General features: G+C 39.6%; 1 protein-coding gene across 1 annotated transcript; it reads right to left on the bottom strand.

The window, feature by feature from the left end:
* Window positions 1-39421: 39421 nt before the first annotated feature.
* Window positions 39422-119554, bottom strand: klf7b (Kruppel like factor 7b). The gene is made up of 4 exons (XM_084724045.1): window positions 119085-119554; window positions 65045-65696; window positions 52556-52679; window positions 39422-41894 (listed from the first exon to the last, which is right to left on the bottom strand). The coding sequence occupies exons 1-4, from the start codon at window positions 119184-119186 to the stop codon at window positions 41843-41845; spliced, it is 930 nt and encodes a 309-aa protein (XP_084580171.1). The 5' UTR covers window positions 119187-119554; the 3' UTR covers window positions 39422-41842.
* Between the last annotated feature and the right edge of the window lie 24625 nt (window positions 119555-144179).

The following is a 144179-nucleotide window of genomic DNA, read 5'->3' as shown; positions in this document are numbered from 1 at the left end:
CTTTAAAGCTGTTGATATGTCCAGCTTGTCCTCACCAGAAAAATGTGCATCTATGTCATCTGTGCTCACAGGTTATTACAACACATATTTACATTTGTTGTTAGGCAGCGGCCTCCAGTAGTACCTATAGTAATTATGACAGGTACTGTGAAAAGAGGGAGAAAACTTTGACCCTATACGCTTTACACTTATTTAAAGTTTTCAGTTACTTAAATTTCATTAGGTACATGACTTCAATGTGACTAAAGTAATATTGCTATGTGTGTATTAATAAGAATTAAAGTAGACATTTAAAAACAATGCAAAGTTACTTTTCCAAGTAACTAGTTACATTTATAATGCAGTAATTGGTAAAGCAGTTCATTTATTTTTTAAGGGAAGTATCTAGTAACTGTAACTAATTACTAAATAACAGTAACTTGCCCAGCACTGAATGACTCAGAAATGGGAAGTCATTTATACTACAAAAAAATAAAGAAACCCTTTTCCTGAATGGCTGACCTTTTTTCATCCCAACAGGCCACATGTGTTGATTTTATTGTTGCTGAAAAAAATGGGACAAATTGGTGTGTGTGTGTGTGTGTGTGTGTGTGTGTGTGTGTGTGTGTGTGTGTGTGTGTGAATGTATTTTTACTGGAAGCTGTAGTCAGGGGAAGAATGACTCATATGGATGGTCTACTGAGACAATGAGGGCCGCTGGAGGGTATCGCTCTGCAAGTGTGTGTGTGTGTGTGTGTGTGTGTGTGTGTGTGCTATACAGTGCTGATTGAGGGAATGTCACAGAGCAATGAGAAGGAACCAGGCCAACTGCCACCAGAGCGCTGGCGGTCAATTTGGACGGACTGTCACAGCGGCTCGCCTCGTGTCCACGTCGCCTCCTTCCCCCTGTTGCTCTCCAAGTGCTAACAGCACACTGTGTGGGTGATCAGTGTGTACATGTGTGTTTGAGTGTGTGTGTGTTCACTGGCCTATATTTGACATCGGTATAGCCTTATAGCCAGATGGTAATGATGCCCCACTGGCCCCCGTGTGGAAGAGAAACACTGACACGTTGTGAGCTCTGTGGATGTGAAGCAGCGATGAGCAGTGACAGGACCAAAGCTTCTGCTGTCACCGCTGGACACAGCAAGGACAGGCTGACAGGACACACATGTGCACCAACATCACACATACCAACTTAAGAATTCAGTTCAGTTTTCATTCTTGATGCTAAAGCTCCATTAAGTGATTTTTTCTGACACAACCACTGAATGACTCGCTGCCGTGTGATGGGGATGCTGCTGAGTTGTGTTTAAGTGGTTAAAGCCACCTTCAAGTCAAGTCTCAAGTCTTCAGAAGTCGACTGTCAAGATGCTTGATGATGCATGTCTCTAAATCCTGACCTTTAAAATGACACTATTTAAACATTTTCTCTTCAAAGCTGTGTAATATGTAGCTATGTGAGGCCTCCCTGCCACTGGATTCTTTCTGTTTCTGATTCTTTGTTCTGTGGTTTTACCAACTGGTTCTCACTCCAAATCAGCTGACGTAGTATAAAGGGCGAGAAGATCCATGTATGGAGGAGGTCGGGGTGGATGGATGGGTCAAACGAATACACCCCTCCACCCACTCCTCCGTCCCTACTTACACAAAGTTGTTGCAGGAGCGTAGATTCAACATAACTTTTGTGACATGTGACACTGTAGCAACCTACCAACTGATACTGTCCCCAGCAAGTTATTTTAGATGTCGCCTGTATATTGTCCCAGCATTTTCACCACTTTCTGGAGATGTTTTAGCAACGCTGCAGCAACACCATCATATAAAGTACAGGAAATGTCAGGCAGAGGATGTTAAACAGATGATTAGACAGATGAACAGAACAGTATACCTTTTATGTTGTAACGTTTCAACAACGTAGCAGCAAAGTAACTAATGGTAACATTGTAACTGTAATGTTGCCATAATGTCATTAAAAATGTCACAAATGATGCGTCACAATTGTAATGTTGCAGGGACATACTGTGTGTGTAGGCTTGTGTAAGGGGTAAGGTTATGTACATGAACTTCAACACAACTAACATACTTTTGGTGTGTTTGAGTTGAACACAGAAGTTGGAATCTCTGAGTTTCCAGTTTGAAATTTCAGCTGGAACACCTGAAGCTTGATTTCCAACAAGGAAAGTAAAAGGAACCTCATCATCAAAATACAAGATGGCTGCTCCTTGCATCAACCTTTGAGTCTCAAGGAAATCAAGTCTCAAGTCAAGCTCAAGACGAGTCTTCATGTTACTAAAGTCCAAAGCTCTTGTTTGTTGTACATAAAACCCACTGAGAATCAGATCAAACTCTGCCGTTCCTGAGCACATGAGACAAATGTCTTGCTTTGTCTTGCTTTGTCTTGTCATACAGCATTGTAATAAAAACTCTTGAAAGCTCTCGAAACGGGCCTTAAAGCAATAGTTCACCCAAAAATGAAATTTCACTCAATATCTACTCACCCCTGTGTTGATGTGAGGATGGGTGAAGATCTCCAGTTCACAAAACACTCCCGGAGCTTCAGCCATTTACACCATGTTTTTAGCCTAAATGTCAACTGTAGCCTCTCAGACCAGTTCTGCGTGCACACACCTGAAGCGGGTGCACAGGCTGTCGCCCAAGCGGCACGACAGCAACAAAGAAATGATGTTCTTCTTCTATGTCAAAGTCCTTGGACATTTTCTTCTTTGTTGAAAGTTTGCGAAGTCAGCTCTGAGCCTAACAAGTCACTATTTCTGAGCAGATCTCTCTCTGTTGTCTGAGTCGCTTCCAGGTAGCATGTAACACAGGTGTGACGGTATCACAAGATCTTGTATATCTCGTGTCGCACCGCTTGGGTGAGAGCCTGTGTACCCGCTTCAGGAGTGTGCATGTGGATCCAGTCTGAGAGGCTACAGTTGATTTTAAGGCTAAAAACATGGAGTAAATGGTGTCTTTTGGGGTCAAATTTTAATGTTGTGCTTGTGGAAACTTGGATTACACCACATGAGCAGTATGGAGACATTTTGTGTTTTTATGAAGCTCAGCGTAAGTTCAATCAGGAAGACTTTCTTTTACGCTGCCTTCATTCACATCTTTCTTTACTCTGTCTCACTTCTCCTATTCCCTCTAATCAGCTGTTTGTGGGCATTCACCTTCCTCTTTCCTATCCAATCAGATTTTGCCACAGTCTCGGTAGCCAGTCACTTTGCTGCTGCCTCTGTCTTTACTCCATCAGTTGTCATTCAGTCAGTCGTGCGACCCTCGTCCACCCCTCTCTCCTCAGGTCCAGGCAGCAGGAATCCAGAGCCACTTCACCTCACCAGTCACTGCTTTGCTCCTCATCACCACCACCACCAGCGTCTAGACCCCAGGGGGTTCTCTTCACCACAGCTTCATCACCCTCATTTATATATGTGCATATTGACCATTTTCACCATGATGGGGTCTAACCGCCAAAGACTTTTCATGTTTCATATCTCATGCATGTGTCAATAAATACTTAAATAAATATTTTCTTTTACTCTCATCTCCCCTGATTGAATTGTGTTCTTTTTTTTTACATTTTAAAACTGGTCACCATTCACTTAAATTTTACTGGATTTGGATGCAACGCTGTTTTCCGCAGAAGCTCCGGGAGTGTTTTGTGAACTGGAGCTCTTCACCCATCCTCACATCAGCACAGGCACTGAAGAGATAAAGTAATGTGTTTTGGTATGTCATGTTTACTTTTTGTGGGTCAATAGTATAAAACAGGCCTTTGCTGTATTGTTTCGGAATATTTTTGTCCCCTTATGGCCAAATTCTGTTGACTGCTGCTTTAAATAGACCCTCTTACTGAATACCAAAGGTTGTCCTGAGTTCAGAAATATAACATTTGGGTTTGTTGTGGTGAAGTGACGCAGAGTGTTAAAGACAAGGTGTGATGACACTGAGCTCATTGGAGTTCAAGCAGTTAAACATTAAAAAACATAAAAAAATGTTTCACAATTCCTGTTTTTACTTAACATCTGAGTACATTTTGCACCTAAGATATGTTCACATTTTCACACGAAGCATTCTGATTACATGGAGATGAATCACATTTCCTCTGTTTATGAATACACACTGTGGGAAGATGAAGTCATCACACACACTGTAGCAGTGTGTTGTGTTGGTGAGTCTTCTGTTGTTGTTGTTGTTGTTGTTGTTGTTGTTGTGCTCTTTGTTCCAGTTCTATCACAGCAGATCCTCCAACGATGACCTGAGACCTTGACTCAGAAGAAACCGATTGTGTTCATGTGTGAGTAGGCTGTGTGTGTGTGTATGTGTGTGTATGTGTGTGTGTGTGTGTGTGTGTGTGTGTATGTGTGTGTGTGTGTGTGTGTGTGTGTGTGTGCGTGCGTGTTAGTTCAGGCTTCCTCTTCCTTTTCCTCTTCCACTGTGGGCTGCTGCAGGATGCACCAGGTGCAGAAAACACACACACACACACACTCACACAAAGAGAACTGAAGGATATACACAAGAGGAGACTGACTGAAAGAATTACCAATCATACTGTCTTAACTGCTCCTACACCTGTGTCACTCCTCTTCTCTTCACTTGCTCTTGATTTGTTCAGAGATTACTTAAAGGTAGAATCAATATGATTTGTCTGGACACCAAATACTGATGTTTTGGGTGGGTCCAGAATGTCCCAAGCGCTGAAAAACAATGAGAAAAAATGAGGAAATACAGGCAGAGGGCAGTGTGTAGATACAGCCACCACCACACACTTCTAATGGGTCATAAGTGATGATTGACAGGGATTATATTATAAGGGATAATTTTTTATATGAATCTATACATAATTTTAGGGGAATTCTGAATATTATGACACATATCCATATTTTATTTTCAACTTTTTGTTTTAACATTGCTGTGTATTGACTAGTTTAAATTTTGTGTAACTGCACACACAGGAGGTGTTACAATATAATAGAGCACAATTTTAGATGACATGAAACAGAGGGTATGCACTGATGTCACTTCCCCACTGGAAGACATCCCATTCAGTCGAACTGAGTGGCAGAACATCCTGCAACACGGCTGAGAGTAAAACAAACAATTATCTGTGTAAATTTAAGGCAGTTGGACTCAACAGTAATCCTTATAACTTACCAAACAAACAGTGTTGTATGGACATTGACATGTGGCCAGGAATTGGGTTTCTTGACATTTATTATCCCTGGGATCATATGATCGCTTCCATGTGTGCATGTGTGGATGATCAATGGACCTGCTGCTTGTCAGCTATTCTTGAGTACTAGTGGACCAATCAGCCTATTTTTTGTGTACATTCATGACTGTATGCTGAAGGACCTCTGAGATTCAAAATTCTTGAAAAACCTTGAAAAAACTTTTTGCATGGCTCCACACTGGCTGGTGGCTGGAGGGATTGTGTTTTCATGTCATTCTATGCTTGTGAACACAATATTCCAAGAATGTCTTGAGGGAATTTCTTCAAACTTGGTGCAAATGAGCACTTGGACTCAAGGATAAACTAATTAGATTTTGGTGGTCAAAGGTTGAGTTCGATGTGACCTTGTGTCTGTCCAGTTCTCATGAAAGTGATACGACCAGTGACAGCTGACTTCTCATCTTCTTCAGGGCCGCAAGTGATCAACAACTGTCAGAGTGAAAACTTGCTTCAGTTCAGAACAATGTATGTGGACATCATGTTAATGTTGGTGGAACTTTGCAAATCACTGCGGGCTGCATCTGGCAGCTGTGGCTGCATTGCAGTAGGTGCTTCTCTGTCTGTTGTCTGGTGGGGATCTGCACTCTTTTGGTTTGTACCTCATTTTGACGCTGGGGAAATACAAAGAAAGCTCACAAAATCCTTGGCACTTGGTTGGACTTCAAAGCAGGATTTGTTCATAAAATTAAACTGACAAAGACACCAATGGATATTGTGGTTGCATGTGGACAGGTCTGCACAGATATTTTTAATTTTATTACATTATTAGAGACATGCTTGCATGCAGCAGCACTCGTGTTTGCAGTTGTATCTGGAGTGAGGATACATGATGTGATGCACACTTGTGGAACAAAACACCTAAATATTTAATTCATAAGTAACATCAATCAATAACATATACAACTTAAGGTATGATTTTGGCAACCACAAATACATGCTTTAGTGCCTCGATTCCAGTTGTTTCTGGGAATTGGAGCAATCTTTTCTTTAGCTTTTGGCGGTCTGTAAAAAGATTGCAAAATTGATTTCTTGTTGAATCTATTTGAATTTTTTTTCCATTTTAGATGTGTTTTTGGTGTTTTTGCAGAATTCAAACTCCTGCTGTTTCTCAGTCCTCCTGTGACGTTCTGCGTATATCCTCTATACTGAGCTGCAAATTACTCTTAATACTAACTAAATCCTATAAATGCCTCCAATGATTAATTGTTTATTCTGTATATAAAATGCTGAAGGGTGCAATTATTAACATGCAGTGGTGGACAGTAACGAAGTACATTTACTTGAGTACTGTACTTAAGTACATTTTTTGAGTATCTGTACTTTACTTGAGTATTTATTTCTTTGGAAACTTATGACTTTCACTCCACTACATTTCAAAGACAAATATTGTACTTTTGACTCCACTACATTTCTAGGAAGGTTGTCGTTACTCGTTACTTTTAGACTCAGCATAGCTTTGAAGTCAGCTGTTTGTGTTCTTCTTTTTAAAGTGCAATTGGCCGCACGCTGTGTCCCTCACAGAAGGGAACCAATCACAGTAACCGGTCACAACTGGGATGGATTTAGAAGCCGGAACACGTCATCCTGTAACAAGCACAAGCAAGCTCTCCCGCTTTCGTTTAAACAAAACTCGGTAATGGACATGGCAGGAGAAACAGAAGCTGACAAACCAGAGCACCCATGGCCATATCTCAGCACAATGTTTGAGATTTCAGAAATGAAAAATGATTCATATCATTTCAAATGTCTTCTGTGTTCACCGCGAACAAACTACATCTCTGCATTCAAGAACTCGCCGTCCAACCTGAGAAAGCACATTGAGGTACGTAAAAAAACAACATTTGTTTCACTCCAGATAAACATTTTAAATTAAGTTATCTGAGGTTTTAGTGGTTGCGGTTTATTTTGCTAATGTAATAGTCTGCAGAGCGACAGACTCTGCTCTGCACCACGCTCTCATCCAGCGGCACTAACACTCACTCAGCCTGCAGAGTCAGACTCTACACTGTTTTCACACGCTGAATAAAGGATTTATTTTGACCAAACCTGAACTGGTGATTGTTGGGAGAGTGGACAGACTAACAAATACGGTTAGGGTTAGATGTACATGTTTCTCCGTCGAGTTTGAAATGAGTGTTTTCTGAGGAGTTTAATGTGCTAATTAGTTCGGTAAAATGGAGAAACATGAATTCAGAAGGTATACGGTTGTGTTTCTCAATTTAAAATTGAAAATAAGTGTGACAACATGTAATTTCTAGACACTTTGTGAGTTTATTTTGTCTGTTGGACATCGTGAACGTATGCAGAATGCGTAACATCGTGAATTCGCCGCTTGTGCAGCAAGAGATGGGGGAGCGAATATATCGTCAGTCGCCGATGAATGGGCTTGAATGAATTTGTCCGGTTTGCTATACTGTTTTTCCAAAGATGACCGAAGAAGAAGAGCCTTTTTTTTTTTTTTTTTTTAACTCGATGTCCATAATCCACTTGACAACAAGGCAATGGCGCTGACAGCCAGGACTTTGGGCCCGTGAGCCGTGCCCGAGCGCACCTTTAGTCAAGCGAGTGCTTGCGGCGAGCAGCCGATCGGCAGGTGCTGTAGAAAGCCTAGTGACACGAGGTTACTGCCTTTTAATCACTATCCAAGCGCCTCTTGAAGCAATCACAGATTATTACAACATGGCTGCCCAAACCAGCACTCCTATTTTAACAGTATACTCTTCCCATTGTTAAGCCTTTCTTTTACATTTCTTTGGACACCAAAGAAATAATATGATGTTAATTTTATAACCCTACTAATGTTGAGAACAATGGAGTGGAATGCAAATTCCTGAAAGAAATGTGTACATTTAGAAATAAACCTCTTAAAATGTGTTAATGCAAGAAATAATCATAAATTACATTGGAATTGTTTCTTCAGTTGCCTACCACAATTAATGTGTTTATCCTTTTGTTGCCAATCTGAGTTAACTATTTTTAACTGAAGTTCTACTTTGTCTTTTAAAGAGGAAGCATAAAAGTCAGCTGAAGAAATACAGTGAACTGACTACAGCAGCCTGCAAGAGAAAGTCTGAGGCTGGGACATCTTCCACGAAACTCAAACAGATGAAGCTTGAAGAAACAAAGCATGTCTCTCAGAAGAGTGTTGACAATGCAGTACTCAACTTTATAGTCCATGGTCTCCAGCCCTTCTCTCTTGTTGAGCAGCCAGCATTTCAGAGCCTTGTTCAAGATCTACAGCCAAACTGCACCGTCATGTCTCGAACCACTGTGCGACGCAAGCTTGATAAAGCAACATTGGCAATGAAGGAGCAGGTGAAGGAAGCAATGAGGAAGATTCCATACATAGCCACAACAACTGATTGCTGGACTGCAAGGAGGAGGAGTTTTATTGGCGTTACAGCACATTGGCTGGATCCAAGCAGCTTTGAGAGGCATTCTGTTGGTCTTGCATGCAGGCAGTTGAAGGGCACTCACACATTCGACGTCTTGGCAAGTGCGATGAATGACATACACTCAGAATATGAAATCCGTGAGAAGATAGTCAGAACCACGACTGATAATGGTTCAAACTTCATTAAAGCATTTCGTGTGTTTGGAGAAGAAAACAACAATGTTACTGCTGAGGAGGTAACTGATGAAGATCCAACACAAGATGATGAGGATCAGGATGAGGAGGTGGAATTCATTGATGTTGGCGCCATTATGACTGAAGATGATGGTCTCCAGTACCAACTTCCGAAGCATCATCGGTGTGGTTGTCATTTGTTGAATCTGGTTTCTACGGTGGATGCAAATAATGCAAACAAGGTAGAGGCCTACAAGAAATTGTCGAGGTCTGCCTTCTCCAAATGCCAGGCTCTCTGGAATAAGACTGCAAGGTCCACTACTGCTGCAGAGGTGGTTGAAGAACACTGCAAACTTCAGCTGGTCCAACCTAATGCAACAAGATGGAACTCCTTTTACTTGGCTGTGGAGCGGATCCTGAGAATCCTCAAAGAACAAGGAGAGGGGGCTGTGAGAGCTGTGTGTGCTGCACTCGGTGTTCCAATGTAAGTAGTGTATGTTTGTATGTTTTATTACCTACACTAATACTTAATACAATTACCCTATGCTGAACCTATAGAAAGAATTCCAAGTCAGTCTTGTAATTTGTCAGAAGCCTTGTAGAAAAGAAAAGTAATGGTTAGATTTATTAAATGGTAAATGGTCTTCTATAGCACCTTTGTCCTTTACAATGTGTGTTACATTCACCCAAACATTTTTTGTTTTTGTGTGTTAGGTACAGTCCAGCTGACATCGCCTTTTTGGGTGAATATGCCAACACCATGGGTCCAGTTGCAAAGGCAATAAACATACTACAGGGAGAATCCAACATTCAGATGGGATGGCTGCTCCCTACAATCACCACCCTCATCTCCAAGCTTGAGAAAACCAGAGTGTCGTTGAGATTCTGCAAGCCACTGATTGATGCCCTGCAAGATGGGTTGAAGAAACGGTTTGGGGAAATGATGTCTGACCCAGAGCTGGTTGCTGCAGCCATTCTTCATCCAAAATTCAAAAAATCCTGGACCACTGATGAAGATGTCCTCAAACTAGGTAAGAAAACATCTATCATTAAATGTTGCTTGGTCATGTTCTCATTCCCATTTTTTTAAACACTAAAGTTAAATTGATCAAGCAAAACTTTATTTATACCCAGAAGACCTGAGGGATCTAGCTGGTTTATTCCTTAATGAATACACAAATTTGACAAATAACTGAGTGCAAGGCCATTAAGAGTTTAATACACAAATAGGCAGCCAATGCAATGATTTTTGAAAATTGGTATATATGTATAGCCTGACGATGAAAACTGTTTGTTTGATTTAGGTCTCAGTTACATCAAGGAACATCTTCCTGACCATGATGAGCCTCTTCTGCGGCACACTGACTCGTCAAGCACTTCTGATGAAGAGGATTTCTTCTCAAACATGAAGCATGTACACACCCAGGAAACAACGACCAAACAAATGGATGCATACCTGGCATGTACAGCTGGAGGTATGGATGTTTTAATATCTTACCCAGCTGTATCCAGCCTGTCACTCAAGTTAAACACTGCGCTACCAGCCTCTGCTGCCTGTGAAAGGCTTTTCAGTGCAGCTGGATTGATCTTCAGCCCAAGAAGGGGAAGAATTGATTCACACAACTTCGAAAACCAGCTTCTACTAAAGTTGAATAAGGACTTCTTCAAGTTTGAGTAGTTTGACCAGGCTGATAACTGAAGAAATGCACTACATTCACCTTTTAAAAACTGAGTGGACGTGACTGCAGTGGAAAAAAAATTTCTGTAGTTCCTTGTTCAAAGCCTTTGCTTGGATTATTTATTTCAGATTTATTTTTTTATTTTATTGAGTTTGTCTTGAGTTGACTCTTGTTGAGTCAGGTATTAAGATAAGATTAATCCATGCAGAGCATTCGTTGTGTTGTAAACTCCTATGTTGAAGTATGGCAGTACATTCAATTATCAGTTACTGTTTCCTCTCCTGTGTTAAGTTTTGGCTGTCAGCACATATACACACATGCGTGCTTGCACACACACACAGCTGTTTATGAATACTGAAGCTGAGGAAAGAGACTAAATATGCATCATTCCATCACTTTACACAGACATGGAAAAATGTAGGGCAAATATTGTGTGTGATTTACTGATTTTATTAAGGCATGTGTTATGTTCCCATGTAGCCAAGTGGTTCAACAGAATGATGGGTTCTGGAAAGCAGAGTTGTCATTTGTTCGTGGTAACAGACTATACAGGAAACCTTGCAACTCCCCTGTAGTGAATGTGTGGAGAGGAAGAAAAAAAGGCCCTGCTGTTTTTTGGGGTGGGGATGTTTAAATAAAAAATTAGAATGACAATAGCTGTCCTTATTGTTTTTGATTGTATTTCTATACTGATGTTTTCATAGGTGTTTCTATAGGCTTTGTGTAGCAGAGTGGTTTTACAAGCAAGTCAGTTCATTATTAGGTGGTTTCAGAGAGTTACAAGGTTCTTTAAAAGCACTGAGGAAACAATACAGTATTGTTATTAATGTATTGATGTTAGAAAATGTACTTTGTACTTTTGAATACTTAAGTATTTTTAAATGCATGTACTTTTGAATACTTAAGTATTTTTAAAAGCAAGTACTCTAGTACTTTAACTTAAGTAAAATTTTGACTGAGCAACTTTTACTTGTAGTTGAGTAACATTTGACCAGGAGTATCTATACTTTGACTCAAGTACTGGAGTTGAGTACTTTGTCCACCACTGGTTTTTCCAAAGATGACCGAAGAAGAAGAGCCTTTTTTTTTTTTTTTTTTTTAACTCGATGTCCATAATCCACTTGACAACAAGGCAATGGCGCTGACAGCCAGGACTTTGGGCCCGTGAGCCGTGCCCGAGCGCACCTTTAGTCAAGCGAGTGCTTGCGGCGAGCAGCCGATCGGCAGGTGCTGTAGAAAGCCTAGTGACACGAGGTTACTGCCTTTTAATCACTATCCAAGCGCCTCTTGAAGCAATCACAGATTATTACAACATGGCTGCCCAAACCAGCACTCCTATTTTAACAGTATACTCTTCCCATTGTTAAGCCTTTCTTTTACATTTCTTTGGACACCAAAGAAATAATATGATGTTAATTTTATAACCCTACTAATGTTGAGAACAATGGAGTGGAATGCAAATTCCTGAAAGAAATGTGTACATTTAGAAATAAACCTCTTAAAATGTGTTAATGCAAGAAATAATCATAAATTACATTGGAATTGTTTCTTCAGTTGCCTACCACAATTAATGTGTTTATCCTTTTGTTGCCAATCTGAGTTAACTATTTTTAACTGAAGTTCTACTTTGTCTTTTAAAGAGGAAGCATAAAAGTCAGCTGAAGAAATACAGTGAACTGACTACAGCAGCCTGCAAGAGAAAGTCTGAGGCTGGGACATCTTCCACGAAACTCAAACAGATGAAGCTTGAAGAAACAAAGCATGTCTCTCAGAAGAGTGTTGACAATGCAGTACTCAACTTTATAGTCCATGGTCTCCAGCCCTTCTCTCTTGTTGAGCAGCCAGCATTTCAGAGCCTTGTTCAAGATCTACAGCCAAACTGCACCGTCATGTCTCGAACCACTGTGCGACGCAAGCTTGATAAAGCAACATTGGCAATGAAGGAGCAGGTGAAGGAAGCAATGAGGAAGATTCCATACATAGCCACAACAACTGATTGCTGGACTGCAAGGAGGAGGAGTTTTATTGGCGTTACAGCACATTGGCTGGATCCAAGCAGCTTTGAGAGGCATTCTGTTGGTCTTGCATGCAGGCAGTTGAAGGGCACTCACACATTCGACGTCTTGGCAAGTGCGATGAATGACATACACTCAGAATATGAAATCCGTGAGAAGATAGTCAGAACCACGACTGATAATGGTTCAAACTTCATTAAAGCATTTCGTGTGTTTGGAGAAGAAAACAACAATGTTACTGCTGAGGAGGTAACTGATGAAGATCCAACACAAGATGATGAGGATCAGGATGAGGAGGTGGAATTCATTGATGTTGGCGCCATTATGACTGAAGATGATGGTCTCCAGTACCAACTTCCGAAGCATCATCGGTGTGGTTGTCATTTGTTGAATCTGGTTTCTACGGTGGATGCAAATAATGCAAACAAGGTAGAGGCCTACAAGAAATTGTCGAGGTCTGCCTTCTCCAAATGCCAGGCTCTCTGGAATAAGACTGCAAGGTCCACTACTGCTGCAGAGGTGGTTGAAGAACACTGCAAACTTCAGCTGGTCCAACCTAATGCAACAAGATGGAACTCCTTTTACTTGGCTGTGGAGCGGATCCTGAGAATCCTCAAAGAACAAGGAGAGGGGGCTGTGAGAGCTGTGTGTGCTGCACTCGGTGTTCCAATGTAAGTAGTGTATGTTTGTATGTTTTATTACCTACACTAATACTTAATACAATTACCCTATGCTGAACCTATAGAAAGAATTCCAAGTCAGTCTTGTAATTTGTCAGAAGCCTTGTAGAAAAGAAAAGTAATGGTTAGATTTATTAAATGGTAAATGGTCTTCTATAGCACCTTTGTCCTTTACAATGTGTGTTACATTCACCCAAACATTTTTTGTTTTTGTGTGTTAGGTACAGTCCAGCTGACATCGCCTTTTTGGGTGAATATGCCAACACCATGGGTCCAGTTGCAAAGGCAATAAACATACTACAGGGAGAATCCAACATTCAGATGGGATGGCTGCTCCCTACAATCACCACCCTCATCTCCAAGCTTGAGAAAACCAGAGTGTCGTTGAGATTCTGCAAGCCACTGATTGATGCCCTGCAAGATGGGTTGAAGAAACGGTTTGGGGAAATGATGTCTGACCCAGAGCTGGTTGCTGCAGCCATTCTTCATCCAAAATTCAAAAAATCCTGGACCACTGATGAAGATGTCCTCAAACTAGGTAAGAAAACATCTATCATTAAATGTTGCTTGGTCATGTTCTCATTCCCATTTTTTTAAACACTAAAGTTAAATTGATCAAGCAAAACTTTATTTATACCCAGAAGACCTGAGGGATCTAGCTGGTTTATTCCTTAATGAATACACAAATTTGACAAATAACTGAGTGCAAGGCCATTAAGAGTTTAATACACAAATAGGCAGCCAATGCAATGATTTTTGAAAATTGGTATATATGTATAGCCTGACGATGAAAACTGTTTGTTTGATTTAGGTCTCAGTTACATCAAGGAACATCTTCCTGACCATGATGAGCCTCTTCTGCGGCACACTGACTCGTCAAGCACTTCTGATGAAGAGGATTTCTTCTCAAACATGAAGCATGTACACACCCAGGAAACAACGACCAAACAAATGGATGCATACCTGGCATGTACAGCTGGAGGTATGGATGTTTTAATATCTTACCCAGCTGTATCCAGCCTGTCACTCAAGTTAAACACTGCGCTACCAGCCTCTGCTGCCTGTGAAAGGCTTTTCAGTGCAGCTGGATTGATCTTCAGCCCAAGAAGGGGAAGAATTGATTCACACAACTTCGAAAACCAGCTTCTACTAAAGTTGAATAAGGACTTCTTCAAGTTTGAGTAGTTTGACCAGGCTGATAACTGAAGAAATGCACTACATTCACCTTTTAAAAACTGAGTGGACGTGACTGCAGTGGAAAAAAAATTTCTGTAGTTCCTTGTTCAAAGCCTTTGCTTGGATTATTTATTTCAGATTTATTTTTTTATTTTATTGAGTTTGTCTTGAGTTGACTCTTGTTGAGTCAGGTATTAAGATAAGATTAATCCATGCAGAGCATTCGTTGTGTTGTAAACTCCTATGTTGAAGTATGGCAGTACATTCAATTATCAGTTACTGTTTCCTCTCCTGTGTTAAGTTTTGGCTGTCAGCACATATACACACATGCGTGCTTGCACACACACACAGCTGTTTATGAATACTGAAGCTGAGGAAAGAGACTAAATATGCATCATTCCATCACTTTACACAGACATGGAAAAATGTAGGGCAAATATTGTGTGTGATTTACTGATTTTATTAAGGCATGTGTTATGTTCCCATGTAGCCAAGTGGTTCAACAGAATGATGGGTTCTGGAAAGCAGAGTTGTCATTTGTTCGTGGTAACAGACTATACAGGAAACCTTGCAACTCCCCTGTAGTGAATGTGTGGAGAGGAAGAAAAAAAGGCCCTGCTGTTTTTTGGGGTGGGGATGTTTAAATAAAAAATTAGAATGACAATAGCTGTCCTTATTGTTTTTGATTGTATTTCTATACTGATGTTTTCATAGGTGTTTCTATAGGCTTTGTGTAGCAGAGTGGTTTTACAAGCAAGTCAGTTCATTATTAGGTGGTTTCAGAGAGTTACAAGGTTCTTTAAAAGCACTGAGGAAACAATACAGTATTGTTATTAATGTATTGATGTTAGAAAATGTACTTTGTACTTTTGAATACTTAAGTATTTTTAAATGCATGTACTTTTGAATACTTAAGTATTTTTAAAAGCAAGTACTCTAGTACTTTAACTTAAGTAAAATTTTGACTGAGCAACTTTTACTTGTAGTTGAGTAACATTTGACCAGGAGTATCTATACTTTGACTCAAGTACTGGAGTTGAGTACTTTGTCCACCACTGTTAACATGGCATGTAAATAACACTGACAGGTTAAATACTTAAAATTTATTTTGTCCACAGCCAGAAATATAGGATCAGTTTCTCTGAACATATTTAAACTGGTTGTTGTGGATATCTATAGATCTAGATGAGGACAGGGTGTTATTGTTCTCTGAATACTCACTCACTGCTTCTGTTCAACCATCTTCCTGTGAGGAGAAACGGGCCCTTCAGCAGCTCTGTCATTCAGTCTTTTTATACTGTTTCATGTTTGATGATTACAGACTGACAGAAGGGACACAAAGAGCTCGAGGCTTTTAGCTGCATGGACAGGAGGAATCCATGATGCTCTTTCAGGTCTCTTATCAAAGGCAAGAGTACCAGTACAAACTTACATCTGAGGAGAGTTGATAGCTTTTTGATTAAAGGAAAATGGATGGTTGTTTTAACCTGGGTCTGATTTTGTTGGTTTGGCCATTATTCCTTTGGGTTATGACAACATTTTTCTCACTTACTTCTGCAGATGTAGCAATACTACTAGAGCAAAGTCCATTAGGACGACAAACACAAGTTGTGAGTCAGACCCGTCTTAAAGAAACCCTGACCTCAGGCCTCTTTTCAGGCATCGGCAAACGTAGGCATTGTTACTTAAGAGCTCCAGAAGCTGGAATGTACACATCAAAGATGAGGGAGAAAAATAGATTGTATTCATTTATCTGACATTTCCTGTATACCATTTGGTACAAATGAAAATATGAATATACTTATAAGAAAATATCATAATAAACCCAAGCAAATATCCACTCATGCATACCTACTCACAATGTCATGTCGAGGTCTTGTTCACAAGTGAGGGTAAAATTGAGCGTGAGTACAACAGGTGAACTAATGCAGCTTTAGCAGTAATGCAAGCATTCTACCGAACCACTGTGGTAAAGAGAGAGCTGAGCCAAAGGGCAAAGCTTTTGATTTACCTGTCTATCTACATTTCACTGGCGCCATGCAATTGAACCAGTGACCCATTAAAACCTGAATGGTTTGAAAAATGTCCCACTGGACCAAAAGCCCATTTGTCCAACAGCCTGTTATCTCAAAAACAAACGCCCATTGCTCCAAAAAATACAGTCTCCCTGCAGTTGTTAGTTCAGTGACTGGTGGCTCTGTGCATGGTGGTGGAGGTTTTCCCTTGATAAGCTATCTTTTTGGCTTCACACCAAATTACATTTCATGCAGTTTTACTGTATAAAGGGTGTTTACAAGTACACTGGGACATTTTTTGGACTATTTTGATTGTGGAATAATGGAACAAAAGGCAACCTTGTCCTATGGTCATGAACTTTTGGTAGTGACCAAATGAACGAGATTGCAGGTACAAGAGTTTCCTCTGTGTGTCTTGAATCACCCTTAGAGATAGAGTGAGGACCTCAGACATCTAGAGGAAACTCCGAATAAAGAGTCAATGGGTTGAAAGGAGCCAGTTCGTTCAGGTAACAGGATGTCCCCTGGGTGCTTTCCTTTGCAAGTCTTCTGGCCATGCCCAACTGACAGACCTAAAGGTAGACCCAGAGCACACTGAAGAGATTATATCTCATCTGGCTTGGAATGCCTCGGGATCCCCCAGGGGGAGCTGGAAAACATTGCTGGACAGAGGGATGTCGGGACTACCTTGCTAAATTTTGAACATTTATGATATTATGCATGTCAAAAATGTGTAATGAGTAGTCGACTAAGGGCTTTAACTGACTACTGCTGGTTGACTAGGAATTTTTTTGTTGGGGCACCCCTAGGAGACAACAGAAGACACATTATAGGACACTACACAACAATGCTTTGGAAAACAGACGCTATGTAAAAGAATAAAACATGTCACTACACAACTTTTAATGTTTTTGAATGGTTTCCTGGAATGGAAATGAGACCACACACAGTATTTTCAAGCAAGACAAAGTGGTGGTATTTCTGTGATGGCAGTGTACAGTTTGGAGACATGAAATCTGTGATTGTTGTGAGCTAAAAATAATTTGGTATAGCAGACGTTGAAAAGGATAATAAGTAGCCAGCTACAGGACACCACATTTTAAGTGACTTAGGCAGGGGTGTGTACCCGAGTACTTTGTTCTATCAGTGCTACAACATTGCTATTATGAATGCTTCACTGTATGTGTATCAGGAGGATCACTGTTCAGGAGCTGCTAATCTACAGCTACTGAGTAAACTTAACACTTCTGTCCAGTAATGGAACTTCAGAGCAAATAAGGGAAAGCGAGAGGATTCACAGGAAAGCAAAGAGGGGGAAGGAGGACGGGGTTTATTCTGGTAAACACTGTCTGAACTGATGTGCAGTGAGACGGAAGAGGGGAGAAATAGAGGCTGCTGTCAAAGATAATGTCCCCCCCCCCCTTACCCTCTCTCTGTCTCTCGATCTGTGCATGCACTGAATAATTTAAGGCTTTACAGTACAGCCGGTGATAAAGTCAACCAAACGGCAGAAGCTCTGACTGAGACAGAGGGAGACGAAGGTAGAAACATAACTGCTCGACATTTGACTCTCTGTGATAAGCAGAACATGCAGCGCTCATCGTCTACACAAAGGGGACGACTTCCTAGATTATTGCTCCAGACTGAGCTGTAATGTTACCTGATTACATCTCTGTTCTACCTCGTCATTCGGAGAGGCTGACGCCTTAAATTATTTGAGCTGTGTTTTCTTAACACTGCAAGGAAACAGCCTTTTGTATCTTAGCGTATGTGATGTTGATATAGTGTGTCAGCTGGGACATAAGGCAGGGCCTGCGTAGTATGAGACAAGAGCACGCCTCTGCAGTGGAATGGTGGTAGAGGAAAGTTTGACTGAAATAGTAAACCTGTGTTTACATGCAGTTGGTCAGTAATCAGATTCCTCCTGTGCCTCCTACTCACGATGAGTATAAAGATTTTTAGAGGGATTTTGAAGTTAAAGCTGTATATTATGTTCACAAATCTGCAGAGTGTCAGTGTTGCACTACCTTAAATATACTACAAGGAGTTCTTAACTGGCTATGAAACCATTTCAATTTAATACCACCAGTGCCTCTATATCACCTACATAATCAAAGATCAGTAAGAAGACTATTTAATATAGTTATTCTTAATGTCTGCCACCAGATCAAGATGCAGACCATATGTTGACAGTGTGACAGTGGCAGTGAAGTGTTTTTAGACTTTCACAGTAATTACTGTCAGCACATGTGCACTTCAGTTACAGTGATTATGCTTCACTCATATCATCATCCTTTAATGTTACCTGACAGCATTATTGTCAGTGTTTGCTAGTACGTACTTAGGTAGTGTTCAAAGTGGATGACAGAGAGAACACAAAAAGAGGATGAAAATGTTGTTAAACTTGAAGAATGTGGAAAAAAGAAATATATTTAACCCAGTTGTATATTTACCCCAAATAAATTTAACCTAGCTATAACACATACGCACAAAGAGAAGATGAAAAAAGTAACTCACAAAATCGTTGTGAGTAAAACTTACTGTGAAACTGTAGAGCTGTAGAAGGAATCTGAAAATATTACAGAGCAAAAACTGTTGGGTTTAAATGAAATGAGATAGCTAACATTAATATGTGTGAGGCAGAGTTACTGTATGTTTAAACTTTGGCTAAAAATGACCAGTGCTAACGTCAAATCTATACTTAATTATAAGTTCTGCATTGTTCAGTAGTGTCCAGGGGGTTTGGTGTCTCCTCCTTCTCTTCAAATAAAATACATTCAAATAATTTCACACACAAATTAAATATTCTTTTTTTTGAGAGAAATCGGCTTGCTGCACTTTCCATAGTCATTGTGACATTGCCTCCACTCTTAACAATTTGACTGGGAGAAGGGGGATTTGATTTTCCCTAACCAATCAGTAGAGTCTCCCAAATAGGTCTCCAAGCTGAGGAGCTTGAAACCGTGGGTAGAGAAACAAATGTCATCAGCTGATTGATTGCATTTTACTTTGGTCAAGGACCGACATGAGGTTAACTCGTAGCAGCTAATTGGCATTAACTGGTTCTCCTGATGCATGCTTAAGGAAATTCTTGGTGTTTTTATGCAATTCTTAACTTTCCCAGGCATCCTTGGATGGAAATTTAAGGGCAAGTAATGGTGGCAACCTAAGTGGTTTTATGCAACCAGGCACAGGTAATCCTTAAAATACTAATACTACAAGACAATATCTTGTAAGATTCAATTTTTTTGGAACATCATGACCTTTTCTGGAAATTGCAACTTGTTCTTGACAAAATTACTCCATCGTTAATTTTTAACCAAGGGTGGTTCATCATAAATGTATTAGTGATATTAGACCAAGACTTTTTTAGTGGGAACATTGGGACTGATGCTGCTGTGAGAGGACAGGCTCTGAAGTGAAAGAGCCCACAGGCTGTATGTACTTTGTGAATGTGTCTGACTTTTACACAGTTTTATATTTAGCTGCAGAAACCTTTTTAAACCTTTAGTTTCAGTTTAAATCAGTCTTCATTTTGGATATGAGTAATGATCTTTCCAATGTTATCCTAAATTGGCACCACAGAGTTACTTTCACTTGAAATCTCTGTCATGCATATGTGCACATGAAAAATTCCCATTGAGACCTGGTTATGTGTCTGCTTGGCCAAGAAATCAGGCAGAAATGTCTGCATTAACAGAACATGACTGAAGTTTTCTTGTTTATGACATTCAAGAAATCAGTTTACTGCAGAAAGCTGGCTATAACCTGTTTACTTTGGTATGCAGAGCGTATGTGTGTGAGAGATAGAGTTGGTGAAGCGGAGTGAGGAGAAGGCAGAGACTGACAGGGAGACAGAGATTAGCCGTGATAGCAGGCTAATGTGTGTTTGACCTCCTGAGTGGCTGTAAGCAGCAGATAAGCTAAAGACTTGATTGTCTGTGGACCTCGGCAGACACTCGCTGTAATTAGTTCATCTATCTGAACATGTAAAGACAGAATTTACACAGACCACTTCTCTCTGCTCCGGTGACCCCCTGGAGTCCAGACTCCTGACCTTTGAACTCTGCAGATTAAGCTGCTGGGATCTCAGAGAAGTTCTTGTGCCTTTTTTTCCCCCTTCAGTTAACATGACTAAATATGCAAGCTGTCATACATGTAGACTGGAAAAAATGTAATCTAAATAAGATATTTTGAGCTGTTTCATCACGGCTGGAACAAAAGTTGGCTCAGGAGACAAGCAGGCAAAGGCTATCAACACCGACTCCATCATGAAGCTGCTTTTTGAAACTCAGGAAGACAGAGTCACAACTAATCAGGGTTCCCACCTCAAGAAGCTGGCGGGAGCTGTATTGAGTTTGGCAGCCTGAAACGACCCAGAACACCAGGAAACCAACAGCAGAGAAACACACCTGTCCAAGAGCAACACAGCGGGAGCTCAGGGCTCCTTTATTCACCACAAACACATCACAAGTGCACCAAAACAATCAAGACGGAATATTTATAAAAGGATTAACAAGCTTCTGGCTGCAGAGCATCTGGTCCAAAAACATTTAATAATCTTTTATGTTGGTAAGTCACTATGAACTATGTCACTTTCAGAACTACAGATGGATTAATGCCTCTCTGTAAAATAACTGTAAAGTTTTTGCATCTATGAGGGCCCAAAATGTTTTTTTTTTTAATTAATTCATTAATTTTAATTGTTTTTAGTGACAACTTAGAGCCCATAGAAAGTAAAATCTTATTAAAAAGTCGAATTATTTCTGGCGCTCTTACAGGCAAATAAACAAGACTTGCAGATAAATGTTTATCTAGTCCAGATGGTCTTGTTTTACTAAATAGTGTGTGATAGAGGGATCAATATTCATTGTGTGTGTATCTCTGTGTGTGTTTGCTTCCCCCGGCTGGGTTTTAAATTTAAATGAGCTAAAATTTATGTCAATAATTAGGGTATATATAAGCAACTAATTGTGGAAACTTTCCCACAGCAACTTCTCTGACTATATCAATTTTCTGCTGTCATTTATGCATTTTCAAATACTGATACATGCAGCCAGTTTGCATTCCAACATGGTCAAATACCAACACTTTGTCATTCCTTTCTGCGTCTCGTACAGATGCACCAAGTACCTGGGATGAGAACAAGTTGATACATGACATGAGTACACCGAGACTTAAAGGAAAATGCCAAACTTCTTACTGTACTGTTGATGAGAAGATGGATGTCAGTCTCATCTCTGTGTGTTAAGTACCAGGACGTCCAGGAAGTGTTTAGTCTGTTCGAGACCCAGCACAAAGAAATCATACAAGCTAAGCTCAGTCAAAAGAAAAAAGATAACAACTCCAGGGTTAGGGTTAGGTCTGATATGTTTTTTTTCTACTTCATTTGATACCCTTCAAGTAAATGGAAGCATTCCTGAAATAATAATATGCCTGTTTCTCTTTATTTTTTTTCAGAGGCCACAGATGTGTACTTGCCATAGGTTGTGGTGGCATTTCAGCATGTTGAACTGCCAAATCTGTCAGATATACCACACTTGACTTCATGACACCACAGACTATATGGGTTGTAGCTGCAGTACGACACGTTCAAATAGAGTGAAATGTCAGTACCACTTGGCACTTGGTACTTTCTCTTAAACTCTGGGTTAGATGGCAAAACATTTACAGCATGTGTCCTTCATATTTTGTGCTAAAGTAAAAAAAAAAAAAAAAATCAAATCATTTCCATCAGTTTCCTGAATCAACAAAGCTGGTTTCTGTATGAACAAATGAACAATATCCACTTACACTCCAACTCTGGTAAATTTTACCAGGCTGATTCTTTCTTATTGTGACTCTAATTTTAAAACCAAGACATTGTTAAGCTTCACTGCTCACATAATATTGAGGAAGACAAGCAGGGTAGTAGATTGTCTGTGTGCATGTGACAGAGAGAGAGAGGAAGAGAGACAGATTGTGTATGTAGATATATATTTTTAGATCAGTGTGTTTGGAGGCAGGCTGTGGCGTGCTCACACAGCTCAGACTGATGAAACAAAGTCTAACCCTAACCCTAACCCAAGAAACAAACAGAAGAAAAATTACTTAACAGCGTCTACAGTTTATAATGAACTGAATTTGCAAGCATAATATTCCTAACATCACTGAAATTCAATGCAAACCTCATTTATCTTGTACGTGATTATTTCAGGGGACAATTGTAGACAGCACCTAGCTAGCTCATTTAACATGACACTTTTTCCTCTTTTGCTCATATACATATTCAGTGGAGCGCTTTCAGTGGTGTAAGAGGTGATACATTTTGAGGCCATCCAAGAGGAACCAGACTCATCCTTCAAATCTGATTTCTGAATTACAGAATTACACCTGCTCATGTTAGAAGTGGGACCGTCATACATCAGGGTAAAAATTTGTTTCACTATCGTCCTATAACTGTCCCGAAAAACTACTTTAACTATCCCAAAGTGAATGTAAAACCTCCCCAAATTAAAATGTTTATTTACTTGATTATTATCAGTATCTGTTAGTTAGTAGTAAAATGGAATTAAAATGTTGAGGAAGTTATTACATTTATCTAGAGTTAACTACTATTTCTAATTGTTTTTATATTCAGTTTATGTAGGCTAAAGCACGTTAAAATCAACAGCTACACATACCTTTGTTATCACATTAAGCTAGTAGGTCAACCTGAAATACTGTGCATTAGTGCAGAACTGGAGTAAATGCATCTTGTTGCGTTCATCTCTGATAGAAGTCTGGTAAACACATCACACTGATGTGAAAAGTCTGAAACTTCACACTCAAAGTAACATTACTTTTAGCTCCAAACTGTGTTTAGCTGAAGTACTTCAGTGCATTTATTTATTACAGTCTCATTGTGTTGTCACATTAAACTGAAGTTCACTGTTTAACACTTCATGTTCCACTGAACAGAAACTCCCACAATTACTCCATTAGCTGTTTGCTCTGTTAATGAAACAAACCCCAGGACTCCACTGTCCACTGGCTGCTAACAGCTAACAGCTAACTATGTCTCCCCCTATTGATTTCAACCCTTATTTTGTTGCTCATAATGTAGCATTATCAGAGAAAAGATATGGTGCATCCCCCACCGAGAGTGAGTTTATTACTTCCTTTCAGATTTTAATATCCCACGAAAAGCATCACAGAATTAACCAATTATGTAGCCTTTGTTTCAGCTCACTCTGTGCCTGGCTAAAGTTGGCTAGGTAGTGACAAGCATCTGGTTAGACTGTTTCAGTTAATGATTAATTTAAAAATGCCTCGATTTAAATTTGGCAATAGATGGATCACCACCGCGGGAAGACTTCCAATTCTTCATATTGTTGGTTGTTCTCACACTGAGTTGCCAACCAGTGGTAGTAACTATAGTAACAGCATAAGAAAACATCCTCCGTTGTAGTCAACGCTTGGTTCAGTTTGTCATTTACTAAGTGATATACAAATACAAAATGCAAATATCCCTTTCACTGTAGAGGTGTCCTGGGGTTTATTCATCCCAAACACTTTAACTTGTTTGTTAGTTTGTCTTGAGTCCTAAGCAGAGTCTTGGAATCTGATAAGAAACTCATGGTCTTTGTCTTCATTGCTCACACATTGCAAGCTATAGTTGCACCCAAACTGTTTTTGGCTGTTTGGTAGCTAATTACTTGGAAGGATAGCCGCAACATGAGTTTCACTTACTTCTTAATGGTTAACCAAACAATGATATACACCTCTATAGCACTGCAGAAAGGCTATGGTATGACCAGCCCAGTATTCCTTGGAGTGGGAGGATTTTGTGCCTCATGATTTATGTCCAGTGCCAAGGGAGGAAGTGGTATGCCCTTTATGAAGTGAAGTGGAAAGTAAGGGTGTTTAGGTTGGTGTGATGGATGGTGCAACACGTATGACTTTCATGTAGGAGGCCGTCACAGACCAGGAATTAACATTCATGTTTGTTTTCCATCATCTTTCCTTTTGTCTTCTTTCATGTACAATGTAGTGTAAATGATGAAATCAGATGAAACAGCGTGTTCAAACAGCTGCTTAATGTTGGCAAGTGAGACACATTTTAGGCACAGAGTAGTTACCAGCACCAGATGCCACAACAAACTGACAAATGTTTTTTTTTACAAGGTAAGAAACAACTTAATGTATTTCATTTAATGTTGAATTTTCAATAAAGTACAAGTGATTAAGAAATTGTCATCGCCATTTATTTTATTTTTATAATGTTGAGTAGGCTGTCTGTCAGTGTGGCCCAGGACATACTGAAGGACAGACCGCTGAAAGACTGTGGTCACATTGAGCCCAGACCTCTTCTGAATGTGGTCTGAATGATTGGATCTCAAAGTGTCCTCAAATCATCTTGGGTGCTCTAACACCTGTACTCTGAGCTGTTCACTTGAGATAAGATCACCAGTTAATTTTAGGTGTAAACGGGCTGATATGGGAGCATTTAGCAATTAAAGAGCCAGATATTTTAATCAGGAGTCGGTAGAGACCAGAATTAAAAGAGAGTTCTATTTTAATATTCTTGAAATTCAGATTTATTACCTAGTATTTCTTGTACTTTCATTTCTGACATTTAACCTTTTCCTCATGGTCACGCTCAGTGATGATATTGCTCTTTCGAGACTGATTTTCCAAATAGTCCATCCATTTCTCAATCCCATCACGGGTGCCAGGACTTTCTTCACTTGTTTCTGTTCTTTTCCATTGTCACATAGCACTGCCAGTCCAGACTCTCCAATTTTCCATGAGCAAACTCTAAACTAGTCTTGAGTTCCTGCATCTTTTTAAGTTAACTGTCCGCTCTCTTAGTTACACCATCTGAGATCATTTCAACACAAGATTTAAAGGTTTTCTCTGCCAAAGTCCTTTTGTTTCCACATCATGAATTGAAGAGTAGACATTGTCATCAGCTCTTCCTCTCGATATTTCTGTACTTTGGGTGGCATCTTGTCAAAAACATCAGATGCATCACAGTCAGTGGCGTGAGTTTCCAACACAGAGGAGTGGGCCTCAACTACAAAAGAATCTGTTCAAAATCTCTCTTTGTTAACTGCATCCACAACTCTTTACTCCATTTGGGACTGTATTTAGCTTATGTAAAATGATTTGATTAAGAAGATGGTCCAAAGTATCTTAAAAGACGTACAAGAATACAAGCGAAAGAGATCTGCCCACTGACACAGGAACCAGGAAGTCAAATCTGGTGACTGAGCTTTTGCATAATTGCCAACATTGTCCCTCTCATGTGATAGAAGTGGTAGTCCTTTGATGTAGGGCTATTTATCAATGTACAACATATATCTTAATATACACATTTCCTCTAAATACCATATATATTGTCAGTAGTGCAAACGTGGTGCTGTTATTGTAGATTAGATTACCCAACAGTGTATAAAGTAGCCAAAATGAGCACAACCTAAAACATTTACACCAGTAAAATGCAGCATACACATGAATGCAGCAGTAATATTCGATCTCACAAAGGCTTCATGGCAACATAAAGGCATTTTTTCAGCAGCTGTGTTAGTCTCTGAAGTTTGTTTAGAGGTCTAATGGCTTTCACTAAATACCTGCTGCAGTTGTGAATGTTACCGCTGATTGTGTTTGGTACATGTCTTTAACCTTCAGGAAAGCATTCATCAGTCTTCTTTATTGTACAGTTACTTTTTTCCAGGTTGACTATGGCTGATTAGCAGCAGCTCTTGAACTGTGCTGTGGGAGAAAGGCATAGGAACTGTCTTGTCACAAGTGCATCCCAGTGCTAAAAACACCGTTCCCTGACGGAGGACCAAACACGGGCTGCAGCAGTGAGGGAGCTGCATCCTATCAGGGACCAACTGGCTGCCTGCTGGAGGTCAGTACCTGCTATAGGTGTGAATGTAGCTGCTTCCTCTGAGGGTGATTGAGACGGGGTTTGGAAGGAAAAAGGGAATTTTTTGGAGTTACTAGTAAGTAATCTGTCCTCCAACTGTATAGAAACAAGGCTTGTATATGTGGGCAGATCCCGTTAGGAAGTGGTGTTACTTGTTATCAACTGCTGAGTTGAGTTTGGTTGTAAAAGGGTACTAGAATTATTCTGTGGGCTTCTGAGGGCAAAACTTTCAACAAAAAATCTGCAAATGCTTTTATTTTATGGTATTTTAATGGTATAAGCAGTTTGAAGTCCCTTTGTGGAGACAGCTACCCTCCACTTTATACTGGGCAGTTCTTTTTCTCCCCATCATCCCTCCATACCGCTTACCACACACCTTCTTGTTGATTATCCTTTATGTAAGTACACATTTTTGGTATGTAGCGCATAGTATGTGTTTTCTGATGTAGTGCTAGTACACATGTTTTTGATGGTGGGGGGAAACTGGAGGACCCACAGGAAACAATCTTCTTGCTGTGAGGTGAAAGTGCCAACTACTGCGCCACAGTGCTTCCCATCTATTTAGTCTCATATCATGACATCGATGTATTATTGATTTATTGCCCAGCTCTCCTTTGAACCGATGCTGGAAACAAAGCTGTTGCAGTTACAGTATTGCATTAAATTCCAGCTTCATTTTCAGTCATCATGAATAATTTTAGAGCTGCTTTTGTTCTTCACACAGCTGTCGTGATATTTTTTCCTCTTTTAGCACAAAGCAGCATTATATGGACAGTTGGTGGTGGACAGTGCGGTCTGAGAGTCACCCAAATGAGCTGACATGGTCCTTCTGGGAGATAAGTATAGAATATGCCATGGGGCAATTCACCACATTTCTGTTTATTTGTGCTGTTAAGGAAAGCTGATGGCTGCTGTTTCTGTAAACACTTACCAACACTACACAGACTAATGCTGCTGAATAAGATTATAAACAGCTCACTCGCCTTCCTTCTCTACCTCTGACAAGCACTGAATAAGCTTGCAGAACTTCAAAATGCCCACACTAATCATCATTGTGAATTCCCATTTTCTCGCCAACACAGCCCACTGCTGAGAAATGATAATAATCCTCTGCATTGGCTTTGCTGAAATGTCTTCATCCAGCTTCTTAAGCACTCTGTAAGCAAAGAAAATGTAAGCATGTGTGGAAATGCAAAGCCCGTATTTACAGAAAAGCCAAGTGACCAGTTAAGATGATTTAAATCTGAGGAGTGAATATCAATTCTGTCCTTCCAGAGAAATACAATCACAATTTAGTCCCTTTTAATTAGTTAATTAGCAATTTCTATGTAAGAGGACAAACCCACAGAGCTGATAGGCTGTATATGAGATCCTTTACTTCTGCTTAATTGATCCCCAATTAGCCATTAATTATTTGATTACCTCATTTAGTCTGCATGTCATTGGTGTATATGTCAGCTCAGTCAGTGACAAGTTAGCTCTAATTAAAGACTGGGACACTATAAGCAGCCTAGGAGAAGCCATTTACAGGCAGGGGAGAGCGATAGATATTCATGAGATTGTTTTAATCTGTAATAAAGACCTAAATTACCAGCAGTGTTGAGAATATGAGCTTTTCTGTTGCTGTAATGTGACGCTGCTTCTCCGCACGTCTGTGCTCTTGCCAGCGGCTGGACAGGTTGTGTCCATCTGCCTTAAATGGCCATTAAGAAAGAATAATGTGCTACCATGCTACTCATAATTTAAGTCATCTGGGTGTCCATACAGGGGTGATTTCAGTCATTTCCTGGAAGGTTATATTCTAAAAGAGAGTTTAGTCCACCTTGTCTTAAGTGACGGCATGTAAACTCAAGTGGAATGAAAGAGGTGACAGTTCTGAAATTAAAGCCATGTTTTATTATGCAAATGAAGATTTCTGTTTCACTTGAGATGAAAATTTTTAGAGAAATTTGGTGTGCTGCTTTGTGTCTCATGCAGAAGGTGTCCAAGGTGTCCTTTAGCGACTGTATGAGACCCTGCCTCATTTCACATGTGGTTAACATTGTGATTGTCATAGTTTGGGTAAGTTAAGGCACAAAAGTACCTAATTAGGTTTAGGAAAGGACATTACAATAACAACAACTTGTAGCTGAGTAATATTTGACCAGGAGTATTTATACTTTGACTCATGTACTGGGGTTGAGTACTTTGTCCACCACTGTATATATATATATATATATATATATATATATATATATATATATATATGCTGCATTTGTCTTCATTGTGTTTTTAAAGAATTTCATGTTGAAATATTTACACACTTTGAATTAAAGAATGTTGTTGAGCACAGTATTGAAATAAAATAGATTTCTAAAAATGAAGGAATTAATGAAAACTTTTTACAGTCAGTTTTGAACCTAGATAACAGCAATACATATACAAGTAAGTATCACCAATCAGAGTGTCTTCAGTTGTTGTCACCTGCATTTTGTCCTGTCAGGTTACAGCTGATAAATATATTTAAAAATCATATTTAACATATGGTCAGATTCCAGCACATTGAAGAAATTCATTTTGGGTGAATGATGAATGAGTGAACTACACTGAATAAAATAGACTGCTTTATAAAATATAAATAAAATGACTCATTTCTCTGCTTCAGTTATTTTAAGATAAATGTCATGGTCAGCACTGACACAGATTCATGTTTATATCAGAGCTCCAGTGATGATGGTTTTCATGCACATGTGTAACAGAGTTAAAGCACTCAGAGTGGATTGAACTAATTCTGATTAGCTGTTCTGGATCTGAAAACTGAAAATCTCAGGCTCTGTCAATGCAGAGTTCAGAATTAGGTGCAGTTTATCCTGATCTCTGAAAGAGGACCTACAGAAGCCTCTGTATTCTGATGCTGCACTTGAGCTTTTCAGCACTTCTCTCAGCCAGGTGCTCCTCATTGAGGAATCAGAGACGGACAGAGCTGAGAGGACAAACGGCACAGGGGACACATGCAGCTGTAACCACTTTACAGAAGTTTAATCACCTCATCATGTTTAAAACCAAACCGGAGTTGTCACCTGAAAAGTGTGAAGAAAATTATGGCCAAACATAAGGGGAAAAAATGAGAGGAGGACGATTCTTTTGAATTTGAGATTAAAGTACAAATGACAAAAATATAGTCAAACTTTCGGTAAAAGTGTCAGGCATGAGAAGAAATAAATTTGAGGAGGATGATTTCTTTTGTATTTTGAGTTGACAATAAAGTGAAAAGAATAAAACACCACTGATTTGTTTTTTAACATACTTGTCACTAATACTGAAAATTTGACTTTATTATCAACATTTAAACTTTTTTGTGGCATGCAAACTAAATTGAAAAAATCTTCCTCCAGGGCGCCCCTATAGCTCAGTTGGTAGGGTGTGTGCGTCATGTACTGAGGCTGTCAGTCCTCTGCAGTGGCCACTGGTTCTATTCCCATTTGCTGCATGTCATCCCCCCTCTCTCTTTGCCCCGTTTCCTGTCATGTCTTCAACTGTCCTATGATTAAAGGCAGAAAGCCCAAAAAATAATCTAAAAAAAAAAAAAGACAACTTCCTCCTTTCACCCCCCCCGTTTTTCCTGGCTGAACCTTCCATACCAGAGACATCCTGTCCCAGAAGAAAATTTTCAATTTTCAATTTCAACATATAAATAACGAATAAAGATGCAGTCTGGTATTAAATAGATGTAAAGGATCCATGTTTTTAATTACAGCTGCCGTGGTGCCTCACAACCCATCCATCCTGTTGATGTCACGTGTTCAGTTAACCTGCAGGATGGTCAAGTGCATCAGTTTCAGAGATGAAATGTTAAATGAACTGACAAAATTATTCAGCAACCTTTTTCAAAGTACTTAACTGTTCATAGCAAAAATGCCAAACATTTCCTCGTTCAAGCTTGTCAGTGTTAAGTTTTGCTGCTTTTCTGTTTAAATATGATAATAGATTGAATATCTTTGGGTTTTAGATTTTAGACATCACTTCAGATTTTTGGAATACTGTGAAGATCATTTCCATCGTATTTTCTCACATTTTATTGACCAAATCAGCAATTAATTAATTACGAATGTAAGCTGCCGATTAACCAGTAATGGGATTAATCATTAATTCCATGCCTAATCATTTATTTTGTCTTTTGGCACTTATCAGGATTTCATGTGCCTGCTGTTGCTGCTTAGCCATGTACCTTTTTCTAGTCACAGTTTCCTCCTCCTCCACATCTCTCCTTCATTCTGCTGCACTGGAAAATGACTAATGTGAATCCTTTTTTGAGCAACGCACCGACTGCAAACTGGCATCATTATGTGACACCTGTAACATGTTCCAGATGTGCCATACAGAAGAAATTGTCAAGGTACAGTAGATGGGATGTGCTAGTCCAGGGAGCGAATGTGATAGAAAGCTCATATGAGGCTTTAGTCTGAGGTAGCCAATTTGAGTGGGTATCATCTTCTGGCAGTCTTCTGTAGGTTTATTGCTGGTATTTTGTCCATGCATACAATTAACAGGATGTATCCTTCTGGAAAAACACAAAGACCTTATCCCAACCATTTGGAATATACCCACTCAATTTGGCTAAGTCAGACAGAAGGCTCATATTTGTTCTGGCTGAACTTAAGAATGCATGTGTGCATGGAACGAAGACTGTGAATTTAGTCAAAGATGCTTCGTGCCCAGTGTGGACAGGAGGAATGATTTCAATAACCATTAACTCTCCTAATGTGTGTCATTTGGGTATGACAGATTTGAATAAATCAGAATCTGTCCTTTAACATATATGTGTTTTGCAGCAGCTTTACAAATTACCTGCAAAGCAAACACTGCATCAAAATGAGCAAATTAACTAAGTTAGCTCACTTCACTGTTAGTTAGAACAAGTTAAATGTGCAGCTTAGATAAGAGCACCATTTCAAGGTATTTATACAAATGTGCATCATGTAGCTTACAGATGTGTCTGAAGTTGCACTACACAAAGGTAAACGTGTTATTTTTTGAGGAGAGGAGCAGGCAATTGGACTTTACTTGAAACTTCTTGAAGATGTTTCATGTCTCATCCAAGAGCCTTCTTCAGTTCTAACTGACTATTTATCAGTTTACTCTCCGTGAGTCAGTTAGACCTGAAGATACGTCTTGGCTGAGAGGTGAAACATCTTCAAGAACTTCAAGCAAAGTCCAATTGCCTTTGAGAGCTCCAAGCTAATACCATGACCTGAATCTTCACAGACTTTTCATTCAATATTTTAAATTTCACTAAAAGGCAACCAGTTTGCTGTTTGTAGTATGTAAAGGTGAAAATGTTCAATGAAGTTATTCTAAATAACCTTTGATGGAACAAAATACCAGAGAGCCACAACCAGATTCTACCATTTATTACACATATTACATTCTTAAATAAAAATGCTCCACTTAACAGTTCTTGCATAGATATCTTACAATACCAATTTAGAAAAGAATTATGAAACAGACCAGTAACAAAAATAAATTTTCTTCTTCCTTAATAAAGAACATTACCATACTAACATCATATAATACAAATAATATTTTAAACACTTTGTACAGCAAAAAATTGTAAGTAAAACAAAAGAACTCAAGATAAAAAAAAAAAAAAAAAAACCCAACAGAAGTGACGTGACAGAGGAGAGGAAGGCGGGTGTGGAGTGAAGGTTTATGGATCGATATGAAAGGTATCAGAGTAACAGAGCCCCTGTAGGACAGGTGAGAGGTAAAAACACATCTGCCGTCTTCTCTTTTCTTTATATGTCAACTCATCCCAGGAAATATATAGCTGTGATCCCATAACAGTAATGGTTTAAGTTCACTGTGTACGAATGATATAAAGGTGCTAAAATACAGCTTTCCCTAAATGACGACACCTTTCCCAATATGTGGCATAAGGATTGGCACCAAAATTGTGTCTGTGTCTCCACCAGGGTTAGTTTTTAAATGCCATTTTCTCTTTAATGTAGGTCTTATTTTGGCCATTATTCATGTTGACTTTGATATTATTACTCACCAGATGCATTGCAGATGCAACCACTTGTGGAAGCAAGATGAGCATAATGCACATTTCTAAAACTTCAAATTTAACCAAAGTTACTTAAAACTTTTGTTTGGCACTGAAAGAAACATTTAAAGTTGTCTTGTGTCTTCTTCATCTTGCCGTAGATCTCTCGAAAGCAGCTGGTGAGCAGCAACCTGTTGCCATATCCAATAAGAACAAGGGGTGAAAGTATAAAAAATAAGGCCACCCAGGAAAGAATAACAGACTTTTTTACTTTTAGGTGATCAACAATATGAGGGATTCTTTGGTTTCTAACTTTGTTGTAATTGTTTCCTGTTGGAAAGTAATCATTTATCTGTAAGTAAGTCTCGCTAAAATATAAATCAGTCCTCCTACATCTTTATAAAAGATGCAGGTGTGTAGATGGACATGAAGTTGTGGCTTTCAATAAATAAATTGTTTATGGTGTGCAGGAGATTTTTTTTTTTCGTTTCACCTCTGAAGAAAAATGTAACTTGAAACTGGTCGGGCAGATGGTTAGTCAGCCACACATCTCTGAATATTTTCCAAACTTGTTGAAGACTGTAAAATTTGAAATAACACATTTTTCAAGGCAGACGATCTGTGATCCTGTGAGAGTTTAATCATAGCTTGTTTTGTTTGCACAGGAATTAAAGCAAGTTAATCAGCAGTAAAGCTTCCTTAGATACGGTACTATACTACAGACAAACAGAACATTTTGGATACCAATCCTGTTTGCACATACTGAGAGGGGAACAACTGGCCAAACTCCAAAAAGTAGCTCTTAAACTCTATGTACCCTACAAGAACGTAGTAGGCATTAGGGTCTAACTAAGCGGAGATAAACTGAGAGATGGAAAAGCACCTACAAGGATGGGTTGACTGAACTAAAACAAACTGTTCCGACTGAGGACATTTAGCTGGCAAGGTGGAAAAGTTATTGCAGTCTCATCAAAGAACTGCTTGGAGCTCCCAAGCTGCATAGCTCGTGAGAATACTTCCCAGTACAGCTGGATATCTGAAGACTGTGAGCATGTTCTGCCGCAGAGGGCTCTGACGGTTGTGGTATTGGTGGAGAGGGTTTGGTGTGGGTGAGGTGAAATATACAGACACAAGGAGAGGGGTAAAGATCTGTGAATCTCTTATATACTGACACATCAAGCATGGACAAACACAGTTACAGACAGACAGAGTTACTCCGGGATGCCACTGATACCAAGAAAGTCTAACCAAGTCACAGCATGACTGAAGTACAACATATTCCCCCAGAATAACGGTGATGAAAAAGGCATTTGACTGGAAGTTTAAGTTGATATCTCACTCTGATCTATCGTGAGTGAACCTCTTGTAAATGGTTCTTGGTGACAAAGTGCATCCTGGACGTGTAACAAATGTTAAGTGGATATTTGACAGAGTGCTCCAACAGACTATGCTAGCAGTGCGTGCACATGGAGAGTGCAATAGCTAAGTATGATCATGTAGTGCAATGTTTGCGAGAACTAAAGCAGATCTATAAAAATGCTGAAATGTCCGAGACGGTGCTGTCGCCACGTACAGTCAGTTTCACACAGAGCGGTCTGTATGTAAGATCTCACGCTATTTACAAAAGCTGCCTAAAGTGACAATCCTTCTTCAGGGTGATATGGTGGAAAACTATGGAAACTGGAGCCTAAGCCCTCAAAGGACAGTGTTCAAACAACTGCCTGTGGTAAACGACGATGTCTAAAAGAACATTCTCACACTGGGTATGTTGGTTTGAGTCCAAGCCTGAGTCTGTTTGTCTTCCTTCATGTAATCCTGCTGGTCTACTTTCACGCTTGCAGATACATTTACATGCATAGGACTCAAGTATGGTGATAGTTTTGACAAGTAAAACACGTCAAATTTAATTCTGGAGGAAATAATCTCACTTTGCAAACTGCAGCTTCAGTACTGCAAATTTGGTGCAACAGGCCCATGATCTGTGGTGCGTTTGTGTAACTTGTTCCTCACGGAAGTGCAACTGTTTCTGCCTGTTGCCAAGAAGCGTTGTTGATGCTCGTTTTGACATACACAAGGAAAAGACAGAACAGTATACAGTCAACTAGGTGCTCAATTGTGAACAAATTGACTGTTGTTCTCTGCTCATACATCTGATTTTTTGCCACCAGTGCAAGAATGCCAGTAAGTTACCTTTTCACATAACAAGTACCCACACCCTTTAGTCCCAGGAACTTTTTTTCAAGAATCTAAAGGATTCCTTCAGTCCATTATTATCTATGTTTCCACTGCTGTCTAAAGACCTCCGAAGATACAAATTGGTCAGCTGATGTATGAAAAAAACTATTTCCATCATTTTTGCACATGACTACACAACAATAGTGCAATATAAAATGATGGACATTATCATTATTTGTGGGGCATGATGACACAAGTAAACACGGAGGAGATTCAAGTTGTACTGCTGTCGATTATGATTAACAGCATTGCTAATAGGGTCAGTGAGTCCACATTAACCCTAACCCTAAACACAGTGAACAAAGAACAAACTGGTTTGCAGCTGCAGGTAAATGCAATTTAAATATGGTGGCTGAAATAAAATGCTGCAAGTACTCGACCAATCGGAAATGCTCAGTGCTGCAAGCACCACCTTTAAAGTTTCTGTACTTATGGACAGTTCAACCCCAAAGCAAAGACTTTCAGGGGGGTAATAGTCCACAGAACTTAATTTAGACCCTTGTCCCTGTGGTGTTCCTCCAAAGGTTCCTAGTCCTTGGGGAAAGTTCCTGCGATGGGAACACAGATATAATGAACCATACTAAAGTTCGCTTGGCACCGATTTCAGACGACCATAATTGGGGTGGATGTGGGTGCAGTTTCGGTTTCTGCTCCTGAGTTTTGATAAAACCTCATATTACCAAGTAGTTTAGGCAAACTATTCCCAGATTTGGACAAATATGCCAATGTGAAAATGCCTTCAGTAAACCACAAAGGGTAGAACTACTCCTCTGAATTTCCTCTGAACTCTAACCATTTGATGTTAGAGAGCTGCCGTACTAGATGTTGTTGATATGACGGTTGGTTGGTTTCCACAGTCAACTGTTTAACATTTCCAAAGACTCCAGCCCACCTATGACTCTGAAGTATGAGACTTAATGATGCTATGTTCAGTGTGCTAAGAAGCTAACTGAAACTAAAGCTTCTTCACTCCTGCTTAAGCTGCTAGCGCCACTATACTGGGCACCCTATAAGACCATGAGAACATTATTTTCATTATGAACAATGAGTGCAGCTCCAGCTGATAGTAGACAAGAGACTGAGAATGTTATGAAGCATGAAGAGTCGGAGCATACTGGTAATTAAGATTTAATGGGATGATCATGTAAGAAAAACAGTTCCTCTCCTTCCTCCTTCCATCCAGTACTCCTTTACTGCGTCTCTGCCTCTCCGCTCTTTCCTCTACATCTACTACATTCACAGCAGTTAACTTGCAAATATGCAAATCTTTGGGCAAAATGTGTAAAATGTGCATTCAGCATTCCTGCAGCTGATAGTGCATGGACAACTGCTGTGGACAGAGAGGGAGAGATGGGGTAAGGATGGTGGGATGGAGAGAGCAAAGAATGGCACTTAAACTGTGAAGAAAAAGGGAGGGTTGGGGGGGGACACACAGTGGATTAAACATCTGTAGGGACTCTGCAGATAAATGGTAATTTATTTTATCTGTAATCCATGAGATAAATTGCATGGGCTGATTTAATGATTTTGATATTAATGTGGGTAAATTATTTTTTAAATCCTTTCTTCATCACAGTTTAGTCTCTTTGACAAATATCTTGCTGTCTCCTGGCATTTCTCTATGCTAACAGGATCTTTTGTTTGTTCTTCATCAAATCTGTCCACGGGGTATGGAGCGCTGGAATTGGTCCGACTCAAGGTCCCTGTTGTTTTTTTTTCCAGACCACTCAGTTTCCCTGTGACTCAGAGCTATCTCATTAGCTGAACTGCAATGAGAGAAGAGGACCCGTTGGTGCTAATGCTAATCAGAGCTGTGGGACGGCAGCTAGCTGGCCTGGAGGAGCCTGAGAAATGACAGGAGACCCAGAGCAGCACTGTGACAGAAAACCTACTTCAACAGGCCGAGAGACATGGAAGGGCAAAATGTGAAACTGTATCTGAAGTGACTTTAAGATCTGTTGGACGTCAAGAGGGATTTTAATTAATGAGGAAAAGAATGACTTCTATCTGTTGCATGCTGGCCAGCACTTTACAGTTCAGAATTTTCATTATTTGATTTTCACCTAAAAACACCATGATTTTTTTTAAAAGAAGCAGATCAATTTACATGCAAAAGTTTGCATCATCCTGCAAGAAGACACTGATCCTGTCAGTTTTCCATAAACTGACGCTTCATAAGTCCCGCCCCTTCTCATTCTGTGCTCCAGTAACAGCACTTGAACAAATGTGGCAGCCAACAGGGCCTGTGTCAAAGTTCTTTGCCATACTCATTTTGTCTTTTCTGTACATAGATATGCTATGTTCTAGACTTGTCTATGTTGAAAAGAAAACAAACTGTAAAGATGTTTAAAAGGGGAACCTAGATAGTTAGCTAGTATTTTGCTAACATTGGCTAACTTAAAATGTGATTATATCTGTCATTTTTACAGATCCTCCAGCAACATCTTTCAACCATCTCCAAAATTGTATTTCTTTTTCAACACAGACAAGCCTAGAACACAACAGGAAGCATTTTTTTGTTTGCCTCAAGGAGCACAAAGTCATGACCTGCCCTACTCTGACTCTGATTGGCTAGTCCTTGTTGCCATCATTGGTTGGGCCATTTGGGTTGGGTAGGTTTAGGCATGAGCAGTGAGATTGGGTGGAGTTATTGTAACACTAACAGGGTAAGGCAATCGGTGCAGAGTAGGGAGGGTCATGTCTTCATCATCCTGGGGGAAAAATATCCAATAGGTTACAGGAAACAGGAAAGGTGAAGGCTGACCGAGGTTCCTTTTGGGTACCAAGCTTTAGTAATTGTTACTGGTGCACATAGTAAAAGGGGACTTAGAAAGGTCAATTAGGTCCTCTTGTGGTGTTAGTAGAAATTGAGGTAACAAAACCTGACAAGACCAATGTGGACAGAAGCAAAATGATCTGCTGATTATGTAAATTTAAAATGGTTATGCTTCAAATGGTATTTTAGAGATCTGATTTCCAGATCCAGATATTTTTAACATTTTTTTTCACATGTTTTTTAATAATCAGAACAAATACTGAAAAATTCTGACATTATTGAGAAGAGGGAGAGAAGGAAACAGAAAATAATTGGCCCTGAATGTCCTTCAGAAAACTATCACTTAAACTACTCTGGCAGAGAAGGAGGCTGATTTTAGTGTGGTTTAATATGAAGTGCAAGATCTGTATCCCTTTGACTCGAGTTATCAAGCTCCATGACCTGTGTGAATGAATGAATGCATGAAAGAATGAAGGGTCTAAACAAAAACCTAATAAAAACATTGTCAGCCATTGATTAGATTCAAAGCATTTTCCAACAGCAAATGTATCAACCAACATTTGTTCCACATGTTTGCACGCATGTTCAGCAGTTAAAAAATCTGTTATCAACCATTTTGCTGAATCACTGCTTCCCTCACAGTATGCCTAATGGACACACACACACACACACACACACACACACACACACACACACACACACACACACACACACACACACATACACACACACACATGCACGCACACACGCACACAGTCACACATATACACATTCATGCCATCAAAAGCCTCACAAAAGTGCTACAATCCCCATCCCTCTATGATTGTACGTCCTGTATAGGAGGGCTCTTTCTACATCCCATTGCATGTCTCAACATTTTGGCATGACTTTGCATCATCCAAGCTGAAGAAAACAACCATCAATACAGCTTTTGTAACAGAAACCTAACAATGAAACGAAATCAGAAGTGAAACACTGGATTCATCCCAAACGTGGGTTGCTTTACGTCGCGTTTAGCAGAAAGAAAGAGTTAGTAGAGAAAGCTGCCGCTGGATACAGAGGCCTCATATGGAGGCGGTCTCCCGCTGATCTCTCCTGACCGAGGAGACTCTGCCCGTGGCTAAAGGGCAGTTCCATGCTGGAGGTTTTTGGTATCGATTGTTCGAAGCTGCACCATAAACCCCCCTTGAAGGGGAATGTTTTCACTGTTTCACCTAATGAAGGCTGGCAAGGCCAACTGGCACGATGACTGGGCATGCTGGGATGTGAAATCCCTTGCCAGCTTCAGGAACCCTGCACCCTCACCCAGCCGCACCAGTCTGCAGCAGTGAGTATTAGACTGTTTGCATGTGCTACGGGGCATATAGGTGGTGGTGGGCGGATGGAGCAGCGGTGTCAGTGTTGGTGTTGATGTATCAGTAATGCCCTGATTGCAAGGCGAGTTTCTTTTTCCTGCAACCATTGAACAAAGGAAGCAGGCGCTGTGGATATGTGCTCAGCCCAGTTTTCACCTCTCATCTAGCATTTTTTACGTTAAAGATTTTATCGTTAATGGTCACAGATAAAAGTCACTGTTTTCATCAAACATTAAACATATCTTTAAAAAGTCAGCAGGTGAATCTTACTAGGTTTCTGAAAGTTGCTCATAAACCTTTATGTCCTCAGTCACAACAAGGCAAAATGACATTCCTTCATTCTTTATTACAGTTGCACGCCTTTCCTCAAGCTACCTAGTTTGCTAGCTTCAATACTAGCTACCAAGTTAGCAAACAACTGTTAGCAAACCGTCCTGCAGGCCTAAAGCATTAAAATTATTTACTTTTTGTTTTTCTATTTGTTGGTCAAAGTTAAATTTGGCAAAATGTTCAGCAGAGATTTACTTTGCTAGCACAAAAGAATTTTCTTACTGTGATGATTGCCAACCTTTTTGCAAGTCTCTGGTCTTTGAATAGTTTTTAAAAGCTGGTTTTATTACTTTTAATTACTCAATTTCTCAGCTGAAGCTAATTTTAAAGGTACCCTGTGGAGTTGCAAACAAAATGTTTACTTTCAGTGTTTCTAACCAAAGTGCATTGTGTGAACGCTGATTTACCAGGTTTCTAAGCAACCTAATGGGAAAATGAAAGCAACCTAACGGGAACATTTTGATTGAGATCTTAGTTTGGGTCAAGAAGAGATGGGGATTCTTCTTGAAGATTCATATTCACTGTACACGAGAGGCAGGATAGAAGAGTCTTTGCAGATTATTGACATGTTCCTGACGATGTTGTGAGTTTTGATAAAAGACCTGCTGCCATTGTTTAACTTCTATTTACTTTTGATGAAAACAGTGGCGTATACCATCAGTGGTAACCAACGATGAAAGCCGAGTCTCTGAAATAAAAAAACGCTGATTAAATGAGAGGCACAAACTGTAGCGAGGGATATGTGGGTGATTGTTGGAACTGAGAACAAGCTGATTTCTCACTTCAAAGGATTTGGAATCGTTTGTTACCTCCAGCCGAGAGCTAAGATACTCTTCTACTAAACAACAGTTGCTAAATTCCTACTGTGAAAAAAGATCTGGGAGCAGAACATATAATTCCAGGAAGAGTGTGCGTGTGTGTGTTCATGAGCTGGTGTGTGTGTGTGTGTGTATGTGTGTGTGTTTGCAATAAAGCCTGCCATGCAGTGTTTTGTTTTCCAACTCTGTTCATTAGTTTAATAATTATTTTCCTAAATCTTATTAGTCTTATCTCAAGAGGAGCCGTGAGCAAAGAAACTGCAGTGTAAGTCTGTGTGTGTGTGTGTGTGTGTGTGTGTGTGTGTGTGTGTGTGTGTGCGTGTGTGTGTTGACTGAGCATGTGTGCTTGTTCTGTATACAATGTGTAGAGCGAGACAGAATTGTTTTTGTGTTGTATTTTTTCAAGTCTTTTTATGATTTTTTTTCATTGTGTTCTTTTTTTCGCTGTAGAAAAAAAAGCACAGATAACATTGGAAAAAAAGTCAGTGCAGTCAATGGATACGAAACAGGCAAATTTGACCAGGTCGGCGTGACCGTGTCTGTTCGGCACCACCACGCAAAGGTTGGTTGGCGTCATAAGTCCCACGTGAATAACGAAAAAGCAGCTCTGCAGCCTCCGTTCTTGCCCTGCAGTGCTGCCAGGGAGATGGGATCTAAGAGTCTGTGAAAACGCTCCAGGATGACTTTCAGAATCAACAAAAAAGCAAATAAAAAAGAAGAAAAAACAGGTTTCCAGTTCTTAGCGAGTCCTCCGCCTGACTCTGTGAGACCACGGAGGGTCATGCAAGGGTTTTGTTTTTCAGCTGGAGTGAATCGCAGTGCAGAAAGAGCGGCACTGAAATCTGAAGACCTCTCTGCTCTCTGCTTTTTATTATAGTCCAAAAAAATACAAATCCCTTTTCTGAGAGTTGGTGTGATTCTGTTTTTTTTTCTTCATCCACTGCTTGCTTACAGACTGCAGAAGCGCAGCCGGCGCACATGGGGATTTAAAAGACCAACAACGCTCTCCTTCTCATCCCACACATTCTGTTGAAGTCATCTTAGATTTTCAGTTTTTTTTACTCAAACACAATTCAGTGAGTTTTAAGACATTTTCTCCAAGAGAGAAAAGAACAAAGTGTCATTCTTTGTAATAACAACAATAAGAAGAATTATTGTCCTCTAAGTAGAAAAAAAGGGAAGAAAGTGTCGCTGCGCATTTCTGTCAGATGGCCTGCGGAGGCAGCAGGCGTCTCAGTGAAGGTGAGAGATGCAAGCATCCACTGGAGGAGAGCCTGAGAGCTGCAGCAGCACCTCGCTGACCGAGGTCCCATGGGTGCACCGAAACACCCAGTGTCCAAGCCCTGGGTTCGATTGTCAGCTTTGTCAGAAGTCAATCCGTCCAGTCTCTCTCCGGCAGATTTGGCATTGTTGTTTTCTTCACATAGATTACTGAAGCTGACTGCGGCAGATGATGGTTTCTTATGTTCCGTATATGAGAAACATTCAAAAACAAAGAAAAAAGTTGAGTATTGATTTCAAAAGCCGGTAAAGCACTAACAACTGACTATATGGATATTTAAAGTTTCCCCACTGAACTATCTCCTCACCCCAAGTGACTTTATGGTTTAAACACACTGAGTACAGAGAAAGAAAGAAGGCAGCATAATGTTTCATCAAGCGAGTTAAGTATATGTTGGTTTGGCAGTGTCCAAGACCCCAGAGCCACATGAGAGCAGCCGGGGTTCACCGGGATGATGCATTCAAAGACGGGTGTGTGGAGTGTTCACTATTGCAACTGTGTGAGTGTGTAATTATTAAGAAAAACAACAATCTAGCTACTCCTCGTTTTCCTCCAATCCCCATCTCCAGTCAGAGGGCTGTCAGTCTGCTCGATCTTTATGGCCCTCTCAGATGGATGCACTGCCCTGCAGGTGTCATGGCCGCCGACTGGGTTATAGACGGGGTGAACGAGGCGGGCGGTTGGTAGCTCGACTGCCCATCCCTCTCTCCTCCTATCTCTCCTCCTCCTCTATTCTCCTCTTGCTTCTTCCCCTCTCCCGCTCCTTTTCTTTCTGCCCTCAGATGTGCCTCTTCATGTGCAGGGCCAGGTGGTCTGACCGAGAGAAACACCTGCAGGGAGACACAGAGAAACCATGTCAGAATCATCACAAATATCAGTCCAAGTACACATTAACTGTGCACAAAAAATACAAGAAATGAAAGACAGGAAATGCTGAGAGGAAACTTTTTTATGCTTGGAAACTGTGCCAGTGAAGCAGCAAAGAACTAGAATTATTGCCTCGCAGTTGTATGCCTCCACCAACCAGTCAAGTTGTAGTTCACATCCATGTCTTTCCAGGCTCATATAATCTAAATAGATAAGACTTTGAAGGAATTTAATAAAAAGGTATTATGCATTTTATTTTTTTTTTACAAAATAGAAGTTATCATTATATTCACATGTATTCCAGCCCTCTTTTAGATACTATTTTACAGAGGAGTCTAGTGGACCGATAGAGAGCTGAACATTATGATGTCACAGTGAAGCTGACCTTTGACCTTTTGAATATAAAATGTCATCACTGCAGAATTTTATCCTCTTAGACATTTTGTGTGAAATTTGGCAATAATCAACTTATGAATTCCTGAGTATTGACCAAAAGCATCTTTAGTGAGGTCATAGTGACCTTGACCTTTGACCTCAAAATTATCTCAGGTCCTACTGGATGTTTGTGATGACTTTGAAGAAATTCTGTCAGAGATTTCCAGAGATATTGTGTTTGCAGGAATTGGATGGATATAAGGTCACACTTACCTGGACCTTTGACCCCCAAAACCTAATCAGTTCATCCTTGAGTCAAAATGAACATTTGTGCCAAATTTGAAGAAATTCTGTTCAGACATATGGCAGAAATGGGGTGGATGGACAGACAACCCAAAAACAAACACCTCCCATTAACACCTGTGTTCGCCCTATTTCATATCAGCGTGACTGTTGTGAAAAATGGCAGCGTGTAAACATGTATGCAAAACCGCAATTAATCCTATTTATCGGATGTTTGCACATAATAACCTTAATTACATAAAACAGAATATATCAAGAAACTCTTGCTGATCAGTGCCACTGGCTCCGCATATTAGTTGTGAATGGGCCTCATTCCCAGGCCCCCTGAAATACCCACTGGCTCTGTATATTACAAGTAGTTGTGAATTGGCCAAATTTCCCAGGCCCCCTGAAATGCCCACTGGCTCTGTGTATTTCTTGGGAAGTCTCCATAATCTCAGGCCCCTTGAACTTCCCACCGGCAATGTGTATTTGCTGGAAATGCTCCACACTTCCAGCCCCTCTACACTACACATTGGCTCTGTGTATTTTACTAAGAATTATTGACAGTACCAAACCCACTGAACTATCCTGCTACTACTGGGAGCCATCTCAAGATGTCAGTCACATTCTTCAATGACCAAATCACATCAAAAATGCCGCTGAAATGTGTGGCACTTTGTGAATCATGAACATTGCAGTTATCTTACAAAACATGGCAACAACTCACTAAATGCATTAACTTTTCAGGTTGAGCAGGATCACAGTGTCTGTGAGTGTACGGCATTATTTACTCCAAGCTGACAGTAACTACCACACAGTGTGGCTAATGTTAGCAGTGCATTAGCATGTTAACACCAGCAGCCTGCTGTCCTTGCAGGTTAATGTTCACATGCCTGTGCTACATGTGGTTACACGTTCAAATTAAAATGATTATTTGCCAGTTAATTCTGATGCAACCTACATGCAACCTTATTTTCATTTTCTAGAACAAAATACTGCCTGATCTAGCCACTTTCCTGATTACAACATCTGGGCCACTAGGCATTAGTGCGAGGAGAAGGGAGCTGCTGTCTGCTGGTGCTGCAGCCCCTACTAGTGGTGGGCAGCTGTTTAACATCTTAGAGGCAACACTTACTAGGTGTTGTATGTTAATAAAATTATTAATTAGATTCACCCACTAGAATTTCAGGAGTTGATTAGTGAGGGTGGAGACGTTTGACTAAACACGCACATCCCTACTTTTTGCTGTGTCTTACTAGCCTTTTGGATTAAACAGCAATGAAACATGGTATATTAGCCATTGCTAACTTTAGCTTCTAATGCACACCCTTCCAGTGTGACTCCACCTCACTTGAATCAGTTTGTGCTGGGGGTGATGTGATATCTGTTATTTAACAAATGATAACATGTCAAGTTTCAATAGATAATTTCTTAGTTATTTCTATGGCTGCTATATGTTTCTGCAGCCATATTTAACTGGATGAGTAAAGCCTACTGGAAGAGCTTAAGGTAAGAATTTTATTATTTAATTTTTATTTAAGACAGAACTGGCAGCTTCAGTAACACACATATTTAGTAATGCAGAGAACTACAGAGATTTTAAACCACTTCATTTTAAATGTGAATTTCAGTAGTCTTACTTCAGTATGTCACACCATAAAAACCCAGACTAGAGGACTTTGAATTCAAGCTCAGTGACTTCCTAAATACGACTTAAACACGACCATAAATCACAGCCAGACCTCCACGGCTCTGCAGTCAGTCCTCCAGCTCTGAGTAGAAATACTATTGTAGAAACTAATTAGATATGCATTGTGAACATGGACACTAATGCACACAGGCTGGCAGTACTTTCTGACGCTGGGTCATTTAACTCAGCACTGACTGCACCTGGTGGGAGAGGGACATAAACCCAAGTGCTGGTGATGTGTAATATACGAATGACAATGTCATGAGTATTTTAATTTTATTACACCATTGTGAGGACATTAAAGCTGAACATCCACAATAAAATGACTCACAAATGATATGACTAAAGGAGAGGCAAAACAAAATGTGGGTGAGAATAAAATGAGAAATTAAAAATTCAATTTGCCAGAGGCTTTATATATTATTAATTAGCCAAGACTATTATGTGTGTGTGTGTGTGTGTGTGTGTGTGTGTGTGTGTGTGTGTGTGTTTAGTCAGGCTGTTGTTCTATTCAGATACAAGTAGACAGAGCTGAACACTATAAAGTACAATAGAAAGTTTGTCTTGCTGCAGCTAGTCTCGCACAGCCTCCACAATTTTGGTGCTATTGAGTGCAGAAGAAAGGTCTGAAACAGGTGAAAAACGCACTGGTTTGTTTATATTTCTTTAAACCAATCAAAGTCTTGGGCAGTTCCAAGGCCAAGATGCAGCAACGGTGCTAGGCTTTGAAATTTGACATAGTGGCCAAAACATGTAATGACTATGCTAAGTGATGCACAGCAGCCCAAAAAGATGTTTTCCCATATGCTTACATTGTGAAACAAGCAGCTGTAAAATTAATTTTTTTAAGCATCACAACCCCTGCAAAATGACTAATTTCACAATCAGAGTTGGATCCATTTGGTCCAATAACATTTGGAAAATCTAGACACTGCATGTTTATGTCATTTTACAGTAAAAGAAGTTGCTGGTGGAAGCCTCTGGTGTGCATGCTCTATGGGCCACACAAAGCTGAAAATCTGGGTAATTATATACTGTGAAGATGACTTAATGCACCACTGAGCAGGTCTCATAGGAATGAGTGGAGGCCCATCACCAACGCTCTATCCAGTTCTACTTTTACATCCATAGTGAGGAGGCGAGCCCCAGCATGAAATTGGCTTAAAGCCCACAAAAGAGTAATAACTGCTAGCTTGTTTAATGTTTCTACCACCAGTTTAGGGTAACTTCAGTGCATAGGTTGCTAACTCTGAGGTTGTCATTTCCCATAGTGACAGGTTCACTGTTGGCCAATGGCTGTCTTATTCCAGCAGTGTACTTCCTGTGTGTCAGACTATGCTGCAGCAAAATCTACTGTCTCCCGGCTGCTTCTACTGTGATTCTCTCTCTTATAATGTCAGTCTTCAGATCCTGCAGGAAGTCTCATTCACAGCACAGTAATTAGGGTGCAGCTTCACATTGAGCCAGGCAAACTGCAAAGGAACCAGTTGCAAATCTTCAAGTTGAGCAAAACATTGTCCACAGAAATTCAACTGAAAGCCAATCAGCTGAAAGCAGAAATCTGGGCTTTAGCTTGCAAATATATAAAATTAAAATAAATTTAGTATTGGGTGCCGATACCTATGTAATTCAGTCATCGGAATATTGGGCTCACATCACTGATCAATACATAGATACAGATTCAATAGTAGTTTTTATGAATTATAAAAATGTAATAATGCATTTTAAAGCCAACAACCAAATTAAATAATTCCTCAGGAATCAAATAGTTCCACAAAGATATCCAGTAGTCCCCATATTTATTTGTCACCTATAATTCTGTGACTATTTGTAATTCTGTGTTAGACGTACAGGTGGAGCTTCCACTGGACCATGAATCCTGCCGCAATGTGACATGAGACAGTGTGCAAGTGAGTGAACTCGTAACAGGTGGTCAATTCAATGTGTCCTTAGTTTGGATATATTTAAGCCTTGGAACAAACAAAACAAAACAAGACAGCAATACGGTAATGTGTGTAAAGCCAACATTTTGAGGGTTTTAAGTTGCTGTCAGTTATGAGCAGATATCCAAATTCAGGTATCAAAATTGGACTGCAACTGAAAAAAGTGGGTCGGTGTGTCTTTATTCTGTATGTGATGATGTTCTGTTGTACAAATCTCCACTGTTACAGACCGTGACACCAGGTGTTTCAGCTTTTAGAACATTAGTTGAAAACAAATTATGGACAAAATCCCCTTTGATATGTTAATTCACACAAGTTTTCAGATTTCAAAGCATTACTGAGAAAATGACGGTAATGTACAGTTGAACTTTGCTCTCATCTCTGTTGTCTGGCCATGTGGTACCTACTGTACACCTTCATCGATCTGTATGTGTGTGTGTATGTGTGCGTGTGTGTGTGTGTGTGTGGCTGGACAGATGGCCATGCCAGTTACTGTGTCACTGTTGGGGGTGTGGAGCAGCCAGACCAGCTGGTAACACCCCGACTCCCCCCCACGCCCCTCCTTCCATCCTCCTCTTCTCCTCCTCTAAACTCTCCCTGCTCCTCCTCACTTCTTTTTGTCCTCCTCCTCATCACTCCTCCTCCTTCCAGCTCCCTGGAAACATCAGGGGGTCCCCGCTTGATTAGGCAGGATTAATGACAGACTGCCGTGTGTGTGTGTGTGCGCGCGCATGTGTGTTTCCCCAGGAGAAGATGTGTCAGATTGAACATTCTATCTAATGTTAACCTCTCCATGGCTGCCACTTTTTGCCATTCTCATGGTAATATTTGTCGGGCTCCACCCACCACAGATGTGTGTATGTGTGTGTGTGTGTGTGTGTGTGTGTGTGTGTACTACTGTAAAGGCTGAGCATGCATCCTGGCTATGTTAAGCATGTTTCCATCCATCTTGTAATCTGAGCATCAAAAAAGCCTAAAGGGAAGTACTGGAAATGTGAAAACAAGATTAAAGGTGCTTTCAGACAGTGAGTGGTTGCCGCGGCAACACTGGCGTTCTGTACTTTGACTCAGCGGCAGCAGGGCACAACGCCAGCGTCGTCTACCTCCATCTACTGTCTGTACACCACAGGCTGTTGCTATCCACCAACTGTAAAGTCATTATGCAGCTATATGGAGCAGACTGTAGCTTAAAATAGAGAAACTATTTGATATAAGATATAAGTTTTCCTAAATAGCAACTATAAACATTGTTTACTGTCCCTGACAGGATAAAGTTTGTCTTGCTTACATTGAAAATAATGTTTGACATCACCTTAGGAGTCTACAGTCACACTAGTGCTCTGTGAGGCTAGACTTCCTTTTGTAAAGAAAAACACACTATTAGATATATAAACCATAGTAGAGTCCCTAAAAGTTTTGATACAGTTACCACAACAAACAACAAGGGTTGTGCGCTGTGCAAGGAAAAGTAGGCATAAAATACTTATTTGCTGGTGGATTATGTAACTTGGTAATATTCCAAACAACATACATATGCTTCTCTGGAATGGACAGTCAATATTAATATTTGTGGGAATATTTGTCAGTGGCATTGCTAGTTAAATTAACCTCTTACTAACATGTGCCTGTGTTTTTATTGTGCACAAGTGTGGCACACATTAGAGAAAGGTACATGTGAGAGAAAGCTTTATTTGTGTCTATCTCGGCTGAAAACTTTCTCACTTTATTGGGCCAGGGCTAGGCTGGAGCTTTTGGCGTGTGGAGGGCTCTAGTAGGAATGTCTGCACCAAATTTCACAGCAGTCCATCCAATACTTGTTGAGATATTTCAGTCTGGATTCAAGTGGTGGACCAACTGGCCAGTCAACACTGCAATCTCTACAGCCACTTGGCTCTCCATGTTAACATCATCCACGTTCTCCTCTCTGCCTCCACACTCGTCCCCCCAGTTGAGGAGATGACTGAAAAGCGGGGAAATCAGGGTTTTCCACCATACCCAGCAGACTTTGTTGTGGTGTTGGAAAGACAGATGTCGGCTTTTGAGGCCACCGACACTTGCAAGTGGCACTCTGGGATCTTCAGTACCACAGTGCAGCACTGCTTACAACACTCATTATTTACGAGTGATGTCTGAGCATACACCCATACAGGTGATGCAGAGAGGATGGGGCTCCCGCCTTGAGATGGTTGACCCACATGCAGCTGGGCAAGGGTAAGACTCAACCAACTTAACCTTGCCACCAGCGTTCTCTTTAGAGGATGAAGTGGTGGCCACAGCTAAAAACATCAATGGCTAGTAGCAGTTATCACAGGCACACAGCTCATCACGGTGCTACCTTGTCACTACAATGTGACAACACCCACCTGAACCAACAATAGCCTTATCCTGGATGGAAAGAAAGACAAAAAAACTTGACACCAGATCCACAATTTGTGACAATCTTGACGGCTGCACGAGAGTGCACAGCTGAGGAGCTCAAATGACTGTTGTGGGGAAGACAGCAATAATGCCGTATAAGGCACGTTTGTCTCCTGGCAGACAGATGTTTTGGAGATTCCATGACTGGTCGCGCCAGAAGGCGTTTACTCGAGTGAGATACCAAATGAGGTTTGAAAGAGAACTCAAAACCTTAAGGTCAAAAACAGCTTTTTCCTTGTGGATGGAAAACGCAGCATATTGATAAAAGGGTGACATTAGAGCTGCAATACTGTATAATTCATCCTACAGTTTAATCAAGTAAAGTACATTGTACTCTAAATACTATCAGCTGCAGTGAACGTTGCTATGCGAAGATTCAAGCTTCAAAACAGTGTTAATAGTAAACATAACAGAATTTGCACTCTATGAGTGAATGTTTCCTCTTGAAATGCCCCTTAGGAGCTGAAGTTTACTTCTTTCTGTACATTTTCATGTCACAGATGTTCATCCTTTGCAGAGATGATTCAGTCAGTTTCATGCCTTGAAGAGCTGCAACTGTCAGTCACAGAGATTGGCAATGCAGACAGTGAACAAGATCTTCACCTTAGGAGCACTGGACACCGAAAATAACTTCTGCCACTTAAATGTTCTTCATGTGGGCTCTGAAGTGGGCAGAGCCTCCAGTGTGACACAGATTATGTCTGCGTCATTGTGTATCCAAGCGCGTCGTCTGGACTTTTAAATGTTTGTGTTTGCCGATATGACTTAGCATTTAAATGTCTTTGTGGTCTTTTTGCATATGTGTGTGTTGTGTCTCTGTGTGTTGTGTTTGTTTGTGTGTGTGTGAGAGAGAGAGAGCCAAAAAGGAGCTAATACAGTCCCAGCTCTCAGCCAGGATTAGAAGCTTCCAGCAGGTTTCTGGAGGGTTTTATGTCTAAAACCCAAACTAGAGGGAACCCACAACAGCCAATTACACTGTCTCTAGGGCAAAAGTGTGTGTGCGTGTGTGCCTGTGTGTGTGTGTGTTGTCAGGAAGGTAGTACAGAAACACACACATACAGAGAGAGTGTATGTTAAAGTGGAGCTGGCATCTGGTGCCACTCAATTAGCTGCGACCGGTCTGCCAATAGCCAGAATCCATTTAACTGCCAGCACAGGGGCATGAGTAAGGACACACACAAACACACACAAACACGACCACACACTCTACCTTGAGGACCAAACACCCCACAGAGATGCTGTAAATGGCTAAAATGGTACACAGCTGCATTTATATATCGCATTTTTCCAAAGAATTTGCAGTTTTGTCTGTGATTCCCACTCACACACACACACACACACACACACACACACACACACACACACACACACACACACACACACACACATAGCGGTAAGTTGTTAGTCTGGCAGTACAGTGCAGGTTATGGCGTTTCAGTTAATAAATGCCACAGCTTCTCAAACCCAAGAAAAGTCTCATCTGTTGTTCCCAACTGCTGGAAAAGTGATGTGGTTAACCCTGAAGTAAGATAAAGGCTAATGTTAAACTAACGCTTGCATTGTATCTGTACAACATCATGTCCCCTTCAGAAGCTTTGTACTGTAATTCTGCCTTGAGCTGCAGCGTCTTTTTTTGGAGGTGGTAAAACAAATCCATACATCCAACACTCAAAATCTTCTGTGATTATTTATCCATTCTTCTGTGTTGAACACAAATGTTGTTGTTAGCATATGGTAAGTCGTTCACTGGCAACCCCATGATGCCTTAAGCTGCATTTCTGACTTGTCAGCCAATCAGAGTCTGCGTTCCTGACTTGTTAATCAATTAGTGGTTGTGTTCCTGACTTATCCTGTGTAGCTCTCATCTCAATTGCTTTGCAAAATAGAATAATATGAGATTGACCCTTCAAAATAAATTTGTGGTGATGACAGTAATGAGCTCAACCATGTGGTAGTCATCAAATGACCACAGTACTGTGATAATGTGGTAAAGCTGTTATCATCACAGCCATAGCTGCTCTACTTCCCGAGCAAGTTGTAAGTTCAGACATGAAGTCAGTCTGAAAAAATTAATTGACGTAGGATAAATAACTAAAATCTTCCACCACTGGCCAGATAACATGACTTGAAAGCCAATAGTCTATTTTTGAGCAGCAACAAAATTACATTCGTCTTACATGCATTCCTGTGGCTGCCACATAATGTAAATCCATTAGGAACTCACTTAATTTCAGATAATAACATTCCTTATCATTAAATTGACTACCCTATAAGGTACAGTCTTGAACCTTTATCATCCAGGAGTCCAGATAAGAGCTCACCTGAGCTCCTCCTGTACACAGCTGCTGAAGGAGAAAAATATCTTTAAGAAAATTATCACGTTGCTTCTAAACCTCAAACTGATTGCAGTACTTTGCCTCTAAAGTGTTTATTTGAGGAATTTGATTTCCTGAAATTTGGTGTAGATAAATACACGGCCTGTGAATGCTACATGAGATGCATTTAGAGTGAGTCTGAATGTTTTCTTCTTGTTTATCATCATATAACATCAGAGTCTTTACCTGAATATGATTTGGATGTATGACCAAGCGGTGTACAGAAAGATAGCTGAAATAAGCTACATGCCTATTTGCTGTCTTACCTGATATCTGTTCGATCATTTTCTTGAGTTAAATGTAGAGGTAGCTCAGTGATGAATTTAATCTAGCCTAGCTCTCAAAAATGCCTAAGTAATCTTATTCTTGTTGTATTTCACATACCAAAAAAAAGGAATGAGACACTGTGGTTTACCCCAGCAATTAGCTACAGTTAAGACCAGACTGAATCCTGTAGTTACCCTTTTATAACACTGAACTAAGTATTCGTTTTTTCATATCTTCAACACTCAAAACTTGAGTAAAACTGCTCAGTCCAACCCTACTCCACTGTACAGTGTTTCCTCAGCATAGGTTGAGCTGGTCCTCATACACAAACATACCAACACAACACATTGGGAGGGTGTGTTGGTCTGAGAAGCTGCAACTTTTACTCACTGATGAACTCAAACCTAAACTTTACATTAAGAGAGTTGTCACCGTACATTTACTGCCAGACCAACAACTCCACTGCTCATCTCGTCCTCTGTTCAGCGCACTGTCACTCTTTAACACCGTATACAGTAATTAGCCTGCAGCTCACGCTCATTAAAGCTACACACTCACTACTCTATGCTCCTCTAACCATTCAGAGGTCTGCAGAGCTTGCTGTCTTACCTTTATCATCACAATATTATAAGGGCAGAGGCATATTTATTTTCTAATGGTTAGTCCTGTATGTTTGTCCCTTCGATGCCACATTTCTCAGCTCGCCTGCACTTCCTTGTCCACCAACAGAGAGACAGACCTGTGGTGACACTTGCTGCACACATAACATGTCTCAGTAGAGCATCTCCATATCAGTTTAATAGAAAGAGGAGGAACAGTAGTGAAAATCATGCCATCTTGAATTCTTAATACTTTGGTATATCATAATATCTAATGTACTATTCTATACTCCCTGAACAGGCCCACAATGATAAGGACAAGGACATGTCAATAAGGCAATTTTGGGTGATATGGAAACATATTTTCCTCTTTTCACAGAGACTAGTAGTTTTGCCCCCTCCTTCAAGTCTTTGGGCTAAGCTCGGCTAAACACGTCTTGGCTCTATTTCTGTGCTGGGTACATACACAACCATTCCAGGACATTTCAGTGTCCTGCATTTATAACTGAGCATGAACCAGGCTTTTTGGTTTTTGTAGTTCTGTGCTTGTTAGGTAATGCAAGTTAAATACAGGTCAATGACAAATAAGGGCATCAATGTCCTGCAAAAGCGAAGTATACAATATGTTTGTCATTGTTTATGTGTACAGCTGATGCTGATGTGTATGTTTACCTGTCACAGTGGTTGCACTTGAATGGCTTCGCTCCGGTGTGTTTGCGGTAGTGTCGTGTCAACTCGTCACTGCGGGCAAAACGCCATTCGCAGCCCTCCCATGAGCACTTGTAGGGCTTCTCACCTGAGAGAGAGAGGGACAGAGAGAGGGTGTCACATTTTATTATGATTTCTACATCTAATTTCACACATCTAAGGTACAGCTGTTCACTAATATACAGGTTACCACCCCTGGCTTTTTCCAAACCCAGACACACACACGTGCACACACACACATACACACACACACACACACACACACACACACACACACACACACACACACACACAGCCGAAGGGCAAGGCAGGCAGACCAGTTTTAACACAACAGCCATTTCAATGAGCCAATACACTCAATTAGCTGTAAATGAAGTCTTTCAGCACTGTGGCGTGTTAATTCATAATCCCATTTTCACCCTGAAATGAATCTCGTTTTGTTCCCTCTATCACCATACCTCTGCCCCCCCCCCCCAAACCCCCCCACCCCCAGCACCCTACCCGCACGCACTCACACACACATGCACACACATGCACGCCCCGAGGTGGTGGGATCTGAAATGTAAATGAAGTTTCATCCCCCACTTCACCAGATGGGAGAAGAGATGGTCTATTGTTCTCAGCCTGTAGTTATCTCTCCATGATAGAAAGCCTTCCAGCTGTGTGTGTGTGTGTGTAGTGTGTCTTTTGGCTGGAGGTGTGTGTGTGTGTGTGTGAGCAGACTGTCTTCAGATGGGACGTGATGATGTCTGACTGTGTAAATGCCTGCATGAGAGTGTGTTTCTGTCTGTGGGTGCATGTATACGGAGTCAGTAGATAAAGCTGCAAATCTGATCTTCTACCAAACCTATACACCACTTTAAAAAGGTAATGCTGCAACTAATGATAATAAGAATTAAAAACAAAACAATACATTTTCCTTGATTATGCTACTTTGACCCTGAGTTAATTCCACTCTAGGTATAACAACTGGGGCTGGGGATTTTTTGACTTATCAAAATATCTTTTAAATTAACGAACAACATATGTGTAAATTTGTGGCACAGTTCAAATGGAATCAAAATAAATTAAAATGTCTCTCCAACATAATCTATCGTTCATATTTTTTTCAGAATTTAGGTCCCATGGCGCACATTGGAAGGGGTGTGACTTAGGCACTCTATTTAGAGCATTTTATCATTTTTTTCAGAGCATTTTCCACACCACGCCAAATACCCTCCCAAAACCATCCTCACAGCCTGCAGCCTGTCAACCTGTCACCAGGGAATAGATTAAGAACTCTGTAGCGTGTCTTGGAGGAGGTGCGTGTGATATCTCTCGTTATGTATTATACAACTCACACACTATTGGTTTCATGCTAAAGTTTCGGACATACTAATAAATCTCACATACTGTTGTAGCGTGCTTAATAGCATGTTTGGATGCAGTCAGTGGCTAAGTGTTAGCTAATGCTAGTAAAATTGCTGTGCTAACATCAACACACAGTAAAAAATGCCCAGTTATCTCAAACAACTTGTCCATCGATGGCTAATTGAAGATGACAATGGAGTTGTCGATGCATCATGTTAAGTTTTCCTGTCCATGGAGGGTTAAGTTAAAGTTTTCAGGAGCTGACTGCAGGCATCATTATCTGATCCAGGTGCTCTCTCTGGTACCAAAATTTGGCACCAGCTGATTTAATGTGAACTGGCACTCAGTACCCTTAAAAGTAGAGTTTGCTGCAGGTACAGTAATGGATCAAAAAAGACTGGGAAAATTGGGTAAATCATTTACTCATAGTAACAAGTAGTAGGCTACTTGTTACAGTGTTCATTTTGAATCTTCTTATACATTACAACATAACCTGCGGGAAAAATAACACTGTAATTGTTTTCTGTTTTGGTTTTTTACTTAATCCTCACGATACAGAAACTGCTATGATTGTAACATACAAATCTGGAGGGTTAATTTTGCTTTTTAGATGTTGACATGGCAGCTAACAACATGAGCTTTAGCTCAGGTGACTCCAGAGCGGTAAAAGGAGCGCTTTTCTTAACGTCCGCTTATCTAATTGCTCTGGTGCGTGGTGGCTTCCTGATATAGTAAATAAAAAGACTACTTAAATTACACAGCTAAATATTTGGTGAGATAGACTGTTGTCCAATTTGAACCAGACAGACATTAAGGCTATCAGCAATTTTCAAAGCAAAAGCACACTGAAGTCCTAAAAATGGTCTTCATTGATTATCTGCTAAATAATTTCCTCATGTGGTGCGAGTCACATGAATTGATACTTGGCCTAATTCTGCCCTGAGCTATTTAAAATGTCACAGTACGGGCATTAGGGTACTAACATGCGATTTCTGAATTGTGTATAACACTGCAAAAAAATTCTCTGTTCTGTGTTTTAGGCGGACTAAACTTTTCATTCTTCACTGAGTTTGACCCCAGCTGCTGAGTTTCTCTGAGTCTTTCACAAGAAACTTTGTAAGGTTTCATTTCTGCCACGACCTTGTTTGTACGTGCAGTTGGTGTGGTCCAATTTGTTCATCTTGGTTCAAAACCTGGAGGAGTGAGATTGCTTCTGCAATCTTCTCCTGCGTTGCTACAGATACTACTGAGAGGATGAAACACATGCCAGGTGGTCCAGCTTGCAGAGTTCCACTGCTTCTTACTCAGACACAAAAACACTGTGCAGATGTTTCTGTTCAGACCAACTCTCACAACTCTGAAAAGGTTTTAAAGCAGCAATCATTTCATCCTCTGTCTTGACAATTAAAATGCAGTATAACACTGTTTATATTGCAGCAAGGAAAGGTAATCAAACAGAAGTATGCACACATTTGATTGGCCAAAGCGATGTGATTTTGGATAATGCTGCATTGCTTTGCGGCAAAAATTGTGCCAGCTTTGACATTTCTGCTGACAACCCTACATTTTCTTCGTTTCAGAGTCTTCTGAGTCAGGACTCCCACTGCCTCAACGCAGTAGCCTCATTTAAATGAATAAAGAGGGAGTTGACACTGCTCAGACTCAAGCCAAACTGGTATTTAAATCAATTTAATTTCAAATACTTCAAATACTGATGAAGAGGAAGCACTTTCAAGCACAGGATTTTCTCACTGCACACACATTTGGCCATGGAAAACATGGCCAAACTGCAGACCCCTTATGTGTGTGACTCTGTGTCACATGTGTATGGGTGTGTGTGTGTGCGTGTGTGTGAACTGGGGGGTGGTAACTATAATTGGGGTCTTAATGACTCCTAATGGGGAGTAATACAGCAGCTTACAGTCAGTTAGCCAGATGTCCCAGCAGCCCCTCCACTCCTGTTACAGCACACACAAATCTTCTTAAGGAGACAAACACAAACGCACACCGATACAAAACAAAGTGGAACTAATGTGAGAACTGAAGCATTTCACAATATGGTGAAAGCATAACTGGATGCGATAGAAAAGAATGTATTCACAAGTACGGTGGGGCCAACAACCCCCCGACAAAGAAACCAGTATAATAAAAACCAGAGGTGTGGACTTGAGTTAGACTTGAGTCACAATTTGATGACTTAAGACTTGACAAAATCAAAAAACGCTCGAACTTTAACACCAGTCACATGACTCATGACTTGAATTTGAGCCTTTTGACTTAAAAATACCTCAATACCGTACACATAGCCCAAAGATTAAAAAACATGTTATTCATAGAGTGTGTCACAAATTAATTAATTCCCCACCATTTCCTGAATAAGCTTACATTAACACTGTCCATCCTCAACAAGTTGACACTTAATTCTCCCAGTCCACTTTGTTTGAATCCGACAGCATCAAATCAAGTTGCAAGAAAGAACCACGAAGAATTGATGTCGCGTTTGTAAACACCAATTGGAAAAGACGCTCCAGATCTCTACATTGCCACCCACATCTTATTTGTCAGTGACTCAAACATGTCAGGTGTTGTGGTCACTGATGTCTCTTTCCCTGGCTGGAAAAACTGTAAAGCCAATCAGAACTTTGTTGGCAGGATGAACAATTTGGATTGTCATCTTTCTGTGCCGGAGCCAGAGCAATTATAACGAATTTGGGTTAGATTGAGAAAAATATTAACTGCTCCTAGCAACCGCTAATGCAGCTTTTGTGTCGACTGAATGATGCTGATGAGACAGTTAGGTCACTTGCTTGTGATTGGTTAAGGAAATTAAGAGACTTTCCTAAAGAGAAATCAGCCTAAATGGACAGAATGACAGGCGAATAATGAAGCGAAAACAAAATGACACTTCAGTATGATTATCAGGCTAAGTGCCACTTCAGGTAGAAAGTAATGAATTGGAATGAATCCCCATAGAAAGAGAGGAATTGTTAAACTTTCTTTAGAATATTTTTATGCACTAGTGAAGGAAATGCACATCATTTTGATTTAATTTAAAAAAGCTTCCTATTTTGATTTAGCTGTTTAGCCAGAAGTCCCATACCTGTATTACATACCAACAGGTGTACCAAATGTTAAGTTGCTTTTCTTAACTGTAATTGCCTTAAGTTCCCGTCTTGAATCATCATGCCAAAATATGAGAAGCTGTAGAAAGTACACCTTCACATGAACTAATATCTGAGGTGCAGAGCAGCTCTGAGAGCGAGGTGATGCAACAACACGTAAAAGATGATGTGCTACAGGAACATCCAACTGTGAATGATGCCCTGTTCCTCTTTATTTCCCCCCGGTTCCCGTGTCTCTTTGATCGGAGTCGTCTTTCATCCACAAACACAACGTTGACTACAAGGTGACGCAGTTTTTCTCGCACTAAATGAATTCCAGATCACGAGCTGTGCTCTCTTGGATTTGCATATTCAAATTCTCCAGTCAAATCTCGTGCAGTCGGTTGCTGATTTCCACAACAGGGATTAGAGTTTTGTTGCTGTCTCACCATTGTGCATTTTTGGAGACAGGTCTTCCTCTGCCACTTTCTGATTTGTTTGAGGATAAGACCAGAGTTCAGATCTTCTCTGCTGCACTTGTTTTTGAGCTTTTGAGGGTTATGTTGATTGGCCTTTCTGAAAAGCTTAAACATGCTCTGAGTGTTTGATCAGTAACTCCACCAATTTTATATATCAAAGTCTGTTTACAGGTGTTAAGGACTTTTACTGCATAGTAGGTGTATAGAGCCTCTTCTGAAGCCTTAAATGAAAGAAACTTGAGCAATGACATGAAATCTTAGATTAAGTCACTGGTGCTTTTTTTGTGTTATCTTCTCACACCCTCCTGAAAATATTCACGTTGGAGGAAACACACTATTTATATATATATATATATATATATATATGTGTGTGTGTGTGTGTGTGTGTGTGTGTGTGTGTTTCATTTTTTTTCATTTTTTTAAAAGCTTTGGTTAAAAATTTCACGTGTGAGCTTACCAGACTTCTGTGGCTCTGCTCCTCATGTCAGCAGCTCAAGGCCAAAAACTCAAACAGAGCTCTTTGCAGTCAAGTTGCCTTGTGGGTAATGTAGGTGCCAATTAAAGTTAGAAGAATACCAGGAATAAAATCTCTGGTTTTGTTGCATCAATATCAATACCTTTCTTAAGGACCGTGCATCATGAATCCTGGAATTGTTTACAGGCACAAAACATTCTGGTTTTTGACCTATTTTGACCTTATTCCAAAAAAGACAGTATTCTTATGAAGATGTTGAATTGACTAATGAAAATGAGTATTCCACTAATATTCCCATTTACATGCATATTTCTATTAACATAATCATGCATATGGATTACATGTCATCAGGATTACATAATGAGATTATGAAAAATGAAAAATGTGTAATTAGATTTACATTGTCCAGGATTACCTGATTACATTTTTGATGACATCTTTATAATATGGTCATTTTAAAATTATGATAAAGTGTGTCTAATAAATATAGAGTTTCTTAGGCAGCTACTGCACAAAAAACAAACCTATGGAAAATATATATTTTATTTTAATTTATTTATAAAAAGAAATAAAAAGAATATTTGTGGAACTAAAAATTCTGTGGCTGGATCCAGTGTTTTAGTGTAAGGTGCAATATTTTTAATGTTTGACTTTTAAGTAATCCAAAATTTATCCAAAAGTATTCAGATTAAGTTACTTCTTTTTCTAATCCATTGGATTACATTACAAATGACAAAAAGTGCCATGTAGTTTACATTCTGAAACTGACTGCATTTCAAAGTAATCTGACCCAACCCTGTGTATATTTACATATATATGATGCATATCTGAAAACCTGTTGATGTCCAAGTCTTTCATAATGTTTTAAAGTAGGTGTGTTTCTTCTTGAGACCAGAAATGTAGACTTTTGTTTAGTACATGCATCACTACCCGAGCCTTGCTAACTGTGGAAAAGTCATCAGTGGAGATGCATATTCTGAATATATGTACATGCTGAAAGAATGCCCCTAAAACCTGAATAAAATTGGCATATCCTATATATATTATATTATGTGTATCAAATTCAGAATATTTTCATATTGTGAATAATTGTATGAAATTAGTGTGCATGCAATCATAGTTACTAGTGCAATGGTAAATCTGTGGAGTGCTCTTTTAGACATTGGCATGCTGTCAAATCCTCATCGTAGACTATGAAAGCCTAATGAGTCATTACAAAGGGTTGTGAGCTTGACTCCCAATTAGGTGCATCAGCTGCAGTGATGAAGGCTTTGTATCAGATCATGATAATGAAGGAAGAAATCCTGACGCATATGGCCACAAGGTTTGTGTGATGAAAAGTATGAGAAAGCAGATCCAAGTGAGTCAGATGAGGTTTATCTGCAGGGCAGCTGTGCATTCAGCGAGTCCTTGTTATTGAGTTACTGCTCCTTCCAATTAAGAGGAGCCCATTGAGGTGGTTCAGACACCAAGTGAGGCTGCCTCCCCTCGGAGGAGGAGCACAAACCCGGGGGGAGAGGCTCCATCTACCAGCATGTCTCAGATCCCCCTGGAGGAGCTTGAGGAACTCACCGGGGAAAGTGTTTGAGCAGCCCTTCAGTCCATATTGTCACTGCAGTGGTGGAGAGTAACTAAGTACATTTACTTAAGTACAAATTTGAGATATTCGTACTAGTTAAGAAGATTGTTCAGTCATGTTTTTTCCAACATGAATAAGATTATGCCTATACTTTTAGGATTTCGTCCATGACTTTATTTTTGTCATGTTTAGATTTCTGTAACTCCCCTACACACAAGTATTTCTCAGGCCTCCCTTTATTGGCTTCAATTAGTTCAATATGCTGCTGTTTGGATTTTCACAGGGTCAAAAAACAAGATAACATAAAACTCCCACAAGTAGATGCTGGTGCCAGTAGCGTCCTGGTGTATTGGTTGGGTTGCAATAGTGAAGACTCAAGAATTAGTTTTTATTTCTTTATTCTTGTTATTTGTAATTCATCTCAATTGTGGTAGTTAATAAAAGAGATTAATTAAGTTGGGAGAGACCATGACAATCTCAATCAGTGCAAGAGCTACACATATATTGAAGGTAAGTTTTTTATGAACAGCTAGTGAAAAATGTGGTTCTACAACAGATTACTTCTGTAAAGAACCAAAAATCATCCATGTTGAGCCTTCAGCTGTAGTATCTGTATGTGTGAATCCTCCTACTCGCTCCACAGAGTCCCTCTCACTCAGGAATGAATACAGGACCAATATTTTCAACATACAATAGCAAACCACTTGGCAGCTTATCCTGTTGGAGAAATGCTACACTCTCAACCTGCATGTGTGTGTGTGTGTGGATGTGGGGTACGAGTGGGGGCCGCAGGTGCCAGACAGGCGGCCGTTTCACACCCGTCTTCTGTAATTGGCCAGAGCACCCCATCTTCCTTCAATAGGACCCCCCTCAAACCTCAAACACACATACAGACAGACACACACACACACACACACACACAGACAGTGTTGGAGGAATGAAGCAAGGCCAGCTTGGGCCTGACGCCACAGCAACCATGACGCCAGCCAATTATAGCACAGCAAGGCAAGGATGCGTGATAAAGTCACCTAGCAACTGAGAGAAAGAGAGAGAGGGGGGTGGGTGAGAGTGAGAGAGAGAGAGAGAGAGAGAGATTAACAGGCATGGACAATCAACCAGCCACCAACCAATTATGGAGGAGTGTGATGCAGTTGCTTGGCAACCCAAACTGAATGAACAAGTGGAGGAGAGAGAGAGGGAGCAGGTTGGAGGTTGGAATCAGTGGGTGTGGAGGAGTACAGAGGTATATATGGAGGTCTGGGGTTACAGCGGGGTTTATCCTGAATCCACATGAGGCTGTGCTGGTACCCACTGAGGGTGGGGGTGGGGTGGGGTGGGGGTTGAGGTCTCTGTAAGTCAGACTCAAGCTGGAGTGGCCATGCCAGTGTTTTTTTTTTTAGTTTAGTTTTTTTTTTGGTTTCCTAAATCAATTAGCTACATTAGCTACATGGAACTCACAATGTCCATAAAGCCTACATTAATCTAATAGAAATCTAAATTTAAAGTAATCTAAAAACTGTATAAAAACATACTGTATGTGTATGATTTGTAGTTTAGGAACTTTAGGAAGTAGAATGGATAAAATAAATTGTTTTGCTATATATCATTAAGTCATGACTTCTTGGTAATGGTAAAAACATGTTTGGCACATGTAAATGTAGCCTACACTGTGAACTGTAAAGGTTGACAAACTTACACACACACTAAAAAGTATAAAATCAGTGTGAAGATCAGGGCAGGAATTCCCATTATGCTCCCTCAGTTTGACCCCATGCTCTTCATAAAACTGATATGTGGCCTTGATGCCCTGTCTACATTGGCCCAGCTGATTTTACTTTTTTCTTCTCTGCCTTTTTGCTGTCAATAAGGTTTTTAAACAGTATTTTCAATTGAGATTCTTAGTTATTATTGGGCAACATCATGCTGCACACATAACCAGTGGCAGGCTCTTTCTTTTTGCGCCTGGTGTGAACTGAGGGAAAAGCAGACACATTTCTAACAAATCTAGTAGATGACTGCAACCAGAACACTTAATAGATTTCATCCTGATGCGCCACAAAGCTGTGATTCAGTGAAATTCTGAGAAGAGAGTGCTGATTGCACTGAGGTAAGAAAGTCTGATAAATTAGCAAATTAATCAGACAAGAAACTATCAGTGGACTGCTGTTCACTCTTTTGGCTGTTTGAGCAGCACACAATTGGGATAAAATAAGAAAGGCTTGGGATTGGTTGGCTGGCTATTTTTCTATGTCTATGTCCAACTGTTAGAATTCAGCTCATCAATGTCATTTTTCTGTGATCCAATCAAATACGGGACATTATAAAAAGTTGACGTGCTGCAGTAAACTGTACAGTAAATTCATTGTGATGCATTGATGGTTATGATAATTGACAAGTTGGTACTTAGCATTATTAAATGAGAAGAAAATTAGGATACATAAATTATAACCATTGTTCACCCTTGAGTTCAATTGTTAATTTTGTGTGACCTTTTATTTGAAAATTTTGCTGCCCTGGCATTTTGCCTTTGTACCCTCAAAAAACACCAAAGGCCAAATCAGCCAAGCCAATTTTTCATGTTCAGTGTAGCTTTATGTAGATAAGGATCTGCTTGTAACAAAGCTTCTTTATTGTTTAATTTGAGATATTCTGTTGTCCTCTCATTTTGTACTAAAACCTGTTAGAAAAATATCTTTTTATACAAGAAGGGTCTACAATTTTTACACATGTACATATAATGAGGACTAACAGTAAAATATTGGAAGTGAGAAGCTAAGTGTCCCAAAATGTTGGCATGCTCCTATGAGCTGCAGTGAAGTGCATTGTATCAGGTACATTTTGCAAGTGTAAAAAAAAAGGTGCCTGCACACTGAGTTGATGCTCCCCACAAAAATCTCATTAAATACACAACAGCTAAGTATTTTGATAGACAAACACTCTTACTCTCCCTCCAAAACTGCTCATCTATTCTGCTCTCTCGGATGCCAAGTATGTAGTTTTGGATCGCTGCTTGAATAACAAGGAGGATACAATTATCAGGCTTCTACAGTTTTTAGACATCCAACCAGAAACCCCTGGCTCTCATTCAGAACAGCTACGACTGGGTACTTTAGAGATTTACTGAATTAATTTGTAATGGTACAACACATCAGTAACTAAACATTTTCATGCAAGAAAGTAAACAGATGAGTATTATTGCCAACATTATATGGAATTGCAATGCATACCTCTGACAGAGCACAGTATAATGATATTGGCCTCTGGTGTGCACTATGTGACAGTGTCTTGATGCTGTTCAGGCTTTCTGCAGTTGCTCCTCCCTGTAGTCTCTGCTATGTTAATCCCTCCCTACATGTATGTTCAATGATTTATGGTCATAATAACCCAAAAAGAGGATTAAGCTAATTAAACCACTGTGCTGTGCTTGTAGTGAACACATCGGGAGGGAATACTCCGCCCCCACATTTACCACACACACACACACACACACACACATGAACACACAGTGAAGATGCTGCAGTGTCTTCAGGGTCCCTTTTTTTCACTGAATGATTCGGCCTTTCAAAGATCATCGTTGGTTAACATGACTCAACTGTACAATCATCAGAAGATTAAAGATATGGCAGCTAGCGGCCAGGCCACCAGAAAGCTAGCTGCTCCTTTCTGGATTAACTGTAATAAAGCTACAGCTGTGGGTTCCCCCGGCTATGCTAGGTGCTGTCCTGGAATGTAATGCTACACTTGAAGCCATTCGATGGTTGCTGGGATCATATAAGCCTGTAACACGCCGGATTAATGAAGCCAAGGTTGACCGTATTAATACAGTGGAGGTCTGCAGGCTATGTACTATAATCCTGGTGAACACCGAGGAACCTGCTAACAGTGGAGGATGACAACTGGAGGCCATGAACCTCTCCAGATACTGTAAATGATGCTGTGGTGAAAGCTAAAGTTGAATAATGCTGGCTTCAGGTGGTACCAGGCTGCACAGGCCTCGTGCTGCAGATAAGTGATGGATTCACCCTCAGTTACTCAGGCTGAGAGATGTCCAGTCCAGAAGACATTTTGACTTGAAAACAGTTGAATGGATTTCTAGGAATGTCCAAATCAGTGGGACATCCAGTCACTTTAAAAGTAGTGAAGTTGCTCTAAGTAACAATTAAGACAGCTTTCAGTATGTATGAATAAATACGACTTTCAAACAGACTGAACGTGTTCTTTGGATACCACTTACAAACACAAAATTAATCTTAAAAGAAATAGATCGTATTATTTGAGGTGGGCTTGTATCAGGTAGTTATTGATAGTCAGTATAGTAGATGGTGGTCATACATGCCCCAGTTTGGAGAAGCAGCTTGAGCACAGATGTAGGAAGCTAAGCAATGTACCACTATGGAGAGGGTCCACTGCAAAGTGTATTTTCACCTCCAAAGAAATCAGTGTAAGAGTATGCTATATTTAGAATATGTTCACTGCTTTATCTTACTGTCAGACAGACTTTCCAACAGGAAACTGTGGTGATATAAGCCAAATATCACTCAAAATATAGAAAATCATGACTGAATTCAAATTTAAAGTTTTTCAACTCTTCCAGTTACATTTCTCCCAAGAATAGGGAACTACATGTATACATGTATACAGTCCTGCACTGTTACTGTTAACACACCAACCAACATAATGAAAAATGTGTCAGTTTTCAAATAGAGCCAATAGCAATGTTGTTAATGTAGTAACTCTACTACTACTGTAGTAACTGGTGTTGTTGAGCATGGAGCTTTGAGTAAGGACAAGCACATACACAACTCAAAAGATTCTTCACCTCATTCTTGGGTTGAGCTTCTGCAGAAACCATCTAATTTTTCAGTTTTTAAAGAGATCAGTGCCTCTCCTCTTTCTCTTTTGCTTCTCAGATGATCCTCCAGATTTATTAGTTTCCTCATGAGTCTTGGTACCAGTTCAGTGCCAAAAGGCCCTGCTTCAGTAATTGCCTGATGATTGATAGACTGGTAGTAAATGACATTGCGAATTCAGCCGTGTCCAACTGGGACTGACATGCAGCTTTAGCTGCTAACTACAGCTGCCCTATCAGTGACCCTCAAACATACCACACACCAGGCTAATGTGTCCAGGGGCTGTTTGCTGTGAGCTTTCCAAAGCATTGGCATGTGGAAACAGATTTTTGCTTGATGAAGGAGACATGTGAGAAGATGAAGATGGATTTAACTGACGCAGATTATGGTGAATTCAGGAGTATTTTCAGGGAGAATTTGGGAGTTTAAAAAGAATGAAGTAACCTGAGCTCAGCCAGAAAGGGTGTATCCATAATGGTAAGACGTTTACTTGATAAAGAACAGCTTGTTATATTTCTCTGAATGTACTATCACTCCTTACTTATAAAAATAAAAGTGAAATTAAAGAAGAGTTGAATCAAAAGAAGTATGAACACAGACTTTGTAATGAAAGTCTTACCTGTGTGAGTCCTCTGATGTGCCTTCAGATGGGAGCTCTTGGTGTAAACCTTCCTGCAGCCATTAAACTGGCACCGGTGGACTCTCTTTTTGTTCTCTGGTATGTCTCCTCCCAGACTTCCTCCTCCTCCCTGCTCGCTGTCACTGAGGGCTCCTCCTCGGCTCGGTGGTGACGGTAACGCTCGTGCCGCCACCAGTTTAGCCGCCCCTAGCCCTACCTTCTTTGCCACAAATTTGAGCGTTAGTGTACCATCTGCTGTTGCAGTCAGTGTTTGTGTGGGTTTGACAAGGTGGCGGCCGAGCTCTGGTGACGATGGTGGTGTTAGGGATGTAACAGCGGCGCTAAGCTGTGCGGCACTGACCCCTGCGAGGACATGGTCCTTTGGTGTGAGGGTTTCAGTCCCTGCCTCTGCATGGGTCTTGCTGGGGTTGGGCACCTGGAGGATTTTGGTCTGGACCTTAGGGAGCGTTACCAGTAGTGGAGGTGGGCTGGGCTGGTCAGGAAGGCTGGGGAGGAGGGGGTCCATCAGGTCCTCATCACTGTCACCGCCCTGCATGAAGGCCGGTGTTAAGAGACAGTCCAGCTCCTCGTCAAAGAGCTCTGAGAGTCGCTTGGGCTCCGTTTGTAGATACCGCTCCAACTCTAGACATGTCTGCAAGAAAAAGAAGCCAGAGTCAGACATAACTATACTTTACACGGTTGTTCAGTGTTTCTTACAACTCCAGTCACACCATCTACATGTGGAAGATGCTGTGTTACTGCAAGAGTTAACACCACTCTGACATACAGAAGTCCAGGCAGAACACTGACATCACACATTTATCCATTGACATGAGTGTATCATTCATACTTAAACAAACATGGCTCATTTATACAAGACAAGCCAATTTTATTTATACAACCTAGTATCACATCAGCTATATTGACTAGTGCCATACAGTCACATTCATACAGGTGCACATGATGGCCTGTATAACCTCAGAGGTCTTGGTGTTACTCTACTCATAACTCAGTGCCAAAACCATTTACTGCTGTTGAAGCTCCCACTGGCACTTCAAACTTTCATGTACGTATGCTATAATTAAATATGTTAGATGATTTGTTGTTTCTGCTGAGCTTCCTCCAAAGCACGCTTTCATTTTCCAATAAATAAATAAATAAAAGTGCTAAAAATTGCAGTTCCTCAAATGTTAACTTGAGACTAGCTTCAAAAGTGAGTCAAACCTCAAACAACCTTATCTGAAGGGAAGCTTTGGTCCTCCTCATGTAGTCAACAGAAGTCAGTGTGTGCTGACCAAGAAAACAGAGTTACTCTGATTGCCCAGCTGTGCAGCAGTGCCTACATGCACCAGGATGCACTGCACGCAGGAATCTGACACACACGTTTATGTTGCCGTGTTATCAACACCCTAGTCAATAGCTATTACTTTGTTGGCCAAAACATAACATTGGGTTTTCTCAGTCAACAAGGAATTCATTGCTTCAATTGACTACATTTACCATCAACACTGACTGGCTCTTCAGAGACCTAGCTTGTGACGTCATGGATACTATGTCCATGTTTTATACAGTTTATATGTATCCCATCATTAACTCATACAAAACATCTAATACAAGGCATTGCACTGTAATGCCGGAAGTGGCACTATAATTCTTCTCTCTGTGACTTTGCATGATTTTCAAGGGTTTCTGATCACCACATAGAGGTGTTGGTTTAAAGACTGCCTCCAATATGACCCACACGACCATTCAAATTCAACTCAAGTTAACTCAAGTCAGCTCCACTCAACTTAACTTAACTCAACTCTTATGAGCATTTTCTGATCTGACACTTCTCTGGTTAACGTCTGGTAAAGTTTGGACAACTAAAGCTACTTAGTCAAAGATGTAGACCAGCTGAATAGTGCGAAACCATTGGCAGAATGTGCACTGCATCACCCACGACGCAGATATAAAATCTATGGAGAATGATGGTGGTTAAAAGAAACCAACTTTGACTGTTTGCTGGGACTAATAAAGGACGTTCGTCAAAGCAATCCCCTAACGCAAAGTCAAAATGTGTGTTGTGTGAACAAACATCCATTCATCCAAACATAGGTTGGTTAACTGTGTGACTGTGTCTTACAGTTATTACTATATATTATTATATATTCAGCAGTTTTCCCCACCTGCAGGCTTTTCAGAGACCCTGTTTACTAGTCCATATAAATTCAAATACCCACTGTAGGCTTTATATTTCTGCAGCTGTTGACTGTGTCACCTGGCACACAGCAGTCCTGAGAGAAGAGGGATTTAGTCTGTGATTGATTGTTGCTGCCTGGCCGAGCTCTCAGGAGCCCTGAACTGTGGAAGCCTTGCCTGTTTCCCTCTGCTCACCCAAATCAACCATCCATGGAAGTTATATCATGAAATAGAGGAAGGAAGGAGAGCGAGATGACAGAGGGAAAGTCAAACAAAGACACAAAGGAGAGGAAAGGGAGATATGGAGAGAGAAACAAGGAAAAATAAGCAAGTATTTCTGTAATTGTTTGTTCAACCTTTATCCTGAGGTAACACAGACATCTGTGCATTTTTCCAATACCTGTATACTTCTAGATTTTGGCAGCAGAGCAGCATCTCCACAGTGTTTGTGCTGGCCTCAGTGCCTTGGTCAAGGGCGCCTGCCACATTACCTCAAGGGGTTTGAGCCAGAAATCTGTAGGTCACTAACCTACTTTTCCAACTTAAAGGCTTCACCTCTCCTCTCTAAACTTTTCTTTTTTTTGTAATTCCTGCCCCCTCTCACCTTCAACTACCAACTGCACGTTTGAGGTCTAGATGGGACTGTTTAGTCAATCTGGCTCCTGCTTTGATCTTTCACACCTTCAACACTAGTTTTTATTGAAATTCTGTCCGTCTACTCCAGGGCAAATATGACAAATGCAGCTGTTATAGCCTTAAAAAGTGATATATTTTAAAATCAAGGGACCTAAACCTTAAAGTTTCCATGAAGGCAAAATATGTTTAAATTTTTTATGTGTTTATAGATATTCTTAAGAATTTTTAATAGCATTTCAGAGTTTGTCTTGCAGAAATATTTTCTGGTTTCCCCTATGATGTCTTCTGGCTGCTCAGCTTCAACTGTTAGTCACTTAAGTAAAGAGTTTTCGTGATGGATATATTGTTTTAGCAGCTTACTAGCCTACTTGATGCTAACGTAGCAAACCATAACTGTTAGCTGCCGTTAGCAGGCAACAGAACCATACAGCTTCAGAGATTGAGGTTGTTTATGGATTGTTGCTAATGTAAGTTAGCTAACTGCTAACTGTGGTTAGCTCGGCTGGACTCTGCACTCTGGATTCTGCCCCTGGTTGCCAGGAGCCAAACCTGGCAAGAAAATTACATGGGCATTGAAGCCTGTTCCCTCTTCTCTGCTGGTTTGACTGTGTTCACTGGGAGCTCTCATTCAGCTAACAGGACCACTCTCCTCTCCTCTCCTCTCCTCTCCTCTCCTCTCCTCTCCTCTCCTCTCCTCTCCTCTCCTCTCTACCTTACATCCATGGACTGCTTTAGCTGCAGGGTGTGGGGTTTAATGCACGGTGCTATTGGCTACTGTAAATACCAATCAATGCTTGCAACAAATCCCTCCAAAGCTGCATATTTTACAGGGAACATGTAACCAATAAATACTCTGCTAGCCATTTCAGGAGGACTTTAAACCATAAACTTGAGAAAACAAATCCTTGGTTCATATGAGCAATGACAGCAGACCAGTTCGTGGTTCAGCTATGTAACTGTCCACTCAGCACTTTATTTGCAAGCTACCTGGCTCCAGCACTGTCCTGCAGGATAGTTCCTTACTGTATCTACATGGAAAATGAATTTCTTCTGTTTGGCCAAAGGCCTTTGGCAGCTGAAGGTTCTCATCCTGATCCTTTGGCTCTTTCCACCTCTGCCATTGGAGCAAATTACAGCCACTATAGAAATGTGTTTTCTTAGCTGCAGCTGGTTGACTTGGTCCATTCAGACAGGCCAGCGCTGGAGCTTTGCTCTGCTCAGCCTCAGTGACGAGATAGACAAACCAACACATTTAGTCTGAACATCTGTTGACTGGCGATAAGCTGAACTTCCCTCTCTCCTCTTCTCTCCCTTTCTTTTTCCCTTTAAAAGAATATATTTTTTCCTAAGGATGCTCATTTGCATGTGAATATAAATCAAAGATATCTCTTCAGGGGGTTACACTGCTTCATAAGAAAACTTGAAAAAGAGATACATGTATGTACAGAAGCACAGATGATGCCCGGTAACAATGTTTTTGCAAAGCTGATTCAAGTGCTGTGAGGAAAAGCCTCTGGTTAGCCTTTTGTCCAGATAGTTGCTATGATTTGTTTGCCCCGTTATTCCTTTCAGTAATTGCTGTAATACAATATCTATTCAAGCATGCTAAAGGAGGCTTTTATATTTCTGTTTAAATTAGATCAGTCATTGCTAATGCATCTAGAAAACGATATTGCAGATGATCAAACAGACATCAGGTTATTCAGAGTGGAACTTAAACAACAAAGTATTTAATTTCAAGACAGCATAGCTGCATGGCTTAGATAGTAGAATAATGAGGCATAATATGATTGGCTCTTCAGTTCAGATGCAGAGATCTGGGGCTTACAACACAATCAAGCTACTAACAGTCTGAGAGGCATTGCACACCCAACTAACACAACAATAAAAATCCTAAACTGAAGGTTATGGAACAGTGTTTAAAGGTGATTTGTAAATGCACCTTTCAAAGATGACCTCTCCCCCTGGCTCAACAACAGGGAGGGAGTGACTGAAATGAGGGAACAGTGTTAGTAAGAACAATGCTTTCAACCTCATCTCAACCATAAACAAACACTTGTTATCATGTGACCGAAGTTGATGTGACACAGGTCCATTTGCTGTAGGACACCAGTGGATAGAGCGAAAAACTCAGAAAAACAGCTGGTAAGTAAACTGTGAGTTTTGAATGATCGATCACTGATGGCAACAATACTGTCTTGTTGCTGTGTTAACAGACAATATCCTCATTTTGTTGTGGTAGCACAAATTTGACAACATAATTCAAAAGATCCTGGAGGCAAATTTGCCTCCACCTCATCTGTTATTTGTACTAAGTCAAATACTACAATTGATGTAAGTGAACTTTTATCTTGACTGATGGTAATGATGATCAAACTACTTTTGTACCATTGTTTTTGACAGAGCCCTCAAAGGGACGTGAAGTAAATATTTTTTTGATCGGAACAAAAAGGACCTACTTTTTCATTCTCTCACAAAACTTTTGCATTTTCTCTCAAAGATTTCAATATAAGAGTTAATGTTCATCTGAGTAACTTGGCCATCTGGGAAGCACCAATATTGTTCAAGCTAATTTATTTGATTTGCATTTTGTTTTACACAGCTGCAGTTTCAAAATACTATAAGGATTTAAAGCTCACAAAGAGGAGTACTTTGAAATATACTTTATGCTGTTTTTCCACCTCATTAATGTTGCTGGAGATTACGCTTTTATCCTGAAGGATTTGGGCTGTTGCTGCTCACACGACACAAACAAAATATTTCTGGAGATAAAAGGCAACACAAACTAAGAATTTTTTTCCTCCTATCTAAAATATTTTTCTGCTTATCCTTCCCAGGGCTCTGTAGAATTATATTTTTGCCACAGTACTTTTTTATGTGTTCTATCCATTATTCATCATTCTCAGACAACTACAGCACCATGAATATTAGCTCTCTTTGATACAGTAACCATCTCCGTTAGTGATTTCTGATGGCTTCACTGTATCATTGTTTTCACTTGGACTAGAAATCAAAAATAGAAAGGTCCGTGTATCTCCTGGTGGGGGCTGGACTGGTGCTGAGGATTGTGGGAGGTAGGCGGGGAGGAGGACAGAGGGTAGAGAGAGCCTGAGGCTGTGGAAGAGGAGCAAGCGGCAATCAAACCCACGGCTGGCAGCGAACGCACCGCCTCTGACATCATACGTATGACCTTCTCCTTCGTCTGTTTCTCCTACACACCATGAATATCAGGTAACAATGACATGTATGGCCTGCAGTGTGTGTGTGTGTGTGTGTGTGTGTGTCTGCTGGGTAACAGCTCAGACTGATAGCATGTGTAGGGCTCACCTCCTGTCCCCCTGCTCAGTCCCACACCATATGGAGAAAGGTCACATCGAAAAATACACGCACGCATGTACACACACACACACACACGCAACCCCCCCCCACCCCACCACCCCCCCCCCCACACACACACGCACACACACAAACACACACACACACAGGCAGTCAGTAACACTCCTTTTCATTTTTCACATAAAAGCTGTTTTTTGACCGACTGCTGGAGCATTCAACATGAAACTCTCCTGGTTGAATCATCTGCACAAACAATGAGACACTGAGCTGAAGAAAATCAACTTCCCTGCTGACAGAAAGTCAAAGGTAAAAGACAGACAGTACAGTGGGAACAACAGTTTTAGGACTGAGATCAGCTAAAGTCCAGCACTGCTGAAACATCCAATCAGAGAGCTTCAGCTAATGGATGGCTGAAATTAGAGGTAAATAAAATAAATAACTAATTCTGCATTCACATCGTTTTTGGTACACAGCGACAGCGGCTCACATTCTTATTTTAAATTTGACAACATTATGGAAAGGATCCCTACAGAGACAGAGCTTTTTGTTACAGAGTAAGATGTTTTGTTTAACCACAAACAGCTGTTACATCACACCCGTCAAAGCCACCAGACTCCATTTACAGAAACTGTAATCTTATCACTGCAAACCACACTTCATTTAACTTTAAATCCTTTAAATTAATCCTAACTGTATTCGCAATGGAACAACACCAACACCAACACCAACCAATTCAAATTCTTTGCCGACATGCTAGGAATATCCATAGAACCTCTCGCTATAATGGCAATATCTGGCATGGAAATGGAAAAAAAAATACTCCAACTTTCAGTCTGTGGATTAGAGATCTTATATATAATTTGTTCTTAGAAGAAAAAGTTATGCCACTTTCTAGTATTTAATCTGTGCACAAAATCAGTGATCACTAAAGACTGTGATTGATATGATTTTCATTTCAAGGTTTTCAATACTGGTAGATTTAATTGTGTATTTGTATTAAAGGTCAAGGTCAAACAAGGTCAAAGGTAAATATAGTGTCATTGCTGAAGTGAAAGTCAGCTGTGGTTGTGCAGAGCATGTTTCATTTTATTTAAAAGATCTAAATGTCCAAATAGAGATTCTATATTAAGGTAAGGTCTCTTTGTAAAACAATCAGTTATTTGTTCTGTTGATTTATACACAGAGCTGCAGATAAACACAAAGACAGACCCATCACGTCCTCCAACATCCCCTGTTCCCTCAATGAATGTTTTTTTCCCTTTATATTTTGAGTGTTTGATTTAATATTTGAGCTAAAATAGCTACCAGTGACGTGCAGCTCCTGCCTGTGTGTGTGTGTGTGTTCTCAGCCTGCTGAGTTCCATTAATAATAAATGCAGAGAGCAGAGGGCTCTGGATGGAAACACTAAGAGCTTTTGACAGACAAAAGATCATCGAGGACGAAGCTCAGCAAACAGACTGAAGTGGGTTCAGCAGGAGATGCTCCGTCTGTGTTTGCATGCACACAGTTATGGGACTATTACCACTATTACAACATTTCCATTAGGACAATGGTGAAATTAAGCCATTTACGGGATTCTGTAAAGTGATACTTCCTATAATGATGTGCTTCACATGTTATTGCCACATAAAGCATTGACAAAACAAATACAAGAGGAACATCAGCAGCCTTCTTTCTACAAGAAATCAGATTCTAAAAATCCAAGGAACATTCAGACAACAAATGATTCAGCCCATTTGAACGTGTCCTACACAAGTCAGCAAATGTTTGGATCAGGGGTTCTCAAACTTATTACTTAAAGGTCTGCAAGAAACATCCAACAAGCAATTAACTGATGGGCCAGCATGAAACTGACTCAAACACAACCTTAGGCGCTGATCATGGACGAGACAAGTGCACCCCAACTTCTGAAGAACAGGAAATTTATTTCTGAATGAATTATGTAACTTAAAATGAACATTTAATAGAGATTGACCTCGCTTTTGAAATAATTATATCTTTCACTTTCACGCCATGCGTGCTGCGACAGTCAATATGTGTGGTGTACGTCATTTGCAAATACTTCATCACAGGTTAGTTAATGATGTTACTGAGTTAATGATTATGTGTGCATTGATTGTTCCTGCAGATTGGAGTGAATCAGAAAAGAGTCTTAGTGATGGTGTGGTTTTAGGATGGAGTTTTGTTTTGGCGTGTTTGGTGTCCACCTCAAAGACAGCTGAGAGCAGAGGTTATTTTAATGTCAGTAATTCACATAAATTAAGCTCACCTTCTGTAAACAGCATGAAGTAATGTAGGAAGTGAAACCGACCTCTTTTCTACTTACTTTTCTACTTTTCTCCTTGCTCTCGGCTCATATTAAATAGTTGTGTATTGACCACAAACAACTATAAAACAGCGACAGCGACTCCACTCCTAGGTGACAGCAGATAAGTCGAAGGCTGAATTTTCCTCTGTCCCCCCGCAAGTTATAATGAGATCTGTGCCCTTGGACACAGTTCAGACAGTCCATTTATTTCTGACTGAGACATCTTACATCTACACTCATATTATGTGTAGGGATTCTGTACTAGAGAAAACAAAGCAGATTTAGGAGCTGATAGCAAATTTGTTCATGTGTGAACTTATCAGCAACAACCCAAACACAACGCAGTTAACGTTGCCATCACAACGTTGTCAACAGTAGGGAAATACAGTAAGCCATATTAAAACCACATTCACCTGCAGGATCGCTGTGAAATCATCAGTCGGAGAACCCTCAGTCGAGTAGTTGTTTTTTTTTTCCCCCCTTTAGTCATTGTGCATTACAGGAACAGAATAAAACAGATAGAAGCTTACAAAAATCCACAGGGATAACAATTTAATGAGAATTTATAAATAAGGGGGATCATTCATGTATATTTATTTTAGCTGATACTGAAAAAAATTAATGTGATAACATGCGCTGATAAGTTAAACAAGTCGTTGGGAAATAAGTTACAGCTCTTGTTTTCTGTGTCACAAAGCCACAAAACTAACTGTGATGGAAGCAGAGATGAGAGATAGAACCGGAGCGCAGGTGACGTGCTGTTCAGACACAAATCACACCACGGAGTGTTTACATGTTTGCTTGTGGTCGTGATGCTCTGTGGTGCATTGATTAACTGATATATGAAGAAGGAATCATACTTACTTTCTTCAACTGTGTGAAACTGATGTTTTCACATCACAGATGACAAAGAAAGGCATTAATTTGTGCTGGTTACTGGAAAAATATACTTATATAAGCTGATAGAGGAAATCAGTGTGGCACACTGAACTGAAAAGTCCAGGACAGCCCTAGTTTAACAGTCTGCTGATCAATTAAAAAAATTATTTCCAAACAGAAAGCATTACATTTCATGATGTATTGTATTCATAACGCGACATATGGGCTGGGTCTGACATTCGGTGTAGATGTGGACCTGTGGTTCGGACTTTGAGAAGTCCTGGTTTAGATTTTAATATCATTTTAAATCAGAAATTGATTTTGGTGTACATTTTAAGACAAATTTGATATTTACATAACTGCTGCTATGTTTTTCCAATAAAAGTCAGACGTAAAAGCTCAACTGAAATGGTTTTCTAATTACCACTTTATTAAGATTAAGATACAACAGGGAGAGACATTTAATTGCATTTATGGTTCTGACTGGAGACATGTCACAGAGGTTTACTAATACCAGTAAAATCACAACACAGAAAGAAACTATTTCACTCTTAAATGATTATCCACTCATCAGCACGACATTCAAGACACACAGAGTTCAGTACAAGTCTCATTAAAACAACCCTTACAGTCCTACACAAAGCTGCACAAACAGAAAAAGCTCTGCCAAAAGAGACTTAGAGCAATATCTGCTTACCTACCACACCGTCTAACGCTGTCTTAAAATTATTCTTTGCCCATGCTTATTCATGAGTTTCCATATAGCACAGATGAGTGACTCCCCCAACTCTTAAGATTAAGACAGACAGATGAAGCAGCTCAGCCAGGAGGCGATGCTTGGTGGGAATCGAGTGATGTAAATGTCAGGTACGCACTTAAAGAAGAAAAAAAAAACTGCCTTTATGTCAAAGAATGGGATTTTGCTCATGAAACCACCTGACAAACTGAACAGTGACACTGCACAGTTATGCTTCACAGACTGTTTGTTTGTTTTTTAAATGCTGGGATCCACTCTGACATCAGCTTCATAAGTAGACACGTCATGGGGTTGTCTCCCACAAATTACGATTATATACAACTAATTTGTGACAGCAAATATGTTTTTAGAAAAATATAACGGTGACTTGAAATACTTTTTTTTATTAGCATAATGAGAAAATGTAGTTAATTAACATGTCCACCTGGTAAGATTCAAAAATGTTGATACTGAATGTATCAGTAAAATGTGACAATGTATTTGATATGTTTTTTGCTAAAATAGGCCATCTTGAAATACACTATCCACTCCTTGTCACTACAACATTATTCATAAGTCAGCAGTGACTTGAGACATGAAATTTATTCATTAATATTTATTTCCCTACCCTTAACCAAAGCACTTTTGGTAGAGGAGTCTGGGTGTGAATCCTAGATTGTGGTGTCAAAGTTCTGGACTTTCTATGTCCACCATTCACTCCAGCCGCATCCTGGTGACTCCAGCGTTATATATCAATGTGTGGTTTCAAAGAAACGTCTGTCAATATATTCCAGGAATTATATAAAAAAAAGAAAAGACATTTCTGGGATAGAGGGTTGCCCCAGATGAGCTCAGTTTTTCAAACTACACCTTCATCAATGAAAACAGTGGATATAATCATTATAACCATTAGTTTCCACTGTATTACTAAGCAGCACATACACACAGACACAAATACAGCAAACTGGAAAAACTTGAACCAGTAGCTTTATAAAATCTAACCATTTGGATGATGAGGTCTAATCATTTTTGCTCATTTTTGCTCTTTTGCTCCTCTTCTCTCTTTGCTCCACACAAGTTTTACCAGACTGTTTTAAACTCTTTAAAGCCTCTTAAAATTCTGACGGCTGACGCTGCCAAATGAGTCTGGCAGAGTTTGTGTCTAAGGCTACATCCACACTAACACGTTTTCATTTTAAAACAGAAAAACAATAACAAACCCCATCCAGATAAACATTTTAACACCATTTCAGAAATAATCTCTTTCATTACCAACAAGCCCGAACTCACATATCATGTGACCATCACGTACACTGGGCATGCACATACAGGTGTAAACAGGAAGCAGTCAGATAACAGGACAAAAATAATGAGGCAGCAAACATGACTACTCTTCTCATAATCCTCCCAGATAATGCTATTTTTTATTAATTGGCAATTCCAACAGCATCACGTTTTTAATTTCTGCATGTGTCTAAAGTCAGTGGCTGGCTCACCAAAACTATACTAGCGAACATTCACACACAAATTTATGACTGAAGCAAGTCAGGTAACAGAATGAGCATGCTAACTATATTCAGTATCCGTTAGCTCCTATAGCTGTGCTGGTATGTTCACACGGCAGCTGTGAGTGGCTCAAAACTGCCGTAATCAGGCCAAGAGTAATGCCAAACTGCAGATCAGTTGTTATTCACCTTTACCACATAAGGGATGAATGAATGTCTCTTTCTGTTCTTTCCTAAAACACCAGAAGGGACAGATACAGTGTTGACTTAGCTGACAACAAAGACTAGATTGTCAAAATTAAGATTAAAAGGCAGATTAACATCAATTGCTGGCATCCAAAGATATAAACCTTAAAGAGCGCACTAAAACTAACTTGCAACTTACAGTTAACTCAAAGAAGATGTTAGTGATCAAGCTACAGCCTGTCTCACAGCATCTGAGACGGCTGTGTCATAGGTGTGTCACGAATCAGGGGATGACTCATTGTGAATGTTAATTAGGAAGCAAATAAGGGTGGAGCAGCAGTGTTTCCCAAAGGGGTTCGACGCTGGAGTGAGAAGGCTAGGCGTAAACGTGGCAGAAGTTACATTTTTTTAAAATGAAAAGGTTTCGGTGCCGATGTAGCCTCGTAACATTGGTGAGTAAATATGAAAAAATAAAAGTCTGTGAAAAGTTCCAAAGTTCCCTTAAATTTCTTTGACACAAATCTGAGTCCTTGATCAAAAACTGTAGAGTGAACTGGACTGAGAATGATGAAAAGGTGACCTTGAAATCTGTACTAAAAACAATGTAGAGCTATTGGATTGAAGTATTTTGTATTTTTGTGGTCATTTCTGCACTTTCTAAAAACCTGCAGTTCCAAGAATGGTCATCAGTTGTTTTGAGTCCAGGTGAAAAAAACATTTTGATAGTATCTAGCTCTGGTATGTTGATGCATTTTGGAGTGAAACAGGATAAAAAGACAAGATCACTTTGGGAGGAATTTGATTTGAACATTGAAAAGTGTGTCAAACCCCGACATACCATCTGAAGCAAGATGGTCATGATGTCATGATTTTATTGGTTCGAATTAGTTGGCTCAAGCCTACATGAGCACACATCATATTATATTATTAAACATGGTTGGATTTGATATAAGAATATGAAGATGTATGTTTTAGGGGCACGTGTGATCCATGTGATCTTGACTTTAAAGTTCATGCAGTTTGTAAGTAACTGATTAAAATGGGCAAAACAGTGGAATTTTCCTTTAAAGAAATGCAACTAGCATTAGCATCAACCATTCTGTATATATGTTACTGCAATTAAAATCACTCAAACAATACAACACTTCAGAGTAGATTCTGCATTACCTCACATTATCTCCATTCATCTTAAATAAAGCTGTGCCATACTTACATTCATGTTAAGTGAACACAACAGAAAACTGATGTTCCAGTATTTGGAGTCAGTTTCCCCTCAGACTACAGCAGAAAGTCTCCTCATGAGGATCTCATCTCCTCGAGTCTAATCCTTTCAGTTTGTTCCTGTCTCTCTTTATCTGTGTGTGCATTAGAGTGTGTTTATTTTCCCTCCACATTATACAGCTTTTGGCTTCAAATGATGTTTTTTCTCTTCGCTTTCTCCTACAAATAGGTCCTAATTAAAGTGCTTTGGCTTCCATAAACTGCTCTTTGAAGCTCTACCTCTTGATGGATCTCGCTCTCTCCACACAGCGGGCTCTGATGGCTAATTAGCCACTCAAAAGAAAAGGCAAAAAGAGGCTCTTTATTCAGCTAATTTGCTGATGCGGCTGTGTACACGGCGGATGTGTGTGTTTGTAAGAGTGAGAAGAGCATAATGACTTTTAACTGATGTGTGTGAATATGTAATGCCTCATGCTCCGGAGTGTGTACAATATCAAACGGGTGCCATTGGCAGCGAGCTGCCTTCTTTATGTCTGAGCAAGCATCAGTGCTGCAGAGTGTGTTTGGTGCTTTGTTAGAAACTGAAGTGCAGTTTGTGTGAAGCTTCTGTTTGAGTTACTGCAGCAGTATCTGTGTGGAGTCACATTGACTTACAAATGCATATCCCACAGTCTGATCAAAACAATGCAAAACACTCGCCCAAAGTAAATTAATTTGCCCTGACATTGTTTTCTCCTTATCCACGTTGTGTTAAATCTACCAAATCATTTTTTAGCTCACATTTACAGCGTGAATTCCCTAAATTACACACAGCAAAAGTCAGGAGAAATGTTGTTGGCTGTAACATTTAAAAGATCTTGTGTTTTCACCAGGATGTTGAATGTATAATTAAGAATTTAAACATGCTAGAAGCAGTGACCTTTCTCTTTGCCTTTTCTTTAATGAGGAAATGAATGTCTTGGAAAAACACCCTCCGAAAAGGAGAGTAACTACCCAACCACAGGATTTTGTACTTCAGGTGAGTTTTAAATCATGTTTGGCTTTATTAGCTGCGACCAGCAGCTTTACAGGTCACTCCAACAGTCAGTCGGTAGGTTGATAGGTTGGTCAGTTGGTCTACAAAACTTTCCCAGCCCTTGGCGGCCACAGTTTTTGCCCTAGGAGGCTGAAATTTGGCATGAAGGTCAAGTGTATTTATGTGAAGTTTTTGTGTTCATGCCAATAAGCTAAAAGGGTGTGTGGCAACAGGAGTGACCTATTGCAAAAAGGTACATAGCTTCCAGGTGGACTTGATTACATGATTTTGTTTAAAGTTTGGTCATGAGCCAAAGGACGGCTGATGTCATGTTAGTGGCGAAAAGTTGCATAACTTCTGAACGGATTTATGTAACAAGACCAAACTTGAAGCGTGGGACATTTATTAGTCACTGAACTGTGACTATTTCACAAAGGGCTACAGATAGCTCTTTTACCCAGGAGGGCAAAGTCATGACCCATCCAACTCTCTCTCTGATTGGCTAGTACTCTTCATTGGTTGTGTTGGTTAGGTTCAGGCGTAAGGAGTGCATTAGCTGGTTAAGGCTAGGGTAAGAATATCAGAGTAAACCAATCACAGGCAGAGTACGGGCAACAAAATATGACTTGAATGTTATCTGTATCCCTGTATGAAACAGCCAGTTTAGTGCCTAATAAATGTCTTCTTTTTTTTCAAGATTTTTTTTCAAAACTGCAGATGTCAGAGTGACTTTTTACTGTGACCATTCCAAGGCTCACATGTACAATAATCATGCTGTTAAAATCTATATGCCACACCTGTCAGGTGGATAGATTATCTTGGCAAAGGAAAAGTGCTCATTAACACAGACTTTAACATATTTGTGAACAGAATTTGAGAGAAATAAACCTTTAATGTATGCAGAAGAAGTCAGAGATTTTTCACTTCAACTCATGAACAGGAGCAAAAACAACAGTGTCACTTTTATATTTTTAATGAGTATACATAGACCAGATGTATACAAACATATGAATGCATTTATGATGCATGTGATGCATTTGACCTTGTGTAGCACAGCAGTGTGTGGTACAACTCTCTGTCCTCTCTTGCAGCCTGAACCTCAGCTTGCATATGTTCAGCTGCCATTTCAAAGACACCAGTTTCCTAATACCTGCACTGCACCGGTTCCAGAGCCAGCTGCAGTAATGAGCCAGTATCACTGCTTCCAATACCACTATAATCCACTGAGCTGTCAGAATCTCAACCAAGTGGCAAAAAACAGTTTAAAACATCAGGGTTCCTCAGGCAGGTCCGTAAAGGATGTTCAATTATTTGATTTTGAAGGGGTGACCCTAGAATACCCTAATCACAAAAAAGCAACTCAGTTCGTCATGTGGTGCACACGTATATTTTGATTGCTGTTCTGTGCTATATTCTATTTGGTTCATTAAAGATTTGTTTGAAGTCGGCAGTGAAAACTGAATATGAAGATACAGGCATGATATTCTTCCATCACCCTGGTTTAAAAAGTACAGATCACCAACATACGATGCTGACTGGTGCTTGGATGGGGTGAAAATGGTTCCTGGAAAATGGTTAAGGTGTGTGACTCAATAAAACCAGCTGCTGATCAGCTGCTGAGGTGGAGTTACAAAGAAACAGAATGATGTAGAGTTAAGGGAACAGCAGACTCCGAGTTCAGCTCATCATACCCAAACTGCAGGCAAAAATCTCAGTTTCTTAACCATTCAGCTTTAATGCATCTTTTTTTAAATCTGTAAGATTTTGTTCAGTGATTCTGAAGAAAATCCCTTTAGCTTTTGGAAAGAAACATGCAAATGATAAAACTTTGATAAGCTTATACAGAATCTGAACATCTTGACATTTGCTGACCTTATTTGCTGAATTGAACTCATGAGGTTGTATTTTTGAAATGGGAAGTGGAGTGTTTAAAGGGATAGTGCAGATTATTAGAAGTCGGGTTATATGAGGTACTTAGCGATAATCAATAGCAGTCAGCAGTAAAATGTATTTTAAAAAGGCACATCTGACCATTGACTGTAAGTTGATCAGCTGTTTATAACTGTCAGTTGTCTGTCAATATAAAGCTAGCCTGTTGTTCTGAAAACTAAAAGCACACTGCTCTAAAAAAAATACACACTGAACTTTGAGTTAAGTAGCCTGTCTCACTGCCACCAGAGTCCATTAACATATTGCTCAGTTTTACTGTTACAAACATCTAATCCCTCTAAAAGATTATTAATGATTCCATACAAGTTATAAACAGACACTGACTTATTTGGTGAAACATCTGGCATTAGTTTTAAGTCTTATTAATGTGAAGCAGACAAACAAATACAGTTAATCAGTTAAGGCGGACACAGCGGTGAGTATATCAACTTGCACTGTCGCCTCAGTGACAGAGCCGACACTATGTTTGTGTGAACACTTGTGTGTGCAGTCTGTGTTCAGGTATCCTCTCACTCTTCCTGTAATTGAAAAAGGAGCAGCACAAACAGATGAGAGTCCTGTGGGGTCTGAAGTGAAAAGCAGGACGAGGCTTCAATAAAAGAGGTTAATGGAGGCGAGACCTCATGGAAGAATCACTGGAATCTCTCAGACTTGGATCTGACAGAATATCAGTCTGGAAAAACTGTACATGGCTCAGTGTGGGGCTGCAAGAAATCTTTATTCCATCAATAATTTATCTATCAGTGATTATTTCTTTAAACTAATTAATCATTTAGTTTACCAAATATCAAAAATACTGACAAATACCAACCACACGTGACCAGAACCTGAAGAAATAAATAACTATCTTAGTCTGAGTGACAGTCAAAAATCTGACTGGAGTCTGATGCAGGTGTTGAAAAAATTGTCACTGATTCAATCAGATATTTATTTGATCAGATATGGCCTGGCTTAAATCATAATTTTGCAAATGTAGACAGAATTTTATTCATACAAAGTTTTTTTTTTTTAAGCTGCTGGTGTTTAAAAACATTACAGAACTTTCCTCAGAGTTAAGTATTGAAAAAGTATAATTTTGGTTATGGTACCAAAATTTGTATTGGCACTAGTATAAAAAAAATAAAAATTAAATAAAAAAAATTAAAAATTAAATGATACCAACTCTTAAATTGCAAAAAAATGCAGTCAATTAAAAATCACCATTGATTCATTTTTATACCGATCATCTTTCAACTGACTAATCAGAATCACCAGGTTTGATTCATTTTCAGTGATTAAATATAAAATCAATTCAATCAAATCTTTCCATTATCATTATTAAGTAATAGGTTTAATAGTTTGTCTTTGCAAGTCTAGGGTCTCTATTATTTAGTTAGTTTGTGTTATTTTGTGACTTATTTTGTACTTTAGAAGGTTAGTTTGGAATCACCAAAGTCACAGTAATAACACAAACAAACTAACAGACTGATGTCAGCAGCAGACCAGCAACTCCTGTGTTCTGCAAGGTCAAATTACTGATTTCACAAATGGAGTTTGGTTGATTAGGAGAAAGTGATTTTTAGCTTACATGTGCTCATTTTTAGCTCATGTCCCTTCAGACGAGGTTGCAAAGTGGTGAAAATATTCTTAATACAGGGTACTGTATACTCTTTGATGCTAATCCCACCCACAGCAGTTCAGCCATATTTTGACTAGAAATGGACAGTAGATTTTATGAATTTATTGAGCATTTTGATATGAATGTATATGAAAGCTGAATGGTAATTATAGACGGTTGTTAAAACAATCCAGACGCACTGATTGAACATAAGGCTGCTGTAATAATGTGCTTAACTGTACCTTGGAGATGCATAATGTTCATTTTGGAGGATATACGCAACCAATGTTAGAGTGAAGCAGGATATATGGGGGTATCCATACACCATAGAGCAAATCAGAGCTTTAAATCTTAAAATAAGACAGCTCGCGAGAGAGAGAGAGAGAGGGAGAGAGAGAGACCTGTGTAACCACTGACAGCCAATCAGAAAGCAGGGAGCTCAAGAGAACAAGAGACAAATAAAGATAATTAACCAATGAGAGTGAGAGTACAGGAGGGAGTGAGTGCATGAGGAGAGCAGGCTTTTATTACTCATGTGTACACACACACACACACACACACACACACACACACACACACACACACACACACACACAGACCGTCACCTCCGACCTCTAGCCTCAGCCAATGAAATTTTAATCAACAGTCTCTGATGGAGGAGAGCACTCAGACTCTCCTGCTGTGTAACTGCTCTCCCTCCCTCTCTCTCTCCATTTTTTCTCTAGTCTCTCTATCTTTTCATGCCTTTGAGCACCCCCCCTTCCTCCTCCTCCTCACTCTCACCTCTACAAACACCTCCTCCCTCCTCTCTGCTCTCTTCATCGCACACATTTCACTTCTTCCTTCCTCATTCACAAAGCAAAGGTCACCTGCTCCTCCTTCTCTTTCCTATTCACTTTTGTTTCTTTCACTTTTCCTCCATCTCCTCCTTTTGTCTCCATCTCCTCTTATCTTCATCCTCCAGTTGTATGCAACTGATGAACCATCTCATCAATACAGCACGGTAAAGTACAGAAACTACTTTACTGCCTAATAGAAAATCATTGTTTCATAACTAACCCTGACCCTGACCTGACACACACTGGCTGCACTGTCAAATGAAAATTAAATTGACAGACACTGAAATAAAAATAAAAACAAGCCAAAAAGCATCCAACATAGACATAAGCATATAACTTGCATTAAATTACAATTTTCATTACAATTTATTTTATTATTTTACTAGTGCGCATATTGTTAGTTTAGTTCTATAATAGGACTGAGTAATGATAAAAATATATATGTAAAATACAATGTATATGATGATTTGGAAAATGTATGAAAATCATACATAAAACTAGAAACTCACTCAGAGTTCAGACTTCTGCCAAGGCAGACAGTCCACTCTTTAGTGATATTCACATGTGCAAGTGCAGCCTTCACAGTTAATATTTTTGCTTGTTCTACTGAAGCATAATAAAGCAATGCCATGTCATGCCAATAAAGCAATTTGCATTGAAAAATTGAATTGAATTGAAAATTGTGATGTACTGACATATTGTAAGCAAGGTGATATACTGCTATTTTTTAATGCTAATTTTCATCTAAAGTCAGTAAACAATAACAAAGTGTTGTGCAGCTATGTTAAAAATAATAAGTGAGCTGTGTCAGCAGCAACTGAGACGTCTTCACCAAAACTACCAAAATTAAGTTGATGTTGGAGTTGGACATTTGTAGAGACATGACTTCAGCTTTTTCATGATGAATGCTCAAAAAACGTTTGAGAAAATCTTCAGAAAATGTCTGTTTGGATTTTCTGTCTCCTCCTCAGACAGAGAACACACTCACTCATTTTCTCTCTCTCTCTTTCAAACACACACATGCGCGCGCGCACACACGCACACACCATTTTCACTGTCCATGGTTATTAAATACAAGGACATAAAATTAATTAACAGCTTAATCACTCACATGGACACGCGCACGCACACACACGTACACACACACATACCACACACACACACACACACACACACACACACACACACACAGCTCTAAAAGGACAAGGCAGGTACGGCCTTTTAATTTGAAGAATAATTTAATACTGCTTAACAGGCTTATGCCCATTCTGTGCGTGTGTGTGTGTGTGTGTGTGTGTGTGTGTATGCGTGTGTGTGTCCTAGCTATTTCATTAACAGGCTGAGATGGAGGGATTGAAATCTGTGGCAGAATCATCTGTTCCTCTGTCTGTTGTGCTTTCTGTTAATGAAGCTACTCTCTCTCTCTCTATCTCTCTGTCGGTCGTTTGTCATGTTGGACGGCCTGTCCTCTACCATGAGGCAGTTGTCCAGAGTGGAAAAATGATGGGCTTGCTGTCTGCACATCACACCCAGACAATGAGTGCATACACACACAGACACACATATACACCACACATGCAGAATATCTAACCTTTTAGTCAGCTTGTACATGAATGGGTTTTTCTATAAACGCTTTAGTGCCTCTTTAGTACCACTTGTTCTTTGAACTTTGTATCTAAAGAACAAACAGTGCTGTGTATCACCAGGAGTGCTACTTCACAATGCAAAAGAGAACAGCAATTTTTGCAATTTTGCAATTATTAAAAGGACCGGCTGAAAAACGTTTTCCATTCCCTTCTTCTCTTCTGCCTCTATTATGGTTGCAAGTTAACTCTCAATGCTTTAATCTGAACAAAAAACTGAACATTATTAGCTTAATAAAAATGTAGGATTTATTGCATTAAGCAGCGTTTTATACTATTTTGAATGTTGGATTTATTTTGTTGACTTAAAAATGTATGTCCTTCATCTTGATAGAAAAGGAACATTGTGCAGAAATGTGTTTTTACGCTTAGCAAAGGAGAATGCTGAAGTAAAAGTATTTGTAATAAAAAAGTATTTGTGTAGGAGCCATCTTCTGTTTGTTTTATTGAAGGACTACAGGGCGTTGCAGCATGAGTTTAAAATGACGCTGTCACCATTCATCCATCATTCATCATAGAAAACAGACACAGGGACATAACATGAGGATGCAGAGACAAAAAATTTTTTTCAACCACTTGCAGACAAGACCAAGTTTGTTTGTCAACAAGTCTAAGTTATTTTAAATACTTTGGATCCACATACTGCACATTTTGATGCATGCATCAAACTTTATTTTTTTATGGGCATAATGCACAGGACTTAACATAACGCACAGTCTGATGCCCACCACAGGGTTGAGCTAATTACTGTCATCACTGCAAATTTTACTTTGAAGGGTCAATCTCATGTTATTCTATTGTGCATTTGAAATGAGCACATGGATCTATTAATATATCTATTAATCAGTGCAGTCACACACAAGTAGTCAGGAACTCAGCCTCTGATTATTATTACCTGACACACCAAACTGCACTGTACATTTACTGCCAGATTGACAGCTTGACGTTAAGTTTAAATTTCTGCTCTGCTAGCAGCATTGTCACTCGTCTGCTGCTCCCTCTCCCTAATGTGCACGGTGCACACACATTATGCACTGCCCATTTCCTTACAGGAGCTACGCTATGCTTATAACAGTATTCTTCAATGAAGTCCAATAAAACTCTGCAGTCCTCTGCAGCGGCCGCTGGCTCGACTCCCTCCTGTGGCCCTTTGCCGTGTGTCACCCCCTCTCTCTTCACCCCCCTTTCCTGTGTACTCTTCAGCTATCCTATCAAATAAAGGCAAGAAAAGCCCAAAAAACATTGAAAAAAAAAATATTATTTGGGCAGTTGCTGTATATGTTGCTATGTCATTGCAGCCACAATAAATCCATACTGTCACAGCCCAAGTAACTCACTGCACATTTGCATGCATTCCACTCATTCACCCTGCTGCAACCCAAACAGACACCATCAAACCAACACATCAAGCAAATGATATACAGCATATAGTGGATATAATGGAAGCAAGCTGAGTGTCCCTATAGGCATCCATTAAGCTTAACTCTACGACTGAAAGCCATGACATTTTGTATTGTATCCATATTGTTTTCAGTATAAAAAATACATTTCAAACAACACCTCCCCCTCATATATGACTAATGTTCCAGTTTATTTTAGAAACAACCTACTTAATTTCATGGAAATCTAACATTTTGCTTGCAAGAACTGTATTATTTTCATTTATACATATTTCCTTCTCTTCTTCCTTTGCCCAAGAGCATTTCACTGATGTTCCTACTTTACTGCTTTGTGCAAACACTGTTACTGTAATGAAAGATGTCAATTTACTATGTTCTTGTGTTGAAATAATTTAATGTAATTAATCCCCCCATTAACCCCATTCTTATTTATATTTTATAGTTTTCGTATCTCATTTCGGTATTCTGCTACAGTGACTTTATTTCCCCACAGGGATCATTAAAGCTTGGTTTTTATCGAATTTGAAGATAAAGCATTTGAATAAATCTCATCAATGTTTTTCTTCTCATGTAAATACAGTTTTTATCAGCCACAGTGTAGCTGAGATACTTGAAGCACTGAGTGGTTTTCAGTGTAAGTGCCTTTGTTCACTTCACATCACAGTTTCAGACTAAAAGTGAACGTTAAACACTCGACTATCAGAAAACCATTGACTCTGAAACTTAAATAAGAGTAAATGTGAGAGGTAAAGAGACACTTCTGCCAAGTGGTTTGATAAAAGCCCCGTGCAGCTCCTGATAGAGGACAAAGAATGACATGACCATAAGTGACATGATGACTGTCAGCTTGGATGAAACACACTGGTTTTGTAATTCACAAATTCATTCATTCACATTTGGATTTCTAGTCTCTGCCTCTGGGCAGCCAGGGGGCGTGCTGGATGAGTATTTTTGTCGCCAAGCACTATGTTATGTGTGGGGGTCAGATGTTTGTGCATTGCATCTTGGTAGATGTAGGCACTGCTACACAGCCTCCCTTTAAGAAATGAAGGGGAGTATTCACAGCATAATGAAGTAACTTTAACAGAGCAAACATGATGATATATCCTGGTGGAATATTATTGCCAGTACTACTACTACTACTACTACCAGTGAGAATCAACAAACCAAACATCTGTGTGTAGCTTCCATCTGGCTTTCATACCAACAAAACCAAACCAACCCTGCTTCTAACAGTGAAAAACACAAAAAGCTGCTCTTAGCACAGGAGTACAAGCTAAATATATGCTACCTGCCTCGCATGAAATGACAGTGAGTTCTATGTTATGATTTACACCTCAGGGTCCATTGATTCATTAGGGCTACACACTGAACTGCTGCTCTAAACACCGAACCATTTCATTCAAACCCTTTTCTCTCTGAATGTATCACAAGGCAGAGAGGAGAGGAACTGTAGTACCTGAGTTGTTTTTTTTTTTGCAAACTAAAAATACCCTCCACTGACTCTGCCTGCCGCAACAACTCTCTGAGGGAAACTCCAGTAATGCAACAGAGAGAGTAGAGAGGTCAGCATATTGACTTAGACAATATGTTTGCGTGAGAAAGGTGTGCAACATTTCTGGACTGAAACTGTCAGCGGACAGTGGTGTGGTTTTATTTTGTTTGTTTGTTTGTTTTTTTAAGATCACGCTTGCGAACCAGACTGTTTTTCTGGCCAAATTCAAAGAACAGCTGTAAATACCACTGGAGAATAGATGGATGGATAGATAAGATCAACCTTTAGTGATACAACTAGACCAAATACTTGATGTCTGTATCCCGTATAACACCTCAGATCCAAATGTCAAAACATATCCAACATCACATTTCATTCACAGGAGTCACAGCCGAGGGTATGAAGGACTGTGTTACCAACTGTGTGCTAGCATGTGATGTGAAGCATCTGGTTATCTAGACAGTCAATAAACACGTTTTTTAAAGTCTGATCCCTCCTTCTTGTACCTCTTCCTCCAAAACAATTTATATTAAATCAGGAGTCATGTCAGTTGTGGAACCAATTTATCTGAAATGCTGTGGCCCTATGAAACCACAGTATAAGGCCCCGGTAACACCAGCATTTATGAGTAAAAGTGAAATTTCTGACCAAAATTGATTGGTAGATTTGCTGGTGGCGGTGAGGTAAATTCGGGGTGTAGAGTTAAACTGCACTGACCTTTGAGGGAATGGAAAGCCAGAGAGTCAGAAATTACGAAAGATGTCACATTAGCTGTATCTCAACATTCAATTCCACATAACCCTGCCGTACCCTGCACAAAATGGATGCAGTATGGTCTGCAGTCAAGCATCAGACAGCAGTGGATAGTACAAATACATACCCTTGCACTGTATTAACGTGATGTCCAGTAAGCAAAGGCAAATTTAATCACTATGTCAACAAACTTTCAGCACCACCTATTGGAGTGTGAGAATGATTTTTGCATCACCACCTCCAGGCACTACAGTCAAGACTCAAAGCCTCAACAAGACAACAAGAAGTTTTAGGTACATTTTTAAACTAATAGCTTGTTTGCACTGGTTGAAATCAGTGGATGGTTGGTTGTTGCATTTCCCCCTTGGTTCTCTTTCTTCTCACACAAAAAAAATCAAGTGGACCACTTGAAGTAGACTACTCCTCTCATTGGTAAGATGTGTCTGGAGCTGGAGAAACTTCGTAAAGACACAAATAAGGTACTGAGGAAAACCCAGTCAGCCCATCTGCACTTTAATTGTGGTCACTGTCAAACCTTGATTCATTCTCAGGCAGTGCACTGATTGATTAGCCATCATATGACCAGTGACCAGCCAGTCAGTGTCAGATATATGAAATTCTGTACCAGTGAAATATACACGCATGTTCTGCACAGTGGTTTACATCATGTCACACACACACACTAACATCTTGTCAGCACAGAAGTTCTTCAGTGTGAGTGAAGAAGACACAACGTTCCCAATTTTTAATACCTGCAGTGCCAAAATAAGCCATGAAGGAACAACCATGCAAACGATCGGAACAACAAACTTAATCAGACACTAGTCTGAGGAGGAGTCTGGAGTTTGTGAACCTGACAGGCGATCGTCAAAGGCTCTGACCAGATTCGGACATAAAAAACAGAATGTCTGTCAGGTCTGGGTTAAGCTCAGTTTCTACTCAGACGTTGTTCAGATGGAAATATGTGTACTGAACCGCACTTATTAGTTCAGGTGTGCCCAAACGAATTATACCAATGGGAAAACACCCAGTTTAAAAGAGGCTATAAAATAGAAACCATGACAACTTTTGTGTTCAGACTGAAGTGACCACCTTCATTTCTGCAGGTCTGATCTTTGTCATTTGATATAAGACCCTCAAGGGTGGAGTCATATAGAAATATTTAAAGAAGAAGGGACATTCGGCCACACCTGCAGTCAACTGTGTAAAAGGTAATCAAGAAGGTAATAAGATGTTTCCATAGGGAGCCTCTGCTTTCATAAAAATAATGTCAAACTTTATTATTCAGTCTGACATACTGAGGTCTGGAGGATTCCCAGGTGACTATTTGAACCGTTATTAGTCTTTTACTCAAAATGTCCAGTCAGTCACATATGTCCACCTCATCTATAGCAGATATGATGGTGTTTGATTGACAGTATATATATTGTGTGCTCAGTCACGCTGATCAGAATGACACAATCACAAGTACTGTCGCTCAGGACAATATTGACAAAAACAGACATAAACCTGTCTAACGCTAATATGCTCATATCAAACACACAGTCACACACACACAATCACAGACACACACACTAACCTCCCATATGAGGCCCCTGTCCTCTCTCTCCCTTCCTAATTGACCATGAAAGTACCCCATAAATCGAGTTACTGCATTGTGCCTGTCTAGTCATATAAAAGTGCTTTAATGGTTTTGCTAGGAGCTCTGTTGGGAACATTAGGCAGAACTCTCCACATTCATTAGCCCATTAGCCTGTTTCAATATTGACACTGTCTCATTTGTCCCCTCCCCTGTCTGTCAGGGCCGAGACACTCTGGGACCAGTTCTGAAATCTGCCCTCTGGCTCTGCTTTGGTCCGGATCAATCTGTGCTGCTCCACTGTTTGCTAACAGGTTCAACAATATTGCTTTGGGAAATGCACTGAAGCTGAATATTGGTCAGAAACATTGGTCATTTTTTATTTGTAGTAGCCTGGCTAGTAGGACTGTGATGATATGGATTTTTTCTTGTCACGGTGACAAAGCATCATATTACCGCAGGATGGCAATTTACTGCGACTACCTTAATAATTATGTTTTATTGGACTTTATAGAAGCATAGTGTCATTAGCGTTCTGTAACTCTTCAGGAACAAGGCAGTTCTGAAGTGTGTGCCAGTGAGGGAGAGCAAACAGCAGATGAATGATCATGATGCTCATAGAGGTGCAGAAACTTTACACTAAGTTGTAAATTTGGCAGTAAATATACAGTACAGGTTACCATGTGTCAGTCTCGTCCATTGTTTTCCAACTGCTGGAACAGTGACGAGTTCAGCCCCAAAGTTAGCTAAGCAGGAAAGGCTATGGGTAATGCTAACGTTGTACCTTTACAACCTCAGCTCTTGTGCAATTGTGTCTTTTTCAGCAGCTTTGTAATGGAGCCTTGAAGAGCTGTCTTCTTGCCAAATTTCTTGTGTAGTTATTTATCCATTTTACCATGTTGAAAACAGTTGTTGTTGTTAGCATTTTGCTAGCTACCCGTTGGGAATCTGGAGATTCCTTGGATTGAGTCTGTCAGCCAATCAGAGGTTGAGTTCCTTACTTGGTCACTTCCAAAAACAATTCCAAAAGCCAAATATCCACCCAGAACTGAAGAAATCCAAATGGAAATCTTGCCAAACAAGCAACAACATTGGTACAGGTAACAGTCACATATTATTATGCTGATGATGTCATCCCAGATGGAAAATGACCTACAGTCAGAACCGACATTGACAAATTTACCTTTGTAACAACAAACATATTGTTGTTCTTTTGCACAAAAAAGAAATGTTCAAAGCCACTGTGGGGCCGGCAGCAGCTCTGTCTGTAAGGACTTGGCTTGAGAACTGAAGGGTTGCTAGTTCAAGTCCTACACGGAAAGTATGGAGTGTAGCTGGAGAGTTGTAGCTAGAGAGGTGCCAGTTCACATCCTGGAGATGCCCTTGAGCAAGGCAGAGAACCCCTAACTGCTCGGGTCGCCTGACTATATGTATGTGTGCAGCTCTGACAGCTCTCTCAAATGCATGTCTATAGGTCCTGTCTGTGTGTGTGTGTGTGTGTGTGTGTGTGTGTGTGTGTGTGTGTGTGTGTGTGTGTGTGTGTGTGTGTGTGTGTGTGTGTACGTGTGTGTATTTCAGGCCTGTGTATGTATGTATGTACAAAAATTACAACAGAGTGAAAAATATGTAATTTCCCCTCGGGGTTAACAAACTATGCCTTCCTCTTTACACCCCACAAGATATCCTGGATTTTCCAAATGTGTCAATTATGTCAGGATGAATTTAGTGGAAAACAAAATACAAAATGATACACAAACTACAGCGAGTTTTCCAATCAATAGAGTGCTGCAGCCATAAAACTGCAGGACCTCATGGAATTAATGTTTTACTCAATGCAGCGTTCTTATTGTTTAAATGAAGTATTGATCAAAGAGATACTCAATAGACTCTTCTTCTGTCTTCTTGTATGTACACTATATCTATTATATACGTACTGTATAGTGTATATGACATTGTTTGTATATTAATTTTACATTATTATGCAGCTTTCTGAGAGAAAAACATACCATGTGCACATATCTTGGACTTCACAGAGACTTTAGTGAGACGGTGCTTAATGGGGTCCTAAATAACGTTATATATGGAATTCTCCAATTTAAAATCGGGATATGATGTCACAAAATGTATAAAAAGTTATAAAAGTTGTAATTTACAGAACCATGTTGGAAAAAGTCACACCATAGGACAATTTTGAGATTTGCTCAGAATTTTGACTAATGACAAATGACAAAGCAGTTTGAACACTTACATATACATTATGCAAACAGCAAAGTGGAGAAAAATCTAACTTTACAAAACTACAGTGGAAATCTAAGGGGAAATTCAGGGTTTGAGTTTGAGAAAAATAATAAATAGTTCAGGATTGCTTATTCTACCATACATAAAAATCCAGACTAACATGAGAATGAAACATGAAATCTCTTAAGTGATAAAAGCCAGAGAATAAAGCTGGTGCTGCTGGAAACAGTGTAGGAGTTTTTTCTTTAAAGCACATATATGATAATATTTTCAAAAGAAATTATCATTATTACAATACATCCTGTATGAACATCAAATAAAGAAATTTAAGAACAGTAACCCTGAGAAAATATAGTCTGCCAGAGAGATCACTTCTACCTTACTGAACAGCACCGCACTGAACCCAATGAACCCACTGAAGTAGAACATTATGTTAATGCTGAGATATGAGACTGCATCCCTGCCAACTAGCCAAAGAGGAGATAGCGTGCATGTGAACGTGCGTGCACACACTCTTCACACTTACACACACACTCACACATTATATCTTCCATTCAAATCCACAGGGGGGGGTTCTGGCTTTATTTAGCTATATGAAAGACACACCGCTGCGTGTGCACGGCAGCTGGTCCAATCATGATAAGTATGCAAATTTACATTTGATTACTTTTATACTTGTGCTTTGTGGAGTGAGGTGAGTTTTACTTCAGTATCAGCTGCTGTCAGCAGGTAGCAGGGCTTTGAATCCTGCTTTGGAAAATGCTGATATTACTGCTGCATTTTCTCCAGTGTGTGACAATATGACAACCCATCTATAACTGTGTGTGTGTGTGTGTGCGAGAGAGAGAGAGAGTGTGTGTGTGTGTGTATGTGGTGAAGTACAAGCCTGTTTAAGGTCAGTCAAGCTGTGTTGAGCGTGGCCTTTACCGTCCCGCCCCCCTGTGGAGGGTCCAGGAGGGCGTCCTGCATTGCGTGACCGAGTTCACAGACATTTTTTATGTCGCGTTGGTGTCACTGAAAAGAAGTAAAAGCATCAGGCTTCACCACCTGAGGCCTGCTGATGCTGTCAGAGGGCAGAACCAGAGTTACACATAACAAAGCCTCACATTGTTACCATAATTCTGTGACCGTACCACCCCGCTGCTCGCCGAGCTGCTGACTGTGGATGCCAGGTTCAGGCAGAAAAGCAGCTTCTACCTCTGCTGCTCACTGGGATGGACGCTTTCATCTGGATTGATCAAACAACTACCCAAGTTTTAAAGGTGAGAAGTCACATCTCCAGAGCTCGTTACAGGGTCTGTTCGTTTAGGGTTGCAACTGCATTAACTATTTCTTCCACCAGATAAATGGTTAATGAATGTTAAAATTTTACCAGCCACTTAAAAGATTACCATCTGGGTTTTTTTTTGCTGGCTACTTGCATATTTTACCAACATTTGGTTGCTGGCTGGTACTTATTTTGCATCCTGGTTGTAATAGTATTAGATTGACACATACGACACTGCATACAGCTTCACAGAATTATTTGGTTTTGGTGGAACAAACACTTTATTGTAATTTGTGAAAAACACAAAATATTAGGTCCTGACAGACATTAATTGAAAGTAACTTGATATAAACTGTAGGTAAGCAATGTAATGATAACCATCAATTACAGAGGTGACTACAAAAAATTACCAGGTGCTTTTAGGGGTAGGATTTAGTAGGATTTAGAGCCTTACAAGTGGTAGAACTAAAAATGTGAAGTTTTCTCTGATGGTGATGCTGCAGGAAAGGTCATAATGTCTAAAATAAAGAACAATATGTTGACATGATGATGGTGCTAGATAAGGGTTTGGAGGTCGCTAAATTATTACAGATTATCTTCCGAGGACCATCAATACTCACAGCACATTTAAGAACTATATAATGTTGATACCATATGGCAAAATTTTAATTTTCAGCTTTCAGTCGTTCATGCAGACATAGCCCTTTACTCACCCAAAGCTGCAGAGCACAATTACATAAAGAGTTTTGAACCTGTAGTTACTAGTTAATGATGTATATATGAATCACTCACTGAGTATTACATAATGAAGCAGAAGCATGTTATTAATCCCTCTTTTCCAGTTGCAGCTCCAACTTGTGTTTTCATCCCCACCCTGGCAGAGAACTCATTAGCTCACCCAGCAGTTATTTGGTGAACTGTCGCTCATTGCCCGTTCCTCATTCAGTTAAATGAGGTTATTGTTGGTGACGATCGTTTAGTTTAAATGGCAGCGACTCTGAACAACAAGCTCGATTTTATCACCCACACATCAGTCTGAACACGAACAGACACCACAAGCTGTTAAATGATGTTCTGCATGATGATGGTGTTTATGTATGATGTCAGCACCGTGGTGCTCTGTGTGTGTGTGTGTGTGTGTGTGTGTGTGTGTGTGTGTGTGTGTGTGTGTGTGTGTGTGTATGTGTGTGTAAGAACAGACTGCATACTACAGCACACATGCTGACTTTTACCCCCTGATGTATTCCTGGTATATTGCTGACAGACTGTAGTCTGAAGAATACATTCATTTAATGATTTCTGGCAGTGTGTATGTGTGTGTGTGTGTGTGTGTGTGTGTGTGGGTAGGTATGTGCGGGCAATCAGTTTGTGTGCAAACAACAGTCTCCTCACTGGAGTCAGTGGATCCAGGCGTGGAGGTCACGGCACAAAAAAATGACAAACCTTTGTGATATTTTATCAAGAACAGATGGAGAAGATTAAACTGAATAAACACGGCAGATAAATAAATTAAAATAATAGCAACACATTTGTTTACCTTTGACCCACACACTTGACCTGCCAATTAACATTTCAGATGTTGTTGGTGTGATGTTTTTTGTACACTAGTTAAATGTTCAAGTTTTGGAAGTGACGATCTGTTTTCCCTTCTCTTGTGCCATGAGTGTCTGGCGGCTTTGTTCAGTGTGAAGATGAACAGGAAATATTTATAAAAACTGAAGTAAAAGGGGTTGATGATGATCAACATTATTCAGGAGAAGGCAGATCTCTACGACTGATATCTCCAAATCTTGGCATCTCACAACAATACAATATAGATGGATAAACAGCACTACAGGTAAGAGGAAAATGTGCATTTTTTTATTTTAAGTCCAAATTCAGACAGTCTGTTTAAAAGGTGTAAACTGTTTAAGCTAAGATTTGTTTTTCATTGAGTGAATATTAAGTTGCTGAGCTAAAAATAAACACATCAGATATATAAAGGCATTGATGCAGTGCACACAACTGGTGGCGACAAAGACTCATGTTTTCTGTCACTCTGTACTGTCAGTTAACAAAACATAAAGGCAAATAAAGGCTATAAAAAGACATCATCGGTGTTAATCTTTGTAGAGCATCATGACTGTGTGTGATCATGAGAAAAAAAGAGACTGAAGAAGCAGAGAACTCTGAGTAACCCAGAAACACAGACAGAGATAAACAGAGGCTAAAATGAATAAAACACAGAGAGAAATATATCTCCTGTTCATTTAGGTAACATTTTAATTCAGTCCTTTAGATATTTGTGTGTACGTATGTATCTGTGTGTGTGTGTGTGTGTGTGTGTGTGTGTGTGTGTGTGTGTGTGTGTGTGTCTGGTTGTGGGTAATCTAATCAGGATATGGAGATTACCATTAAATCGTCCGGCAGGGATTACACTCCCTTTCACCAAGCTGATTCAAAGGCCGCACTTATAAACGGGGGTTAACAGCTTGTTATAAGACGCTGTATTGTGTGTGTGTGTGTGTGTGTGTGTGTGTGTGTGTGTGTGTGTGTGTGTGTGTGTCCTATATGCCAAGCTAATCTTCACCGCTCAGAGCAATGAGAGGGCCAACGAAATTATGAGACAAATACGTGATGAGAGATGGGAGGAGTGAGGGCAGAACAAAGGAAAACACACACACACACACACACACACACACACACACACACACACACTCAGAAAATGATAGAGTTAGATGCACTCACCCAGCAATAACAGTGTAGAGGTAGAGGATCGCCACCTCTCTCCTGTCTGAGGTCACATCAACAACTCTGTGTGTGTGTGTGTGTGTGTGTGTGTGTGTGTGTGTGTGTGTGTGTGTGTGTGTGTGTGTGTGTGTGTGTGTGTGTGTGAGAGAGAGAGAGTGTGTGTCAGTGCACTGTCTCTGTCAGAGCATATAACATCATAATTTGAAGCTCACACTATAGAAAGTACTTCTCTGACTCTCCAAAGTGTGTAGAACTGATTCTACCAATCAGACTGGTGTGAAACTCATTTTAGGCCTTTGGTCCGAAAAAAAAAAAGAATATGATGGCAGGTTAATGTCTTAACAACAGTTCAGGAGGGTTCAAAGTCAAGGTCAGAAAGGCATAAAGTAAAAGAAAAAAAACAAAAATCACAACTTTGGATTTTAGCATGCCTAATGCACCTGTTGAGTATACTGTATGGGTACTTGACAAATACACAAAGTACACTGATCCGGTTTTGCAAACCTGTGAAGCTGAGCACCAGAATAGTGCTGTACTCCTGCAGCCGTCCATATGCTTCTCAGTAGTGATGTGCCTCAAAAGCTAATATATTTTGGCACTTTTTACAAGCAGCAAAGCCCCTGACAACATTATTCTCACAGTCTCTGATCACACTAAATTTTTTCTAAATGTCCAGCTTGGCCTTTGATGATGTATTATACACAATTTGGTATTTACCGCTGGCTAGTTGCCTTTATGTCATCCATTTTAGCTTTCAGATAGACTATCAAACAGTGGTGTCCCATTGTTTGGCAGGATATGGGGTCGAAGGTTGTGTCGATCTGCTCTGCGCGGACTGACGCGGCATCCCTCAAAAATAGACGCTGTACATATTTGAAAAGGAGAAGAGCAGAAAGCCGCTGATTTCCGCTGTTGGTCACCATCATCAACGAGGACCACCATGAGAGCGACTAAAGACAGCTTTTGAATTTCAGCAGGGTCTCTGTATCTCTGCCTGCATTACAGCACATCAGGTGGCACAAAATACACGCTGTGGTCATTATTCCAATGAAGTGCTGTGATTTTAATAAGGAAAAGAAAATGAAAAATTGTTGGCCCTGCACTGTGCTCAGTTGATCCTGCACAGATCCTCCAGATGATGTTATTACTCATTTATTTGAGTGTGTTTTCATGGTTCTTTGCAGAACGTCTTCCTGTGCAGAAGAACCAATAGAAACCTCTATTTTCTGGCTCTAAAAGTATTTTTGCTGTGATTTCTAGCTGGAGCTTTTCCTGAACTTTTATAAACGGAGAGTTAACAGGGAGAGTGTGCAGAGGATGTGCTGATGTGTATCAGAGTCAACAACACTGCTGACCGACTGTGATGCTGTTTGCTGAATTGTTTACAGACCAAAGAGAGGAAGAGAGAGAAGCTTTAAATCGACACTTGAGCCAAGTAGAAAAGTCTCAGCTGGAAATCTGAGTGAATGAATTTCAAACACAGCACTGTATCTCATCATGAGCCACTCAGCTGAAGTCAGTGCAGTTTATCATTAAAAGGAAAACACGAAAAAATGTCACAAACTGACATTTTCCAGAACAAATCCTAGAGGCCAAAACTCACTTATTCCTTTTCCACTTTTTCTGCACATTTTATGCAAAACTGTCACTTATTTCCACTCAACACCACACATCTGTGCACACATCTGTGTCCTGACTCAGAGCAAGGCTTCATTACACAAGATCACCTGGCAGACACATGCTGCTGCAAGATGCTTAATAACAGAATAACAGACTTTCCACTCACAGAGTAGCATGTTGACAGAAAAATGCATAAGAAACTTACGTTGTTGCCAGATGAACTTTAAATACTTTGTTTCTGTACTTAAAGTTTTCAGGTAACTGTACTTTACTTGAGTATAGCATTTTTTTTCCAGGGTCATTACTTTAGGAATATTTGATTTTTTTTTATTTTGTGCCAGTTTCAATCTAAATGGGTGGGACAATAACACATGGAAAAGAAGATTCCTTGGTGGATCCATCAGTGCATATCATGCATGATATTATCATTAACAAGACGAAAATGACATACAAGATGTAACAAGATGAAACAGTCAGTAGAAATTTCCCTAAGAGAGTTTCTTTTTATTTTTATTCTTCAGACCCTGTACTTTTCTACTATTACTTAAGTTAAGAAATTGATTCATTTTGTTATGGATGGATCTGTATTTCTATTTGAGTAAAAGATTGATGCACTTTTGCAACCACTGAATATTGTTAATAAAAGATGAAAATGGGTTTCCTTAGCTATCAGACGATACTGAATAAGCTGTTCAGAAAACCTCAAAAATTCCTCTGGTCAGTGAGTGTTTTCGAAGGCTGACACAAACATGTTTCCACAAAAAATACAAACTTTGTATGAAGAATTGCTTTGATGTAGAATCTCTATGTGCACAGTTATTTGCAGGAACTTTACTATTAGCCCCACAGATTGGCAGGTTAAATGCCACTCCAGAGGAGGACAGACTGTTGTGTGAGCTCGGTGACACTGAGAGTGAGGTTCATTTTTTTGTTTTGTCGTCCTGCCTATGAGTTTTTACTAAAATCCTCTGTTTATGGTTTCTTTTGGCTGGATGATTATGAGAAACTTGAGTTGTGCTTTAGAAAGGGAATCTTTCTTGTAGCAGATTTTATTTGTCAAGCTTGGGAGAGAAAGCAAATTTTTCTGTTAAAGACAGAGCTGTAAAATGGACTGTAATTTTTTATTGAGAGGATTTTGTTTGAACGCTGCATTTGTATTTTTGGTGTCTTGTAAATCCAAGAGGTTTGGGTACTTTGTGTGCATGAAAATAACAGAAAATCAAATGTAATCAAATCAATCTACTGATGCCGCAACATGTTTGTATTTAACTAGAAATGAGCAAAAACACCTGATAGATTTCAAGAACTGAAGTTCTTGAGTGAAAGCTGCTGAAACCACATGTAGACTGGAGATATAAAATTAGAAATAAAGGTCGTAAGTGTAACAACCACTGTAATGCTTGTTGCCATGGATACCACTTTAGCAATTCTCCAGTAAATGACGTGTTACCCTTTTAACCTCGACTTTACACAGGTGGGGGTACAGAGTAACCTACCAATGAATAAAACCACATACTGGATTTACTGGAAGTTGTTTCACTGTTTCCAGTCTTTGTGATATACTGGGCTGAACATGTGCTGGTCCTGCATCTTTGTACTGTCCTGAAAACGATATAGTGTTTCACCTGACAGAAACATGAAGATTTCCCAAAATGTTATGCTGTTCCTTTATTATATAATTCAGAAACAGATATTAATGTTGACTTTGCCGTCCAAAATCACTGTAATAGACCAGCAAATTAAATTCTCCTTTCAGTCTTTTCCCTCTCAACTGAGGAACACACACACACAGACACACACACACACACACACACACACACACACACACACACACACACACACACACACACACTGCTTGAGGTGTAGCACTGATCATAAATAAATGCATAACGAATGAAGTCATCACTTATACACACACACACACACACACACACACACACACACACACACACACACACACAGTCCCAACTGCTTTTGTTTCAAACACACACAAAGAGTCACGCATGCTCACACTACACAATGACCTCATCCCTCACATCATCCCTCCTCCACCCCATTACACACACATATGCACACACACACACACACACACACACACACACACACACACACACACCCTCATATACAGAAAGGGTCAATCCATTAAGACACAACAGCAGCTGATCCCTTCCTTTATGTTCCGCTCCTTTAAATTCATTCATTCATTTCATTGTCTGCAATGTGAATTTACCAGAGAGGCACAAATCACATCAGGATTATTAACAGACTTATTATATTCTGCACAGCTAACATGTAATTAAGATGTAATCATCACAATGGTGACATTCATAAGAGAAAACACTAAAAGTCCCAGACTTAACAGACTAAATGCTTCAACACATCTTCATCACACTGAATATTTTAACACGTCGATCGTTATGACGTCAAGAAGCTCAGACATCCTGAACAAAACCATTTTATGAGAACCTCTTCCAAGAAAACACAAATTCACCAAACTCAATCAATGTTTTGCAACACTACTTCTCACTCTAAGATATATTTGATGTCTATCTCAGCTGCACTAACAGAGATGTTTTCTGCTCTGGCCACATGGAAAAGTCAATAAGAAGCTTTTATATAAATATAATAAGGATTAATTAGGAAGTTAATTGGAAACAAATGTTTTAGCTCTTTTTGTTTTTTTGTTTTTTTTGTTTTTTTTATTTTAATTTTGTAATTTTAGCTGTTTGACTGATTGTGTATTGTTATGGTTAAGGCTGGGTAGTATGACTTCTAAATAATATCTCAATATTTTTAGTGTATTCTGTGATACACTATATATACATACATATATATATATGTATATATATATATATATATATACATATATATATATATATATATATATATATATATATATATATATATATATATGTATATATATATATATATATATACATATACATATGTATATATATAGATATATATATATAGATATATATATATATACATATATATGTATACACATTTTCATTAAAATAACCTACTATAAATTCTTAAATAGTGCAAACATATAATGCTCTTATAGAATATGATGCATTGCTGTAGATTAAACTACCCAACAGTTATAATAATTATACTGGACCACTGACAAAAATATAGATGGAGACCGCAGCTCCACTTCTTCCCACTGTACCAAACTGAAGCCAGAATATCCTGGATATGAGTGCTGCCATCTTGCTTTAGTGATGTCATTTGGAGCCTGGAGTCTGCACAGCAAGGATCAGAGTTGGAGCTGCGCTTCCAATTTCACGCACACACAGTTGGCCGACTCATGAGCAGGGCTCAGCTGTCAATCCTGACATGAAATCCCTGTTTTCATAGCATCAATTGATTAATTAAAACCAAACTGATCAGAAAAATTAACACAAATGAAGGCAGGATTCATGACCTATACTGCAGCCAGCCACCAGGGGGTGATCGAGATCCTTTGGCTTCACGTTTGGGGAGCTCTCATGTCGTCTATTTCTAAATATATCAATTGTCTGGGTCAACTCTGCTGTGAAGAGTACAAGCAGACGTGGTAGTAATGCTACATAAACAGACTTTTTATTTCTGTTCTGTGGCAGCAAACACAGAATACAACCTTTCAATTAATATTATACTGCAACCTGAAGTTATCTACACACTTTATCGCTGACTAAAATAACTTAACTACCCTGCAGTAGCAACACTGAAAACTTGAATATGACATTATGGTCATCTGATAATGTATCGCCGAGCCCTAATCTGTCTGTAGATTTCTTGGAAAGATCCCTTTGCTAAAGAGCTCTTTGACAAGACTTAATGATTCAATCAAGGCCAAAGAGAGAAAAGATGCTTTGATCATTCAAACATATGTGTGAGGGTTTCTTCCCAATTACCTTGTATGGGGTTTTGATGATGGTGGTAGTGATCAAATGCTTTGAAATCTGGTGACTGTGAAGGCCATAACACATGATTCACGTCTTTTTCACACTTATCAAACCATTCAGTGAAGCCCTGTATGGAATCGGTCTATAAAGGTTTGTCTCATAAATGAAAAATAACCTTCACATTCTCAGAAACCAAAACAATAAATGGAACTTCAATAGCATTACATTCACAAAACACACAAACAGCATGAAGTGAAAATGTTAGAGAATTACTGAAGGTTTCAGTTCTGCTACGAGTTTATGTGAAGGACAGATTTACTCGAGAGCCCTCGAAAGGGCAGATGAACAAGACTGTGTGCGTGTGTGTGTGTGCGTGACTCCAGGGAGGCTTCTACTGTCATCACACCTTTTTTTTTTACACTAGGGTCTCTCTCTCTCTCTCTCCCTCTCTGTCTTTTACCTCCAGAGGTCTTTGTATTTTGAGGAAGCCACTGATCTCATTGGCCTTGCTGGAAAGCAAAGTGGATGGACACATGACTCATGCATGCCTCTTTGTGTGTGTGTGTGTGTGTGCATGTGTGCGTGTGTGCGTGTGTGTGTGTGTGTGTGTGTGTGCCTGATGAAGCCCTCTCTGCATTGGAAAGTTGTCTTGGGGGTAAAAGAGAAACACCCTCTATTTCTCCACTTTGCTGTGTCCTGCAGTTCAACCTTAAATAATTCAGATGTCTCCCCTCTTCCCCTGACACGCAAACACACACACACACACACACACACACACACACACACACACACACATCGTGTCTACAATTGGCATCAAAGTGAAGTTTGCTTTTCATCCAGCTGGAAACTGAGGCCATGTCCACACTAATGTGCATAAATCTGAAAATGAATGCATGTTGTCTTTGCTCTGGGCTCCCAGCTACACTCTCTGTGGACACACTGGTCTCATGTCATCATGTGTCTGATTTAAAATAGGGATGGAACCGCTATTATTGTCTTAATTATGAATTATTCTACAGATTGTTTTCTAGATTCATCTCTTTTTTTGTATATAAAATGGGAAGAATTGATATTATTTTCCAGGTGGCCTAACTAGCTAAAAAGCCAACAAAATATTACACTGTCTGCTAACTAACATTACTCATGATACTCATTCACCTCATCTGAGAAACACTTGTTAGCTAAATTAATGGAGCAGTATAACCAAATAATAATAAAAAAATAATTAAAAATGGACGATGGCATAGTAAGGAAAAAAGAATCTGCCTGTCAACAAGTAGACTGTTTTAATGGATCAACTTCAGTGTTGAGTCTGCCCTTTAAGTTTCTCTCTCTGCAGTTGTTCAGTCTGCATGTCAGTACATCTGGTCAAACAATAAAGGTGTTGTCTTTGATATACATCATTGATATAATTGCTATTTTTATGCTACACTACGTGCAATTTATACAAAAGTGAGCTGGGTCTCAAAGCAGCAGCCCGGAAACTAGCTGTGGGTAGCAGGTAGCATTTATCACCCCCAATTTAATCACTACTATATATTTGTGCAGTCATGTGGCAGTGAAAACAACAGAAAGATACAGTGCGTTAATAACAACATCTGCACTGATCAGCCACTCTGACACACAAAATAAGAGAGACAGAGATGAAGATAAAATCCAGTTTAGCAGTCTTTGTTTTTTGCCAGCTTTTAAAAAAAGGAGAAAGAAGAGATTTAACCATTCCTTGCTTTTAGAAAATGACAACCCCGTTTGACACGTAAACAACCATTTCAAATTAGCTTGAATTATTGTTGACACACCTTCTAATTCCCTGTCTTTTCCTCAGACACACAGTCTTTCTCTACTTTGTCTCTGTTCCTGTCTGTGAACACTTATATGGACCGGGAGCACTTTTATACACACACACACACACACACACACACACACACTGCAGCACTGGTCTATTCCCTCAGGTATTCCTGGCAACATTGTGGATTAAAATAGCTGACGACCCACATATCCCAGTATAGCAGGCATGGCACTGCTGGGCCAGACACCACAACCATTTGTCCACATACAGCAGCATGCAGCTGGCCTGATTTAGAAATACTTGCATAACATGCAGTTATGACAAATATTGAAAAATGGTCAACTAGAGAGCCATAACTCAAACATAAACAATTAATACTATTATGATTGTCTGAATCAATATTGGGTGATATATTTAGACATTTGTGAATAGAAAAGTTATACTATAAAATTTGAAGCAGAAAACAATTTTAGTTCCAAAGTCTCATTCAAAACAATGAGTCAGGTCACTAAAAGCTGCATTAGGAAACACATTAGAGGTAATGACATAATGTGGATTCACTTAGTGACTCAGACATTTAACATTTGTGGCCCTGCAGCTGTTTTCATGTTCGTTTGATATCCAGCGATCAGATCAGGTGGATCTGACCAATGAGAGCTGGAGGAAACATAAAAGCGGATGTGACGGCAGCGAGAGCCAATAAAACCAAGGCTACAAAGCACCAGCCATAAAATGCCAAGAATTTTAAACTCACATGCACAAAGTTCTCTTTTTAACAAAGTGTGCGAGGAGTCCTTTGTGTTCAACACTTCAAACAGGTACTATTGTAATAACATCAAAGACGGCTGGTGAAAAGAGATGTAACAAAATTGATTGAGATCGAATGTGAACACTGCTGTATTGTTTAGTGTATTTCTGGACTGGGTTTGCTTTCCATCATTTTTTTTGTTTTTTTTTTAGCTCAAATTAAAGTTGCCCCGTGGAGTTTTCTTGCAAATTTGAAAAAACAAAAACAAAACTCATGCTGTCAGTCAATTTATGTTTAACTTTGTTTATTGTGTGTTTTGGCTTTTTAGCAAATGAACTGGGGGATTGGGAGAGGGAGACAAAGCAAGAACTGAAAGCAACAGAAATGATTTAAGAGCATATGTTACGGTTAAGCAGGACCTGAATATTTATTTACACCATTTTATCATGTGAATTATTAATGTGATATCAATATTTCAGTTTCAACAATTTCACAGTTATTGTTAATACAAATATAGTGTGACTCTCCTCTGTGCATCTTTGAGCCTTTATTCTTAGACTGCATAGTAAACAGAGCTTCCAGGTCTGAAAAGGGAAACCAATTCAGAAGTGCCTTAAGCCTGCTTTCTTTCTAATTGCCATTGGGTGGCAACTCCACTGGTTTCAAATAGATGTCCACTTGTACAGTATATACTCTTATGAGAAAATGATCCTAAAAATCATACTTCTCACTTGGCTTATGAGCTCAGTAGACAGTTTACTAATGAGTTTATGGTCTCCATTGCTAGTTTCGAGTCTACTTCTGTACAGCATGATGTTCGTTTTGTAAATTATGGTCCCATTTAGAGTAAGATAGCTGATAAAGCAGGGCATGCTTCAGAACTTGGCTGTCCTGTGATTGAAAAGTCACTCTCAGTGAGTCCATCAAGTGCAAAACACAAGGCTCACAACACTCAGACAAGACAGTGTTGATCAAGTATGGATCAAGACTCTATTACTTCATTGCCTATTAAGCCTTAAATGTTGTCAAAAACGTATTTTCAGTTTAGTGCTGTTTAGCTATAACATGAAAAAGGATGAGATTTTCTTTCATTTTTTTTCCAGTTGAATGGACGAGTCAAGACTAAGCACTGCCTAATTTGCAGTAGAACATGCTCTTGTCCGAATATGGTCACTTCCGATCGCACAAAAATAAGATGGCACTGGCCGTAAAGTCAAACTCGAGGCTTCAAAACAGTAGTCCACAAACCGATAGGTTGTGGACTACTGTTGTGGACTACTAATGTTAAAATGCATGTCTTTCCTCATAAAAGCCAGCATTTTTTTGCATCCATGTTTAGCAGTATTCTTCTTCTTCTTGAGTGTCCTTATGCACCAGATAAACACATCATAGAGTCCCTTAGTGCAACTGCAGGCCTAAAACTTCCATCTTTTTGGAAAATCTTAACGCTATATCATAAACTGATATTTTGAACAACTTCCAACTTCGTGGCAACAGTTTGGGTAAGTTCGAGATCTGGTTTATCTGTTCCCTCTCGGTTCTCTGTCACTGTATCTACCTCTGTCTCTCTGAGACAAAGAACTGCGTCGGCAGACTTGTGAAGAAAAACAGGACAAATTCCCAAGGTCATCCTCCTCCACTGCATATGACCCATTTACTGTGTCCCACTCTGCACACACACACACACACACACACACACACACACACACACACACACACATACACATGCACCAACCATGCATGCATAAAGGCGCATTGGAACGCTGGCACGCTCCGTCCTCACTGCAACTCTGTCTCTTGTTTTGTCTCCACACGCACACAGACACACACACACACACACACACACACACACACACACATACACAGAGACACACACACACACACACAGTGTATTATGCTCAAATGCCCTGAAACAATGTGACATCCCTGATGAAACTCTTAAGCAGGTGCTGGTTTCATACAGATAGACTTTGACTGTGGCTCTGAAGGGTCTGGCCATAGTTCAAAATTACTGCATGTTGACATTTAGAGGTCTCTGCTGTGATGACATTATTATACGGTGTCATCAGTTTATGTTCTAAATGAATTATTTCATAAAGTTGCAAAATGAGTTGAAGGGTTTGCTTTGTCTGATCTAAAGCTTACAGTAACGGTGAACCAATCTTACATACATTTGTCAAATCGTGATTTATACAGATGTTGGAAAAAATATTCTTATTATAGTAATCTTAAGATATTGATTTCACCCATATCTCCCAACATATGATGTCATATAGACATCTTTGTTCCACATAATCACTCATTTTCAAAAACATTTGACCGAGTACGACTAAAGTGATAAGAATTTTGGGCAAATTACACTACACTCACACTAAACCTGAAATTACTGATACCTTAGAGTTCATGTGGTGAATGAATTGAAGTTGTTTTGAGATCAATGATGCCAATTGTTATAACCTGTAGTTTTTGAGATACCATCACTTCTGTATCATACTATATTTGGTTGTTAATAACATGAGGTTACTCATTTTATCCTTTGTGGTGGAACTACAGGTTCCTATATGATCTTTTGTGACTAATACTTTTAAAAAGAATAGTAAGAAAAACCTACTTTGACTCAGGTAGTACTTCAAATGCTGTAAGGGAAATGATAAAATTCCTCTGTAGACATTAATGGGTTAAAAGCAGGGCCAAACTGCTCAGCTCTGTTTACTCCAGCACAGAAAAAACTGTGCCTTTCGAAACAATTTCAGGAGGCACAAGTCTGGCACAAGTACAGTGTCAGTTACAATGGTATTTTCCTGGGAAAAATTAAGGATAAGGGAAACAGTGGCAATATACAAAAAACAAAAAAGGTACAAAGGTGACTTGTGTGTAGCTGTCTGATTTACTTTAGATCAGCCTAACAGCAAAACTGAGAAACTAAGCGAGGTCTAATGTTACACACTAGTCCAGCAGTGTGTGTGTGTGTGTGTGTGTGTGTGTGTGTGTGTGTGTATGTGTGTGTGTGTGTGTGTCCTGGATGGTGATCTGCCAACTGTAGGCTTTGTCAAGCTAGCACACACACACGCACACACACACACACGGATACTCACTCACGTCCTCTGCCACTGTCAACATCCTCTGCACACTATGAATGATGTCATTACCAAAACACACAGGCACACACACACACACACACACACACACACACAAACACAAACACACACAAACAGACGCGGGCGCACACACAGAGTACATGTGAGTGCCCTGGTGGCTGTTGGTTCAGCACAGGAGCTACAAACTAAAGAAACAGGCAAAAGGTGTATTTCCAACCAGGTGTGCAGATATTAAACAAATTCACAGAGGTCTGCAAAGTACAATATGAATATGAAAGTTCACTAACTAGAGCTGATCATCATCAATGCGGCTATTATTTATCTTATTGTCATGAATTCTTTTGTCCCCTCTGGCCAAACGCACTGTGATTTTGTCAGCCTCCCTTTTTCATTCTATCTTTTTTGGGAATTCTGACAGCTTTCCTCCTTGGCAGTAATAAAGGAGGAGAGGACGAAGAAAAAGAAGAGGAAGCAGGTCCTACAATGTCATTGTTTATTTGGAAAATGTGTTTCCATCAGCCTTTACTGCATCTTCCCTTTGCTGACACATCAACTTTTCCACCTCAGACCAGAGCAAACGTTTCTTGCCATATTTATGCTTTTTCCCAAATTCCTATCCTTTCCATTCAGTTTTTGTTTTTTTATGAGCAAAGTCAAAATGTGCATAAACAAAAGGATGTTGGGGAGAGAACAGGGGGCAGAGGGGGGAAGGAGGAGGAGGAGGAGGAGGTGGAGGAGGAGGGAGAGAAGAAAAGAAAGACAGGGAGAGCGCTGGGTGAGTAGAGAATGGGAGGGTTGGATGGATGCCAGGTCACAGGGCTTTATCCCTGAGCCAATCGGTCTGCAAACACTGGCTCAGCAGGATGTAGAGACAAAAACACACACAACGCACCTGTGTGTGTGTGTGTGTGAGTGTGTGCGTGTGTGTGTGTGTCAACACAGGTCAGCCTGCGAGCACCAAGAGGGTTTCTCTTAATAAAAAAGAACAAAATCAAACACTCTCTGCTGTTCTATTTTGAAATAACTTCCCAAATACAAGTATATTTGACCATCAAGCCCACTCTCATCTGAGAAAATCGAGGAGTTATAAATAAAGAAATACCTACTGAAGATTCATTATACATTCATATATCAATACTGTGGAGATTCAGCCTCATAGGATCTGTAGAGAAAATTTGATTCAGTCAAAAACCCTTTCCTATAATCCTTAAAACTACAATTATTTGGGTCTGCAGTCCACTGCTTCTTTGATATAGAATTTATAAGTAGTCTGGAATTTAAATAAATGTAAAAGGGCTAAAATGGTGCATTAACAAGCAGTTTTTGAAAGTTGACTTCTTTAAGTGACTGATCACACAAGTTTGTGCATCTACACATTATATATGGTGATGAAAACATGGTGATGTAGTGACTACTTGCATTCTCAGATATCATTGGAATTACATAATTAGTTTAGGGCCAAGGAAATGTTATCAGCATACATCATCCATCTGCGCTGCTATAGTGGTAAACAATGAAGGTGAGTAAGAATTGAGCCTTTGCATTAGTAGCATTCGTACGTATGAAAAAAAAAATAAAGAACAGAAGGAGGAATATGTGGATGTAGCCATAGCGAGGGAAAGAAACCAACTTGGTAGCTCAATTGTGCAAAGGGAGGTTGAGGTAATGTAACTTACTTGTAGTATCTTAAGTAAAAATATCATACATAAACGTATGTCCGTGCATTTGGGTAGGTGAGTAAACGTAGGTTTAAGTTTCTGACACTGTCAGAATTTTGTTCGAGGCTATCTTTTGTCAATATCTTAATATCTTAGTTATCTTAGTTCAAAGTCGAAAGCTTCCCAAAGATATACTTTTTGCAGCATTTTGCTGAAACAGATTTTGGTCAGAAGTGCTGCTGTCACTGAGCCTTTTGCTTGTAATAGCTAGTCTTAGCTTGATGCAATATGCAGATGACTCTCAGGTGTTCACCTGTTCAAAACACTATGGCATCTTACCGAGCATATTATTAGCAACAAAACTATCTGATTTTAACTCTGAATCAACAGGTGCTTAATTAAGCCGCTATCTCAGAGGATGCAACATGTAAATCAGAGATCTCTGCAACTGTTGGAAGCTTCACTTTTGTTCGAGCTGAGACAGCAGTTTTCCCCTGGTTGCAGTCTTTGCTAAGAATAAACACCTTCCTCTACCAAAGCCAAAGAGACCTAACTGATATCAGTTTTCCCATCTGACAGCATGTAATACAGCAAACAAGCACGTTTCCTACAACGTTAAACCTTTCCTTCAATAAAAATGTGAACCAAATCAATATGTGTATGCGACACATGATGTACAATAGGATGATTCACTACACAATAGTTGATATCCACAGTGTGCATGAAGCATGAAGAGATGAATGGGTAAATCTCCTTGTAAACTGTAGTAATCGGGCTCCATGGTGAATAGTGCTGGAGAGTTGCCCTCCATAGAAAACCACTCATCTTGAAAGATCAGGGCTATGGCTTTCACAGTATAAGCTCTCTCCATCACGAGTGCAGTTCATTTGTTCTGCTTTCCTGCCGCGGCAGTCTGACTGCTCACTTTCTTATCTAATCTCTGCCACCGTAGACTGAATGTCTTATTCACTTACTGAATTATGGGTTCGCGGACGAGTGCGTGCGTGTGTTCGACTCGAGTGATTTCAAATTATGAGGAATAGACAATAACTGTGTGGTGTTTGGGAGAATGATAAAAAAGAAAATGAATGAATGCAGTGATTAGAGTGGCTCATATCGAGGAAAATATTGGCACGAGTCTCCACACTGCAAGAAATGAAGAAGTACATCTTCTGTTTTTACAGATCAGACTCCTTTTGCAGCTTCAAATGTTTTCTCTCTGTTTTATGGGTGTCACTAGGCCACATATATTTAGAAAAGGCAAATGGAAGTATTTCCTAGTTATGACTGAGTCATGATATAGTGATTCATAATTACATGTTTAGAAGTCATATTGTAGACTTCCATCCATCCATTTTCTGTAACACTTGTCCTGTTCAGGGTCACAGAAGCCTGCAGTCAGTCCCAGCATGCAGTGGGCAAGAGGCAGGTCACCCTGGACAGGTTGCCAGTCAATCACAGGGCTGACACATAGAGGCTGACTTGAGTTGTGAGTGCAATTACAAGCAGCTGAGTGGTAAAATCATGTCATTCTCCTAGGTGTAATTCAAACTTGTTGATGTGAGTAATTTCTGACAGCTATATAAGAACAGTGTCACCAAACTAGAGGGAAAAATGGCAGAAAAAACATCACTGCGGGCAGTTACATCCAGATAAAATCTGATATCGGATTGATTCAACTAAAGAGCAATTCAGTTTCACTTGTTATTAATAGATTAAAGGAATAGTTTAGATTATTTAATGTGAGGTTGAGGCATGAGCTACTTATCAATAGTCAGTTTATTACTTACAGTAGATGCTGGTCGGTACGCCCCCAGTTTGCAAAAGCACAGAGGAGTACCAGCATGGGAGCTAAGCAATGTACTGCAGTGGACAGGCAGCAAAAAATACTTAAGCCATTTCAAAGAGGTCCACCTAAGAAGTAGTAGTGAGCCTTTTCAGACAGAGACGGAGTCCTAGACTGTTGTTATATCAGCCAATTACCGCTCTCTCCAAACCAACCAAACTCTATGAGTAATACCAGTAATTTTTCCTCCCAGAACACAGGAGTGTAGACCAGAAACTCCTGAGTTCTGCTTGGTAAACTGTACACCTAAAAATGGGTTCAAAACTTGTTTACTGAACAACAAGGACAAAGGCATTAAGTTTAAATGAGGACAGAAGCTAATTTACTGCATTTAAAAAGATGGAACCAGCATATTGCAGTATTTACAAAGTAAGTTATACAAATGATTAATTAAATGTTTTCATTCATTCTCTTTTAATAAACTGGTTAATTAATAATTTTATTGTTTCAACAGTACAATGTTGTAACACTGGTACACAATAACTGAAGTAATAGAAGTAGTAAAAGTTCTTGTTGATGTCAGAATTTTCTGACATTTGGATTAGTTATTGCATAATCAGTGGCTACATTCCTTCTTCTCTTCATCTCTTTCTGTCCTTCTCTGTGCCACTCTCTCACTATTCCGTTGTCTCTTTCCCCCCTTTCTCTCATTCTTTTATTTTTTTCCGTCGTCTTCCTCTTTTTTTGTCTGCTGCGACTATGAGGAAGCAGCTGTGCACCACAGACAATTACATAACTCTGTGTGTGTGCGTGTCTGTATGCATGTCTGTGGTAACACGGGATGGATGGTGAGGGAGACAAAGAGAAGGTGGAGTGAATAAATATGGAAAAAAGGTCTAACTTTCACCTGCATTTATTCATCTCACCTCATGTATTGTGTCTGCTGGTGTTTTCTTTCTCTCTCATCCTTTCCTCCACTTATCATCCCGCCCGCCCCCCCGTCCCCTCCATCCTTTCCTCTATCCCTACATACAGAGTTACTGGGCTGTGAAATGTGAAAAACTGCAGCATGCATGGCAATTCATTATCTTGTCAAACTTCCCAGGGCCAGCCTCAAGCCACAGGGAGAAATAGAGAGAGAAAGAGAGACAGAGAAAACCCAGTTCATGCACTGGTCCTCACAGTAGGTTAACAGGTTACCATAGAAAAGAGAGGAAGTGGAAACAATGGACATGGTCAGTGTTGAGGTGAAGTTAACTGCATGGAATTTAATTACTACTTCGCAGTTTGTAGTAGTAAGGTCGTGACTCAACTACATTCAAATCTCAGTAGCGTTTAAAATATAATGAGTCATGTAGTTTAGGTGTTTAATTACAAAGTACATAGTCATAGTGAAGTAGTTTTTGGCCATATAATATGGTACAATGGCACAGCTCATTGGCCATGATTGTCATGGATTGTCAACTTCAATACAACGGCTTTAAAATATGAGGGCATAAAATTTTAGATTTTTGTTGAAAATAAATAGAACAAGGCTATAATCTGACAACAAGAAACCTCACCTAAGTAAACTTAACAGAACTGTTTGTTAGCCACAACAGCATCTGAGGTAATTTACTTCCAACCACAGTCAAAGTATGTTCCTATCAAGTGAAACTCTGCTGCAGCTGGTACTGATGTATCGGTTCTTCTTTAAAATCACTAGTAATTTAATCACAATCACAATTAATCACAATGCTATTTGACCACCAATAGTTTTTGACCAAATACTATGATTTTAGAAATTTATCCTGATTCTACCTCAACAGTTGCTCCATATCCTCTCTTTAAAGCACATCCTTCTCCTGCCTACATGACAACTGGCCTGACCTTCACTAAATCAAACACACCTACACTTTACTCAGAGTCAGTTCAGTTGCACCTCCCAAGACTGACTCAGATTGTGATAATTTCCCATAATGCAGTTTGGTTGAACTACTTCTTTAAAGTAGTTTTAGTTTAGGTTTAGTAGTTAACAAACTACATTTTTGAGAGCAGTGAAGATAGTTTAGTTGTTTGGTTAACACACTGTATATGATACATGGTACATGAGAAGCTGCACCGTCTAACCAGTATGTTATTGCTGTTATGATCAACTTCTTTGTTCATTTATTAGTGCAAGTAGGACTGGGTCTTTTAAATAGTGGTGCAAAAACAAAGCAAACCAAACAAAAACCCACTTTATGTACAGAAAACACACCAAACTTATAAAATGTAAGAGCAGGTGTAGAAGAGAAAATAAATCTTTGTTGTGTTTCTTGTGTTCTTGAATGATTCAGCAATGGTCGGGTTTGTGCGATCATTAACCACAGCAGGTACAATACTGACAGAATGTACTCTGTAGAAAGATGCAGGGCTGTATAGGCTGCAGGCTTGCCAAGCCTAATGGAGACACTGTATATCAGTAACACAGGGCTGGTTGGTATAGCATAGCCCTGTAACGACACCGCAGCAAATAAATCAATCAGCTTGAAAAGAACTACAGACACACGGAGTACATAAATTACGAGACACGATGAGACAGAGTCAGTGAGAGAATGAGCCAGTTTAAAGCACTGCTGGGCTTCTAAATGAGGCTGGTTACCTGCATGCAGTGTCCATTTACTCTGTACATGCAGACAACCATATGACAACCACTTCTGTTTCAGTTTTAACCCCCATCATCCCTTTGTTTCCACTCACTCTTATTTTTCCCATCAGACTTTGGCAGGGCTCTGCTTTGAACTAAATGGATTATATCTAATTGGGAAGTCTGGGTTTGCCATTTTATCCTTGGACACTCCACACACATACACACACACACACACACACACACACACACACACACACAAATCCCTAAAGCCCATCACATCATTCCAAACCTGCAGAGATGCAGCAATTATATGCAGAACATGGGCCCGTACTGTCAGAGGCAACAAGGCTGACAGACAGGCGAGAGATAGAGTGTGTGTGTGCGTGCTGTGTGGTTTGTGTGTGTGTGTTTTCCACATGTTTAGCCATGATGCAAAGCAGCTGATAAAAGAAGCCTGTACAAGGAAACAAAGACCAGGAGCACGATGCAGGGACACACTGGCAAGATAAATGACACACACAAATCTGGTTGTTTGTTTGTGAGTGTGAGTGTGAGTGTGCGTGTGTATGCGTGTATGCGTGTGTGTGTGTGTTTCTCTGTCCGTCTGACAGCAAACGGCCAATTACTGTCGAAAGTGGCGGGATGAGTCCTGCCAGACCATAGCTTTCCATTAGTGCATGCCAGCCGAGCATGTGTGTGTGTGTGTGTGTGTGTGTGTGTGTGATGGAGTGAATGAGGGGATAGAGGGAGACAGAAAGAACAAGAGTGGAAAAAATGTGGGTGTGCCTGTTCACAGTGTGTGTGTGTTTGTCCCTCTCTGCGACTGCCCCCAGTATAGTGCAGATAAATTTGAGAAAACACATCTTTTCCTTTCAGTTTTGGCTTTTTATCCACTATAGTCCGATAATTTCCACTCCAAAATCCACAAAACTGAACTTACATCAAAAAGGGCTCTCTTTGGAGAGTATGAAAACACACATAGTATTTTGTATGAGTGATACTGAGATGTTTCCTTAAAAGCTACATTCACAAACATGATGAGATACGTCCACAAAGTACTAACATTTAAATAGTCTTATGCCATGTTTCGGTGCTGGTTTGATGTTGTACTTGGGGTCAAATGAGAGAATTGCTGTCAGTTTCATCACTGTTTGTTCAATACAGAGATGAGATCCAGGATGTTGTTAGCCTAGCTTAGCACAGAGACTGGAAGCAGGTGGAAACTGCTAGCTTCTACCAAAAGAAGTTTCATTAATCAGCGTCTCAGAGTCTCCCCACAAACTTGGATGAGTCCACAATCTCACTGAGCATTTGCAGAAATGAGTCAGGAAGACAGTAGCCAGCTCATCTAAACAAATGACTTGGTGTGGTGTACAGTCAGTTGAAAAATGAAGTAAAGCTACCCTGAGCTGCTAAAAAAAAAAAAAGGAGAAAAGTGGGAGGATACAACTCTGACTTCAGAATAGCTTCTTTCCTGAGACTCTTCAATTCATCCACTGCACTCCACCATAAATAAAAGTTTATTTTATGAATTATTGTTTATTCAAGAATTGAAAAGGGGGGGGGCACATGGGATGTAGAAGGCCACATGGCTGTGCCTCAGGCCCCAAAATCTCTAAATCCACCCCTGAAAGAACCCCATATCAAGCAGACAGACAGACATCTTGACAAACTATGTCTTTGTAAATGGTTATAGCTCTTTCACATCCAGCAGCCCTGAAGCAACGTTAGCATTCACTCTCTAAATCGCTCTGCTTTGGTCCGACAACTCCTAACAAAAACATCTGTCTCTTTGGCTGCTGGATACTCCACTTTCTTCACCAGCTTGTCATTAACTGTGTCTGCCTGTTGTTTGGTGCTGGCAGGTATGTACAGTGGGTTATCACAGCTTATTTGCTGGAAACAGCTGCCTGCTGCTGCTGGAAACACTGACACTGTACCATACAGTGGCCTCGATGTCTCGTAAAACCAAAACTGCAGGCTAAAAGAGGCCGAGAAGCTTCAAAGTTGGTGATAATTGTCTGCGGGTTTGTCACTATGAGTAACTCCATGCAGTCATTTGATTGGATGGGAAATTTTATAGGCTACAGTTCAGCTAGCAGTTTCCCCTGTTTTAAGCATTGAGGCTACACCTGTCTTGGACCAGTCTCTATACTGGACATGCAGAGTGCCCCTTAAAGAAGACAACTTTCAATTACCCCAGTACCTTTCATTGCCACTATTGTTGATAAGGTAGCAACTGCTAATTTATGCACCTTTATGTATGAAAATACACAATATCGCTGTCCAACATCCGTCTGCGCATCCTTTATGTTATCCTTAAGAAGAAGAGTCAAAAGTTTCTGACGACAACAAACATGGCGATGCTGGAGGAAGCTGAGGTCTTAAGAAAGATGTAAAAGTGCCGGTGGTCAGTGCAGACATTAAATACATCGCGACATGTGGACGGAGGTTTCTTTTCACTGAATAAGTGACAATAAATGTCATTATTAATACATTCATGTTTTTAAAGTCTGTAAACTTTCAGAAAATGTGCAGAATATGTACGAAATGAGCACTGAGTATTGACAAAAGGCACCGTCCATCTCCATATTCGTATATAACATTTAGCATAAATGAACCTTTATTGGGATCCACATAAACAAAAACTTGAAGAGATCCAACTTGTCATTTTAGGCATTCATAGTTCATTCACTTTTGAAGTATTGTGAGCATAGCTGTCAAATTTCAAATGATGCAACACTCTCATGTTTAGTTAAACAGTATTTTGTTAGGCTATGTCAATTTTTTCTGCAAATAAAAGTGCAGATAAACTGAGTGGAATTACTTTCCCCCACATCTACATTCCTGTCTCAAAGAACCGATTTAAGCAGCTTTTCCAGCCATTCTGTGGAAAATGAGACATGACATCAAAACCTGAAACTCTATGAACCTCTCGATCAATTAACAATATGCTTATAGACGGAAAAAATAGGTTACAGGGGATGAAACTATGTGCTGTTTGGACTAAAAATAGGACGAGGCAGTATGAATTTGTGTCAGTATGACAGTCAGGAAGGATAAATGTAGCCTGGGCTTCATTCAGGACTATATAAACACACATGGTCCAACAACTGTTGAAGTAGATGTCATCCTGTGCAGGGGTGCTTTGGGAGATTTGGGTGTATAGGTTTACTGAACATTAAATAGCAGGTGGCAACACACTACAACACACACTCACACACAAGGCTGAAGATGGCTTCCAATTAACAGCTTCCATTTCTCAAGTTCAAGGGAAACTTGAGGGAAAATATTGGTGTCCCCTGGTTCCCTATTATTAAATTCTCCTCTTAAAACACACCATATACAATGTACTATATAATATTTTGAGTCTACAACTGCTTTATATCCTTATTCAGATTTTGAGGCCTTTACTATATTTGTGATTACAGAAAAAGGGCAATTTCAATATTTTTCTCTCACCAGACATATTATATTTAAATAAAGTCATAACTTCCCCTCAATCAATTTAAATGTGTGTACAGTAAAGATTTACATCTCAGATAAAGGTTATGAGACAGTCTGTGGGCTCTCATGCAGAGTCTAAATGTTCTATAGTGGGTGATGATGCATAATTCAACAGGATTATCTGCAAACAAACAGTGGCAGATGTGGATATATTATTTAAGGACAAGTCACTAGCTATTAGGCATGTGTCCATCTTCATGTGTGTGAGTGTGTGTGTGTGTGATTATTCAAAGATATCAGGCTGACAGACCAGTCTATCGATCAGATTAGTTATTTTAAAAAAGTAACGGCATAAAGTTCCCTTCATTCAAGATAACAGGACAAAAAACATTCACACTTTGATGGAAAGTTGAAGAAAATCAGTTATTTTTAACCCTACAGCTGCCTTAACTTTTCATTATCCCATTAGGTAAAATATATATCTAGTAACCCAACTGAAAGGGGTAAAACAGCTTAATGTGATACTCATCAAATAAACGTGGAGCCCTGTCTCTGCCTGGTAAAAAAACCCTCTCATCTTTAGAGCTTAAAATTTAAAGGAAAGCTACAAGACAAAAACAGCACTATCAGATTGTCCACTTGTATTTTAGCCAACAGTGTTTTGTATTACTAATAAGAGAAATATGCATGGGATAACTTACTTGGAAAAGAGTTGAATTTGCTTCTTAACAGACCAAGGTGAAGCCCACAACCTCTTATCTATCCTATCCTTAAAGAAAAGAAACATGTTCAGCTTGCATTTTACCTACATTTTACATTTTATCCAACAGTATTCTTATTCTTAACCCTAATAAGGGGAATAAGCATGGGATAAGCGAGAAGTAAAATGGTTGAATTTGATCCTTAACAGATCAAAGTGAAACCATTAAACTCTTATATCCAAAACTTCAACCTTTAAGGAACATTTTCAGCTTGACCACATGCATTTTAGAGTTTTATCCAACAGTATTTCTTATCACTAATAAGGGAAATGTGCATGGGATAAGTAAAAAGTAAGGCAGCCGAATTTTACCCTGAGCAGACTAAAGTATGTCACAAACCTCTTATATCCAAAACGTCAATCTTTAAAGAATATTTCCACTTTATCACCTGCATTTTACAGTTTTATCTAGCAATATTTCTGAATACTAATAAGGAAAATATGCACGGGATAACTAAGTCAAAATCAACTCTTAAAAGACTAAAGTGAAGCCTTATCTGTCCCATCCTTAAGGAAAAGCATGATTTTCAGCTTGACCATCTGCGTTTTAGTTTTTTTTCCAGCTGCGTTTAAAAACCTTTTAGGTTTTACTTAAAATCTGAATATCACCATGAAGGATTTAGCAGGACAACAGCGTCATGCTGCTGCTTTAACATTAATGCTTAAGGGCTTTAATTAACCCTTAACTATGGCTAAGATAAATTTAAGGGTCCATTCGTCTGTAGTAAGGGGTGTGTGCGTAAATATAAAGATGGTTGGAGTGTTTTTAAAACGCTGTTAGTGCCATTAGTGCCATTAGTGCGTAAAGCTCAGTCTGTATCCTCTCCCTTCTCTACCCACTCCCCCTACGTGTGTGTGTGTGTGTGTGTGTGTGTGTGTGTGTGTGTGTGTGTGTTTTCTCCTGTCAGCGGACCTCGCCGTGCGCCATGTGAGCGAAAAAAAAAAAAGAAAAAAAAAAAAAAAAAAAAAGACGCAACTACACGGGGCTGCTGCTGCCGCTCCGGAGCGCTCTACTGATGCAAACCAGCCCAAACACAGAAAACACCAAGCAGCGCACAAATATATACATATTTTATCCCAGTTTCTAACCCCTTCAGTTTCCCGGAAAAGAGAGAGACAACGCATCATCTCTGACCTGCTGCCAGTTCTCCTCCAGGGAAGGCATCGCAGAGAAATAACCAGTGTCATGAACGAGTTGGAGTTCCTGGAAAATACTGTAATTCGCCAACACATCCATGCTTGATGCAAAAAAACAGGAAAACTCAGTAAAGAAGTCCGGAATCCAAACGATAAAAATCTTCTTTCCTCTTCTCAGACTTGTCAAATGAGAAAAAAACAAACAAATGCTGGAAAAAATCTGGTGCAGATGAGCGCACCTGAGCACTTTAATTAAAAAAAGAAAAACAGGAAAGAAAGAGTTGATTATTTTATCTTTGTCAGTGCAATCCCCTCTTCTCTCTGCTCGCTCTGTCACGCCTCTCTCCTCAGTCCGGAGCTCGGGGGTGCCAGATCTATTTCCGCATTGCCAGATTGCCAGTCGGGCTCCGTACGAAGTGCCAGGTTGCCAGGTTTGCTCCTCCAGCAGCAGCAGACTGGACCCCGCTGCAATCCAGGCGACCGGCGTGAGAGGGGAGGGAGGCAGGGGAGGAGCCACCTGCCAATCAATTTCATGCGTGACCTAATAAGGTAAATAGGGTTGATGATGTCACTGACGTCCAATTAAGGAGGCGCTGAGACTGAGGGAGTGGGCGGAGCGTTCAGAGAAACGGAGACGCCATTGGCTGCAGGGGGCTGTCAGTCCGGCCTTACATGGCAGTGAGGGGTGAGTTATTTTTAGAGGCCTATATAAAAGCAGCAGCATTCCTCTTTCAGTCATTACAGGCTGCACAGGCAGGCAGAGAGGAGAGAAACCGCGAAAGCTGCTGCTGAGGAAACGTCGCCCAAAACACGCTGTAAACAGCTGCGTGAATCTTCAGAGAGAAGCAGCTGAGTGTCAGAAACAGCGGCGGTGGTGTTGGAGATAAGATGCCCCTGTGTTGTTGTTTTTCTGAGGTGTGACAGCTTCACCGCAGAGACTCCTCCATGTGGTTTTCATGTGGTGATGTGTGTGCGGAGAGCAGGGACGCAGTGGAGGGAAGAGCTGAACACGATCCTCCCACCTGTTCAGTTTACACCAGTTTATCCCCCTTTTGTCCATTTCTGCAGCATGAATCTACAGTCATGTGGATTTTTTTTTTCACTTTATAATAACCATCATTGGTAAAAAAAAAGCAAAGTCATCGTTAGTTAAACTGAAGTTACCAGCTATTCTACTGTTAATAGACATTAAAATAATGCTTAAGCCATGGTTTAGGCCATTCAAAAACGTCAGTTGCAACTTTATAATGTTCATTCAGTTAATGTTTAGAGATGTTTAGACAGTATTTATTGCCCAGTTTTTAAATTGTATAAATATCAGTTGCAACTTTTCACTGGACACCCAAGTATTTTTTTGCAGATGCACTACACAGTGTTTATTATCCATTTACAAAGTATTACAAGCATCAGCTGGAACTGTATAATGGCCATCCAAATAATGTGTTCAGATGCACTACACAGTATTTATTACCCTTTATTGAAAGTATTGTAAACATCAGTTGCAACTTTACAATACGCATCCAGACAGACATTATGTTCCAGCTTGTCAAATACAACAGCATGGTCAGTGGCGCTCTGCTTCAAACTACGATGCTGTAACTACCCCTTTAGATATATTTTTCCCAGGATGACGAAGGAATGACCTGCCATACTCTGCCTCTGATTGGTGATACTCCTACCCTAACCCTAACCAGCCACGCTCATAACCAACCCAAACCAACAAAAGCAGCAGGTACTAGCCAATTAGAGTCAGAGTAGGGCACATCATGACTTCACTGACCTGGGAAGAAAAAAATGGCTTGTCCTTTAAGCATCAGTTTTGCACGGCAGGGCTCTGCAGTCAAGTTGGTAATAAGAAATATCCAATAACGAGGTAGACTTTCAAAATTTAGTCACAAACACTCCTTGGGTGTAGTTAGGAAAAGATTGGCTTTAATAAGTATTACTTGTCTAATTTCAGTTATGTAACAATGAGTTACATGAGTTACGTATGTAAGTACATAAGGTGACATATTCATCAATTGCTTTATAATAGCCATGCAAATAATCTTCATAGATGGTTTACATATAATTATTAGCCATTAACAAAGTGTTCACTATTTATTTTATATTACATGAACTAATGATAAAACAATATACATCATAGCATTACCACTAACTAGTGAACATTATCAACTATAGTTTCAGAACAGTGAAAAAGTACTAATTTTAGTTTAATTAACTATTAACTATCAACAATTTATTAATGATGGTTATAATAAAGTGTTACTCCACTATTTGTTGCCACTCTATTAATGCACCCTTTTGCCAATGTCTTTGTACAAACTAAGAAAGTATTATGTTGCTACTTATCGTTAGTGGTGGAAGAAATCTTTGGATTCTCTACGTTAGTAAAAAAAAAAAGAAGAAGCAAACCACACAGTAAAAATGCTCTATTACTAGTAAAAATAATTCAAATTCCTATTTGAGTACACATAAATAAATATATTTAGTTACTGTCTGTCACTGCTAATAATGAATGCACTGTTAAAAAAACGAAAACAGCCAGGTTGTGAAACTGTGCAAACTGTGAAAGTTGACATCACTTAAAAAATAGGAAACTCACAAAAAAGCAGAAATGTGTTTTGAAGGAGTTAGTGCTTTTTTTTTTGTTTGTTTGTTTATCGAGATGTTATAAACTGGAGCAGACTCTAGACATCATCATTACAGTTGAAACTGCTTATATAGTGATCATGTCTGTCTGGGTCAGATTCATTACTATAACTATGAAAAAATGGCTTCAGTATATTTTTGAGCTTTAAGTCAAACTCATATTCTTTTGCTTTGAATTTAAGTACAACAACCCACCAGTTTTCCTTTCTTTCCCCTTTCTTTCTCTCTTGGTTCATTTGTCCTTATTTTCTTCATCATCAGTAACTTTCTGCTCTCTGTAATCACACCTCATTTCCTGAAACCTACCTTCACCTCTAACACTATTAGTGTGAACAGCACACATCCAGCTACTTTTATACAACTTACATTAATTGGATTAATGAGGATGTTATAATTAAAGGTCACAATTTGAAACTCAAATGTGATATCCAGGACAACACAGGTCTAATTCTGACAAAACCTGAAGAGTGACACATTCACACACTCTGTTTTGGCAATGAATAGCTTGACTACTGATGAAGGTGGTGTTATTGTATGTCAAAATGTCACCTGAGAGACATTAAAACTGCTCTACTGCCAGTCCAGGTTCAATAAAATGTGAGGGAAGAACACATAAACTTATTTATTTATTTATTATGTGTTTTTTTTTTACTTATTTAATTCTGATTTCACATGAATCCAAATCACAAGAGGCAGGGCTGGTATATATTAAATTAAGCTGCTGCACATCATACACCTTGAATATTGAGGGACTTCACCAAATGTTCTTAAATTACACTTTTTTTTTTAAAGTTTTGGGTGTGATTCTATAGTCTGACTATCTATTGTATGGTTCTGCCTATCTGTCTCTTATGTAACAGCCACATGCTGTGTAGCCCACACTGAGAATGTATGTGTTATTGAGTTAACACTTGCTTTGTGTCGTTGTGCGCTTGGGCTTCTTCTCGCTCTCTCTCGGCTTCTTCTCCCCGTGTCTCGTCCCAGGGGACACACTGCTGGTCTCTGAGGACAACAAGGGCCAGATGGCTTCTAGATCGGCTGTTCCAGGACATTTTCCCCATTGATTTTTGCAGCTCAGTCTGCCACTGGAGGAACAGAGGAAGGAAGAGAGGAAGGAGGAGGGAGCTGGAGCAAAGGAGATAGAGAAAGTCTAAGTGTGTGTGTTTGTTGTGGGGGTGGGGTTTGGAGGAGTATGGATCAATACTGCCTCTGATTGCCCATAAAAGGCTCTTAACACATTCACATGCAACATCAAAGAGATTCAACATTAAACAACAGTATGGAACAATCATTATAATGTTTCATTCTTATAAAGTCAGGTTTCTCACTACCAGGACAACTTCTACCACAAACATCTATTCTATTACTACACCTACCACTTATTTTATCTACTGTTGTACCTCCAGAATTATTCTATTACTGGTCCTGTTCCCCTTGTCTTACTTCTGCTACTCATCCTCTTCCTGCTCCTTCGACTGGTTCTAGTCCTAATACGTGTCCTTCCCCTGATCCTATACTCTTTCTACTAGTCCTGGTCCTGCCACTCATCCCTTTCTCCTACTGCTGCTAATCCTCCACCTTATACTACTAGTCCTACTACTACTCCTAGTCCTAAGACTTGTCCTCTTGCTGCTTATAATACTAGCACTAGTCATACTACTCACACTTCATACTCCTACTACTAATCCTATTCCTATTCCTCTCCCTGCTCTTTCTATCAGTCCTAGTCGTATGACTCTTCCTTATCCTACTCATAGTGCATCCTACTCACAGAGGGGGTCTTATGCTCCCTCTACTAGTCCTAGTCCTACTCGTCCTTCTCCTGCTCTTACCTATAGTCTTAGCCCTATTACTCATCCTCCTCCTGCTCTTACTTCTGGTCCTACTCCTACTACTACCTCTCCCTGCTCCCTCTTCCAGTTCTAGTCCTATGACTGTTCCTCATCCTGCTCTTACTACTAGTCCTAGTCCCACACTCTTCTTGTCTCTACTACTCCTTCTACTAGTCCTAATCCTACACGCCCTTCTCCTGCTCTTACTTCTGGTCCTACTCCTACTAGTAGTCCTCCTCTTGCTTGTCCTGCTTCTACTACTAGTTCTAGTCCTGCCTCTCCTCCGTTCTACTCCACCTCATCCTACTATTCCTACTCTTTGTTTTTCTTTTACCTTCAAGTCTGCCTTTTTTTCTTTCTTTGTCTGAACTATTGTTGCAAATAAAGGCCAAGAAAGAGAAAATGAGAGAAATTATTAAAACGACACGAAGAGGATTAAGACAAAAAAAGAGAGAAAGGGGAAGCAAGGAGAGAGAGAGAGAAAAAGATTTCACAGTAAAGTGGATCTCCAGTGTAATTCCATGTTTTCGGTTTCTGGCTAAAACCACCAAACACCATAAGAGGAGAAAATATAAAAGCTGTGTGGGTGTGTGTGTGTGTGTCTACCACACAACCTTTTAAAATCTGTGCATCGCTGTCCAGCTCCACACACACTCAGTGTTGTAATCTTATTATTGTGTTGTGTTGTTTTGGCACAGAGAAGGATTGGAAAGAGAGCAGGAAGAGAAATGGGTAGAGAGACGAGTGGAATTTTATCACCGTGCTTCTATCATTTAATCAGGGCTTCAAGTTGCAGGGTTACATTACTAATAATTTCTCTTCACAAATACTTTAACTAATATTGTGTTTTTCTTTAAAGAATAATCTTTTTCCCTGTTTTGCATGGTCGAAATGGAGGAGATCACATTTAAATACAAGCACATGGTACAAAATATAGCTCTCTTAATGGCAGTGAAGTGAAACTGTATATAAGTCAACACATAAAGTTAAGACCACAGAAATCTAATAAGCACACAGAAGTTGAAATAATCTTAAAACCATCCTTCATCATGCTGTTTTGGAGTATACAGTTCATGTTTATACATGTAAATCATGTCCTCCTTATCCTGGTGTAGAGAAATATGCTGGCTCGGTTACGCGGTTACGGAAACAAACAATCTGTGGATGTAAACATCTTATCCCAGTTTCTGATCACTGGCTGCTGCAGTATCTGTGCAGGTGGACCTAAAATCAGCTTTTAAATCTTCAAGATGTATCGGTGCACATCCTCGAGCCTTCCTCAGCTCCACTGGTTGGTGCAGAGCCTCGGGCTGTGTGAATGTTTCATTTACAAATCTCACATTCTATTTTAATTATTTCTATCTTGAGAAAACCAACAGTTGGAGGAAAGGGTTTTTAGATACGATATGCGAAAGGCTGACTGAGGAGATGTGAGGCATTCAGTGGTCAGGTCAGTGTTTTGTGGTCAGGATGGTGGCAGGTTGAGGATATTTAATGCATGGTGGTGGATGGGCAACATGGGCTGCAGCAGAGAGAGCTGGAGGTAAGAAAATTTTATAGGGGTGAAGTGATCTTGAGCTGTAGCTCTGCAGTGAAACCAGAATGATAAAATTCACATCACAGTATTTTACTTATTTTATGTGATGCCCTTCCAAAAAAAGGCTATGTCTCTGATGTTTTGATGTTGATTCTTCTGATTCTTAATGTATGTTTTAAGTAATCTTACAGTTTTTCTCATTTTTGCTCATTTTTTGAAACAATCTTATCTTTCTCTAAACTGTAAGTGCAATTGTCACAACTCTTTCATGGGGTATCACAACTCTATTGTACGTGCGCAAAAGGTCATAACTCACCCAAAACATTTCACTCATGCTTAAAAACCTAGTTTTTATGTCAGTAAACTGGCCAACACCACCAAAATGAAAAGTAGCTTTGTCACTGTGTAAGCTGCAGTGGTGGAGAGCAACGAGGTACATTTACTTGAGTACTGTACTTAAGTACATTTTTTGAGTATCTGTACTTGAGTATGTGTTTTATTTGGAAACTTCTGACTTTCACTCCACTACATTTCAAAGACAAATATTGTACTTTTGACTCTGCAACTAGTCACATGCTGTGTTCCTCACAGAAAGAAACCAATCACAGTAGCTCCTCTCAAATGGGACTGATGTAAAAGCAGAAATACGTCCAGGTGCACCAACAAGCACAAACAAGCTCTCCCTCTTTCATTCAAACAAGAAGCGGTAAAGGTGACGGCAGGAGAAAGAAAAAATTAAATCTCAAGATGTTATTAAAATTATGAATTATTCCAGGTAGCTTTTAAAGTTGGATTGTTTTTATCAGGGTGAAAAATACCACATAATTCATGTATATACTGCCTCTGAAGACAGAAAGAAATCTCAGTTATTTAACAGACTTGGAGAACTCCTCACAGTTAGCTTCAATTTAATTTTATGATGTGATTTTAATACAGTTACATCAGAAAATGACAATAACTGTCCCTTTTTGATTGTATTTCTATGGTAAAGTTTTTATAGGTGTTTCTATAGGCTTTGTGTAGCAGAGTGGTTCTACAAGCAGGTCAGTGCATCATTAGTTGGTTTCAGAGAATTACAAGCTTCTGTAAATACAGCATGTATTGATATTAGAAAATTTACTTTGTAATTTGTACTTTTGAATACTTAAGTATTTTTAAAACCAAGTAGTACTTTAACTCAAGTAAAATTTTGACTGAGCAACTTTCACTTGTAGTTGAGTAATATTTGACCAGGAGTATCTATACTTTGACTCAAGTACTGGGGTTGAGTAATTTGTCCACCCCTGATAAGCCGTACTGGTCAAAAGCTTTAGCTGTTTTTTCACTATGATGGCACTCAACCCTGGACATGTTTCTTATATACAATCTATGTATCATTTACTGAAGTCTGTTGTGTGCTGCACTAATTGTAAATTCACATTTCAACTGTAGGTAAAAGGTCACTAGGAAAAGTCAATACCGCACAATACTGTAGTACACACAAAATGATATGGACATTTGTGTGTATATAGTAAAATAATTTATGAGTATTTCATGAAGGGATGTAGTGGAAAATACAGAGGTCGGTGAACTGTAGTTTACCCACTTTTTCCCCTCTTTGATCCAGTTTATCTAAAAATAGAAAAGTAAACACTCTGATAAACTGAATTTACGTGGGTTTACCCACAAAATATACCTGTTTATATGTACTGCAGAAAAAAACTCACCTTTGGCCTTTCATGTCTTTGGTCAATTTAGAGGACAAACGTCCAATGTCATGTTTCTTGTACATCTGACAGATTTTGTTACTTGAAGTTGTGAAGAGTTTGACAATTTCACAGAGAATCAGCTCATCAGTTTTGATTGACAAGCCATGTGTAAGTGGTTCTTGTGCAATTGCACTTACTATTTTGCACTTGTGAAAAAACATGCCATTTGCTGGAATAAATGACAAATTCAGATCTTTTGAACAACAAACTAATTGTTCAGAGATTTGAACTTAATGCTTTGAAAAAAGTCATTCTCATTCAAGAACTGAGCCAAGGTGAGTGAGAAACATGGCAATCAGTTACTTTGAATAAATTATGTATTCCTCTGACTGTTGCTGGAAACATTTGTGATAATGTCAGTACTCAACTCAACAATATACGTATATAACATGTCTACTGTTGTTAAACATTTTGAGGCAGAAATGTTAAATACAATAGCTTTTTACTACACTAACTACTACAACATTCAAAGAAATAAATCAAACCCAGTATTGTTTCTGTCCTGTGGGTTTGCAATATTAGTGCAATATGAATACAAATATACTGAAAAGCCTAAGAAGTTTTATAGATATAAAAACTGGAGTAAATGAGCTGAGTGGGACCCTGGGGCAGGCCTGAGGCCTGAGCTCTCTCCTGTCTACAGAGAACTACATCACAAACACAAAGTCCTCCTCCCCACTGGCTGGAGTGCACATAACCTGGAGTCAAGGTGGACAGCATCACGCAAACTCCCTCTGTGTCTCTGGCCCTGACAGAAGGAGGCGACACAGACACCATGTTCTGCTGTGTGAGTCACAGCTGGATCACTGAACTGCACATCAGGTTGCAGCAGAAAATTTCTTTCTGGCTGAAAGAAACAGAGGTGAAACCACAAGCTGTGATCCATGAACAACATGGTGGACCCAAAGGCCTGGAAATAACACAGGAACAACTTTGCATACAGCACAGTAACAGCAATAGAAAACAATAGAAATAGTGCTCAGTCGACCTGTTATAATAGTAAATTACATCCCTGTGCCTTCATGCTCTCTGACAAGGGCAAAAGTTTGTTTTCACCTTCACATACTGGTTGAATTGGGGCCAGACTTCACTGTGTAGGTCAATAAAACATTTTGTTATTTTGTCACTAGAACACAAAGTCTGATTTATATAGACACCGCTGGCTATAATACAGCAGTATGACAGCAGTAGAGTGGAAGAGGAACAACTTTAGAAATCAGTGGAAAATTGTCTTTGGCCCATCCGACAGTTCATTAAAACACTAACACGGCATATAATTATCTATTGACAAATTTGGCACAAGATTAATCTGAAATATTACAGTTGTTTTGGTTTTATTTTTGTAAAAAAAAAAATCAACTGTGAGTCTTACAATATATGATCTATTAATTTAAAAAACTGTCCTTTGATTTTCTTCTTCTGTAAAGTCAGGGACTAAGTTACATGGCAGCAAGGAAAGACTCAGACACAGAGAACAAAGAAGGTTCAGACCTGAGGCTTAATTTCAAATATTTCTATTAAACCCATGGCTGTACACACAGTACAAAATGTGCAGGAGTAATAAAGTGCGACCGTTTCAGTCCATCTTTGACTTTCCGTGGTACAAAATGAAGCACGTATGATGAGTCAGCTACTTTAAGGTTACGCTACAAGTGTGCCGAGCCAGTGATGTATTGCTTGATTAAACACACATGAAGCCAGTTGCTAGCAGGTCAAGTTATTGAAAACAAATCAGAACAATACAATTCCATAGCACAGACACATTCTCATATACATACTGATACGTACTAAAAAAATACATAAATAGAAACACTTTTGTTTTTCTTGAGTTTGACTAAAAAAAGACGTAAACAAAATTTGAGAGAGATAAACATTTTGTGTGCAAAGAACACGGCTGAGGTCTATAACTCAAACTCATGAAGAATGGGAGCAAAAGCAAAATTAGATTTTTGTTAAGTATACGTGTACAGTAACATTTATATGGCAATTGTAAGTTTGCACTGAGGAAGTCCAACTTGGACTGAAATGTTGGCGCTCTATGCAGTCTTGCACATTTAGAAATATTTATAATCAAGACTCAAGACTGAAGCATCTTTGTTCATTGTTAGTTTTGCTTCTACCTTCATAGTCAGAGGTGAAGTTGCAATATGCTAATAGAGTCAGTCAGAGAGGGATGCTGTAATAGTTCACATCGCCTCCACAACATCCCAAATGCTCACACACAGCTTATAGACAAAAGATGCCTTTAGTCTCCCATTCTCACACACACAAAGTAACACCTGCCTTCCTACCACTAAATACAACACATTTCCCAGCCTACACTTGCTAAACATGTGGCTGTGATATTTCCTGTCTGCTCCCCTCCTCCTCGCATGTCTGTGATATTTTTAATAATGGAGAGGAAGAAGCAATATATCCTCGAGCTGAGGGAGTGCTACAGGGTTAAGCGTATTCTGCTGCTAATTGCGCTTTCTGGTTTTTAATAAAGAAAAACCACATGCCTGCAGGCCTGTGTGTGTCTTTGTGTGTGTTTGTGTGTGTGTGACATGTTTTCAAATCAGCACCAAGCATGAGCAAATAGTTGAAAAGTGAAATATCTTTTGGCTCTGTGTGGGCACAAACTGTACTTGCATGTGTGTGTGTGTGTGTGTGTGTGTCAGTGTTGGACAAGTTCTTGTCTGTTCGTATGTGTGTAATAGTCACAGCAGGAGCAGCAATTGGGGAACAGTTGTCTGTTTCCTTCTGTTTGTGTTGTCTGGCTTAGTTACAATTAAACAGGTCTGCAACAGTTGTGTCCATTATCAATTCACCGGTTGACTATTTTTTTTAAATTAATTGATTAGTCATTCTTATATACTGTTCTTGCATACCCTTGTCAAAATGCCTTGGCGTGATCCACAGGTTGGGGACCGCTTATATTCTCTCTTTTCTGGGGGTCGTGTCCATCAAAGCTTTTTTTTTCCTGAGGCCAGTGTATGTTTTGAATTGTTTCCAGTGGGAGCGCCGCATACTTACACTCTGTTGTTTGACTTTGGGTGAAACGGTCTGTTCATCACTGTCACATTTATCCAGCCCTGCTTGTACTAATTGAAAAGGGCTCTGTCCAACTTCAGCTTTTGAACAAAATGATGTTTCTCACCCACAAAATCTCATGAACTCACTCAGACTGGAGCATCCATCCTCTCTCCTTACATGCTGCGGCCTTCCCCTCATCCAGAGCAAGGACCAGAGAGAGTAGGCTACTCTACCTTGTGTCGGCATTTTTACATTAAGTATTTGTTGATATCTAACTTGCAAAACATAAAGTAAGTTACTTTCACAGATTTTCCATTTCATACCGACCAGAGCGTCTTAGCTTAAAAACGCTGCACCTGTAAAATGCTCTTAAGCGCTTCCAGCTGAGTGTTTTCAGAAGCACACCTGGCATTTTCTGCTGCAAAAAAAGTACTTTGATCCCCACAGGGCCTAAAGAGCATTACGTAGAAATAAGTGAACAATCTGTTTTTTTTTTTTTTAACTAAGTGACTCACACGTGTTTGTAGCCTCTAGCCTTGCCCACAGCTATCAATTCTGAAACAATTTTGTAATCAAAAGTCAAAAAATTTTGCAGATGTCGTCAGTGGTCAATGAAGTGTTTGTCTACTGCGTCACTGATAGTTTACATGAATGATTGCCTTCTTTGTGTTACTAAATACATGAAACCGTATAATCATTAGGTATCACTTAAGGCAATGCAAGTTTATTTGAACAACACATTTCAATAACAACAGGGAAATTCAAAATTTTTATATTCATTCTTTGACAGACAGTAAGCCAGCAAAAGACCTTAGAACTGGAGTGATGGATTTTTTTGGTCTTAGTGAGGACACGAGCAGCAGCCTTCTGAATTACCTGCTGCTGTCCAAGTCAACTGAAGATAAATGCCTGCAAGTTTACAAAATCCTGCTGAGACATACAGTAAGTCCTTTAATTCTTGATATATTCTCCAGGTGACTTTGTAATTATCTTAATGTGAACACTGAAATTCTGATCCATGACTACAACAAGATTCCTGGCTTGGTTTGTAGTTTTTAAGATGACTATTTGAAGCTGAGCTCTGACTCGTTCCTTTGAATCATACTTTCTTAGCTCCAAAAACAAATTTTCAATCTTTATCTTAGTTGTATAATTAGGAGAATTCTTCCACATCCAATTCTTGATGTGTTCAAAGGACTTACTCAGCACTTAGATGGGATTATAGTCTGCTGGTAATATGGTTATGTAAATTTGTGTATCATCTGCATGGTTATCCTATAAGCAGGATGTATGAGGAAGACATATTTAATTAAAGATGGACAGCAAGGAGCCAAGTTAACAATAGTATTTGAGGAAATTTGCACATAACATATTCAACAACTGCACAAATCAAGGTAAGCTTCTCAAATCCCACAAAATTCATCAATGGATGTGTAAACTCCATTTATTCACAGTCATTATTCACAATTTTACACTTACTGCTGCTGGAGGGCGCAAGTCATTTAAGACTTCAATTGCAGAAATAAAAAAAATGTGGTGGGTCTTCATGCAAGCCTTTGTGTGGGTTGTAATGTAGCTACAGTTTCACCTAAAGGGAATCCTAAGAAACAATGAGGGAGAAAGGCAAGTGTGGGAAAGGAAAAGCCATGAAACTGAATGGTGGGTGGATGTTGGACGGCTGAAGAGACCGTGGAGACATTATGTTCTTTATGAAGCCGTAAAACAAAAGGCTGCTGCTGCCTTTCCCTTCATCCCGTCATCACAATGACCTTCGTTTGATGACCAGCCCTCGTCACTGGCTCTTTAAAGGTCTGGGTAATGGATGTTTATACATACCAGACATATACTACCACACATAACCACATCATCATTCTTACACAGCCACGACACGCTGGGCAATAATCTGCCTCAGGCTCCAGGGTTTTATGATTGACAGAACTGAATAAATCTTCTCATTTGGATATGCTGTGACAGGAATTAATTACCAGGCAATTGTGTCTAACATATTAATTTAGAAGAGATTATACAATGCATTAGCCCGGCACTTATTAAGCATGGTTATGTACGCCCGCGTTTGTGTATTGAAATCGCACAGGCGGAAAATTCAGTCCAATTTGCCATGCTTGGCTCCCGTTAACACACTGCTGTGTCTCAGAAACCCTCCCTCCTTCCTCACATCCTGCTCCTTCTCTCCTTCTCAGCTCTGTCTCTATTCTCTTTCATCATCTAGTTCCTACATCGGAGTGGTAAGTGGTGTAACCCTGAGGTCCAAACCAGTGATATACATATACAGACATACGTTTTGGCCAAGCTTGTGAAAAAACAGAAGTACATTTCTGTTCCTGCTTTCAAAAACAGCCAACAATTTGTTCCTTGGAGCTGTCATATTTCTTACAGAAGGCAGACATCATCCATCTCTATCTGTTTATGGTACCGAATGATTGTATCTACATGAAATTCAGTCATATTCCGACCAGACTGTATACACATACAACGCATAAGAAAAATCAGGCTTGAAGTACAATCTAAAGATAATCACTTAAAACTGCAAACCAAAGATGGCGGCCCTCTATTTAAAAGTAGAAAGAGACTGATGAACATGTCTACTATCAAAAATATTGCAAAAAATGTATAGTTAGGTGACAGTTTAGCAAACCTTGCACTTCAATCAACCTTTTCCTTTTCCTGTGAAAGCGACTTACAGGATTACATTTTAAGCATAACTCTAAGCTAATTATTGATATAGATTAGCCAGCTAGTTTGTTAACATTAACTAACTTAAGATGTGAATATATGTTGCTTATACAGGCCCCCAGCAACATCTTTTAACCATCCTCCAAATTTGGTTTTCATTTCATCGTCGACGAGAAAGCACATAAGCATGTCTATGCTAAAATGGGCGCGACTCAGGTAGGGTCAGCTGACCTTCTGCTAAGCCCCATCCTCCTTAGTTATTTTTGCGATGTGTCCAGGTATCCTTTAACACACTGCACATATGCAGTTTACAGTCATAATGATGGCAGATTTCATGACTTTATTCAATGACTTGGATGAAACCACATCCTGTTTTATGGAGAAAATGCTTTCATTAATGCTCATTTAGTGCTACTGGCTTCTGAAACAAGTCCCTCCCACAGCTGCCTGTTTTTAGAGGCAACAGTGTACAAATGCAGAAGCAAATAGCACTCTTATCATCTGATAATCACAACTTTAAGAGGCTTAGATTATTTGTTTTAAGTTTTGGGAGAGACACACTGTAATTTTGGACTGTCCCAGTAGACAAGTGAGAGATAGGTGTTGAACTTTGGTTGTCAACCCAAAACAGTGTTTCTGAATTGCACTGTAAGACAAGCTTTTCTCTGCTTTGAAATGCTGAGGGCATTTCTGCTGTCTCACAGGTCAGATACCACTATGACCTGAAACACTGATGTTCTGTCTAGCAGCTTTGGACTTGTACAGACATTCATGTGTGAGTCACCGAAGCCAGAAGATCTACCTGAGAATCAACCTTGTTCCTGACTGTGACTGAATCTGCTGCCTCTGAGAAGTGCTGTGCCAGAGGGCAGTGTTGTTATGCATGACTGCTGTCCATCTTTACTTTCATTGAATCACCTGACAACAACACCAGGCTGCTACAGTATAACCCTTCAGAGCTCCAAACACATCAGGCTAGTTGTTTATAACTCCATACTCTGCTTTTTTTTTTATGAAGGACACATCTGATTACAGAGCTAATCTTTTATCCTTGAAACACATCACAGTGCATTGATTACTAAACTATGTGACCATGAGGTGAGACACAGAACTATTGCTAAAATAGCATTGGTCTAATGTTATGAAAGTAAAGACCTGATGGAAAATCAGACTCCATCTGTCAGCGATGTGACTGATGGAAAGAGTTTTTTTTATTATCACCATACGCATTGATCTATATTCACCTCCACTCAGCCCTTTACACGCTGCGCTGCTGCACATACATGAAGCAGAGGGTGTGCATGAAGATGCACATACTATGTCCCCTGATGATGCTCCAAAAAAGACACATATTCGGACAGGTGCAGATACCATGGTCGTGACCTATACTTTAGTCTTATTTGTCAAATTGGGGTTTCTAGCTATGAGCGAAAGAGATGGGATATTAATGTGACCAGCCACATAATCAGAACCGTGAATTAAGTATTGAGATGAGATAAAATTGTCAGGTAGCCGTTGCCCCAATTCATGATTGATTCATATTTCAGGTCGACCCCCCAAAATCCTCAACACAGAAACAGTTTAATGGTCTAACTAAACAATTCAGTACTACATGTTTTCAGCACTTACTTTCTATTTCATGTTTAATGTGTTTAGAGGAAAATCTCTGGATTTTCTTTACACAGAATTTAAACTGTAAAGCTGCCGTTCTGCTGGTTTTCATGTTGACTTCAAAACAACTGACAAACAAATGAAGGTATAATTGGAGGCTCTGCTCACGCTGAGAGACGACTGCTGCATCACTGAATAGATTAGCTGTTTGCAGGCTGTTGCTATGGTGGTGTACCCTACTGGGATGTGTGTAAGGGTGTGTTTCGCGTTTGCCTATTATGGAACTGAATGCTTGTTGTTTCCCCTAGTATTCATCTGTGTGTATGTGTTCTGATTCTAGTGCACTTCTGTGTGTTATCTTTTTGCATGAATACATGTGTGAGTCTTTGTCTGTCTCTGTGTGTTTGGGTGTGTGAGTTTTTCCGTCTCTGTGTGTCCCTGGTGTGCTGCTAGTAAAGCGTGGCATGTTGCTCTAACAGGCTTGTCCTCCATTAGTGGCTCAGCACTGGGCTTAAAACTGGGAGGGAGGAGAGAAGAGGGACGATGGAGACACACACGCACGCACGCGCACACACACACACACACACACACACACACACACACACACACACACACACACACACACACACACACACAGTAAATTAAATTCTACTTAGAGCCCAAAAATGGACCTCGCTGCAGTTGAGCTTTGCAGTTAGCTTCTCTGTGCTTGTAGGTGATAGACAAGAAAGACAGATCAATGTACCGAGGCAACACATGTCATTAATTATGTCATAATATGAAGAGATTTGTTATGATTTAAGCACAATTATATTGCAATATTGTTTCACGTTTGTTTAACCACAGACAAGCAAATGAGCAATATCTAAAATTCCCATGTTAACTAAAGTAAGCTTACACAAAACAAGAAATGACTCCATCTTTATTGTAGTCCTTCTTTTCCCTCGTAATCCTCTCTGAGTCCTTTTTCATAAACCATGAAATCCACTTTCAAACACCGCCACCCCAGTGCAGACTCAGTATATACTGAATTACGTAAAAAAAAAGGGGCCTTTACAGAAAAAAAGGCAACTCACAAGCTACATTAATGCTACTCTAAAGTATTGGAAATATTACATTTAGATTAGGATTTTGCAAGGCAAAAGATTACAAATAAGACTGACTTTACATGTCTTCAGCTGGAAAGCTGGATCGCCTTTAAACATTAAGTATTTGAGTAATGTATAAGTAAAACTGTTATGCAATCATGTCAGCGCCCTGAGGAGGATTAATGACAGGTTTGGCAAGATTATTCAAATTTACACCATTCTTAAAGCGGTGTGGTGCACTGCTACATCGTTCAAAATCGTGAGACCACATCATCAAATCTAGTACTAGATAGTTGGGAGGAGTTTTTTTTTCTGCTTGCCTCCATTATTTATGCTAAGATAGGCTGAATACATACATTCTATTATACATTCATACATTCTATACCGAATAGTATTAATTTCATTAACAAAAACTGTGATGGCTCTAACGTCATTAAACATTAACTCTGACTATGTCAGCATGTGATCTTGTGTGAAATGAGTTTGACTAGAATGATGAAAAAATACTGGATTTAACTAGACCCAGACCAGTATAATCTGGTGACAACAAAAGACTAAAATGACAAAGGTTTTCACTGATTAAAACTAGACTACAATGCATCTTTTGACTTTAGTCAAAGAAAACACAAGTATTTATTCCACAAAAACTTGGATGAGTTTGACTAAATGATGATTGATGATATGATTGAAACTAACAAGGAAATTTAACACAGGACTAAAACTTTAAAAAAAACAAAACAGACAAAATGAACGTTGATGTTTCCCAAATTTGCCAGCATGTTCCTTCAAAATTTTCCTCAAATGCCAGACTCTTCCTCTCCCTGCTCTCTAATCGTCTGTAGCCGGTTGCACTGTAATCCAGTCAGTCCAAAGCAGTCCATAATATAGATAGCCAAATAGTGTGCGGAGTGTAACACACACACACACACACACATATATATAAATACATACGGTATACTGCAGTGCCTCAGGCCAGTTACTGTGCTCCATAAATCCCATATTTACTGACAGCGAGGAAGCTGTCAATCAGACACACAAGGACAGTTCATCACACTATTAGAAACACACCAACATCTCCTGCTGGCTGTGTATGTGTCTGTGAATGTATGGGTTTAACTTAAGTCTGTTTTTCAGTTTTTGCATTTTTGTTAAGTGGGAGAATGTGGAGACTTGTCCATCTTTATTTTTGTAAATAAAGTGTAATTGAAGAGTGATCATACCATACAACTATAAATCAGATTTAAAGTTGGTTTATCAGCTTGTTTGCAGTTTGAGCTGAAAGGGTTCAAACAGAGTCATTTGATCCAGTGTTAATAATAATTTTGAAGCTCAGAAACTGCTTCCACTAAAGAAAGTTTAAAAATATTTTGTGATTTCCACACAACTTTTTCTCAGCATTAATTACCCTCTGTCTTGACCGCAAGTGAGTCAGGCACGTTGTTCACTCGTATGTCTCACACAACAGAGACACTTTCAGTTTTATCAGTGCAGATGTCTGTACCAGCTTCATGTGACTCATGTCTTAGCTTTGACTGTTTAGTGCAAATGCGAGTTAAAGCCTTTATTTAGACTTAAAGTCTGCTTCTTTGACAAGACACACATAAATATGAGGCTGGTGTCCAGTAAAAAGGCACTGAAAACACATTTTATCCATGTTTTGTAACCAGGGAGGAGCAAAGTGTCCTCCACAGCCAGAGATTAGCTCACTCTGCTCTGGTTTGTAATTTCACAGACTCTCCCTTCACTTCACCCAGCAGTTGGTAAGCAAGACACAGGAACTTTTAAAACTTTTTTGCAGAGTCTTTGCAGGCAAACTGTACATTTACTGCCACTATACAACTTCCCTGCCAAACTTTCATCCCTCTGCTCTGATCGGCAACACCTGTCTGTCATGAGTGCAGCCACAACTCGTTCTTTTTCTTTGAAAATTCTCCCTGTTCACATTTTGTATTTCATGCTTTGTGTGTATTGTTTGTATTTGTGCGACACTGAAGGATTCATTTGTTTTCAGCTCATAGCACAACACATAAAAAAGCACTAAGGCACCACAAATTGGAATACCAACTGTCTGCTGTTTGATCGTATGCTAAGCATACTAACAAAGCTACGTACAAAAAGCTGCCAACAGAATTGTGATATTATTGTGTTACCTTGTTATTCACCTGTTTTCTGGTCCTGAGGCAAAAAAAAAAAATCTGTATTTATGCTCCCTGGTTTCATCATGATTGAAGTGAGGAGGGATGCATACTTTATGTCTGTTTCTGATCAAATGGGTTTTTCTGAAGTGGATGATTACATTTATGTTTTGCTCTGTGTTTCTTGGTGATTTGTGATTGGAGCCATTTTGTCTGTTTGCATGTACATGTATTGTGAATTCCCACACTAGTGGTTAGTTACTAGCTGCATATTGTGGTGGTGGTTGTGTGACGTTTTGGTTGTTCTGTTCTGATACAGTATATACAATAATGCCCACATAAGGGAAGAGTTCATCTCTTCCAGAGCCTCCTCTCCCTCCTCCTTATGTATAGACAAATCACTCTTTCAAGAGTAAAGTTTTTTGATTGAAATTAATTGTATTTTATATATGCTGGTAATTGTTTGCCATACGGAAGAATGAAAGAAAAGAGAAGAAAAAAGACAGAAGGAGGAGGTGCTTCTTTGTCACATGGTTTTATTGTCATAGGAGACAGATTAATGCTAGACGATAGACAGATGAAGATGGAGAGGGTGAGAGGAAAGGGGAATAAAAGAGAAAGAGAGGGAGGAGAGAAAGAATTTGACCCTTTTCTCCTCTAACCCTGGCTCACACTCCCACACACACACACACAAATACACACACTTCCCAAAGGTTAATGTGATGCTAATGTGGCCTATATTGAGAGGGTGATCATTATTTTCAGACCTTTGCAGACACCTCATCCGTGTATAAAAACTGTTTGCAGAGGCTGAACAAGTGTTCCGGTCCTTCACTCAACTAGAAGAAGCAGCGCCACAACGCAACTCAAACTTGAAAGATTTAGCTTTGAAATCTAATTTTTTACGACCCACTACACTAAAAAATATTTTTTTCTTGAGTTTATGTCACCTAAAATATATCAACTTAACTATAATGACTTGTGTCTGTGCAAAGTTGGTCACAGAGAGTTGTTTTCACGCTCCTCTACTGAACAGGGAGATGTCTGTACACTTCCCAAAAAATCTGAGATTCAAACATACCCAGGCAAGCTACATCTGATACGCAACTAATTCAAAAGCAAATCACTGAAATGCAGGCAAAGAAACCTGAACCCTCCAGCGCAAAGTGGTTACTGAGACTTACAAACAAGCTAAAAAGTTAATAAACAACATAAACAAATAAAAGGTATTACACTTACCATTCTGATACATCTGCTAGCTGCTGATTTCTGTGCACAACGGACTCCCCATCTGAGTCTGGGTCTGACTGAGGCTCAAACATGTAAGGCCGAGCACTAATTCCAGCCAACCCAGTGCATACGGCATAGTGGACGGTGCACAGGGTGCAGATACAGAATTTCTAAATGAGGGAGCAAAAGTAGCTTTCAGCCAGTTTTCAGAGTTTTTTTTCCCCCAAGTATTACTAGAAGCAGACTACGAATGAACTGAAATGACTAAAATGCCACACATATGTAATATATAAGTCACGTACGTCTTCCTGCTAGCCGTTGCAAGCTAGTTGCTAGACACTTTAACTTGGAAAACACAGGATCCATCAGATACATCAGAGAGTGACGAAGGGAGGAAGTCGGTGAACGTGACTAAATGTAACATCAATAAAATTTTAATATCATATTGTCCATGAACATGATTCCTGCCTGAGTCATGTCAGATAAGCTATGGTGGTTGTTTAAAAGTGAGGAATTTTAAAAGAGTCTTTCCATGATTCTGCACTATTCCACAACGTCATCAAATGACATCTTTTGTTGTTGTTTTACAGTGACGGAGACCCATAGTGGCACAACTCACAACAGAAACAAATGAAAGAGAGTCACACTACAGCAGTGCGTAACATACGAATGACGTCCTATCATAACAAAAAGCTACTGTCTTAAGGCCAGAGATATACTTGCTTTTAAATACATGTTCAAATATGCACCCCTACGCGTCGTAACTGCCTTGTGTATCCTGCAACCATTTGGAGTGATGGTTGTGCACATTAATTAAGACTACGCATAAGTGAACACATATGTTATGTTCATATGGAACTGCATCAATATTGAACTGTTTCTGCACTGGTAGTTACTGTTGCCAGGGAACCTAAATGTTATTGCAAATTAGTCTGAACAGTTGTTATTGGAGACATATCTGATGTGTTAAAGCTTGAGCAAAAAGCTTGTTTTGGCAAGAGACGACTGGCTTTGCAGTGAAAGTACCTTCAAGTCACTGCATCATAACTCTGTAAAATATATTTAGATGCATTGATATGCTGCCGCTAATTGATATGCTGTTATACTAAACTTGTACTCTTGTAGGTAAACATGTTTTCCATCACAAGCCCTTCAATAGGTTAAAATTTTTCCTCTACCTGCCTGTAGTGATTTCAGTGAGTGTTCAGAAAGAATCGCCGTCTTGTTACCTGAATTAAAACCTTTGAATTCACACAACACTATCATTAATATCAGACCAATTAAACCAAACAAATCAGCACAATCAAGGAAAACTAATTATGAGAATTATGATAATATATAAAGTTAATTAGCATTTGACCAAACTATGAAATGTGACATGCAGCAAATTAGGAAAGAGCGGGGAAACAAATAAACAATATGTATTCTTCAGTTTGAATGAATTCAAATGTGGTAAGAGGGTCAGTGTACAGCAACAGCTTCTACACTGGATGTTATAAACCAAATTAGCTTTTGTTCCTTTGTTTACTATAAATTTTTCCATTGTTTTTTTCTTTTTTCTTTTTAATTAAGCCTGTATTAAGAGTGTGCACATGGCCCTGTCTGTGTGTGTTTGGACAGTGTGTTAAAAAGCTATTTGACATCAAAGGCTGCAGGTCAGATATCAAAGCAGCTGCTGGCTTCCAACTCAAATAAAGGGCAACAAAACTCTTATTGCTGTCCCACAATATTATATTTTGAAGGATGGAGGGTCACATGATCAACAAAGGAAAAATATTTCATCAAAGAGCAAACTTGCTTCCAGAAGTGGGACCAAGTCATTGTCTTGCAAGTAACAAGTTTCAAATCTTTGCAAGTCCCAAGTTCTAAACTATTTTGAGACCTTAACATGTCATTACATGTAATGGTGAAATTTCAGTCTTGTTGATTTACAAAGTTACTTAGCTCTTAAGCTAACATTAGCTATGCATTATTTTCTATAGTTTAACTATGTTAATATTAGCTTAGACTTACCATTCATTGTGCAAGTTTGAAGTTGTTGCATCTCCGACTCCGATTTGTTTATTGCTGACTGTGACAAGTTTTTATACCTGAACAAAATTATCCTTGGTATAATTTTTTTCTCAACTAACGCTCTATAACAAAAAATAGTTCTAAACTTTTTATTCCCAAAAGTTCAAAAAACAATGCTGAGCTCTTGTGTGGCTAGTCCACAGGTCCACAAAACTTTGAAGCGTACAGTCTGAGCTCCCCTCCTGCCAGCAAGGGTGAGTCAGCATCAGAGCGACTCCAGTATTTCCTCCTCCAGAAGCTCCAGCCTGCCGCCGACCCTCTCCTGCAAAGCAGCTGTCTGTCAGATCTGTGTCTCAGCCCTGCCCGGTCCTCTCGGCCTCCAGGCAAAAGCCCTGCATTAGACAGGAATGAACACAACTAAAGTCTGAAACTGAAGTCATTGATTCAGGATCTCACCGAAGGATCATGCACGCACAGTGGAACAGCCAATAGGGATGCCGGTCTCTAGATGAGGCTGAAAACAGAGCCAAGAGGAGGTGCAGAAGTGTTGTTCTGTTCTACAATATGCTGAAAGCATATTATGAAATTATTTCTCAGTGATACCAAAACAGTGTTGCCTACCCTTGCTTTAAGATGAGGCTTACAGTTTATGAAGACCGTCGTCATGATTAAAATTATTTTAAAAAGCCAACAGTAATTAGCGCTCTGACACAGGACTGTTGCATCAAACATGTTGTCTGCACATATTTCTTTCCTCACTTGCTTTATAAACAGCGTTCTTTTACTAGATAATAAAGCCTGAGTTCCTGTCTCTTTCCCATCCCTCATCACTTTATAAATATATTTTTTACCAACTTTAATACTTCATTGCTTGTGTAAAAGGAAGGCTTTTCACTGTGTCATATCCTGGGAGGTATTGATTTATCCTAGCTCTAATTGCTATGCAACTGCCAACTGCTTCAGTGTGTGAGTTTTGCACTGGAGGATAAAAAGATGGTGGCTCTTGATTTGAGTTTTCTGCCTCTAGGCTGTGAATCTGTTGGCATTTTCCTCTTAGTTAACCAGCCTTTAAACTCTGTTATAACCCATGAATTTTCTTTTTCATGTTAAATCCTTCCCCTCTCTGCCTGAGTGAGATCTGATAATGAGTGCTGCACACATAAAGGACTATGGCCTTTGGGATATATGAACAGTGCATTGTAAATTTGGAAGTGTCTACTCTATGAAACCATTGAATTGCTGTTTTCCTTTCTCACCTGTCCCAGCTAGTTTGTACTAGCCCAGATCCAACTGTTCCCAACGCTGCTGCAGTGAACCTTATACTTCAAGGATATACTATATAAAGAAAAATTTTTAATCTTGATTTGTGACTTATAGGGTATTGCATATTCAGTCCACTTTGTATTTTAAAGAGTTGTTGTACACAGCATCTTTCAAAAGTACAAATTAGCATCAGTCGATGAAGGTCCAGGTTTTCCTGTGTTATGTCTCCTCATATTGACATGCACATGTAGACTGATGGAAGCGATGCAATAAAAAACTGCTGCTGATGGTTTTACATTATTCTGCTGAATGTCAGTTGGTGTTGCTGAGGTTCAAAGAAGTCTAGCAATAGAACCACAAATGCAGGAAAGACGAAGACTGGAGACATTTGTTTTCGTCAACGTGATGCCATTGAATGTGCACTAGCATGTTCAGTACATGTCAGTAGTGATGTTCCAGTACCCCTTTTTCCTACCTGATACAGATTCTGGTACCTGAAAATTGCTCATTGGCCAATACTGACCAATCCAATACCAGTGTGTTAAAAAAAACCTGAGTTTCAGCCCATAATCACAATAGAAAGACAACTGAAGATTTGTTTTGACAGTTACATGTGTGCCTAATGTTTGTTCTATAGTGTTTTTTTAAATCACTGTTTACCTACTTTTGTACAATTAAACCTTACCGCTATGCTTACATTACATACTCAGCGCCCTCTCCTGGCAGATCTTTATGCAAATCCAGATTTTTTATAATTAACTCATCTGAGCTCAGTTGCTCATTGCATCCTCATTTGCTTAATATTTTAATCTCTGTTTTGTGTTTTGTGGGCATCTAATTGAATTGCTTTGATGTGTTTATGTATTTTTCAGATGGGAGAGAGGAAAGAGACCTGCAGTTATTACTGAAGTGTTTTATTGTGGGAGAGGACACTAATTGCTAACTAAGAGCCAGTTAGTGTTGGACGCTAATTGTGAGGAACAGTAGAGCTAACTGGGGAATAGAAAACTAGGTTAAATCACGGCATAAATTGACTGAAGATAAATATGAGTTAGAAATACACTCAGGCTGGTTGAGTTGAGTTCAGAAACCTGGAATAAACAGAGCCAAGTTATAAAGCAGCAGGACGGCGAAGAAAAAGGTTTCAATAAAAATCTCTGGACATTAAAGAATAAACACAAGTATGGCAGATCACTGTAAGTCAGGTGAAAAAAGTGACTTACTGTACTCAGCCTCATGTTTCACAACTGGTCACCCTTCACTTAAATTGTCTGGGAGATTGTGCAACGCTGTTTTCCTGTGAAACTCCAGCACTAAAAAAACTAAACCCAGCCCTCAGTTGGCATGAGGGTGAGTAGATAATGATTAAATTTTCATTTTTGGGTGAACTATCCCTTTCATAAAACAGAGAACCACAATCATTTTCTGGAATGATTCCTGGATTTAGAGAATCCATTATAATGCATTATAATGAGCGGTGGCAGTACCAAAGGGAGCATGGAGGATGAGTGGTCAACACTTGGTCAGTGTTTGGTTGTGTCTCATCCATTTAGCAGGAAAAAGATGGCAACATGTTTGTTCAGTGAGAAATACGCAATGCAGTAACAGAATCTTTATACATATTTGATGCCTAGTTTGACAGTTTGATCAAGTTTCAGGAGGCTCTGTTAGAAATGAGACACAAAATGATGGCTACCTGCTCACAGTCTTTCTCATATTATTGTATTCTATTGATTTGAGTTTTGTTAGCTTGGTGCATTGTGCTGGACAGACTCGCTGAGAATGAACTATCAATCACATGGCCCACTCTAAAAGATACCCTGCTTTATCATCTATTTTATTATTTTTAAAATGGGGCCAGAATTTACAAAATAGACATCAGGCTGTAGTGAAGAAAACTCGTGACTGAGACCATAAACTATTGAGGAAACTGTTTGCTGAGGTCATAAATCGAGTGAGAAGTACACTCATTTTGCCAACAACTACATACTATCTGTTGCCCCCTGCTGGCCATTAGAAAGAATGCAGGTTCAAGGCTTTTATGCATTGACCCAGAAGCTATTTAATACATGGTCGGTGAGTAATGGTTTGTTCAGACTACCGGCAACAAAGCATCAGGCTAGTAAGGTACGTCATTTTCAACTGAAGCTGGCAACCCAGAAAATGAAATCTGACTCTTGTCACTGTGTGTTGGGAGTGATGTGCTACAAATCAAAATTGAGCTTATCTAAACTTTTTTGGTGCTCCGACGACACAACGCAATGTCTTTGTTTTG

This window comes from Lutjanus erythropterus, chromosome 8 (genome assembly GCF_056507025.1).
Source record: "Lutjanus erythropterus isolate fLutEry1 chromosome 8, fLutEry1.hap2, whole genome shotgun sequence".
NCBI classification, from domain to species: domain Eukaryota; kingdom Metazoa; phylum Chordata; class Actinopteri; order Lutjaniformes; family Lutjanidae; genus Lutjanus; species Lutjanus erythropterus.
This window is presented reverse-complemented; position numbering and strand designations above follow the sequence as displayed.

Bases quoted from the DNA above. Each gene is read 5' to 3' on its own strand.
- klf7b (XM_084724045.1), bottom strand. From the start codon at position 119,186: ATGGATGTGTTGGCGAATTACAGTATTTTCCAGGAACTCCAACTCGTT. The intron at 52,680-65,044 runs GTAAGACTTTCA...TCTCTCTCTCAG, and splicing joins ACATCAGAGGACTCACACAG to GTGAGAAGCCCTACAAGTGC. The intron at 41,895-52,555 runs GTAAACATACAC...GTCTCCCTGCAG, and splicing joins AAGTGCAACCACTGTGACAG to GTGTTTCTCTCGGTCAGACC.